At 43.7% G+C, this 144,179-nt stretch overlaps 2 protein-coding genes across 2 annotated transcripts; both read right to left on the bottom strand.

The window, feature by feature from the left end:
• Positions 1-23,512: 23,512 nt before the first annotated feature.
• On the bottom strand, positions 23,513-25,448 carry LOC119263559. Its single transcript, XM_037538992.1, has 2 exons — positions 25,178-25,448; positions 23,513-24,960 (listed from the first exon to the last, which is right to left on the bottom strand). The coding sequence occupies exon 2, from the start codon at positions 24,566-24,568 to the stop codon at positions 23,639-23,641; it is 930 nt and encodes a 309-aa protein (XP_037394889.1). The 5' UTR covers positions 24,569-24,960; positions 25,178-25,448; the 3' UTR covers positions 23,513-23,638.
• Positions 25,449-43,892: 18,444 nt separating this feature from the next.
• Positions 43,893-140,538, bottom strand: LOC119263579 (poliovirus receptor homolog). The gene is made up of 12 exons (XM_037539098.1): positions 140,512-140,538; positions 140,166-140,340; positions 61,078-61,187; positions 58,920-59,169; positions 56,914-57,210; positions 56,448-56,565; positions 55,848-55,996; positions 50,496-50,577; positions 50,242-50,287; positions 46,533-46,607; positions 46,277-46,354; positions 43,893-44,350 (listed from the first exon to the last, which is right to left on the bottom strand). The coding sequence occupies exons 1-12, from the start codon at positions 140,536-140,538 to the stop codon at positions 44,201-44,203; spliced, it is 1,557 nt and encodes a 518-aa protein (XP_037394995.1). The 3' UTR covers positions 43,893-44,200.
• Between the last annotated feature and the right edge of the window lie 3,641 nt (positions 140,539-144,179).

The following is a 144,179-nucleotide window of genomic DNA, read 5'->3' as shown; positions in this document are numbered from 1 at the left end:
CAATGAAATGTTGAAACAAGCGGCTGATGCTGCATCTCCTGTTATTCAGTGTGTCGTTGTTTAGACATGAATGTGCTACACTTGGGGGGGGGGGGTTAGGGTTAGGGGGTGGACCTGCTGAATGCCCAGGTCCAAATTTCATCCCGCATGTTAAATCCTCTACATAGAACGGCCTCAAGATCAGAGTCCTTTATTAGTCCCCCAGCAGGGAAATTCACAATACGGCATTTTAGAGCAGCTCAGGTTTATTTACTGAGTTTAATGTTGAAAAAAACAAAACATTAAAAATCAGATGTGCTGTAATTTCTGTACAGGCCTCATTTTGTTTTATTTATCTCACCATGTTAAATTCAGGAATTAATCAGTAATCGTGCATTAAAACATGCAGTGTGCTCTCTGTAAGGACCTTTTAACTCATTTACCTCATCAACATCATGTGCTTCTTCAAATCCAGTCGCATCTCGGCAGGTCTGACTGACGTCTCTTCATGGACGGCAGGTCACAACCTGAAGCTCAATCCTAGCAAGACTGAGCTGCTGTTCATCCCTGCATCAACACGTCCTCTTCATGATCTCACCATCTCATTCGAGAACTCTCCGATTGCTCCGTCTGTAGAGGCAGGAAGTCTTGGTGAGATTCTGGATGGCCAGTTATCGTTCTCAGCTCATACACTGTACCTGACTCAGACATGCTGATTTCTCCTGTACAACGTCTGGAGGATTCGACCCTTCCTCACTCGAGAGGCCACACAGGTGCTCGTTCAGTGTCTTCTGATCTCAAGGCTTGACTACTGTAACTCGCTCTTGGGTGGTCTTCCTATGGTTTTCCTACATCAAGCCTCTGCACCTCATCCTGAATGCAGCAGCACAGCTCGTCTTCAACCGCCCTGAGTTCAGTCACGTCACTCCACTGCTGCTCTCCCTTCACTGGCTTCCTGCATCAGATTTAAAAGCTTGATACCTACAAAGCCCAAAACGGACCAGCCCCTCCTTCCCTGATGGCAATGGTCAAAACTCCAACTGTACTTCGTGCGCAGGTGGCGGAACGTAAAACACAGTCGACAGGGATAAAGAGGGAATCGACTTCCCATCACCAGTGGAAACGGGTCAGAACACATTAGAACAGAACCTCAAATTCAGCCTACAGCCGGTCAGCCAATGGGAGCCCACACTGCAGCAGGCTCCGCCCACCCAGTCTCCATGGCGACGACTGTCCACACTGGTCCACAGTCAGTAATACAGGCGAGGGTTGTGTTTGGAGATGTAATCTAGTCCAGTAATGTAATCTGAGGTGTGTTTTCGGTCAGTGAGCTCAGTTTAAAATGTCCACGATAACTTTAGTTAACTAATGTGACTCAGACTGAAGGCAGTGACTGATACTGACCGCTATCAGACACTCACTCTGAGCTGGCCGGTACCTACATATAAACTTATCTATGTCATAAGTAACTGGACAGTTAACAGTCCGAGTCAGAGAGATTCAACTGTGGTGCAGGACCCCTAAAGGGGCACAAAGGAACTGCAGGGGGGATGCAGGTGAGAGCGGAGACGGAAAATTTTAAAAATAAATATATAAAGGACATTTATACATTTATAAATATATAAATGTAGTGAAACCGGGTTTTATAAGCTCTTATTCTCATCTGCTGCTTTTTATTCTATTTTGGCAGCCAGTTAATAACAGGCATTTAAAGTTCTGGTCAAACGGGACGACTGACCTGATATACGTACACACACTGTAGTAGTTTGCATATTGACATGCTGCTTTAGTTGAGTGGAGCCCAGTTTGAATACCTCTGGTCTACGTCATGTGATGAGAGGTAGTTCAGCACCTCTAACTGTCAGATGTCCCTATGGTGAGCTCATCTATGGACCCACTTCAGTTTGCCTACCAACCTGGCATCGGGGTGGATGATGACGACGGAGAGAACAGAGAACTGATTCAGGACTTTGTGGACTGGTGTCTGCGGAATCACCTACAGATCAATGCAGGGAAGACCAAAGAACTGGTGGTGGATTTCCGCAGGCGCACACATCCCCCTCCAGCGGTGACCATCCAGGGAACGGACAGTGAAAGACTGGACTCTTATAAGTACCTGGGCGTGCACCTTAACTGTAAACTGGACTGGTCAGACAACACAGCTGCACTTTACAGGAGAGGACAGAGCAGACTCTACCTGCTCAGGAGACTGAGTTCATTTGGAGTGCAGGGGCCACTCCTGAGGACCTTTTTCGACACAGTGGTGGCATCAGCCATCTTCTATGGAGTGGTCTGCTGGAGCGGCAGCATCTCCACTGCAGACAGGAAGAGACTGGACAAACTGATCATCCTACAAAACATTGAGAGAAGCCAGTTGAGGTGGCTCGGGCATCTGGTAAGGATGGCCTCTGGACGCCTCCCTAGGGAGGTGTTCCAGACATGTCCAATGGGGAGGAGACCCCGGGTAAGACCCAGAACACGTTGGAGGGATTATGTCTCTCGACTGTCTCGGGAACGCCTCTGTATCCCTCCGGAAGAGCTGGAGGAGGTGGTGGGGGGAGAGGGAGGCCTGGGCCTCTTTGCTTAGGCTGCTGCCCCCGCGACATGGACCCGGATAAGCGGTTGAGGATGGATGGATGGATGGATCCTACAAAACTTATAGCACCTACAAAAGTAACCAGCCTTTGGGTTTCAAGCTCCTCTTAACTTGTTCAAGTAAACAGGAACCATAAACCAAAGTTCTGCACATCACAGTATTGATTCACTGTTATTTCCCAAAACCCTCCCTTATCGTTCTTTATCAGGTTCTAGCAGCTGGGTTCCCTGTCCAATGTGCACTCGTTCCCCTGTCATAACTGAGTTTATATTAATAAAATAAACTCCTACAAAGAGTTTAAGGTGCGCTGTTTGTTCCAGCGTCTACCTGCTTTACCAAGACTCCCTGAATATGAGCAGCTTCCATATCTCTGGAATGTTCTCCATGTTAGCGCCGTCTGCTGTCCCGGCAGCTCCAACCTGCTCAGAGTCCAACAAGGAGAACAGAACATTTTCCTCCACGGCTTTCAGTGGAATCGGACTTAACCCAGTGAAACGGGTCGGTACCGTGTGGCTGAAACAGTGACGGTCACTGCTGGGCCAGGAAGAGTGGCTGAGAACAGTGACCTGCACTTCAGCTGGTCTTCTACACAGGAGGAGTTTAGGGGGAGCAGGTGGTGCACTGCGCCCCCTACTGGACGGAGCTCACACTGCTTTATCAGATTAACACACGGAAAGGAATGAAATGTGAAAATAATAAAGCGCCTCGTTTTCACATTTCAGACAGTAGGAATGGTGTAATTATGGGGAAAATTACGTGGTGGGATTCTTTCCCTAAAGAATGTGTGTGTTATTATTATATTCCTGCTTCTTCTAGAGCTCCTCCTCTTCCTGCAGTTACGGCTGGTTCCCAAAAGCATCTGAGCACAAAGATGAGTCTTAAATGGTCGAGTGAGCATCACTCTGAACTCTCTCTCTTCCAGTTCAGATGATCTTATCACTGAGATGCTTTTGGGAAACTGGGGCTCTTCTGTTTTCCCTCCTTGTTCCTGTTTATCCAGCCCAACATTCCTACTTAATCAAATCAAATCAAATTTATTTGTATAGCGCTTTTTACAACGGATGTTGTCACAAAGCAGCTTTACAGGATTTCAGAAAAGACAAAGTTTCCACAGGACTGTAAGAATGTACAGAAACCCCCCCAGTGGGCAAGCCAGGGGCAACAGTGGCAAGGAAAAACTCCCTCAGAACTGAGGAAGAAACCTTGGGAGGAACCAGGCTCACCAGGGGGGACCCATCCTCCTCTGGTCAGACTACCTACAAGTGATTATACTACTAATATTAACAGCAGTAATATTGATATTAGGAATATCTAGGAGTCTATGAGAACATCAGGGTAGGGTGGGCAGCTCATCCAAGGTGGTTGGTGGTAGGCGTGGGCAGCTGGTCTGAAGTGGGTAGCAGGAGAGCTCAGCAGTCAGTCGTCCTTCAGTGTCCAGCCGGACATGTGGGCAGTTGTATACTCGGAAAAAAGGCAGGGAGAGGGAATTAGTTTTGTTCTATCCGTTTGTATATAAACAGGGAATGTTAACATTTCCAGAGTGTGGTTAACGACTCCGGCAGATCTGACTATGACAGCTTAACTAACAGGAGGGAACCAGAAGGACACACAGACACGGCAGCACTCTGAGACAGTTCGGCATCCCTCCGCTCCACCGTCCACAAGCCTGAGTGACCGCGTGCGAGCAGCGGGACGACAGCACCAGCGTCTCAGTTTACTATAATTCCCTGTGTCCATGGACCCCTGGATCTGCTGCCTTTATCTAGGGGGGAACATTACCTACCAAAAGCTAAACTGAACAAGTGAGTTTTCAGCCTAGTCTTAAAGATCGAGACTATGTCTGAGTCCCGAACAGTTTCTGGAAGATCATTCCAGAGTTTGGGGGCTTTATAAGAAAAAGCTCTTCCCCCAGCTGCAGCCTTAGGAATTCTAGGAACTATTAATAAGCCAGCGCTCTGGGATCTGAGTGGTCGTGATGGCTCATAATGAGAAATAAGGTCTTGCAGGTATTCAGGAGCGAGACCATGTAGGGCTTTATAAGTCAATAAAAGGATTTTATAATCAATACGGAATTTAATAGGTAGCCAATGAAGTGATGATAGCACTGGACTGATATGATCAGATGTTCTAGTTTTAGTGAGGACCCTGGCTGCGGCGTTTTGGACTAGTTGGAGTTTGTTTAAATTCCTGCTCGTACATCCTGACAGTAGCGTGTTACAGTAGTCTAGCCTGGAAGTAATAAAGGCGTGTACTAGTGTTTCCGCATCACGCAGGGACAGGGCATTTCTGATCTTGGCGATGTTGTGAAGATGTAGAAAAGCTGTCCTAGTGATGCCGCCTGTGTGTTGATCGAATGATAAATCTGAATCTATTATAACGCCGAGATTTTTTGCTGCTGATCCAGGTGTGGCTGGAAAGTCGGCGAGATTTAAGATTAAATCTGGTGATTTACTTCTTGCTAATTTTGGACCCAGAAGGAGAACCTCTGTTTTGTTACTGTTTAGTAGGAGGAAGTTCTGTGACATCCAGCCTTTCACGTCTTTTACACAGTCCTCCATATTCTTTAATCTGTATTGGTCATCAGGTTTGGCTGATATGTACAGTTGAGTATCGTCTGCATAACAATGAAAGTTTACGCCATGATTACTTATAACTGTGCCTAACGGTAACATGTATAGTGTAAATAGTAATGGTCCTAATATAGACCCCTGCGGATCTCCAAATCTCACTTTTGAATAACAGGAAGATAAATTATTTATCCTAACGAACTGATAACGTTCTGATAGGTAAGATCTGAACCATGATAGGGCCGTCCCTGTGACTCCAACCATGTTTTCTAACCTTTCTAGGAGAATATTGTGGTCTATTGTATCGAAAGCCACGCTGAGGTCAAGTAGCACTAAGAGAGATATGTAACCTTGATCAGAGGCAAGAAGAAGATCATTAGGTATCTTAACTAGAGCGTCTCAGTGCTGTGGTGTGGCCTGAATCCAGACTGGAATTTTTCATATATATGGTTCTTGTGTAGATATGAACTAAGTTCTTAATGAACCAAGTTACTTAATGAAGAATAAAGCTACAGAACAGGAACTGAAAAGATGCAAACATAGAAACATTATATTATTACATTTAATTTACACACAACATTTTTAATCCAACAAATCAGGTTCACACTGAGAGATCAGAACCACCTGGTTCTGGTCCGTGTTTGGATCATCATGGTGTATAACAGCACTACAGTGAATAAAGACCCTTCATAAACAGAAGCTCCTCTGCCTGATCTGAGAGAATCTCTCTGACTTTAGGAGATCATCTGATGTGCTTTGAGCTCTAGAAGCTCTTTAATCCTCAGAAATCCTCCGTACGCCTCTTTAATGTTCTGTCCATAGAGCTGAAGCTGCAGTGGTGAATGAAGAGTAAATGAACAGCTGTTAGTTCTCGTTCTCTGGAGCTCTTCTCATCGCTGGGTGAGGACGGACAACCTGGAAAACAGGAGATCTTAGGGACTTTTATGAAGCTCAACCAGAGAATGAAGGAACACACAGTGTCCAGACTTAGGCCCAGTCCCATTTCACCCCTCACGCCTACCACTGAGCCCTCAGCCCTCTTTTTGCTATCAGAATAATCTTTGTTCTCAACAAGATTTTGTCATCGTATTTTTTGATTACTTGCTGATGTTCATCTAAATAATTCATACGTTTGTTACAGAATCTGTAAATGAAACCGGCCATTAGGGGTGTAAACCGGCCATTAGGGCTGTACTCTGTGTACTTCTGGTGCCGGTCCCAAGCCCGGATAAATGGTGAGGGTTGCGTCAGGAAGGGCATCCGGCGTAAAACTTGTGCCAAAACTATCATGCGGATCACGAATATGATTGCCATACCGGATCGGTCGAGGCCCGGGTTAACAACGACCGCCTCCGGTGCTGTTGACCAGCAGGGTGCCGGTGGAAATTGGACTACTGTAGGTCGAAGACCATCAAAGAGGAGAGGAGGAAGGCGGGTTAGACGGCAGCGAGAGAGAAGGAAAGGCAGGAGTTTGGAGGTTAGAGTAGGGACTCTGAACATAGGAACAATGACTGGTAAAGGCAGATAGCTTGCAGACATGATGGAGAGAAGGAAGGTAGATATTCTGTGTGTCCAGGAGACCAGATGGAAAGGAAGCAAGGCCAGGAACATTGGAGGTGGATTCGAACTGTTCTATCATGGTGTAGAGAGGAAGAGAAATGGAGTAGGGATAATCCTAAAGGAACAGCTTGGGAAAAGTGTTCTGGATGTAAAGAAAGTGTCAGACAGGATCATGAGCCTGAAGTTGGAGGTTGATAGTGTAATTTTGAATGTGGTCAGTTCATATGCACCACAGGTTGGTTGTCAGTTAGAGGAGAAAGAGGAATTTTGGAGTAAGATGGATGAAGTGGTAGATGGTGTCCCTAGAGAGGAGAGATTGGTGATTGGTGCAGACTTCAATGGACATGTTGGTGAAGGGAACAGAGGGGATGAAGAGGTGCTGGGTATGTATGGTGTGAAAGACAGAAATGTGGAAGGTCAGATGGTTGTAGATTTTGCAAAGAGAATGGAAACGGCTGTGGAGAACACTTTTTTCAGAAGAGGGAAGAACACAGGGTGACATACAAGGGTGTCCCCTGGGCCTGGGGCCGTACCGAGCCATAAGAGAAAACAGAGCATCGTTCAGAGCTTCTGAACTCTCACCTGCTTACAAACACATGTGATCCTCAATCTCACCTCAACTCATAATACTTCATGCAATTCTGCATCATCAGAGACTTTAGACCCAACGTTCAGGGAGCTGTTGGGCAGTGTAACAGCTGATTCTCAGAAACTTGAGAAGGAGCCACCTGCAAGTTTAAAGTGGTCTATTAAAACAGGGAAACCCAGGGGGCAAAGTTGAGGACAGGAAAAGAACCAGGGAAAGTGTCCAAAACAGCACGAGCAAAAACCAGTCAGGCAGACACTGAGGACCTGGCAGAACTTCCCAAGACTGAGCAACTGAGGGGTTTTTATAGCCCAGCAGATTAGGGTGGAGATGAGGGTCAGGTGGCAGTCATTAGGGTTGTCATGGTGACAGTGTTAAAACGCAGGAGAGGTAGCCCTCTGGTGGCCAGAAGGGGGATTGCTGACAGGCAGCAGGACTGTTATTAATCAAGTTAAATGTAGACTTGAACAGTAATAAACTCAGCTAAGCCTTTCAGGGATATTAAAATGCTTTACTGAGCACAGATAAACTGGGAAGTCTGATATAATCATCTAACAATGAAATGCGCGTAGATTAACGCGTAGATTAGCCTGCTCCTCACACACATTACAGAGAGATGTGTACATGTGCAGTGGCAGAGCCAGAGTGTACTGTGAACAGCCTCAGGGCTCAGGGCTTTTCCCATGTAATAGGCTGCAGATATCCATCTCAGTTACTCAGGTAACTGAACTACTTATTCACTCTTACCTGAGTACTTTTTCTTCTCTATTACTTGTAATTATAACAGTAGCAGTACTTCAACAGGAATTCTGAGTACACTTTACACCCTGGAACCTTCAACTTTCCACTCCATAGTGTCTCATTACAGTTACATTAGTGGTCAGTCACTTTTATGAATCTGCAGAATATCTAACTGCCACTCTTGTTTGATGATAACCTTCAACAGGTGTACCTGTTCACCTGTCCAGACCAGTTTGCCCACAGTGGATCCTCTGATGTGTCACTCCTGCTCCACTGAGACTGCAGTGTTACACAAATACATTCTGAACTGAGTTTTCAGTGTCCAAAGGCGAGAGGATCAGGCCATGTTCTCGTACATTTCTGAGGAAACACTGGTGGACAGTCCTGACTGAAACCCATTAGGGGCTGTTTGTACATAAACAGGCTGTGATCTTCTCCATGTGACTGTAAGAAATAGAGAATCATCCAGTTTCACAGCAGCGTTTATTGAAGCTCAGCAGAAGAACTCATTTATCAGGAACACAGGAATACATAAACGTACAACAGCTACATGTCCTTCTAAACACTTCTCTCTTCATGGCCTGAAAGAGTTTCCTTCACTAACACCAACATCTCACCATCTTCACTTCTCTGAACATCCTGACTGTGGCGTTATATAATCACAGCAAAGCAAATTTAGCCAAAATCATCTTTACTGATTAAAATTTTAAATGTACAACTATGACTTCACTGCGGCGTGGACACACACACACACACACACACACACACACACACACACACACACACAAACACATACACATACACATACACATACACATACACATACACATACACACACACACACACACACACACACACTCACTCAGAAGCAGAACATTAAAATGAAGACTGTGATTTAGATCTTTGTATTCCTGAACATGCTGAATGGCTGATTATACAGGTCTGTGAGCTTCTCTTCCAGCTCAGCAACAGAAATCTTCTCCTGTTCTGTAAATCTGTTCTCACGATTATCCTTGCAGTGGCTTTGCTGGGCGATGTAGGCGTGAGAAACTTTTCCTGTACTGTTAGCACAAGTGAAAGCAGTCCAGTAGTGAGAGGGAATGTTAACTCCCTGTTTAATGGCTCTGTTCCCTCTTTTTATTTCCAGCCATGTATTTCCTGGGACCACTCCAGTCACGATGTAGGCTGGGAAGCTTTCTCTTAGCGTGCACTTTGTTTTTATATAACTGAGCATCGGTTCCTCCACCTGCTCGGCCCACTGATTGTTGCACTCCTGTGTTTGTGGTGCTATGTTGGTGAGCGTGAAGGTGGAATCTCCCTGGTCCTGATCAGCAGCGTAACTCTTTGGAAACAAATGGCCTCTGGTGATCTTTCCACAGCTGTCTCCACTGTAGTCTTTTTCCAGAGCCTGATGTTTAAAAGTCAAACCGTCATTCATTTCTGATTCTGATGCCATGTTACTGTTCTCTGGTTTCAATGGCAGATCCAGCTGTCATGAAGGAAGAGAAGGACAAATAAAAACATTAATCAGAAATATTAGAATAGCGGAGACGTTCTTCACCCTGAATAAACTCTTCCAGGAATCGTTTGTCGTTCAGATCTCTGTTTAAGATTTTAGTTCTAGGAAAAGGAAAATTCACCCTCTTTCAATTCAAAGTCTCATATATCAGCCTTTAGCATGCTTACTGTCCAGCTAGCAGAGTGAAATGAAGGACTATTGTAAACGGTCAGTTAATGCTCTTTATTTTATGCTTGGAGAAACTTGAGGTATCTGAATTTTCTCTGTCCTGGAGCCCAGGTGGGGGAATGAAGTCCCGCTGGCTGTCCGAGCAGCAGAGTCTCTCACTGTGTTCAAGCACAGACTGAAGACGGTCTCTTTACACAGCTCTTAAATCAGCAGTTTATCCGTGTTCACTGAATTAAAATGTACAAATGCATCCCAATGCATCTGAGAAGGGACTGAGGAAAAATGGGTGGGGTTATCCATTTAGTAAATACAGTGTAGTATGTAAAGTTTGAGAATCTCGCTGAGGCCAGTCTTTTTGTCAATTTTCCTCTGCCTTTTAAAACCACGTGTAAACTTACGTTCATCTCGACAGTTTGAGAGAATTCCGTTAACAATGACGGCAGTTTATGAGACTTTTTTGCCGTCTTAGTAAATTAACTGCTAAATTCAGGCACACCCCTTTGTCTTTACCCCATAATCTAAAGCCAATATATGCATTTTTGGAGAAATTTTAATGATAATTCTAAGTTGGTTGCTGCCTTTATCCACATAGGAATCAAAGGAAAAAAAGAATCATCCCCCTATTGGGAAACCAGAGAACTATGGGCTAAGCCACCTCCCCATCATAAGTAGAAAACCAGTAATGATTGTTGGGGTTATCAGAGCACTGATAACGCAAGGAGAGAACTAAAGAACTTAAGAATATGTGAAGCTGGAGGTGGGATCCAGACCAGCTCACCACTGGAGAAGTAATGGAAGCACAGAAACTAATGGCAAACAAAGAAGAAGATCATTTGAGCTCTCTTCATGCAGGATGCCTAACAGCTGACGCCAGTCAGCAGTCTTTCCTCCCTCTGGTGGCCGTGGTTGGCCTAGCAGGAAGCCAGGACTTCAAAGAATTGAATGACATAAAGCAGGCATGTCGAACTGGGGACCTCCTGGACCAGGGTGCTACGGAGATTAGCGTTCACCCTCATCTACCGGCCGAATTCAGTTCATGAAGGTCTTGCTGATCAACTGATGAGCTGCATCAGGTGTGTTTAATGAGGCTGTGTGCTGAAGTCCACAGCGTTTTGACCCGCAAGGACTGGAGTCGGACACATGGCCTAAAGGAATCTCTTTCCACCCCATTCTTCTAACTCAGGCTTTGTGTGGCAGTGTGGGCATAGCTTTAGCTACATCCACATCCCTGCATCTACTGGATGCCGTCCATCATTAATAAAAAAACATTTCTATTATTCCAGATGTGCTCTGTGTAACCAAACACCTGAAGCCAACGGTAGATGACTCAGATCTGGACCGATTTAAAAGATTTAAAACGTTTAGCTTGGCAGCCGACAGACTATAAATGTGCAATGATATGTTATGACCACATCCCACGCACTGCAAGTTTTGCATTGATGAATTTTCTCAATGCTTTCAGAACATATATTCAGTTTCTGGCAGCCAGTAAGAGCGACCAGCTTCCCTACTGTCTTTTCTTTTACAAGTAAATCTTTATTTACGTCCTGCCTTGTTTGTAAAAAAAGAAAACAGTAATAGATTTTTTGACAAAAGTGAAGAAAGCAAGACTGAAATTTCGTGCAGAAACAAGCTTGGACTGAAGATCTGTTTTCTGGAGTGGTCACTGTCAGAGACCTGTGATGGACTGGCCACTTGGCCATGTTCCATTGTATTGTTGTTGTTGTTTTTTGAGTCAGTATTGCGTTGGATACATCCTTTAGAGTTCACACAGTTTACTCACCTGAGGTTCGACCTTCCAGTCATTGTCTCGTGGAAATTGATTGCTACTGATGAACGTGTATGCAGAGTAGACGGGGATCCTGCTCTTGGTGTCGTAGAGAGTGGCGAATCTGTACTGGTTTTTCCAACGCTGACAAATCTGCTTATATTTTCGTCCACGGAGAACAGTCGGAGTGGCCACTTCATGTTTTGCTGATGGCAGGTGTCCGAAGAAGAACTGAGGGCATTTACTTCTGAAAGACGGCACGACCTCAGACTCGGTCAGTGAGGTGACCCCCAGCAGCAGGAGCAGAGTGAGGAGCTTCATCCTGACGCAGAGCAGAGAGTTCTGTCTGAGCAGAGCAGAAAACAGAGGCTGATAAAGAGAGAACTTCCTCAAGGAGGTGGAGACACTGCTGGGAGGTGGAGACACTGATAGGAGGCTGAGACACTGATGGGAGGTGGAGACACTGATGGGAGGTGGAGACACTGATAGGAGGCTGAGACACTGATGGGAGGTGGAGACACTGATGGGAGGTGGAGACACTGATGGGAGGTGGAGACACTGATAGGAGGTGGAGCATCTCAGCTGCCACTCACACAATATTGTGTCTAATCGTTCAAAGCTTTTAATTTAAGATGTTTCACTGCAGTCATCACCCACTCGTATAAGAAATAGAGCGGAGGGCAGGTTGTGCCATGCTTTGAATAAAAGAAATGATCTAATTCACTAATTGAACACAACTACTACTACTGATAATAATAATAATAATAATAATAATAATAATAATAATAATAACAATAATAATAATAATGACCATTTCAATGAACACATTTTCCTTCAGTTAAATAGGAACAAAACAGAGATTACTGTGTTTGTCAAAGAGAAGAAAGTTAATATTAGTAAACAGCTCAACTCTCAGCATCTAAAAACCGAAGACCAAGTCTGAAATCTCAGCATTTTAAAACACTCAGATCTTACCTTCACCTGCTACTTCAAAGCAATCAGCAAATCAGCCGCACATCATCTTAAATATACAGCCAGAACCAAAGGTTTGGTGCCCCAACAAGACCCTGAGAAGCTCCTCCATGCTTTTATCTCCAGCAGGGTGGACTACTGTAATGGTCTCTTAACTGGACCATTAAAAAGCTGCAGCTCATTGAGAATGAGCAGAACTGCCTGCAGCACTCAGCCCCAATGGTTCTCTCTTCTGTCCTTAAATCCTTGTTTGAACCTGAGATCGATAATGAAGTTAGAGTAATTTCCCAGGTTGGCACAGAGACATAATGTTCGCTGTGTCACTGCATTACCATTAGTTTGTACACGAACATTAAAGGGCTAACATTACACCTCAGGGCCTTACCTACATAATAGTGGGTGTAGCTTGAAACGTATAGTTTGAAGCAACTTATGTCGTTGACCATAGTTCTGGCTAAGTCTAGAACCAACCAAGTGAACAATGTGATAGTTGGTCTGTCGAATAAGAGCACCAGTTACTACACCTATACAACCACTGAGCACAGGACAGTAGAAAAGATAGACCAGCTGTTGGTCCAGTGCTCACTAGTGCCCTCCATGCATCCTTTCTGCAGCCTTTGGTGAGAACTGCAACAGTCTGGCCTCCTACACATTTTATTTGAGATACAAGCGAGGACCAATCAGAGGGACCAATGTGGCAGGAAGGAAGATATGCGCGTGTAAGACATGCATTTGTTTAAGACTGAACTTGTTACTGAGCTGGACCATGATGCTAATCTGAACTCTGACAGGTTGTCCTGACCCACTAAATAATATTTTAATGGAAAAGAGGAAATCAAACGTATATTAATATAAACATCACTGGTAGGGTTGTTCCTGGTTCTATGCTGGACAGTCATGTTGCAGGAGGTGTTGTAAATGTGCATGACCAGAAAAGGAGAAGAGAAGGAGAAAAGGAAGAGAAAAGGAAATAAAATGTTTATCATCTGTATTCAGGTATTCAGACGAACAGCAGAGTCAAAAACACAGGATGGGAAATGAACAGACTTGTATATTAAGAAGTGAACACACCACTGACTCTGACACCGTGAAGATCACAAACTCAGACGTGTATACAAACAGGAACCCACCAGAAGCAGCAAGGAAACCACAGACCACAACAGTCCGAGAATAACTCCTTCAGCTCACACTGACGGCCTGAGCTTCTGTGCAGAAAAGAACTTGAGTTTAGATGAAGAAACTTATTATTCTCTGAAAAGACAGTAGCATGGTTGCGGCTTCTTGCCCTCATTGCTGAGCACATTCCATGACACATGACACGTGAACGCATATACACACATATACACATTGCTGCAAACAGTAGAATTGTGTGTGGTGGGTGGGTGTATATGTGTATATGTATATGTATAGATATGTGAATATGTATATGTATATATATCTGTATAATTGTTTTTTTTCCCTTCTCTTTTTTTAATTTACTTATTTATTTATTTATTTTTATTTAGTTGTCTGTTTATTTACTTATTTTATTTGTTTTTTCTCTTTCTTTTAAAATTTTTTTTCTATTTATTTATTTACTTATTTAATTATCATTATTATGATTTATTATTATTATCTTATTTTTTCTCTCTCCTCCCTTCTTCTCTTTCTTTCCTGTCCTCTTTTTTATTGTCTGTCAGGCCTGGCCAAACAAATAAAATACAAACTTTAACAAGAATAGGCTTTAGTAACCTATAGAGCTTTTCTTGTGAAACCAAATATGTTTGGTACATCAGTAAATTTGGATTACCATTCCGATTGCAAAAATGGCCAGACATGACAGGACACAAAAAAAAAAAACACCACCATTATCCCCAGACCAAAGAACCCGTTATGTGCTTGAATCACTAAGGGCCAACTGCACTGACACCGTTCATAACAGAAGTCTTTGAAAAACTCATCCTGACTTATATTACAAACTCTGTGCCAGAACTCTGGATCCTTAGCCGTTCTCCTAGCATGTGAAGAGATCCAGTGAAGATGGGTTATCCCTGCCGATGCATTAAGAAACAGAGTTATCCCCTCCAGACTGGTCTCCAAACTCAAGACCATAGGAGTTACTCACACAGTCTACAGCTGTTTTCTGGATGTCCTCTCCAGCAGGCCTCAGTCTGTCAGGACTGGCGACCACACTCCTCTCTTAGCCACTTCCTGTTCCAGCCACTGCTCTGTGGGAGGAGACATCAGAACATTCGAGCCAGAACCTCCAGGTTCAAAAGCAGTTTCTGCCTTTGAGCTGTTATTCTAATCACACCAACACCCACCAGATGATGAACACAAACGCAACCTGAACCATGTGCACACTGCACTGTAGTGATATTCCCAGCTGCTGTCTGACTTCATACACACCTGGACTGAACACTTGAACTAACATTCATAACGTTGTTTACTGAGAATTACCTCGAAGGTTTGCTGCACGGGTTTGATGCAATTTGCTATTCTGTATTTGTTTTCTTTTTATTGTTTTGCATCCACTTCGTACACATGCACTTATATCCTTAAGGTTTATCCACCAGAGAAGTGGCTCAGATGTGTTTCATTATATCGAGATGCTCAGTCAAGAACTGGAACACATGGCGGCTGAGATTAAGGCACTGCTGTTTACCAGTTTTCCTAGACTGGTGGAAGGTCATGGGAATCAGTGTGCTAGACAAGGAGAACCAGAACCTCTCGGCCGCTCTCGGCCGCACGCAGCCACGCGCTCCTGCCTTCTGCCCATGACATCAGGTTCCACCAGCGCCCACAACCTGAAAGATAAAGCAGCTTAGAAAATGTGTGGGTGGAAATGACTCATATGAGGAATTCATGGTTTATTGAAAAACTACTAAATTTTCATATTTCCGCTGTCACACCCTGAAAAATATTTCTGAGCTACTCAGCTACATCACTGGAAATAATCTGACGCAAAAGCATGATATTATCTCCACCTTGGATCTTCATCCGTCTTCTGCCTGCACGTTATCCTTGGTTGATGTGTCTCCATGTCAGAATGCGTTACAGCAGAAGTTGAAATGGTTCTCGACACGTGAGGGTGCGTTTCTAGTCCTACAGACATGGCAAGCCGTTTTAGCTTTTAATCCTTTTTTTCTTGATATCAGGAATTCAATTTGAACATGTGAAAATTCGATTTTAACATGTAGAAATGATATTTTAACTAGTAAGAATTGTGTTTTTACTGGTATAAATTGAAGTATTACATGTTCTAATGATAATTAGCTTGATTTGCATGTGGATGTGAAGGCGGAGATAATCTGGTCTGTGCTTTTCTTAAAGAGACAACATCAAGTACCACATATAATGTACAGTTGAGTTTTTGGGGAAAATATTAAAGCTTGTCCTTAACAGGTCTTGTCAGATATTTAAAAAATACATTAAAAAGCTTTACAAACGTAAAAGTTTCACAACACAAATGAAAGTGCTCATGTCTCCTCTGTGACGTGCACACCAGACCAGGCTATACCGCTTCAGTGTAGGCTACTGTTCAACTCGGCCAATGGCGGACTTGGTTCTTGGGAAGATTATGAGAGTCAGGCTAATCGAAAGAAACTTCCAGCAAGGCAGCAATGGAGGCCTGCGCGATGTTGGTATTCTTGATCCTCTCATTGCTACTCTGCGTCGTATTGAGCATCATTTGAGCCTTGAAACGTTCACAGAGTTGTATGAGAGTCTGACTGCATTACAGTCGTCCATAAGTGCTGATGTGCCAACTGCTTCATACTCTGCCCGCCGTAGTAGCACCGGTATGCATCATACAACCACTGCATTCATTCAAAAGCCTTCTCTGATTAGTTCTGTATACGCTTTGAACATTGCCTGCGTTCTGTGTGTTGTTCTCACTGGATATTTCAGGCTCCCGTGGAAGACCCAGAATAGACGTATCAAGAGAACAGCTGGAACTCTTGTTGAACCCAGGATTTAAGGCGAAGGCGATGGCACGGCTTCTTGGTTGCTCATCATCCTTCATTTATAGAAAACTAAGATCTATGGGCATTTCCATTAGACAGAGATTTACTCCCATCAGTGATAATGATCTTGAACAGCAGGTAAGAACGCTACATCAACAACATCCCAGGTCAGGTTGTGAGGTAGGAGGCTGAAATATTGCAGTTAAGCCATTAGAACATGTTAACCTTCTATGGGAACGGAGCAGTTACTGTATGTCTAATGTTGAGAACTGTCCTGGTAGATGATGAGGGCCTATCTTTCTGCTGCGGGTGTACGTGTTCCTCGACGCCGAGTGCGCGACACACGGAACAGAATCGATCCCGCAGCCGCTGCGCAAAGGTGGAGCAACGTTATTGCAAGGCGCACATCTCTCACGAACCGTCTCTGAGTTTGTGGCACATCGATGGACACATGCGCCTCATACGGGAACATTACGCGTAACAATTCTGTGCAATGATTTTGGCATTTTTGTGATCGTGTAACGATAAACCTGAGTCTTAAAACACTCCCGTCTGTTTTCACAGCTGGGGTATAGTGACGCACGGCGGTAGAGACGGATATTCACGGGCTATCATCTATCTGACCGCCAGTACAGACAACACTGCCCAGACAGTTCTAGCTCACTTTGTTGGGGCAACCTGTCAGTACGGACTTCCTTCAAGGGTCAGATCGGATCAAGGGGGTGAAAATACACTGGGAGCACTGTTAATGAACCTGCTGAATGGGGAAGGACGAGGTAGCCACATTACTGGGCTATCAGTCCACAATAAACGAATTGAACGCCTCTGGAGGGAAGTGTTCACACACGTCATCCACTACTATTACAACTTATTTTACTCGTACGAGGATGAAGGTCTTCTGGAACCAGATAATGAATCCAGAAATACTCACTTCAAACAGCGAACCTTCCAGAAATTAGAGAGAGATTGAGCACTTTCCGAAATGCATGGAACAACCACAGCATGCGGAGTGAAAATTATCGCACCCCTAACCAAATGTGGCTGGAGGGCATGGTTAGCAACCAGCTTGTAGACAGCACTGCAATCAGCAACGATTCTGGTGAGAACCCACACAGTGAGGACAACTTGGAAACACTGCTAGCACAACATGGTGTGCAGCTAGAGCAGTTAGAAGCAGAAGAAGAGGTCTCTGACCAGGCAGTAGTGGTGAGGCCACCACACATCAACCTTAACCAAGAACAACAGCAGATTCTTCAAACTTTCCACAGCTGGCTTGACACAGACACACACAGACAGACACACACAGACAGACACACAGACACACACACAGACACACACAGACACACAGACAGACACAGACAGAGAGACACAGACAGAGAGACACAGACACACACAGACAGACACACACAGACAAACACACAGACACACACACACAGACAGACAAACACACAGACGCACACAGACAGACACACAGACAGACAGACAGACACAGACAGACAGACACAGACAGACACACACAGACACACAGAGACACACAGACACACACAGACAGACACACACAGACAAACACACAGACACACACACACACAGACACACACAGACAGACACACACAGACAGACACACACAGACACACACAGACAAACACACAGACACACACAGACACACACACACAGACACACACAGACAAACACACAGACACACACAGACGCACACAGACAGAGACACAGACAGACAGACACAGACAGACAGACACAGACAGACAGACGCACACACACAGACACACACAGACAGACACACTCTATACCTTTCCAAATCCGAGAGAACCAAGTACAGCATCAGTCATCAAATCAAGTATCTCATTTTCGCTCTGTATACCACGAGGAAGGAAGAGCGTCACAGAGCAAGTGGAAGCGTAAGGAAAACGACTGCCCCTTATCTCCTGATCATAAAACTGTATTTGAAGTCGCTGTGGAAATCCAAGAGGTGGTACTACATCTGCTCCCGTAACAAACACTAGTAGGTCCTCAAAGGTGAAAGGAGTTTCTTTTTCTGTTAAAACAGACATACAAACAAAACCAGGACTTTACTGTGGTACAGCTTTGATATGGTCAACATTCTGTGCTCTGTGTTTAAATACTGGTCCATAATAAGACACAGGCTGCAAAGTAAAAAGTACACAAGAGCATTATCAACTTCACAATGACAGCATAGTGGATTTTACCTTGCACACTGTTTTTTTTTGAACCAAGTTTATTTATTAGTTTTTAATTACAAATACGTTAATACAATTGTAACAATGGCTGAAGCTTCCAAGAACCCCCACCCCTACCCTTTCCCTTAGAAAATATAACCTAAGAGACAAATATAAATAAATAAATAAATAACAAATATAACAAAAATAACTTATACATTTAAAATAAACAACTAATAAATAAAATACATAAATATGCCTAGTATCTGTGTGCATGGCATTTGTGCCTTACCAATAAAATTTAACAATCCCAGCAGAACATACTTGTTTATACCTATAGTTACATTAATGTTTATCTACAATCACACCAATACTATACACACACGGACAGAGAGACAAAACACACAAAATAATGAAAATAATAATGACATAATAAACAATGATAAAATGATAGGGGCTAAAACCAGTATATTTTGGCACCTTTCCTATAATCTAACAGTACAGGAGGGAAGACGCCCCTAAGGCACCGTAAAGTTCTCCCAACAATTTGTTTCCAAAATTCCTAGTAACATAACCTGATCATTCTACTGGAGCTTAAAACTTCCAGAACTCAGAGACTCAACATGACTAAGGAAAGATTGCCATATCAATAAAAATCTCTCTGTTGACCCCTTAACTGTATACCTGATTTTTTCCAACTGAATGAAATACACCATGTCCCTTATCCACTGCGCAAACGTTGGGGGGTTACAGTCTTTCCATTTAACCAAAATTTGTCTTCTAGCTACTAATGTGGCAAAAGATAAAAGGCTTAATTTGTTATTGTTTAAAATAAGATTTTGTGTTACCACACCAAATAAGGCAAGGGGGGCTGATAATTCTAGTTGCTTATCAATTACAATGGAAAGCATATCAAATATTGATTGCCAGAAACTTAAAAGTTTAGGGCAATCCCAGAGCATGTGAATCAGAGTGGCTTGGTTCTGCTTACAACGGTCACACTTTGTATCAATATTGGGTTTAATATGAGACAACTTAACTTTGGTCCAGTGCAGTCGATGAAAGATTTTAAATTGCATAACTTTATGTCTCATACATATCGAGGATGAATGTATCCCCTTCATCATCCTTGACCAAATGGACTCTGTAATTTCGATAGTTAGATCTTTCTCCCATTGACCCTTAAGGGGATTAAGACTTGTCATGCTTTCTGTCATTAATAAAGAATATATGTCCCCTATCCTACCCTTCTTGGATAAAGTAATGTCCTTAATTGAATCTAGAAGTGTATCTTGGGGCTGTGCGGGGAATTGACTTATATTCGAAGATACAAAGCTACGGACCTGTAAATATCTGAAAAAATTTGTCCTGGAAATATTGAATGTCTGAACAATCTGTTCGAAAGATGCGAATGAATCATTCATGAACATATCTTTAAATGAACGGATCCCATGATTAAACCAAATACTGTATGCAGCATCAATCTGGCATGGCAGAAAAACATGATTCTTTACAATGGGAGCGAGCAATGAGAACTTATTAATCTTAAAAGACTGTCTGAATTGTTTCCAAATTTTTAATGAGTGAATAACCACTGGGTTTGAAGTATATTTTGTCACAGGCTCTGAACATGGCAAACTAGAATACAATAAGGCACACAGTGAAGTGTTCTCACAGGATCCTCTTTCCAGTTTTAGCCAATCAGGTGCAGAAACTGTTTCACTTTGTTCCATCCAATACGAAATCATTTTGATATTTGCTGCCCAATAATAAAGCTGAATATTTGGCAGTCCCATTCCACCCTGCTCACAAGGTCTCTGTAATATAGAGGTACGTATACGTGGGTTCTTTTTATTCCAAATAAAAGAGGAGAGCTTTTTATCTAGGGAGATGAAAAAAGTTTTTGTTAAAAAAACTGGTATGCACTGAAACATATAGAGAAATTTAGGCAATACGCTCATTTTTATTGCATTTATTCTGCCTGCTAAAGACAGGGGTAGTAAATCCCAGCGATCAAGATCTTCCTTAAGAAAGGATAACAGAGGGGGAAAGTTTGCTGAAAAAAGTTCTTTAAATTTGTGAGTGACCCAAACACCAAGGTATTTTATTTTTTCCATACACACTTTAAATGGCAGAGTGTAAACAAATGAGGACTCTCTTGCTGCTAAGTTTATGGGCATCAGCTCACTTTTTTGTGTGTTTACTCTATATCCTGAGATTTTGCCAAAGTCAGATAGGATATTAAGCACTACAGGAAGAGATGTGGAAGCGTCAGACAAATAAAGTATCATGTCATCTGCATATAAAGAGACTTTGTGTTCCCCTTCTGCCCTCGCAATACCCTTAATATCTTTATTAGTACGTAAAGCTATGGCTAACGGTTCAATTACGATCGCAAAAAGAAGGGGGGACAATGGTGACCCCTGCCTCGTCCCTCGCGATAGTGCAAAATAGGGTGATATATTGTTATTAGTCTGGACTGCTGCCATTGGCGATTTGTAAAGGATCTTTATCCATGATATAATATTTGGCCCGAATCCAAATGCTTCAAGAGTGTAAAATAAATAATCCCACTCCACCCGATCAAAAGCCTTCTCTGCATCTAGAGATATGACCACTTCTGGTTTGTCAAGTGGAGAGGGATTATAAATTATATTATACAATCGCCTAATGTTGAAGGTGGAATATCGATTTTTTATGAAACCTGTCTGATCTGGTGAAATTATTATCGGGAGAACAGTTTCAAGGCGACGGGCAATCATTTTTGCAAATATTTTATTATCTACATTAAGAAGGGAAATAGGACGATAAGAGCTCCTGTTTGTCTTTGCCTTTTTTGTGAATAAGTGATATAGTAGCTTGTCGCATTGTTTCAGGCATTAAACCAACGGATAGAGAGTCATTATACACAGCAGTTAAGAGAGGGGCCAGCTGATTAGAGAATTTCTTAAAGAATTCTGCTGAGTACCCATCTGGGCCAGGGGATTTACCCCCTTGCATACTTCTAATGGCGTCCTCGATTTCTCTTATTGTAAACGGAGACTCCAGCTCTGCCTTTGTTGAAAGATCTATGCGAGGAACTTCTATACCTTGAAAAAATGAATTAATTAGGTGTTCATCCTTTAATGACTCAGATGTGTATAGGTTACAGTAATACCTCATAAAACGAGAATTTATTGCAGAGTGATCTATACAGACTGACCCAGACTCGTCCTTAATCTCTGAGATAATATGACTTGCTGCTTTCCTACGAAGCTGATGTGCCAGAAGCTTCCCCGTTTTATCACCATGCTCATAGTATGTATGGCAGGATCTAACCAACTGATACTCTGCTTTTTGTGTAGTTAATAAATTTAATTCTTTTTGAAGTATTAAGCGCTGTTTAATGCCATCCTCAGAAGAGGATGTTGCTAGTTGTAAATCAAGGTCCCCAATTTGTTTAATCAATTCATTAATACGCTTATTCCTCACTTTTCGTGACTGTGCACTGTAGGAAATAATCTGACCTCTTAAATATGCTTTAAGTGCTTCCCAAACCGTCAATGATGACATATTGGGTGTTTGGTTCATTTCTAGAAAAAAATCAATCTGTGATGTAATAAAATCTAAATAAAATTTATCTGAAAGTAGGAGTGGGTTAAGCCGCCATGGTCTATAACAGGTATCATAACTGATAAATTAATTTTCAATCTAAGAGGAGCATGATCAGATATTACAATCGAATGATAATCACATTCCTGAACTGAAGGAAGCAAACTCTTATCCATTAAAATGTGATCAATACGTGAAAATGTTTTATGAACAGCCGAATAAAAGGAGTACTTGCGAGCACTGGGATTAAGGACACGCCAAACATCAACAATACCATAGGTGTCAAGAAGTAGTTTAATTGTAAGGGCAGCTTTAGAAGTGTGTACGTTTTTATCAGAACTACGGTCTAATCTGGGTGACAGCACACAATTCATGTCTCTACCCATAATCAAATGGTGTTCATTCAAATCAGGTAATCGAGTAAACAGATTCGTGAAAAATGCAGCATCATCCCAGTTAGGGGCATAAACACTGACTAAAACAACTGGCATGTCATATATTTTGCCTGTAACAATGACATATCGGCCCTTAGAATCTCCGTCAATCTGGGAAGCAGTAAAAGGCAGATGTTTACTGATTAAAATTGCCACACCTCTTGATTTAAACTGAAATTTTGAATGATAGACTTCACCCACCCATCTAGTATGTAAACGCATATGATTGGACATATTTAAATGTGTTTCCTTGAGGAACGCAATGTCCACCTTTAACTGATGTAGATGTGCTAAAACCCTCTTACGTTTCACAGGATGATTCATCCCTTTAATATTCCAGCTTACAAATGAAATTGGGCATACCGTCTTCCCTCCTACTTTTACATTCTGTGCCATGATTCGAAATAATACACGTCACTTCTTAACCCCTTATCATTGTAGAAATAATAATTAAAAAAAAAACAGTACATAAAATATAATATAAAATATAGAAAAAAATACGTATAAACACTGAAACCCTCGTAAGCCCATCATTCCCACTTCCTTCTTACCCATCCTAACAGGGTCGAACCCTCCCCCCACTATATGGTATCCACACAGTGTGCTTGTACTAGGGAAACTATTCAGCCAGAAGCTAAACTCTCCAAAACATATGAACTCTTTAGACGTATATCTCAAGTCAAAGATGGAGTTACTTCGTCTCATGAAATATTAACAAACTTTTTCCAAACTATTACAGTTTATAACTTAACTCTGAAGGATTACTACTTTTGCAAATGTTTCAAACCAACAACAAGCCATGCCCAACACCAAAATATACATTACACATATCACACACACCTCCTAATTTTTAACAATCATATTATTACTAACACCGCTCTCATCCCAAACTTACCCCAGCTCGAAAGGTCAAGCAATCAAAATAGGCTGGTTAGGAACCTTGTCCCGTTAATTAAAGTAGACACATTCAGGCTCTGCATCCCCTTTACATAAGAGGAAACTCCGAACGTGCGGCGGTTGGTTATTTTATAATATCTTGTGCGATGTACTTCTGGGCATCAACTGGCGATGTGAAATTCTTCTCCACTCCTTTGTAAGTGATGCGAAGCCTAGCCGGATGAAGTATGCCAAAACGAAGTCCCTCGATGCCACGCAACTGCTGTCTGATGTCATTGAAGGCTGCTCGCGCCCGGGCGACTTTCGCTGTATAATCCGGATACACTGAGATGGTCAAGTCGTTCACAGCCACACGTTTCCTTTCTCTGGCAAGTCGCAAGATGTTAGAGCAATCATGAAAATAGTGAAGACGGGCCACTATGGCTCTAGGGGTTGCTCCTTGCTTCGGGGGTGGCTGTAAGGTGCGGTGTGCTCTATCCAGTAGAGGGGCCTTTTCTAGCTGAAAGGCGTCCTTCAAGAGTGCGGAGACTGCCGACACGCTGCTGCTGCCTACGCCCTCTGGTACCCCTATTATCCGAATGTTATTACGTCTGGACCTTCCTTCCAGATCCTCACATTTGTCCTCTAAGGCCGCCACCTGGTTTGAAAGTTGTTGTACAGTGCGCTGTAATGCCACAACGTCATCTGAACATCCAGAAAGCCCCCTTTCCATCTGCTCCATGGTGTTTTCCATCGCTTCAACATCCTTCCTTATATCAGTCTTAAAGTTAGAAATTTCCGTTTTGGCATCTTGCATCTCCTGTTTAATAGCAGAAATTTCGCTTTCAAACACCACTCGGATCTCATCCTTGAAAATGCTCGCAAAATCCGCTCGCAACGCTGCCACTAACTCGTCTTTGAAGGCCATGATTTGAGAAGGGCTTACCGCCGTCACAGGTGTTTGAGCGGGGTTATCGGACTCACCCGAGACCCTTGGGGGTGACGGCGCGTTAGCTTTAGCAGGCCCAGTCGAAGAAGTGGCCACAGCACGCCCTTTAGTGGTCCTGCTGGCCATGATTTGCCTTCCCTTTCGTAAAGTATGCAAGTTGGATATAAAGTGAAGAGACTTGTAATCTGTATTACGCCTAAATATCACTTAACTGACAAAGTTCTGGAGAGCTCCGCAACATGCAACCTACACCATCGCTCGCTCACTAGCGCCCCCTCTACCTTGCACACTGTTGAGAAGACATTCCCATGCAAACATAGTGTCCTCTTCAGCTTCCTTGTTGTTTGTCCCTTCGTCACTCCAAACGACATTGAAAAGACAGCGAAAGGCAGCTCTTGTCAGTCGTCCCTCTGTGTGTGTAAACAGGCACTGAAATGCATTCCAGTACCTCTCCAGTTTCCCAAAGTTTGCCACAAGAGTTCATCCCTTGTTTAAACTGCTCAATCATGTTTGCAGTTCTGAAATAAAAATTAATAAATTAAACATTTGCACTAAATAAATGAAAAGTCTACGGTGATAATTGGCTATAAGGATGGCATAAACTAGTCAATCATAATAAGCCGTTATTAGCGATAAGCAATAGTCAACAAATCCTGTCTGCTATTTTATCACAGATTGCTGTGCAATACCTGGAGTACATAAAACACTATGTCCTGAAAGCAGTGGGAACAATACCTGTGAAAGATGAAATGCTTCACAACTTGGGAAAGTATCTGAGGAACGTCATGGACTTTGGCTTCATAAACCCCTGGCACACCACAATCTGCAATCCAGTCACCCAAACTGTCCTGAAGATTTTTCCATGCCTCCTCAGTTTTACAGTCTTTAATCTAAGAACACAGCAGAAGACAAGGCACAAAAACCAAGACAGAAATTTAGGCTACATTAACACAAACATACACATAGTACAGTGTTTTAGGTTGTTCAACAAAATATTAAAGTACAAGACAAGTAATACACTGTTCTTATTTTCCCCTCAAAGTTCATTTCTGTAGAATTCTCCGAGTTACTGACTGTCCACCGGTCCGGCCCAATACTGATGGATGTCCCACCCTCAAGTCCCCCTGTCCCCCTGATTGACCAGACTGATGGAAGTTTCTGGAACGCAGCTTCTCCACTACAGATCACATCCAAATCTATATGAACTCTAATTGTTTCCACTGTTGATTATACACACCTGAATATATTAGAACTGCGTGGATGTAAAATTGACTTTTCAATGTTTAACTTATAAGTTGTCTGACCAGTGGTAGGATGGTCCCCCCTTTAGATGTGAGTCTTGGTCCTCCCGAGGTTTCTTCCTCCTCCAGCTCTGAGGGAGTTTTTCCTTGCCTCAGCGCTCACGGGGGTTCTGTATATTCTGTATATTATGTTCAGTGTTTTGTCTGATTCTCTGTGCTGTGATTCCCATTTTTGTAAAGCTGCTTTGTGACAACATCAGTTGTAAAAAGCGCTATATAAATAAATTTGATTTGATTTGATTTGAATTTAAATGAGCTCTAACTATAAAACCAACAATGTAAAAAAACGGCATAGTGTCAGAAAACCTGCTGAAGCTTGTCCTGCACACACTTGTCTGGCAAGATGGAAATATCAAATTCTTCAAGATCTGGAGCCTGACCACACATTAACTGATAAAGGCTGGGATGTAATGCCTTAATGCCTGGTCCCCCAGGCAACAGAGACCAGGCAATCAGCTTCCCTCCAGTATAATACTTTCCCTTATCTAGGGCTGCCTGATCATAAGACAAAAAAAGGTTGTCTGGCTGTCCCTCGAAAATGCCCAAAGTGGACTGCACGTCTTTCATGAAAAGCCTACCAAAGAGACGAAAGAAAAACTGTTAATACTGTATAAAATTAACTCAAAAGGAAACATGCAATTGGGTCATCTTGGGGCATCGCGGGGCATCTTGGGTCATCTTGGGTCATCCACTCAAAAATGATGAGCTTTACAACAAAGGTAAAGAGCAACAGAATAAAGTTTATTTTATTAGTCCAGAGAGTCTTTGATGCATTGCCCATAATATTTAGTGAAGTCATACGATCATGATCCTCCACAAAGCTGGGAAGAGAGAGAGGAAAAAAAAACTCTGTATAAAAGTCAGATCTCTATTTTGATTGATTTATTTTCCAGTCAAAATGGCCATGAATTAAAATCTATTCATTTTTCAGCTTCAAGGAAAAAGTCCTAACCACTAAATATGAAAGGGGAAATAAAATCAGGATTTAGTGTGTCCACACTTTGTCTTCATAAACTCCTTACTTTCACTTTTTCAAAATTAATAAGCAGTTCTATTTTTCCACACCTTCAATGTTCAGTCTTAGAAACTGGTTTAGCATTTTCTGCTTTTCACAATCAGCATAATCTGGTCTGGAAACTGGGGGCCAACATTCTGAGAACATCAGCAATGTGTCTCCTTTTCTTAGTGAGGCTTCTTGACAGCTACACATCCTTTCTGACCCACAGGGCTGAGTTAACTTCTCACAATGGAAGGAAGGACAGAAAAACCTGTGGATTTTTTCAGATCTAAAGCAAGAGTGGAGCTTCATTTTATCCACTCTCTCCCAGATGAAAGCTTTAGTCTGTTTATTGATGGGGATAGTTTTGGTGGCTGTTAGGAGAGTCCCAGATAAGCCTATTTATTCTGCACCTTTCAATACAATTTTGATCTCCAATCTCCATGAAAATGAATTGCTTGCACATTTTGCCACTTTGACTCGCCTACAAATTCAATCTGTGGACGTTTGTGCCAGTCAAAATAGCCCTTGTTTAGAGCTGTTATGGCGCTGTGTAGAATTCGCCTCCTTCTGGCCACAACCGTCAACGTAGAATGCTCACTAATGTTCTCCCTCTTGAAGTCTCTAATGATATCAGCAAGGTTCTCCATCTCCTTTAAACAAGAAAGAAATAGCCATAACAATAGTAAACATATAGGTTGATTACAATGGTACTTTCAGTTATTCTGCTCTGATTCTAACATACAGTCATACATTATATATATATATATAATATATACAGGCACATTTTTCACTCACATCACAGGGGCTATAGGGGTGTTTTGGAGAGGACAACATCTGGGGGTCCTCATCTGGTTCACTGTCAAGTAATATGTCACTATAGGTACATAAAAGAAAGAAAGCAAAACATCAATAAATAAAATCACTATGTTGCTATACATGAATCCATATCCATGAAAACAAACATGTTGTGCCAAAAATGCATCATGGTCCATTTACAGTTTTGCTGAAACATTTAAACTGTGGTTCAGTTAGACACAGGCCACAGCATCAGCTTGAGACATAGATCTTCTCCCAACGCTGTCAAGAACCACCATGGTTTCTCCTTTTAAGAAACAGTGAGTTCTCTAAAGAAACAGAAGGAAAATGAAGTTACAGATGTCTTGTGAAATGTTTCACACAAACTCCAAAACCATGTAATTCAATGTAATATAAACGAAGTCCACTAACTTTAGTGACAGTTCATGAAGGACAGAGATGGGTTTTCTCTGGAAAAGAAAATGTGCAAAATTAATAAATTAATAAAAGATTAATAAATGTTTGAGAACCTGATTGTTGTGAAATGGCTATGAGACACTCCTCCTGTTGCTGCCAACCTCCCCCTTATCTGCTTTAAAAAAAATGGAATTAGGGGTCTGCATTATAAACCCAAGGCAGACCTGCTGCATATTAACTAATAACGTAATTTTGACTGTGTGTAAATATATAAGTGTGTCTAAATGTGCAAGTACTCATGTCTGGTACTCACAGGAGAACTTGTCAGGGGACAGTGCACTAGCATGTCTTCCAGAGTACTTTCAGAAAGAGAGGCCTGGTCAGTTCTGCTGGGATACTACTACTACTACTACCACTACTACTACTACTACTGATACTGCTACTACTACCACTACTACTACTACTACTACTACCACTACTACTACTACTACCATCATTACCACTACTACTACCACTACTACTGCTACTACTACTACCACTACTACTACTACCACCACCACCATTACCACTACTACTACTACCACCACTACCACTACTACCACTGCTACTACCACTACTACTGCTACCACTACTACTACCACTACTACCACCATTACCACTACCATTACCACCATTACCACTACTACTACTACCACTACTACTACCACTACTACTACCACCATTACCACTACTACTACTACTACTACTACTACCACCATTACCACTACTACTACTACTACTACTACTACCACCATTACCACTACTACTACCACTACTACTACCACTACTACTACTGCTACCACCATTACCACTACTACTACTGCTACTACCACTACTACTACTACTACCACCACTACCACCACTACCATTACCACTACTACTACTACTACTACCACCACTACCGCTACCACTACTACCACTACTGCTACTACTGCTACCACTACTACTGCTACTACTACTACCACTACTACTACTACCACCACCACCATTACCACTACCACCACTACCACTACTACCACTACTACTACCACTGCTACTACCACTACTACTGCTACCACTACTACCACTACTACCACCATTACCACTACCATTACCACCATTACCACTACTACTACTGCTACTACTACTACCACTACTACTACCACCATTACCACTACTACTACTACTACTACCACCATTACCACTACTACTACCACTACTACTACCACTACTACTACTGCTACCACCATTACCACTACTACTACTGCTACTACCACTACTACTACTACTACCACCACTACCATTACCACTACTACTACCACCACTACCACTACCATTACTACTACTACCACTACTACTACTACTACTACTACTACTACTACTACTACCACCACCACTACCACTACTGCTACCACTACTACTACTACTACCACCACCACCACCACCACCACCACCACCACTACCAAAACCACCACCACTACCACTACTACTGCTACTACCACTACTACCACCATTACCACCACCACTACCATTACCACTACTACCACTACTACTACCACCATTACCACTACAACTACTGCTACTACTACTACCACCACTACTACTACTGCTACCACTACTACTGCTACTACCACTACTACTGCTACTACTACTACCACCACTACCACTACTACTACCACCACTACCACTACCACCACTACCACTACTACCACTACTGCTACTACTACTGCTACTACCACCACTACTACTACTACTACTACTGCCACTACTACTACTACTACTACCACCACTACCACTACCACTACCACCACTACCACTACTACTACTACTACCACCACTACCACCACTACCACTACCACCACCACTACTACCATTACCACTACTACTACCACCACTACCACCACTACTACTACTACTACCACTACTACCACTACTGCTACCACTACCACTACTACCACTACTACTACTGCTACCACCACTACTACCACCACTACCACTACCACCACCACTACTACCACTACTACTACTACTACTACCACCACTACTACTACTACCACTACTACCACTACCACCACTACTACCACCACTACTACTACCACTACCACTACTACCACCACTACTACTACCACTACCACTGCTACCACTACTACCACCACTACCACTACTACCACCACTACCACTACCACCACCACTACTACCACTACTACTACTACTACTACTACCACCACTACCACCACTACTACTACCACTACCACTACTACCACTACCACTACTACTACTACTACTACCACCACTACCACTACCACTACTACCACTACCACCACTACTACCACTACTACCACCACTACTACTACTACCACCACTACCACCACTACTACTACCACTACCACTACTACCACCACTACCACCACCACTACCACCACCACTACTACCACTACTACTACTACCACCACTACTACTACCACTACCACTACTACCACTACCACTACTACTACTACCACTACTACTACTACTACTACCACCACTACCACTACCACTACTACCACTACCACCATGTCTAACAGTAACTCTAACAGGTCTTTAGTAGAGAAAAATAATACTGCAATCTTAAAATTAGATATACCTGTTCTGGGCAGTTATCACATCTTGAATTGGCTGATCAGTTCGGTAGAACACCTGATTCAGAGAATTACGCATCAATTTTAAAAGACATCGTTCCAAGTTATTTAAGATGTTGGTAAAAAGAAAATATGTAGCTTAGACAGGTAATCTACCAAAATGAAACATTTCAAGCAATATTCACAGATTTACAAGATGAATATTATATAATTCTCACCTCAGGAGTGCCAGCATTTACATATATGTGACCATTATTTTCATCCTACAACAGAGACAGCATTGCTAAATTTGTCAATTACAGTATTTCAAAAATTCCTAAACTGCGTTCACAAAATAATGTTAGATGTAAATGGCATACCACCTGGCCTGTCAGGTCTACAACATTACTTTCTGACGCTGATGCACTTGTGGCCATTTCAGAATGTACACTGGGGGAGACCTGTAAGAATTATTGCAGTCCTCTGTTCATAATGAATGATTATTTACCCAAAAACAGAATTATAAAAAATCTAAATTTCAAAATAATTAAGCAACTAGATAGCATAATACTACTTTTCTCCGTTGACTAAGAACTACCCTTATCTTATTGGCTAATTACAAAGAGCACATGAGCTGAAACGTGTGTTGGAGCAGGAAAATCAGCAAACTGTGAAATGTTCTGAACCTCAACAACCCGTATTAGCTTCTACCTGGCACAGCTGTGAAAGTACGATGAATGAATGAAGAGTGATCTCTTCACTGTGAGTCCTTCAGGGTGTTTATAAGAGCAGGACAGATCAACTGATGATCCTTTCAGACCACAGACACGTCCAGCAGTGTAGATCACAGCCCAGTCCAGTTTACCTGGAACACAGAGTCACAGCCAGGAAGGAGGAATTTTATAATATTAGAATATCAGTCTGCTACTGAGTAACAACACTATCCAGCGTTATACCCTCAGAAACAACCTTTGCTTTATAAAATGATGAATGTAGCTCTTTATAACTGTTTGAAGTCCCAGTCGTTCTGCTGTCTAACATCTCCAAAGAATGACCCTCATTAAAAGTCCATGTAGAGGTGTAACTAAAGCTCTTCCTCTCAGAAAAGCTGAGGGAACAGCAGAGAGACACTGGCAGTGAGACAGACAGAGACAGTGAGAGAGAAACGTACTACAGTAAATACACATTGCTATGACCTCAGGGAAAAGACTGGACCCCGACTGGACTGGGAGCAGATCGGAGGAGTGAAGATGGGATTATAGATGCCCCAAACCACAGGATAATCTGGGGACATCGTTGTTTAGGATCCCTCTGATATTGGAGACCTTCTGCAATTTCAGATTTGGCCCAGTTATCCTGTAGTGTCTGTGTGGCTACCTGTCTGTCTGTGCCTGTCTGTCTGCCCTGTGATGGACTGGCGACCTGTCCAGGTTGAATCCTGCCTTCCACCCATTGCCAGTTGGGATGAGTTGCAGCTCCTCCGTGACCCAGAAGGATAAGCGGTTTAGACAACGTGTGCATTTTATTTTATTCACTACATTTAAATGTTCTGGGGCTTTTACCAGGGGGCGGGGCTTAGAGGAGGGCGGTCCCCTGCAGTCTGTATTTGTAGCCTGATTTTGAGTGACAGGTCTTCTGAACAGCCTCTCAGCATTAACCGCCTCCAGCACGGGAGAACATGTGGTACTGAGAGCCGCTATGAGTGCAGCGCTGTTCCGATGTTGTGGACTGTGTTTTAAATTATTGATGAATCATGTTTATCAGTCTTGTGTCCAGCTGTGAAAAATGATGTCATTTGGGAAATTATATTTACAGAAATCAACAAAGTCTGTAAGATAAGATAAAAACGTCTCTTCTTTTCCATCAAACCCCTTTAAACCAGTTTATAAATCACTGCTTGTGTTGGTTTTCACCAGCTGGTCCAGCATTTCTGGATTCCCAGTCCTTCACCATCTACTCTGAAGCACTGACGCTGTGGAAACGTGTGTTTAGTGGGCTTTAACTCCGGCTGTGCTCGGCGTCTCACTCCTCCTGCAAGTTCATCAACCAGCTCATCTGAGTGTCTCTGATCATCATTTTCATCCTGCAGCTCCAAATTAATCTGAGCTCTGTACAAATTTAAGGAGCTTCAGAAGAAGAGAGATGAAATCTCCACCGGTCACTAAAGCAGCAGCTGGACTCATAATTAATCAGTTATTAATCAGCCTTTGATCAGCTGAAAGCAGCAGCTGGCTAGTGCAGCATCCCATAATGCACCTCCTGTTTAATTTCCATGCGACTGATCCGGTAAAATCAATCATTTGAAATGCGGTTCTGTGTGACGTCGTGACGAGTTCTCAGGGTTCTGATCGATTTCAGTGTGTAAATCCAGACCAACAGGAACTTCATGGCTGTTTGGAGCGGAAATGGAATGAATATAAGGGGGGGGGGGTCTTTACTGACTGTAAAGGGGGTCTGACTGTATGGGGGGGTCTGACTGGCTGTAAGGGGGGGACTGACTGGCTGTAAGGGGGTCTCTGACTGTAAGGGGGGGACTGACTGTAAAGGGGGGGGGTCTGACTGGCTGTAAGGGGGGACTGGCTGACTGTAAGGGGGGGTCTGACTGTAAAGGGGGTCTGACTGTGTGTAAGGGGGTGGTCTCTGGCTGTAAGGGGGGGTTTGACTGGCTGTAAGGGGGGGTCTGGCTGGCTGTAAGGGGGGGTCTGGCTGGCTGAACAGCACTGACCATATTAAGGTATTCCTGAGTCCAGTGATTTTCAACCTCTGTGCCGCGGCACACTAGATAGATCGTTAGATGTGCCGTAGGAAATTCTACAGTTTCACTTAATTGGTCATAAAATATTTAGTCACTATAAATGATTTGGCGTTGTTGAGTGTCTGCGCCTGTGCCAAAGTGTTGGCTGACTAATTAATTAAACACCCATCTTTGCCAGCAGGTGGCAGTAGGTAGCACAATAATAATGACTGACAGTAAGGAAGCCAGGTGCCGTGAAAACAAAAGAAGTGATGCGCGGGAGAGCTAACGGTGGCAAGACGTACAACAGCGATGGACAAAAAGGAAAAATTCAGACTCTGAACTGGGCCCTGGACAAAATTCTAACCCAGAAGAAGAGCCTAGTGTGAGTTGTGGTCAAAAGAAAGAAAAAGCGACACACGGAAAGTTACATTTCGTTTGGATTTACATCCACGGGGAGTCCAGCAGCACCCATTCCGTTATGCTTAGTGTGTGGGGAAAAGCTATCCAGGAGTGCCACGGTCCCAAGCAAGCCTAAAAGACATCTCCAAACTAAACACCTTCCCTTCAAAACAAGAACACCGACTAATTTGTTCGGCCCTGATGCAGTTAAAGAAGTAGCTAAAATCCCTCTCTCAGACAACTGCCGGACGTATTGAGGACATGTCTGCAAAAGATGCGCATCAGCCGGAAAACTGCATTGCAACTTGACGAGTCTACAGACGTTAGCCGACATGCTCAACTTTTGGCCAGTGTGCGTTTTGTGGATGGAAACCATCAGAGAAAACTTTCTATTTTGCAAAGCACGGCCAGAAAAAACAACAGGAGAGGAAATTTTTCGGGTCACATCAGAATATCTAGAACAAAAAGGACTTGAGTGGGAAAACTGCATGAGCGTCTGCACTGACTGTGGACAGTTTTTGGTTGACTGCTGCTGAAGAGTTTCCCATTCTGGCAAACAGAGCCATTTCAACATTGCTCCCATTGTCCACAGCATATCTATGTGAGCTGGGACTGCTATAAAAACTAAAAGCAGAGGGAGACTGAGAGCAGGTGAGGAAGAGCCTCGTGTCTTCCTGTCTTCAATCCCTGCCAGGATATCAGCTTTGTGTTCATCTAAACAGGCACAGGTTTCACACTAAGTGAGTAATTCAGAAATTATATTGTCATTATATGTGCTGCAGAATTTTTAATGGAAAACATGTGCTGTGGCTCAAAAAAGGCTGAAAAACACTGTCAGAGTCCAGACAGTGACAGTGACAGTAACGGGGGGGTCTGACTGGCTGTAAGGGGGTCTCTGACTGAACAGCACTGACCATATTAAGGTATTCCTGAGTCCATACAGTGACAGTGACGGGGGTCTCTGACTATAAGGGGGTCTCTGACTGAACAGCACTGACCATATTAAGGTATTCCTGAGTCCATACAGTGACAGACATGATGTGGTTCATTATCACTGAGAACAATTTCCTGCGTGTGTTTTAAACATTTTATAATTTAATAGTTGGTCTCTGGAAAGTTCTGGTGAAGCTTTAAGCAGACTGAACCTCTTCATTCTGAACATCATGAACGTTTACTAGAATTAAAGGTTCTGTCTGTGTTCTGTCCGGGTCATCCTGGAAAAGCTGCTTCCAGTTATCTGAGGATTTTATTGATCAGTGATCATGAAGTATCTCAGTATCTCAGTTTGCAGTGACAGCGTTCAGATCTGGAGGAACGTTCTTCCTCAACGGAACGTCTGAAATCAGCACTGAAAGCTGCTTATTTGGTTCTGAATTTCTTCTAGAATTACTTTTCTTCAGTTTTGCTGACAGACTGACTGACACTCACACTTCTGCTGAGGGGCGGCGCCGTTCTGGACCTCACAGTAGTATCTGTCCTGGTCAGATGAGCTGGTGGAGATGAACCAAACTGTGGCTCCATATGAACATCCTATTATTTCTCTATTCCAGGATCCTGTATATCTGTATCTGTACCAGCTGTAGTAACAGTTCCCTTCAGGCCAGCAGGGGGTGCTACAGGTCTGTTTCACCACTTTCTGTCCTGCAGGTTTACAATCCACCTTCACCTGCAGAACTGAACACACACACACACATGCACACACACGCACACACACACACACACACACACCCCATGTACCAAAATGTTGTGAAGCAGAAGTTTTATTAATGTGTTTATGAGCAGAAAAGACTTTGATCAGCAGTGTTTAACACTGTAGCTCCACTCAGAACATCAGATATCAGAGATATGAGCTTCACCTGCAGACAGTCTGAGTGGAGCCACAGTGTGAAACACTGCTGAGAACATTCAGAACATTCACTGGACAGTCAGTAAAGCTCCAGCGCTATGATTATATTTCATAGATTTCATTTCATATCAGAGAGAAAACATTTAAAGGGTCAACACACTACAAATTTCTCCTCTTCTGCTTTTCCCTCTGATGTCCACTTACACTGTTTGAGTGGATTAATGTCCCAAAACGTCTTCAGAATCTATTCATTTATAAATGTTTTGTTTAGTGACATCACAAAGAAAACGAGCAGTAAACCGGCCGCCTGTGTCGTTTATATGGACTGTCTGCGCTGAGGAGTGAACGCTATGACCCGGTCCGGGTTCAGAGACCAGCACACGACAAAATACCAAACAAAACTACTAACGGTTTAAAAATCCAACAAACCTGAAAAGAAAGACAGAAAATATTAAATCTTCCTGAACAAAAACACAAAACCCAGAGAAACAGAACCAAACCCAAACAACGGCAGCCAAACCCTCACCTGGAGAAGTTCTTACTAAGATACACTGAAAGGGAAAATATGTACAGAATATACCACAGGCTAGCGGGTTTAAATGGGCCGGGCTAAACCGGGTCAGAAGGCCGATTAGTCTGGGGCGACTGCTGTCAGGTCCAGGTTTAGAGTCACGTGGGCCTTAAACTCCACCGCTGTGTCTTCAGAAGCTGCAGTTTAAACTGAACCCAATTACTGGGTCATTTACAAACAACACGTCTGCCACTAGATGGCGCTGTAACTCAGGTTTAACTGAGGTTCATCTTAAACCTGGAAAAACCTGGTTTAGCTGAGTTTTAGGGTGAGGTTTCTGTAGTTTGATCAGATCTTCAGCTCCGTTGTTTAATATTCCATATCTGGACTCATATTCCTCCCACTACAGTGTTTCTTCACGGCATGTTCTAATTCCATGCTGTATCCCACACCTACAGTACTGCCCTCACCTACAACCCCAGCCTTCGGCCCGGGGTCGGCGCCTCCGGCCTGGAACACAGAGACACAAGCAGAACACGGACAGGGAAAAGGAGCAGAGCGTAACGATGTGTTTAAGCTCCACCGCATTTCTGTCTCCAAACTTCTGCTTTTAACTGAGGAAGATCTGAACAGCGTCTGTTCTGTCACTTAAGCTCAGTTTCTACTGACTTGCTCCGCCCTGTAACAGAACCGAGAGCTGCTCAAAGACGTGTGAAGATGGTGGAGACTTCACAACCACAGAAGAGCTGACCTCAGTTTAAAACAGCTCCACAGCTTTAACAGAGTTAATCACACAAATAAGCTCTGATGAAGATCTTCAGCTTAAAGCTGCAGTTAGTCTGAATGTTCTGGAAGTGTAAGAGATTATAAAACGGTATCAGTTATTAATCTTTAGCTCCTGCAGCTCTGCTGTTCGCTCTAAAGCCACTTCCTGAGACTGAATCGCGCCAAATGTATTAAAATGTTCTGAAAAACACTGAAACTGTTAAATGTTGAAGGGTTTTTAGTCTCTACACGTTAATCTGACGCAGATGTAGATCAACGCTGTGGAGCACAAACACATTAAGAGCAGAAATGGAAATAAATGGATAGTTTACCTGCCAGTAAAATGAGGATCAGCGCTGCTGGAATATTTACTGAGCTCTGGGAAAACATGGCAGCATCGCTCTTCAGACCCAGCGGATACCTGAAGGTCCAGAAGGTCCAGAAGCTCCTCACTCTGACTCTCCTACACTTATGAACTGCTCTGATCTCAGCAGAGAGAAAGTCAGCAGAGACACTGAAGACGTGATCTGCACTGTGTGGTCTGTCGTCACTCCTCCCCTTTCAGCTCAGAGTCGCTTCCTCTTCCACTCGACTCCCTCAGAAAGACGTCTGAGTGAGATCATTTTATTTCTGTGATTCTCTGTGAGGATCATCTCATCACGTCACATCAGAACCCACTGCCATACATTAAAGTCCAGAACGCCACCACTTCAGAGAGGAAAGGGTCAGTTATGATAGCAGTGATATGAGATGAAGCTCCTCTTCTAAACGGCTCTATTTCTGTCCTTTTATCTCCAGAAAGGTTCATGATGTTCTAGCAGGTTTGGACTCTCCTGGGTCCTGATATTCAACTTCCAACACCTTCACCTGTTTGGTGGCCATCATAAACGCTGCTCTCTCACTGTTACAGTACAGTTCCTATTTTTTTTGCCGAGTTTAGATTAGATTCAGTTGTCACTGTGCAGAATAAGAGAAATAAAACATTTGATTTTTTGTGTTTTACTTCGGCCGTTTTCCTTTTCTTTTCAATTCAGTAAATTACAGTAAGACAGAAACTACAGATTTTATAGTTTTCTCTCAATAATCATTAAGCAATATTTCAAAACAGGCATTTTAGGATGTGCTTTTAATGAAAACTGGTAACTGAAACTCTGAGGACCAGCACATGAGAGATGAGCTTATCTTCACCATCAGCTGTTAGATTATATTTACACTAATGTTCGCCCTCAATCACGTGACCAACACTTCACACACGCAGAGCGGCTGCTGTGACCGTTTACCAGAAACAGACGTCTTTATTTTGGTCATTTCAGAGAATCTCATGCAGGCGACATCCATTCATGCCTAAACATCTGAACAGCAGCAAACAGCTTCTTTAATTTGGTTCCACACAACAATAGTCTGAGTGTAGAGAGCTAAAGCCAGCTTAGATAACCTTTAGATGGGAGCAGGTTTAAAACTAAGAATCCAGACTAAAAACAGAGCCAAATGCTGTTAAAACCTCCACTGTTCAAGCTCTAAACACGGTCGTCTGTTTGGTGGGAATGACCATCAGAACAAACGCTGCTCTCTCGCTGTGCATCAAGTTAAACACTAACAGTCCAGAGTTTCTGCTACCGGCTCGTTCGGTACGGCCATGGCAGTGGTGATGGACTTACATGTGTAGATAAGCAACATATGTGCTTACTGAGTTACCCCGGGTTGGGTTATGGGGTAGTTGTGCAGGGTTAGTGCCAAACGGCAGTGTTTCAAATCACCCTGGGGTCCTAACTCACTCATCATAGGGGGACTGATGCTTTGGTTTAACAGTTCTTCTTCTGGAAATGAAATCTTACACGTCTCTTCTGCCTTCAGTGTGACAAATGTGGAAGAGCTCACTCTTTACACCAAACTCTTGGTACATTTGGGTAAGTTTTGCAAATATGTCATGGCAGGGGGGTCCAAGATGCCTAGGGCTCCCCGTATTTCACACCTAGCCAACAGTCATGTAGAGATGTGTGGTTATTGATGACCCGGCAGTTTCAGCCAGCACTGAGCGGTGGGTTTCCCCTGCTGCTGGGTCAACGAGCCGAGCCAAGTACTACAAAAGAGAGGAGGAGCTGGTGATGGAACAGAAGCTCAGAAGACCAGCACGAGAGAGAGATGAGCTTATCTGACACCATCAGCATCTAGAACTATTGAACTAACACTGCCAGTCACATGACCGACCCTTCACACACACAGAGCGGCTGCACTCACCATTTAGCAGAAACTGTCGTTTTTATTTTAAGGTCAAGCTGAAGGTCATAAGCAGCCGTTCTGAGTCTGCAGGACTTTAAAACCGTCCATCATCATTCTCACATTATGAGCTGATCGGCTGTCAAACTTTATTTGGTGACAGTGCAGGTGTGGAGAGTTAAAACCAGCTTAAATCACTTCAGATGCTTTTCAAAACATTCCAGCCAATAAAGAAGAACTCATTGGTTGATCACTGATCATCATGGAGGACTATGGGTGTAATGAAAACCACATTAGCTGACATTAATTGTGAAGTGTGTAAAATACTGCAGTCAGTTTAAAAAGCTGCCATCAGCTCAAATAACTGCTCCTCACTTCAAGTAAGTGGGAGGTGATGCAGTAATTGTAACAGGCCTAATCATCTCACAGTGGAAGCTGCTCAGCTCACTAACAGACTGCATCAGTACTAATTAGGGACGCATCGATACCGGTACTGATATCTGGTATTGGGCTGATTCTGCGCTCATTTACTCCACCTCATATAAATTCACCAATACCAACGTTCTGATATCAGCTGATACCGTGTGCCGTGAAGTCGACATTTCCTACCAAAGTCCTTCTAAGTGACTTTACTTTTACTGTTTATTTGTATTTATAGTATTTTTGGTTCTTTCAGTACTAAAGTAGAATTCGGTGCTGCTGTTAAGCAAACACAGCTGTAAATAAGTACTGATCAGCTGCTTCTTCACATGGCCAATCTCTCCTTCTCCACCTTCAATTGCTTTTATTTCATGATCTCAGATGGTTCCCTGCTTCCTATGTCGTGAACTACATAGGTCTTAATGACTCCGGCATCCAAACAGTGTATAATGTCTAACAGAGCCATTTGAGATGCAGCCACACTTGCACAATTCCCTCCCGGCAGTGCACAACGTTTGAGTCCTAATTTCATAACTCACATAGTGCACTATGTAGGGAGTCAGGAGCCACTGGGGACAAAACCAGCAAACACACAATGTCGTCTGCTTTCTCACAACGTTGTGAAAATGTGGTGCTGTTTACGTTGTTTGAACAAGGTCGTCTCAACACTGTCACAGCCTAATTATTAAGTGACTCTACCACACAGTGTCATCACAACACACACCATATAATGGAACTTATGAAGGATTCTAGGAGTTCATAACAACGTTCTGACAACGCTGCCACTACATTAACACTCCTTCCTAGAATGTTCTACCAACAAGACGATTTTCTCTCCAAAACCACACAAAAGCATGTTCAACATGTCCCAGTTTAGTGTTATTAATGAAGAAGGTTTAATTGATACAGTGAGTCATCTCAAATCATCCACTTGCAGTCTTGATACATTACCAACCAAGTTTTTAAAGAATGTCTTTTCCTCAATATTAATGAACATTCTTCAAATAGTAAATTGCTCATTCATGTCAGCTGTATTTCCGAGTGCATTAAAAACTGCAGTTGTGAAGCCTCTCTTGAAAAAGAAAACTCTAGATACAAGCCTGTTAAATGATTATAGACCAATTTCTAATCTACCATTCATTGGAAAAATAATAGAAAAAATGGTCTTCAAGCAAATTATGCACTTTCTATCCACAAAGAGCTGTCTAGACAAATTTCAGTCAGGCTTCCGACCTAATCATAGTACTGAGACTGCACTAATTAAGGTTATCAATGATATTCGCCTAAATACAGACTCAGGAAACATGTCTGTTCTACTACTGCTCGATCTCAGCGCTGCCTTTGACACCATTGACCACAAAATTCTCATAGATAGACTTGAGAACTGGGTTGGACTCTCAGGAACTGTCCTAAAATGGTTCAGTTCATACCTTCAAGGAAGGAACTTCTTTGTGGAAATGGAAGGTAATGTTTCTGAGACTGTGCCAGTGACCTGTGGTGTACCCCAGGGTTCAATTCTTGGGCCACTCTTATTTAATTTATATATGATTCCTCTAGGTGAAATCATGCATACTTATGGGATATCTTACCACAGCTATGCAGATGACACTCAGATCTACATGGCTCTCTGCCCAAATGACTACGGTCCCCTAGACTCACTGTGCAAATGCCTTGAGCACATAAACAAATGGATGAAACAACTTTCTGCAGTTGAATAAAGATAAAACAGAGATTATTTTATTTGGGAATGGCAGTGAAAGACACAGACTAGCTGCCTATCTAGATTTGAGAGGCCTAAAATCTAAAGAACTAGTACGTAACCTTGGTGTACAAATGGACTCTGATCTCACTTTTAACAGTCATGTCAAAGCTGTCACCAAATCAGCTTTCTATCACCTCAAAATCAGAGATTTTCTGGCTAAAGCAGACCTGGAGAAACTCATCCACGCCTTTGTTTCTAGTAGGATTGATTACTGTAATGGGCTCCTAACTGGACTCCCAAAAAAGACAATCAAACAGCTTCAGCTGATTCAAAACGCAGCTGCCAGAGTCTCACTCGGAGTAAAAGAAGGGAGCACATCACTCCTGTCCTTAAATCCCTACACTGGATACCAGTATGTTACAGGATAGACTTTAAGGTACTATTACTGGTCTATAAATGTCTTAATGGTGCAGGACCAGTATATTTATTAGATGTGCTCCAGCAATATGAGCCGGGCAGAACTCTCAGATCATCAGGAACTGGTCAGTTAGTGCAGCCTAAGGTAAAAACTAAACACGGAGAGGCGGCGTTTAGCTACGCTGCTCTGAAATGGAACCAGTTGCCAGAGAGCATCAGAAGAGCCCCAACACTCCACACTTTTAAATCCAGAATGAAGACCTTCCTGTTTGAGCCTTTAGCTCAGTTTAATCCACTGTTATCCTGTAACGGCCTCATTCATTTAACTTCTTTTATATCTATTGTTTTAATCATGTTTCTTATTTTTATTCTAATATTTTATCTCCTTCTTTTAAATTTGATTAGCTTCTTTTAAATCTATTGTTTTAATTATGTTTTTTTTTTTTAATTTACATACATTTTATTTTATTTACATTAATTACATTTTTCTGTATTTTTTCATTTATAAAGCACTTTGAATGACCGTTGTGTATGAAAGGTGCTATATAAATAAACTTGCCTTGCCTTCTTAGATAACAGCACAACTTTCTGAGGAGCTGCATTTCAACACTGTGGGCACCAACAACAGGTCGTCACAACGCAGCCACAATGTAACCGTGTGTGCAGTGATGGTGTTTGAGGGTTTATAGAAACCGCCTTCTGTGCCCTCCGAGTAATAAACACAATACACAGCAGCTACTGAGCCTCTCGACCACTGTGTCACATCATATCCAGGGCTGAGAGGGCGGGGCTGCAGCTCTGCAGCTGGACCCTTCTCTGTTCACCCAGTACTCAGTGCACAGCACATTATTCTGAGTGAATCAGCTTCATTGATGACGGTCAGTAGTCAGAGCGTCTGTAGAGGCTGCGTTTCCCGTAGCAGGTCAGTCAGACGGTTTTCGTACAGGGTGAGTTTATAAATCGTAGCTTTCTCTGAACACGATGGTCAAATGTACAGTGAGTCACCAAAGAACAAGATTTCTAAAACCACGCAGCGTCTGTCTGGATTTAGAGGACATTCAGCTACAGCTGAACCGGCCAATCAAATGACTCCAACAAGACGGAAAACTGGAAGCGTGAGCTCCTCGGATGCGTCGGCATCGGATGGGATTCCTACTGTCGCTGTGCTGCTGCTGAAATAGACAGATGAGGATCAAAACTATGAAACCTACTTACAGTAGAGCTTTTCTGACAGGGAACTAAACCTCCACTGCAGCGCTGCTCGATCAGAGATCACTGATGCAGCAGGACCAGATAACACACTTCGTTTAAAATAGATCGATTTTAATTCCAAATCTAATGGTTAAAGTACACGACACTCATTGACACTAACAGCCCAAGGTTTTACCTGAAGAGCTCTGTGCAGTGCAGAGTTCCACCACTGAGGGGCGCTAAAGAACACAAACTGTAAGATCCAACAAGGAGAACAGAACATTTTCCTCCACGGCTTTCAGTGGAACCGGCCTTAACCCAGTGAAACGGGTCGGTACCGTGTGGGTTTAGCGCATTATATTAGCGTTTAGCTGAGTTAAACCCGCTTTACACTGAGCCGTCCTGCCAGGAAAGCTAACGAGGATTAGCGTGATGAGCTGCTGAGCGCTGAAACAGAGGAGGTGGTTTTCTGAGGAGAAACAGTGAAATAAACTCACCCAGATGTCCTGCTGAGCCAGGGGCTGAACTTCTGATCAACATTAGCGGCTTTTGTTGGGGTTTTTCTGTGTTCGAGTCCTAAAGCCACTTTTCTGTAGAGCTGCGTGTTTTAGCTGCTAAGCTAACTCCTCACTGAGGGTCCACAGCACAGAGCGCGCGACGGAGACACGCAGCTGAGCGCCAAACCGCGGCTGAGGAGGAGGCGGGGCTACACGAGGAGACTGATAAGGAGGCGGGGCTACACGGAGAGACTGATGAGGAGGCGGAGCTACACGGAGAGACTGGTGAGGAGGCGGTGCTACACGGAGAGACTGATGAGGAGGCGGAGCTACACGGAGAGACTGATGAGGAGGCGGGGCCACACGGAGAGACTGATGAGGAGGCGGGGCTACACGGGGAGACTGATGAGGAGGCGGGGCTACACGGGGAGACTGATGAGGAGGCGGGGCTACACGGGGAGACTGATGAGGAGGCGGAGCTAAACCGGGAAACTGAAGAATCTCTCAGCTGTTCATTAAACAGGAAACAGAAGCTGCTTCCAAACTTTATTATCGGTGTTTTAGCAGCACATTCAGAACAACGACAGCACAGCTAGAAAAGAGTTTAAGAGGATCTACTGACCTAAACAATGAGAACAAGAGGAAAACTACAGAAAAGCAACTGAAAATATACAAACTCTACATTAATAAATCTGATTTACACAGTGACATTTTTACTCAAACTGGATCCAAATCATCTCAACTCTGTTCACACTGAGTGATCAGAACCGCCTGGTTCTGGTCCGTGTTTGGATCATCATGGTGTATAACAGCACTACAGTGAATAAAGACCCTTCATAAACAGAAGCTCCTCTGACTGATCTGAGAGAATCTCTCTGACTTTAGGAGATCATCTGATGTGTTTTGAGCTCTAGAAGCTCTTTAATCCTCAGAAATCCTCCGTACGCCTCTTTAATGTTCTGTCCATAGAGCTGAAGCTGCAGTGATGAATGAAGAGTAAATGAACAGCTGTTAGTTCTCGTTCTCTGGAGCTCTTCTCATCGCTGGGTGAGGACGGACGAACTGGAAAACAGGAGATCTTAGGGACTTTTATGAAGCTCAACCAGAGAATGAAGGAACACACAGAGTGCAGACTTAGTCAAAGCGTCGTAATCAGACGTCCTGGTTTCAGGGTTCAGGGCTGAGTACGTGTCACTGGGAGAGTCTCTAACAGGCTGAGGGTAAAAACACAAGCTCACAGAACTGAACGCCCCCTGCAGGCTGACTGTCAGAATCATTTTTTGATGTTGGTGTTTTAATGTGGATTAGAACAGAGTGAATGAGCTCAGCGCTGCTGGCTGGTTTAACTCCATTATTTTTAGTTTCACCACGTGGTCTGGAGGCCATGTTTTGTCTTCACCACCAGATGGCACTATTTCATATTTTACCTTGTTGATGTTCCACTAACTGGAAAAGGATGTAGCTGTAAACATAATTCATATTGATACTGTGACAATTGACCCTGATGTGAATGTAAAATGTAGACTGGTATAAATCTAAAAACTGAACATATGAAAACACGAGCACTTCCACCACTACACCATCGTAGCGGTTTGTAAAGGTAATTATATTATGATCATGAATTATACGTCTGGTCATTGGTTTATTCTGGAGATATTTAGACCACTGCAGTCCTGGGCAGTAGAAGGCCGTGTTGAACGCTGACCGGAGCACGAACAGAAACTCATGCTGTGGCTGCCAGACTCATTACAGGCTAATAAAACTGCATCATCCCAATCTGGTGTCCATCACTGACCAGGGCGGACAAACAGCCAGTAGAAGGGTCACATATGTACGTCATATCTTTGACTGCTGAGGCAGGAGTTCTTCAAAACATCGGCTCCGATGCCGACTGGAGGCAGGAGTTCTTTAAAACGTCGGCTCCGATGCCGACTGGAGGCAGGAGTTCTTTAAAACGTCGGCTCCGATGCCGACTGGAGGCAGGAGTTCTTTAAAACGTCGGCTCCGATGCCGACTGGAGGCAGGAGTTCTTTAAAACGTCGGCTCCGATGCCGACTGGAGGCAGGAGTTCTTTAAAACGACGGCTCCGATGCCGACTGGAGGCAGGAGTTCTTTAAAACGTCGGCTCCGATGCCGACTGGAGGCAGGAGTTCTTTAAAACGTCGGCTCCGATGCCGACTGGAGGCAGGAGTTCTTTAAAACATCGGCTCCGATGCCGACTGGAGGCAGGAGTTCTTTAAAACATCGGCTCCGATGCCGACTGGAGACAGGAGTTCTTTAAAACGTCGGCTCCGATGCAGACTGGAGGCAGGAGTTCTTTAAAACATCGGCTCCGATGCCGACTGGAGGCAGGATCGGATGCATTTGAAAATTAGAGGCAGCAGCTCAGCAACATGTATATTTGAGAACAAAGCTCAATAAGAAAACAGTGAAAAAGTATCCGTGGTATTTTCGGCCTGTTTCAAGCTTCACATATCAGTGATTTAGACTTGGCATCAGATGTAATTCCACAAATCTCCACAGTGAAGCCAGCAGAAATTAGTACCAGGCTAATCTGACATTATAAGGCTACTTCAAAGGGATTTCTGAAGGTGCTGCATTAAACAATGTAACGACTCACAACTGGCAGATCTTTTTAAATTCACACCTGTTTCACAGCAGAAACTAAACTACGGAGTTGATGATTTGATCCATTAGCAGCTGAACTTCCTCCTAAACTCCACAGGCTCCAACCCGTACAGTACAGGCTCCTGCACGCTGAAATATGTTCTCTCCTGCTGTTCTAGACCAAGAGAACCAACTGCCGCTCTCTTCATCTCTGCGGGTGGTGGCCTTTGCTCCTGTTATGAATATTAAATATTACTCATGTCGTGCTGCATTTGCTGCTGGAGTGCGTCTCCAAGGTTTGACACTACACTGAGTCCTGACGTGTGACGTGCTGTGAAATGATGATCAATCTAAACACACTAATAACCACAGTAATGTTCACACACACCAGACTTACTGTGAGAGTGTCGTAGTCGGAGGACCTGGTGGTGGAGTTCAGAGCTGAGTACGTGTCGCTGGCAGAGTCTCTAACCTGCTGTAAAACACCAGAATATTGCAGCGTGTTTAATAAGGGTTTGGGTCATGTTAACCTCAGCTTGGCTTTTCTTGGCATTTGTTAACTTTTGTTAATATTTTAAAATTTTGTTAATTTATTAATAACCACAGTAATGTTCACACACACACACACACACACACACACAGAGCAGACTCACAGTCAGAGTGTCGTAGTCGGAGGACCTGGTGTTGGGGTTCAGAGCCGAGTACGTGTCGTCTCCACACTTCGGAGCCTTTCAGAGAGACGAGGAGAAACAGCTTCAGTTTATATTCAGGACCAGTCAGAGATTCTCACACAGGTACAGTGTTTAAGCTGAGGGTGCTGAAACGTTAAAGCCCCTGTCTGCTCATTTTCAGGATTTTCTTTTATGATCTAGAGTTTGTGATATTTTTATTCAGAACTGTCAGAGAAAAAATTTCTTTAAAATTACATTTTTGCCTTTTGTCTCTGTTTGATTTGAGTTGGGTGGGACTACATTTGGCACAGATGATCTGTCAGAGTGCCACTCAGAGTTAGTAATCAGTATTACAGGAAGAAAAGAAAATCCAGGTCGGAGCCCCAATGAGCGTCGCCAGCGGCGACAGTGGCACGGAAAAACTCCCTAAAGAGGAAGAAACCTTGAGAGGAACCAAGACTCAGAAGGGGAACCCATCCTCCTACGGTCCACACCGGATAGCAAACGTTATTAGTATAAAGTTTATAGTACAAAGTGGGAAAAGAGAAGCAGCGATTAACTTGATTAGTTTATGATTGTGAAGCAGCATCTGAGGGTGAGGAGCATCTGAGGGTGAGGAGCATCTGAGGGTGAGGACTGCACAGCGTTGTAATGCAAGAAGCTCAGTGGTGGTCAAGCTGGTCCAGAAGGCTGGTGAGCAGCGGCGCCTGATAAAGGCAGAAGAGGCAACAGCATCAGACGCACAGGATGGGCAGCTGATCAACTCGGCAGAGAAAGGAAAGAAAGACGCGGTCAGTTCTGTAAAGAGTGACTGACCACAGAGTCAGTTCTGTAGAGAGTGACTGACCACAGAGTCAGTTCTGTAAAGAGTGGCTGACCACAGATTACAGTAAAACAGAGCAGCAGAGACTCCAGCAGGTCCAGATCTGACAGGGAGACTAATCACCAAAGGCTCCACTGTACAAGTTTTTAGCCTAGCAGGAAGATTATTCCAGAGCTGGGGGGCTCTGTATGAGAAGCTCCGCCCCCTGATGGAGCTTTATTAGTTCTAGATACCAGTAGTGAGCAGCACCTTGTGATCTAAGTAGGCGTGATGGTTCATAGTGGGAGAGAAGGTCACTCAGGTACTGAGGGGCGAGTCCGTTTAGAGCTTTATAGGTCAGTAATAGGATTTTATAATGAATGAGAAATTTAACTGGTATAATAAAGGTCCTAAAACAGAGCCTTGAGGAACACCATACTTTACTTTTACAAGGACAGATGATTCACCCTTTACATTAATGAACTGATAGCGATCAGTGAGGTAGGACCTGAACCAGGGTTTTCTAGTCTATCTAGTAGGATAGAGTGGTCTACTGTCTCAAATGCTGCACTAAGATCAAGGTGGACTAGCAGAGACACATTTCCTTTGTCAGAGAAAAATAAAAAGATCATTCACAGTTTTTACTAGTGCTGTTTCTGTACTGTGATGTGGCCTAAAACCAGACTGGAATTTTTAATGTAGATGATTCCTATGAAAATAGCAGCTTTTTTTTTTTTTTTTTTTGCCTGTCTTGTCTGGCAGATTTGCAATCAGAGTTATGGTCAGACTGCGTTACTGTGCCAAACAGATTTCCTTTTCCAAAATGAGCACTATAGATTATAGGCTCTTTCTTTCTTTCTTCCTTTCTTTCTTTTTTAATTATTTAATTTCATTTTGTTTATACATTTGATATTTTAATGAAATGTGTTAACATCATGTCAGACTTGACAGGCCAGGGGAATCTGTAAAGAAAAAAACAGCACAAATGACTCGGCGATGGTTCACCAACTGCTGCTCCTGAGAAAAGAGAAGAAAGTGTACCTGAGACGTACAGCACTTGGAAAGACAGCACAAATGACTGTGATGTATGTGTGTATGTGGGTGGGTGTGTGTGTGTGGGTGTGGGTGAGGGTGTGTGTGTGTGTGAGGATGTGTGTGTGTGTGTGTGTATGTGGGTGTGTGTGAGTGGGTGTGTGTGAGTGAGGGTGTGTGTGTGTGAGGGTGTGGGTGTGTGTGTGTGTGTGTATGTGGGTGTGTGTGTGGGTGTGTGTGTGTGTGTGTGTGTATATATGTGGGTGTGTGTGTGTGTGTGTGTGTGTGTGTGTGTGTGTGTGTGTGAGTGTATGTGTGGGTGCAGTACAGTATAAATTTGTTCATGTCTGGGGACAGTACGTTCTCATTCTGAATTTGAGGTACCATTCTAAAAAAGGTTGGTTCTAGCACAGACCAGAATTCTTTGTAGAACTCTACTGGAAATCCATCTGGGCCTGGGGCTTTGTTATCTGGTAGATGCTGCAGGGCTTCACGTAATTCGGATAAAGCAAGTGGTGAATCCAGGGCAACAACTTGTTCATTTTCCAGCTTGGGGAGATTTATATTATTAAATAGCTGCGTCAGATGGATTAATCTGTGATGAATATAAGGCTTTGTAAAACTCTTTAAAAGCTTTATTTATCTGTTGTGGGTCATGAGTGATGTTTCCAGTTGAGACTTTAATAGAAGAGATGGTTGTTTTTTCTTTATTTAGCTTTAACTGGTTAGCAAGGAATTTTCCGGATTTATTGCTATGTTCAAAGTTCTGCCAACGCAACCTTTGCAGTGAAAATTGTGTCTTTTTGTCTATTATTTCATTTAATTCCAGTTTGAGTTTTCTCAGCTTGCTCATTGTGTGTTCTTGTGGTGAAGCCGCATGGGCAGCTTCTAAGGATTTTATTTTTTCTTCCATTTCTAACACCTGCGTTTTTTCTTTTTTTTTCTTATGTGTGCAGTAGGATATTATCTTCCCCGCATTACTGCCTTTCCTGCTTCCCAAAGAACACACGGTGATGTTCCTGGCAGATCGTTATTTTCTAAATATGTTGTCCATTCCTTTTTGAAATAATTAATGAAATCTTGTTCTTTAAGTAATGATGTATTTAATCTCCAGTTCCTATTTGTTGATGTGGTTCTTTTCTGTGCCAGAGAGAGAGATACCGGTGCATGGTCACTGATAGTGATAGGATGAACCTGAGTGTCTGTGACATCCATCATAATAGAATTGCTAACTAAGAAGTTGTCTAAACGAGAATGTGAGTGGTGTACTGCTGAGAAGAAGGTGTAATCCCGGAGAGTGGGGTGATGTGAACGCCACGCATCAGGAAAAACTTCTCAGAGCAAAAGAAACAGGAATCCAGACTCAGAAGACGTTCCTCCTCTGGTCCACACCAGATAGCAAACCAGTGACATACGAGCAAAATGCCCAGAGAACAAGGTTTTACACTTCATAGTCTTCTAACCAGAGAAAGGAAACGAGCCGGCGGCTGGGCAGACGTATTTAGATGAACCAGTGAAAACCAACAGCTGTTAGAGGAACAAATGAGGAAGTACTGTATGAAAACCAGCGGCTTCTGTTGGAAACGGATCCCAGTGAAACTGAGAGTTAGTCATGAACACCTGTGACTGCACAGGCCCTCAGGTCTTACTGCTGTAATACGCAGTGCTGCTGTCGGCCACACAGAGGCGTAGTACGGTGGGTGTGAAGCTTCCAACATGCAAACATTTTATTCAACAGTAAATTCACATTAAAGTGTACAATCAGTCTCTGTAGAGGATGTTAAGTTATTTATCCAAAAAAACCTGAGTCCACCTGAAATACTGGACCTGTCCAAGTATTAAAACCACAGAACTCACCTCTCTGCTCTTCTCTGTCTCTCTGCTGGTCACTGCTGCTCGTCTCCTGTTGGAGTTTTCAGAGGAAAATGACCTTCAGACTCACATCTCCAGCATTAAATCAGCTCCTGTTAATGTTCTGAAACTGCACACCGTCTATTTCACTCTCCACTGTATTAAACTGCTGATATTAGAGTGAAGAAGCTGAACTGCAGCACAGCTTACAGGCAGCATTTGGAGGATGTTTCATATCTTACATGTGTTCAGATTCTCACCTCATCCACAAAAAGACTGCAGTGAATATCAGAAGCAAAACCACGGCGACTCCAGAAGCTGCATATACTGAAGTCCTGTTATCTGTATTAGTGCAGAGATGCAGGAGAGGAAAAAGAACAGAGAGATTATATTTCAGTGAAAGTTTGGACACGGTGTGGAAATCTAACTCAAAAGCTGAAGCAAGGAGTCAAAAAACAAACGGAGAGCAAGTCACTGCGAGCCGCGGAGAACAGCCTAGCGTAGAGCTTCAGATCGAGCAGTGTCCAACCTTCACCTGAAGAATTAGCAGTTAGCAGGCTGCTAACCCCCTCACAACCAACCTATTCTGTCAATAATAACCTCCTCTTACCCTTGGCTAGATCCCAAAAATGGGTAATTAAACAGCAGGAATTAGACCCCTGATTCAGAAAGCTGACCTCAATCCCTGAGAACTCTCAGATCTCCCCTTTATATCTAAGATCCTGGAAAAAGTGGTAGTAAAACAATTAAGCTCCTATTTTCATAGGAATCATCTACATGAAAAATTCCAGTCTGGTTTTAGGCCACATCACAGTACAGAAACAGCACTAGTAAAAACTGTGAATGATCTTTTTATTTTTCTCTGACAAAGGAAATGTGTCTCTGCTAGTCCTCCTTGATCTTAGTGCAGCATTTGAGACAGTAGACCACTCTATCCTACTAGATAGACTAGAAAACCCTGTAGAGGTAACAGGAACAGCTCTTTCCTGGTTCAGGTCCTACCTCACTGATCGCTATCAGTTCATTAATGTAAAGGGCGAATCATCTGTCCTTGTAAAAGTAAAGTATGGTGTTCCTCAAGGCTCTGTTTTAGGACCTATATTATACCAGTTAAATTTCTCATTCATTATAAAATCCTATTACTGACCTATAAAGCTCTAAACGGACTCGCCCCTCAGTACCTGAGTGACCTTCTCTCCCACTATGAACCATCACACCTACTTAGATCACAAGGTGCTGCTCACTACTGGTATCTAGAACTAATAAAGCTCCATCAGGGGGCAGAGCTTCTCATACAGAGCCCCCCAGCTCTGGAATAATCTTCCTGTTAATGTTCAGGACTCAGACTCAGCCTCAGTCTTTAGGTCTAGGCTAAAAACTCACTTGTTTAGTGGAGCCTTTGGTAATTAGTGTTTCCTGTTGGATAAAAGGTGCAGATCTGGGGTTCATGGTCGTAGAGTATGATGGTAAACTGGCAGTGCTGGTGCCGTCGTCCCGCTGCCTCACTCACTCACTCAGGTTTGTTGACGGTGGAGTGGAGGGGTGCCGACGTCTCAGGGAGCCTCATGACTCTGTTACTTTCTGGTTTCTCTCTTTTGGTAAAGGGCTGTAATAACGAGACCTGCTGGAGTCTCTGCTGCTCTGTTAACCCTGTGATCTGTGGTCAGTCACTCTTAACAGAACCGACTCTGTTTCCCAGCTGCCCATCCTGTGGGTCTGATGCTACTGCCTCTTCTGCCTTGGTCTGGTGCCACTGCTCACCAGCCTTCTGGACCGGCTTGACCACCATTGAGCTTCATGCTGTTCAATGCTGTGCAGTCCTCACCATCATGAACTGAATCTCCTGATAATGCTGCTGATGCCGCTGCCTAATCAAAAACTAATCGATTTAATCGTTGCTCCATCTGTTTCTCCACTTTGCACCATAAAACTTTATTAATGCTGTTTGCTGTCTGGTGTGGACCAGAGGAGGACGGGTTCCCCTCTCAGTCTCGGTTCCTCGGTTCAGTGGTTCTTCCTTTTGCTCTTAGGGAGTTTTTCCTGGTCACTGTCTCCATTGGCGACGCTCATGGGGGCTCAGAGCCTGATTTTTTTAAAGCTGCTCTGTGACGACGCCAGTTTTAAAGAGCTCATATAAATAAGCTTTGCTTGCTAATAATTTTAGTTTAGTTCTAATTTAATTTTTTTCTACATTTATTCCACAACAACAACAACAACAACAACAACAACAACAACAACAACAACAACAACAACAACAACAACAACAACATTTCTCATCCTCTAGAGAAAAGCTCTGAACATAAAGACTAAACGTCATTCCAAGGGAATCTAGGAAGCTACAGTTAGACATGCACACAGGCATCCCTCTCCATTTTCTTAGCGAGCTAAGACTCCAGTCTGACCGTCACCAAGTAGCTCCACTTCAAACAGCTTTACTGCTCATTTGCTTAGCAGATGTTTCTCACCTGCATGACTAAAAACCATTTACCCTGTAAAATGTTAAACGAATAGCAGCTTAATGGAACCATTTCCTCCAAATGTAGATGAACTGTGTGCTGTAGTTTACAGTTTAGGCTGAAGGAGAATTTTACCAAAGCTTGTCCGACTTCACCACAGTAGACTGGACAGAACAGTTTGTGGGCAGAGCTTAAGTGTCAATGGAGAGAGAGAGAGAGAGAGAGAGAGAGAGAGAGAGAGAGAGAGAGAGAGAGAGAGAGAGAGAGACAGAGAGACAGAGAGAGAGAGAGAGAAATAGAGACAGAGAGAGAGAGAGAAATAGAGACAGAGAGAGAGAGAGAGACAGACAGAGAGAGCAGATGTTTCTCACCTGCATGACTAAAAACCATTTACCCTGTAAAATGTTAAACGAATAGCAGCTTAATTGAACCATTTCCTCCAAATGTAGATGAACTGTGTGCTGTAGTTTACAGTTTAGGCTGAAGGAGAATTTTACCAAAGCTTGTCCGACTTCACCACAGTAGACTGGACAGAGACAGTTTGTGGGCAGAGCTTAAGTGTCAATGAGAGAGAAGAGAGAGAGAGAGAGAGAGAGAGAGAGAGAGAGAGAGAGAGAGAGAGAGAGAGAGAGAGAGAGAGACAGAGAGAGAGACAGAGAGAGAGAGAGAGAGAGACAGAGAGAGAGAGAGAGAGAGAGAGAGAGAGAGAGAGAGAGAGACAGACAGACAGAAAGACAGACAGACAGACAGAGAGAGAAAGAGACACAGACAGACAGAGACAGAGAGAGGGGGAGAGAGAGAGAGAGAGAGAGAGAGAGAGAGAGAGAGAGAGAGAGAGAGAGAGAGAGAGAGAGAGAGAGAGAGAGACAGAGAGAGCAGATGTTTCTCACCTGCATGACTAAAAACCATTTACCCTGTAAAATGTTAAACGAATAGCAGCTTAATGGAACCATTTCCTCCAAATGTAGATGAACTGTGTGCTGTAGTTTACAGTTTAGGCTGAAGGAGAATTTTACCAAAGCTTGTCCGACTTCACCACAGTAGACTGGACAGAACAGTTTGTGGGCAGAGCTTAAGTGTCAATGGAGAGAGAGAGAGAGAGAGAGAGAGAGAGAGAGAGAGAGAGAGAGAGAGAGAGAGAGAGAGAGAGAGAGAGAGAGAAATAGAGACAGAGAGAGAGAGAGAGAGAGAGAGAGAGAGAGAGAGAGAGAGACAGAGAGAGAGAGAGAAATAGAGACAGAGAGAGAGAGAGAGAGAGAGAGAGAGAGAGAGAGAGAGAGAGAGAGAGAGAGACAGAGAGAGAGACAGAGAGAGAGACAGAGAGAGAGACAGACAGACAGACAGAGAGAGAGAGAGAGAGAGAGAGAGAGAGAGAGCGAAATCAAGTTGAATCATTGTCACTCATTCGATTAAAACTGAGTCAAGTTTTTTTTCGTCTCAAGTTCATTTCTGATGTCTTTGTGGTTTTTTATGTTCCCAAAAACAGTCCCAACTTTCACACGCCCACTTTCCACCCTCTCTTCATCCCTCATCATTACACAGGCTGTTTCTGTTACTGGGCCTTTAAGACTGATCTACAACCCCAATTCCAATGAAGTTGGGACGTTGTGTAAAACAAATAAAAACAGAAAACGATGATCTGCAAATCCTTTTCAACCCATATTCAACTGAATCCACTACAAAGACGAGATATTTAATGTTCAAACAGATAAACTTTGTTTTTTGCAAATATTCACTCATTTTGAATTTGATGCCTACAACACGTTCCAGAGAAGTTGGGATAGGGGCGTGTTTCCCACTGTGCAGAATGTGGCTTGGCATCGTCTTGCTGAAATAAGCAACCATCAGAGCAGCCCCCACACCATCAGAGACGCTGGCTTTTGAACTTTGCGCTGAAAACAATCCGGGCAGTCCTTTTCCTCTTTGGCCCGGAGGACACGACGTCCATGATTTCCAGAAACAGTGTGAAATGTGGACGCGTCAGACCACAGGACACTTTTCCACTCTGCGTCAGTCCATCTCAGATGAGCTCGGCCCAGAGAAGCCGGCGGCGTTTCTGGGTGGTGTTGATATGTGGCTTCGCTTTGCATGGCAGAGTTTTAACTTGCACTTGTAGATGGAGCGACGAACTGAGTTCACTGACAGTGGTTTTCCGAAGTGTTCCTGAGCCCATGTGGGAATATCCGTTACAGAATGATGTGGGTTTTTAATGCAGTGCCGCCTGAGGGGTCGAAGGTCACGGTCATTCAGTGCTGGTTTTCTGCCTCGCTGCTTACCTGCAGAGATTTATCCAGATTCTCTGAATCTCTTGATGATATTATGGACTGTAGATGATGAAATCCCTAAATTCCTGCAGCTGCACGTTGAGAAACGTTGATCTTAAACTGTTGGACTATTTGCTCACGCAGATGTTCACTAAGTGGTGAACCTCGCCCGTCCTCGCTTGTGAACGACTGAGCCTTTCAGTGACGCTCCCTTTATACCCAATCATGACGCTCACCTGTTTCCAATTAACCTGTTCACCTGTGGAATGTTCCAGACAGGTGTTTTTACAGCATTCCTCAACTTTCCCAGTCTTTTGATGCTCCTGTCCCAACTTCTTTGGAACGTGTTGCAGGCATCAAATTCAAAATGAGTGAATATTTGCATAAAACAATAAAGTTTACCCGTTTGAACATTAAATATCTCGTCTTTGTAGTGGATTAAATTGAATACAGGCTGAAAAGGATTTGCAGATCATCGTATTCTGTTTTTATGTTTTAAACAACGTCCCAACTTCACTGGAACTGAGCTGTGTTCTGATTGGCCCTGTATTGAGCCTTGTTAAAAAACAGTCCAGTATGGTAAGTACGGTAAACATGGAGACCGACTGATGAATAAAGTGATGCATAAACACAAAAACCAGTACGGACCCAACAAGCTGCCTTACACCACTACCCATAATCCCTTGGGAGAGGACATCCAGTATATTGGGCGATTGTCTGTATTTGTGCTGTAGTCATGGCAACGTGTGGCTCCCATCACCACTGTAAAGACACCTGTCAGCCAATCAGACTCGGAGGCTGTGAACGTGCAGCTCATCCTCTTTGGAGCTGAAGCTCAGCCGTGTGACAGTGGACAGTGATCCTAGTGTATATATATGGATGGTTCACTCACCCCTGACCATCACGCTGACCTGGTCCGTTCCTGTGCCGACGCGGTTCCTGACCTCACAGATGAAAGTGGTGTTCACCGTCTCGTCCACTTTCAGCACGGTCAGAGTGTTCTGCTTCACCTGCACCATCTCCGGCATCTGACCCGACGTCCTGTCACGGCAGCGTCAGAACAACGGTAAACGGTCTTTTCCTGTGTTTTTACTTATTTTACCTTTTAGCCCACCTGAAGTCCAGTTTCTCTACAGTGAACCGTTTCACATCAAACCACTCAATGACTGTCAACATCTTAACTGAACTATCCAATTATCCAGTGCCCTTACTGACCCCTCCGGCTGCCAGGATAAGCCGTTTGTATATTATGGGTTACAACGACGTCAAAAGACCTGAGGATTAAGCTCATAAAGCTCAGGACAAACCCTGAAGTCCAGCAGTGACTATGGAAACCAGGAGTGGTTAGGAAGATTGAAGGAGACAAGGAGGCTGGAAAGGAGGCTATTAGAAGCTAATAGAGGCTAATGGGAAATCACTGATAGAGCCCACTGAAGGGAGCTCATTGGGCAGCAGGAGATGGTCCTGAGGCGTTTGTACAGGAAACACTCACGTTCTCCAGGTGAAGGTGGTGGGAGGAGGGTTCCCCTGAGCCTGGCAGGTCAGCACAGCGTTTGTGCGTCCTAAATACCAGTTACTGTCATACCCCACAATCTGAACCTGAGGAGGATCTGAGAGAAAGGAGGAGGAGGAGAAAGAGTAAAGGTGAACTATGTACCATGAGCACGAAGGTTCATCTGAACATTAAGCAGCACAACATGAGCCACATCAGCCCTGAGGAGCTAATCCAGTGCAGCTCTGCAGGTTCCTGATGGTCAATGAGCTCAATAGCCTTTAGTGTGGAATTACATTTGTATGAGCGCCAGTGAAAAACCTGCTGTTCTCCTGAGTCGCTCGAGTTTAACCGAGTGTCTCCAGGAACAGCCAGGCAGTGATCTGGACATGATGAGGCTCTTGAGACTCGCTCTATTCGGCGGCTCTGCTAATGAATGGAAGTGGCGCTCTGAGCTGTGACGTACATTCAATTCTCAGCTTCATGGGGAAAGTCTCTGGGCTGGACAGCGTCCGGTGCGACACCTCGCAGCTGACGTCTCTGCCGTTGTCGGCCGGAGTCGGCACCAACCAGTACTCGCTCTTCACTGTCACCGTGCGGTCCTGGTTATCTTTCTCTGTCCAGGTCGTTCCGTTGCCCCCCACTGAAGCCCCCCAGGATATGTTCGCCGGCGGATGCCCGTTGGCCGACTGGCAGTGGGCCACGATGACCGGGGCTGTGCCAGCCTGTACGGTGACCGTGGAGGCGGTGTTTGAGGGCTTGGCTGGAACAGAAAGAGATTTGGATGATGGATGATAAAGTAGAGTTGCAGCTAACGTAGATTCTGATGTACAGGCCTCTGTAAAAATGGACAAAAGGACACTGTCCACCTAAAAACAGTAGAATCTGTGACCAACGTGCTTCTTCTGAGATGTGAAGCTCCACTACACCTTTTCAAACTGCTGACCCAACAGAAGCAGCTCAGCACGTCTGAAGGAGAACGCTGACGCTATCTGTTATGTTCTCCATCTAAGCAGCAGAAGGTAAATGCGTTTAGTGTTTATAACTGTACAGAGTTGCCGTCTGGTAAGTTTGGTTTTCAGCGGCCATCATTATCACTGGCCAATATTTCTCTGTTGCTTAGTAACATGAGGCTCGCAATGCATGTTGGTATACATTCAGCAGGTTTAGCGTTCTATGGTGAAATTATGAGTGCATAAAATTTGGACCGTTCTGGTTCAAAATTTCACCACAGCGCCCTAAAATGCAAACGGATCCATTTCGGTCAATAGCAGAAGCCACGTCGCCCTCTACAGTTCCTGTAGAGTACTGCATCATCGTTAAGAATGAAACCTTGTTGGCTAACTGGTTAAACATTTTGGAGTCAAATTAAGTGATAATTTCAGCAAGAAATCAAACATACATCATTTTCCTCTTAACTCAAATGCAGAGGACCAGCCAAGACATGTTTGGAGCTGTCTGACGTTTGCTTCTTTAGTTTTACACTGAAGCTACAAGACTAATGCAGCTCATAAGTACTGGAAGCCATGAGTTAGCACAGCAAACAGGTTCCCAACACTGTTACATACCGTTATCATCATCCAGGCTTCAGGATGACTGCTACTAGTGTTTCTAGCTTTGCTGTGTACTTCTGTCCATTTGTACAGGCGACTGGATGTCGTGTACCATCAGGAATCAATTGTTACAAAGTAAAGAAGCAAATGACTTTTCAGACACCAAAATGGAAAAAGTGCAAATTTGACCGAGGCTGAGAGACGAGTGCTGGACTCGGTCCACAGCGCTCACAATGTACCTGCGTTCCACTGAGGACATCAAAGTGATGGAGAGCAGAAAAGTGAGGGAGACGGTAGCGGTAGTGGAAAGTTTGTCTTATTTCAAGCTTTTTAACACAACTGTATAAACAATACAATAGCAAACAATACAAATGTCATTTTTAACTACTTTATACTTAAAAATATTCTCTTAAATTTAAATAAAAAGGCAAAAACAAGAGCAACGTGTGTGCAGGAAAAACAAGAACATGAGGAAAAACCGACTCACGAGGCAAAACTAAAACTACAACCACATAAAGCTAAAACTGCTCTATGAACAATCCAGAACAAACTCACACACATTCACATTCAATGTCAAGGAAAGACTGAAGACTGAAACAAGGAGTATATATACAAACACTGAAGATGAGAGACAGCTGAGAGCAGTGATGGAGCGGAGCTAAGAACAAGAAACCGGTGGTGAAGACGGGCAGAACAGGGGTGGAGTTAACAACAACACAAGCACATGGACTAGAAAACACAAGCACATGGCAAATATAAACAAAGGCACAAGACAGATGGAAACAAAGAAAGACGAGGACAAATGACCAGGTCATTAACACACAGCACACTGAGTATTATTCTAATCATTCAAGTTTACACCAATCACAGTAAACGCATCACAATATCACAGACACACACAGTCTTGCCTACTGCTCACCTAGAATGATGAGGTTGGTGACGCCCTGCTCGTTTCCGCTGGGGTAAGTGGCGAATTCACAGATGTACCTTCCCTCATCGGTCATCTTAATGTCTGAGATCTGAATGGCTGGACTCTCCAATAGGGGCGGGTCAGTCGTGAAACTCACGCGGCCTTTCAGCGGGGACTTGGGGTAATTGACTCCAAAAGATGGATGAAACACTGCAGTGTTGTTTCGGACACCAGCAGCTGTTTCGAAAATCCAGGATATCTACAGTGCAGAAAGAGAGAAAACTGAACCCAAACAGCCAAAATATCAATATAAACATTAAATCATCCACAAACCTTTTCACTCCACTCAGACATTTTAGGAAGAAACAGAATCTTTTTCTTTAGTTAAATTTCAGCCCTTTGCTTTAGTCACTGATCCCTCTTCTGTGTTTCCCTCTTATGCTGGTCAGGGCTTTGTGACTGGTCAAACATCTGACCTTTGATATTTGGCATCTCATTAGTCTAAAGCTTCATCAAGAAGAGAAGAACCGAGTGTTAAGAAGGGTCTTCTTGGACCGTGTTCTCCCTCTGAAACCAGAGAATGAAGCGATAAACCAGCTCGGCAGATCCCGCTAAGACCCAAGGTAGAGCGCCCGGTGCAAATGAGGAACAAACACTCTCGTATAGAGACAGAGTTTATTCAGCAAAAGCACACAAGAGAAGGGTTAGTCCCCTCATTTATACACAAAGCCCTTCCCTCGGGCAGTCAAGGGAGGGCTCAAACACATTCTAACATATGTCGTAACCTGCATGTCCATACATGGAGTTGTTTTTCTCTCCATCTCTGGATGTGCTCCTTAGTCAGTTCAACATCAAAATCCAGTAAGTCAAAAGTGCAAATGAGTTGCACAATAAAAGAGGAACAATAGTTATTAACAGCCTGTAAGTATGCACAAAGGGCAGACACCCGTGCACCCTCAGCAGAGTCTGAGTTTATTAACACATGTTAGTCACTGGGGAAGAGACAGGCCAAAGGAAAGTTAAGCTTTCACCGAGTAACTGATTTCAGGTTCTGTGCTGGATGTAATAAGAAGTTTGTCAGGTGCCTGAAGCTCACATACAGCAATTCACACTAAACAAACCAGGCATAGAGTTACACTCATCATACTGATGTGTTCACATTAAAGCACAGAACAAATCACATAATCAACCAGCCAACCTTTAATTAAACTCAGACTACACTGAGGATGACCCTCATTTGAAAGGTGGCTGAGCTTATTAACAACATTGACATTATTAACATGAACAGGAATAACTATCTGCATGTTGCTATGAATATTTTTGCAAAATACCCCCTCCAGAAAAAAAACTATGATAATTCAGAAGAAAAACGTTAGATTTTAATAACTGATAATAATGATGATAATAAATAATTATGGCATGAGTCAACAAATGATCAGTAAGTGGTAAGCAGGTACTTTCTCTCTCATTACTCACTATAAACAAAAATTGTGCTGTAGGCTGAATAGGTGGATAAGTGTAAATGTGTTTGACATCAAAGGAGGATTGAATTCAAAGCTGTCTTCAGAAACTAAAACTGAAACTAAATGAACACTAAACTAAAGCCATCACTTTTCAGAAACTAAAACTAAGCCAAAACTATTAATTCAGCTTTAAAACTGAAATTGAACTCAAATCAAAAACCAAAGAGAAAACTAATCAAACCCATGAAAGCCCTGCTCTGCACTCGCCTGGTCATTGACTGGTGATCAATATGTGCATTAATTTATATACAGATCACTGTTTACATCTTTTTTGTACCAATAGTACTTCTGCATTTACTGGACTGCAGTTCACCAGCACATTTCTGTCTATATACCTGATACACTGAATATCTGACTGTGCACTAACTGTCTATACGTCCAACACACCTGTAACACCTGCCTACACACATCCTGTCTACGGTCGACACCTGAACCTACTGACCGCTCATTCTGTCTGTCTTACTGTCTTCTGTCTCTGCCCTGTTTACTACGCATCTTTTATTACTGCACTGGAAAAGTCGCCCCATAGTGTTTCATTATACTGAACTAACTGTATTGTATAATGACAAAGTTGAATTGAATTGAACTGAATGCTGTGTCTGTTTTTGAGCTACTGGACTGATTATAGTGAGGTGACCTCTGACCTGCATGAGCTGAGTTTGGCCTGGATGAGGAAATTGGCACGGCAGGGTTACGAGTTGACCCGGATATGAAACCACCTCTGGCTGAACCTTCACCCGCTGAGCCAACGACCCTGCAGAGGGAGGAAGACGAGGGGCGTGAGGACCGGACACTGCACTGAGCACAGGCGACCTCTGACCTCAGCCAGGTTAGGATGGTCTGGGAGTCCAGCGTTGGTGACAGTTTGGCCAAAATCACAGTTTCCTGATTTCCCTTTCACTGTAAATGTAGTGGACGTAGTGAATGTTGTGGACGTAGTGAATATAGTGGACGTAGTGGACATACTGAATGTTGTGGACGCAGTGGACGTACTGAATATAGTGGATGTAGTGAATATAGTGGACGTAGTGGATGTAGCAAATGTTGTGGATGTACTGGACGTAGTGAACGTAGCAAGTGTTGTGGACGTAGCGAATGTTGTGGACGTAGCGGACGTAGTGAATATTGTGGACGTAGTGGACGCAGCGAATGCTGTGGACGTAGCGAATATAGTGGACGTAGCGAATATAGTGGATGTAGCGAATATAGTGGATGTAGTGCATGTAGTGGACGCAGCGGACGTTGTGGACGCAGCAAATGTTGTGGAGGTTCACTCTCTACCTCATCATCAGGATGAGCTCCACTCTCCCTTCTTCAATGAACAGGAAGAGGTCACCTCATATTCAGGTAATCTGGCAAACTGATGCTTTCTGGGTCCATGCTGATACAGTGATGATGTCAAAAGTACATTTTCAAAACAAGCTCAGACCCTGTGTTCAAGAAATCTCTCCCATCCCAGAGCTCATTTCAGATAACATGAATTTATCCAAACATGTAAAATGTAAAAAGAGTCTCAGCTTCTGGAGCAACACACACACATTACTAAGACCGCCCTTCTCAATATCAGATCTTCACAAACAAGTCTCATTTGATTAATGATTTCATTACAGCTCATGGGCTTGACTTTATCCTTTTAACAGAAACGTGGTTGGGTGAATGTAGCGTGAAACCATACTGATCAGCTCAGCTCGACCCAACTTTAATTTCAGAAATGTCTCAAGCGCTGGCAAGAAAGGTGGAGGTGTACCTGCTCTATCTGATGATGCTTTCCAATCCAAGAAATTACCATTGGGGGATTTCACATCATTCTAGAAAGGGGCTCCAAGAACATTAGTAGTAATTGTCTACAGGCCTCCAAAGTACAATGCTAATATTATATATATTTTTTATTTCCATTGATTTGGATCATTTTATTATTGCTGGTGATTTCAGACAAATCCCAATGAAAGTCATGCCAAGGAACTATAGACTACATGTGCTGTATTGGACTCTCAGCATGTGACCAGGAGCACACACAGCCATGGTCACATGCGGGATGTGGTCATCTCAAAGAGTCTCACCATCTCAGCCCCTGTTAAAGATGCAGCTTTCTCAGATTATCTAACCGTTTTCTTTGAAATGTGGACTTCACTAAACATCAAGATCAGATAGGTCTGCTTTAAGAAAAGGTTCTTAAATGACAGCACAGCTACACTTTTCATCAGAAGAATGTGCTCTGCACCCTCTGAGCTTCATACTCTTAATGGTTTGCTGGAGATCTTCCACTTCATATTATGGATGAGATACACCAGTTAAAGTTAAACATGCCAACAAAAACCTCAGAGTAATGCTGCTGCAGTTCAGCAATGTAGGAAGGCTGAACACAGATGGTGTAAAACCATGAGATTCACAAAGAAGCCTTCAAAGACAGGCTGCATGATTATAACACTAATGCGCAGAGCTAGACAATCCCTCTCCTCTAGCATCAGCAACAATATAATATAATGAGTTTGCATACTTTGAACTAAAAGCCATATCAGACAAGCGATTAACACGTCAAACCTTATAAAGGTGCATATCCTACCACTCATATTTCATTCCTCCCTCTGAGGTCCATTTATATAGCCTGTGTGGGTTTATGTCCCAAAAAAAAAAAACATTTGATCTTGTGATGATGTAAGACCACCTTACACACCACTAGCCCACTGAAACATTCGCCCAAAGAGACTTTTTCTAAAAAAGACATTTAAACAACGAACTTGAACCTGGTACTTACCTGTGTCCTTTTTAGGAGTGGCAGTGCACGGGTCACCCAGCCTTTAAAGCCCCCAAGTGGACTTGAGGACAAGGCTGGCGCAGGGGGGTCCAGTATACCAATTAAAGCCAATTAAACCAATTAAAGTAAAACATTTATTATGACATTTTAATGTGAACAAACGGAGTATGCTTACCTGTAACATCTGAATGCATGCATGTCCATCACTCAAACCGGTTATATGAATATATGTGATGATCTACCTTTTTAAACTCCTTTAGATCTACCCCCTTGAGAATGTATAGTCTCGTTGGTTTAGTCCGGGGCGGGCTAATGAGTATATAAGGGGTAGAATGGCTAATGGCGAGAGGAGCTTGGAGGGACTGAGAGGCTGAGTTTGTCTCTGGAGGACAGAGTGAATATACTCGAGAGGCGGTTACGGATTGGGGTTCAGTGAACCTCCTAATCTAACCAGTGGTAGCATCAAGCCACTAAGAGCCGAGCTTACCTCCAAGCCAAAGTGTATAGAGTGTATTGTCGTTGTTTGTTTAGTGTTTGTTTAGTTTTCTTTTGGTTTTTTTTTTGGGGTGCACAATAAATCATTCACCTTTTGGAACCCCAAGTCTGGTTTGAGGAAGCTTATTTACCACCACTCACTGTTTGCCGAGGTACCTCTTGTCCACACGACCCACATTACCACAGATCTGTTAACAAAAGTGGAAATTTGAAGGCGGAAATATTCTGCAGTGAAGGTAAAACTGTGTCTATTTAAAGACTCACAAACAAGTATTTAAACATAAAAAGTAATGTAACTGAGGAAGATCTGAACAGCGTCTGTTCAGTCGCTTAAGCTCAGTTTCTACTGACTTGCTCCGCCCTGTTAACAGAACCGAGAGATGCTCAAAGACGTGTGAAGATGGGTGGAGACTTCACAACCACAGAAGAGCTGACCTCAGTTTAAAACCAAAGCTCCACAGCTTTAACAGAGTTAATCACACAAATAAGCTCTGATGAAGATCTTCAGCTTAAAGCTGCAGTTAGTCTGAATGTTCTGGAAGTGTAAGAGATTATAAAACGTTATCAGTTATTAATCTTTAGCTCCTGCAGCTCTGCTGTTCGTTCTAAAGCCACTTCCTGAGACTGAATTGCGCCAAATGTATTAAAATGTTCTGAAAAACACTGAAACTGTTAAATGTTGAAGGGTTTTTAGTCTCTACACGTTAATCTGACGCAGATGTAGATCAACGCTGTGGAGCACAAACACATTAAGAGCAGAAATGGAAATAAATGGAAAGTTTACCTGCCAGTAAAATGAGGATCAGTGCTGCTGGAATATTTACTGAGCTCTGGGAAAACATGGCAGCATCGCTCTTCAGACCCAGCGGATACCTGAAGGTCCAGAAGGTCCAGAAGCTCCTCACTCTGACTCTCCTACACTTATGAACTGCTCTGATCTCAGCAGAGAGAAAGTCAGCAGAGACACTGAAGACGTGATCTGCACTGTGTGGTCTGTCGTCACTCCTCCCCTTTCAGCTCAGAGTCGCTTCCTCTTCCACTCGACTCCCTCAGAAAGACGTCTGAGTGAGATCATTTTATTCCTGTGATTCTCTGTGAGGACCATCTCATCACCGTCACATCAGAACCCACTGCCATACACTAAAGTCCAGAACGCCGCCACTTCAGAGAGGAAAGGGTCAGTTATGACAGCAGTGATATGAGATGAAGCTCCTCTTCTAAACGGCTCTATTTCTGTCCTTTTATCTCCAGAAAGGTTCATGATGTTCTAGCAGGTTTGGACTCTCCTGGGTCCTGATATTCAACTTCTAACACCTTCATCTGTTTGATGGCCATCATCTTAAACGCTGCTCTCTCACTCTAATTTACTTCTTGCTAATTTTGGACCCAGAAGGAGAACCTCTGTTTTGTTACTGTTTAATAGGAGGGAGTTGCGTGACATCCAGCCTTTCACGTCTTTTACACAGTCCTCTATTTTCTTTAACCTGTATTTGTCATCAGGTTTGGCTGATCTGTACAGTTGAGTATCGTCTGCATAACAATGAAAGTTTACGCCATGATTACTTATAACTGTGCCTAACGGTAACATGTATAGGGTAAATAATAATGGTCCTAATATAGACCCCTGCGGAACTCCAAATCTCACTTTTGAATAAGTGGAAGATAAATTGTTTACCCTAACGAACTGATAACGTTCTGATAGGTAAGATCTGAACCATGATAGGGCCGTCCCTGTGACTCCAACCATGTTTTCTAACCTCTCTAGGAGAATATTGTGGTCTATTGTATCAAAAGCCGCGCTGAGGTCAAGTAGCACTAAGAGAGATATGTAGCCTTGATCAGAGGCAAGAAGAAGATCATTAGTTATCTTAACTAGAGCGTCTCAGTGCTGTGGTGTGGCCTGAATCCAGACAGAAATTTTTCATATATATGGTTCTATAAGTCCATAAAAGCTTCACTGGTGAGAGTTCCTGGGATTTCTGTTCAGTACCTGCCTGATTTTGTGTGATTTGGGAAATCACATTAAACAGAACTCTAGGATTATACTTATTATTCTCGATCAGCGAGGCCAGATATGCTGAGCGAGCTTCAGTGAGAGCATTTCTATCCTCTATAAGGCCGTCCTTCCAGGCAGAGCGGAACACTTCCAGCTTGGTTTGACGCCATTTCCGCTCTAATTTCCGAGCTGTTTGTTTTAAGGTCCGGGTTTTATCGTTGTACCACGGGGCTTTTTCTGCCTTATTCTTTTTATTTTAAGTGGGGCCACATTTTCTAAAGTGGATCTGAAGGTATTTTCTAAATAATCGGTTAGTAAATCTAGTTCCATTGGGTCTGATGCAGTGGAGACTGGGGTTGATAACTCTGGGAGATTTTCTATAAATTGTAGGGCAGTAGAAGATTTTATTGAGCGCTTTGTTGAATAACGAGGGGACGTATATATGTTATGGCTGAGTCGTAGCTCATATGAATTTAGGTAATGGTCGGAGATTGCTGAGGTTTGCGGTAGGATATTAAGCTTTTCTATGTTAAGACCTCGTGTCAAATCTAAATCTAACGTATGACGACAGTCGTGTGTAGGCCCTGCTGCATTTTGGGTAAAACCAACAGAGTCTAGGATTGAGGTAAATGCCCTTTTAATGGGTCGTCTACCTTCTCAAAGTGAATATTAAAATCTCCTACAATTATTACTTTATCATTACACACAGCCAGGTTTGCAGCGAAGTCACTAAATTCTTTTATAAATTCAGAGGCGCCCCCTGGTGGCCTGTAAATGTTAAATAATGAACACGTCTTTTTTGTGACCGGATTTGTGACGTGAATAGAGAGAACCTCAAAGGAAGTGAAGGCATCACATTGTTTCTGACTGATATCGAGAGTATTTTGGTAGATTATACAGACTCCACCTCCCTTGCCTGATAATCTTGGCCTATGTGCATAATTATAGCCTGCAGGCGTGGCTTCATTTAAAGCTGAATATTCATCTGGTCTCACCCGTTTCAGTGAGACAAAAAAAGTCAAATTTATGATCGCTTATAATTTCATTTACAACGACTGCTTTAGAGTTTAGTGATCTTATATTGAGTAGTCCAAGTTTTAGGTCTAAAGTGTTAGTGCGATCATCAGAATACAGTTAAATATTGATTACCTGATGATTCATTGTGGGAGAATTGTAGAATGTGAAGAACATTAGTCAGCTAAAATAACTGACCATCTCAAATAACCACTTTCATTCAAACACACTAGATTTCCAAAGGTTTTCACTCACCCATCCAGATCACTGAATCCATAGTGCGCAGAGGTCACCGACTTTCTGCAGAGTCAATCACTACAGACCTCCAAACTTCATGTGGCCTTCAGATCAGCTCAAGAACAGCGTAGAGAGCTTCATGGAATGGGTTTCCGTCCGGTCTGTTTACTGGGTCTAATGTCTGTAATTTATCGTATTTATTGTGTCTAGATTAATTGTTGTTGCGCACTCTCTCTGCACGGTCACACTGTGTACTCTGTGTTCCTTGTTGCTCCGTGATGATCCTGGAGGAACGGGATTTCACTCCACTGTGTACCTGTGCAGAGATGGACTGACAGTAAAAGCCTCTTAACTTGACTCAAGATCTAAAAGCTAAAACCTAAATTAACAGCCCAAACCATTACCACCATTACCACCACTGGGGCTACAGGGGTATGGATAATTTCAATGATTGTGAAATATACGATTCAGCCATGGGTGTTTCTATCTGGGAAAATGTCCTGTAAACCTCACGGGCTGAGATGTCGTGTGTATTTGGGAATAATTTTGGAGGCAAATGAAGGTGGAATAGAGATAAAAGCAGCAGAGAGGTTTGAGTGTAATTTAGTGTGAGCAGGTGTGGAAGAGCCTCTATACGTGTATGAAGGAGGGTTGGCTCCTACCCCTTGGTCGACGATACGCTCGCGCAGGCATGAGCGGCGTCCCCCCACGGTTGATGTAGATGCATTGAGAGTTATACTGCATGGCGCACGCATGGGGCCCGACGCAGGAAGCGCGGGGCAGACAGGCTGAGCAGCAGAAAATAACCACTCAGTGTCTGGACTGGCAGGAGGGGAAGTGTGCTGCTGCAGTGACACTCACCAAAACTCAAAATTCTCTATTTGAACCATTTGATGTAACTAGCACATATGGTAATGTACAGGCACTGCACAGTCCTTTGATAAAGATGGGGTTGTTTAGGGCCGTGGGGGTTGTTTAGGGCCATGGTGTGTTGTTTAGGGCCGTGGTGTGTTGTTTGGGGTTGTTTAGGGCCGTGGGGGTTGTTTAGGGCCGTGGGTGGTGTTTAGGGCCGTGGGGGGTGTTTAGGGCCGTGGGGGGTGTTTAGGGCCGTGGGGGTTGAAATGTCAGAAACTTCAGGTTTGGCAAAATCAGGGAAATATAAAGTGAGTCCGAGCACCGGGGAATAGCACCTTAAAGGCAGACTGGGAAGAGTTTTGATTTGATGCTTGTCAGACGAGCAGAGCTGCAGGGAAGATACTGCGGCGTTGTTGTTTACCTGCTGTTAGAAAAATCAGTATTATACTTTATGTTAATGATGAGTTTCATATCAATATAGAAACCACGTACTAACAAATAGCGTAATGCTCATTAATGCTCCGCTGCTCTAGCCGGACACTTTGTCTCACCCCTGGCCTCTTAGTGCACTTCTCCTTCTTTGCCATACTAAGACGAGTATACCGATATCAAATTTATACCGTTATCAAATTCAAAATGAGTGAATATTTGCAAAAAACAATGAAGTTTATCTTTTTGATCATTAAATATCTCGTCTTTGTAGTGGATTCAGTTGAATAAGGGTTGAAAAGGATTTGTAAATCATCGTTTTCTGCTTTTATTTATGTTTTATTCAACGTCCCAACTTCACTGGAATTGGGGTTGTAAATGTAGATCTAGAATTATTTGTGGATGGCTCGGCCTCCAGGGACGGCTCGGGAACGAACAGAGTGGGTTATACAGCACAGCCAATCATGCATGCTCTCTTGGTGAAAGCGCTGCTGGAAGCGGTGCTGCTCCCCAAAACGGGAACAATAGTTAAATGTCAGGGCCACTCTAAAGAAAAGACGGCTGTTGCACGCGCCAATGCTGCAGCAAAACCAGCACCGCTGACCTGTACTAAGCCACAGGCCCGCTTCCTCTCTCGAGTAACTGTAGAAAACCCACAAGCGCTTTCATTAATAGACATGCAGACGGCTTCCACAGCACAAGAAAAGGCCCTGTGGGCCAGTCGGGCTGTGTGAAAGTTGACGGAGTCTGGCGAGGCCCCAACCACAAACCATGTGTGCCGAGGGCTTATTTCCATTATTTCGCTCAATTGACGCATGGCAAGGCCAAAGGGGGCAACGATGGATGAAATGAAAAGGTATTGGTAGACAAAAGGTTTCTCTAATTCTCAAAAAAGTGTCTTATTTGTGCACAACATAGCAGCACCTCAGGCATTAAACTACCACAGGGACTGCACCAACCCCAACAGAACCATTTCAACATTTGCAAAAGGATTTCACTGAACTCTCCCTCTGTGACTTCTAATAAAGTTCTATGGATGGTTCTATGTAGAATCATTTTCTTTATTAATGCCAGGTTCTAAAGATGGCGCCGGTGTTCGTGGCGTGCCGTCTGTTGCTCTTAGTTTGGTGGGCGGTTTTTTTTTGTTGTTATCATTAGTAACTGAGTCGATTAACTCACTTTTAGTTTCTGATCGCAGATCTTTATTGAATATTGGATCTGTAGCTGGAAATCGTGGGCAAGGAGATCATAACTGGAGCTTTCCGCGTCCTCCCTTTTTAGCAGGCATACCTGCTCACCTGCGGCGGGAACCAGGCGGGTCTGCTGGTGAAATTAAAAGTGCATGTAGCAGCTAACACTGGATCCCGGGCACATAATGTGGGAACGGACTCCGAGTTTACGCACCACTCAACATCTAACTGGTACTTCCCTAGACCTGCGTTTGTCTGGCTCAGATCCCTTGGGCTCCGAGGAAGTGGAACGGATTCCTGTTGTTTTCCCCCCCCGGCGTCGTGGGAGAGGGGTGAATCTGCAAAATCTTCGCCCCCTGGGCTGGGTACCCCGGGCGGCTGTCCCTCTGACCCCGACTCCCACAAGGATAGCCCTCGTAAACGCCAGATCTGTCAGTAACAAGACCTTCATTCTTAATGACTTTTTTACCACACATACGCTGGATTTGATGTGTGTAACCGAGACCTGGACCAATGCTGGTGAGCTGAGTGTTTTTAGTGACTTTCTGCCTGCAGACTGTTCATTTTTTCATGCTCGGAGCACTGGACGCGGGGGTGGCGTAGCAAGTATTTTTAGAGACAAGCTCAGCTGTAGAAAGTTGTCAGCACCGTCCTACTGTAGCTTTGAACTCCTGCTGTTTGAACTGGAGTGTTCCCACTCAATTGCCTGCGCCATAATTTATCGCCCCCGAAATACAACAAGGATTTTATAAATGACTTTTCGGGCTTTTTGGCGGATTTTATGCTCAAGCATGACAGGGTTTTAATTAGGGGAGATTTTAATATTCATGTGTGTTGTCCAGATAAGCCTTTGGCTAAAGGATTCCTGGATCTGGTGGACTCTTAATCTTGTACAGTCAGTAAGGGGCCCTACTCATGAACAGGGGCATACTCTCGATCTGGTCTTATCTTTTGGTGTCCCTGTTGACAATCTTGAACTGCATGATGCCGTGTTCTCAGATCACAGTCCTATCGTGTTTGAAACATCCTGGGTTAGTGCTGTTGCTCCCTCTATAAGGGGTCGGGACACTCGTACGTTAAATGCGAATACTGCTGAACGTTTTATTGCTGCTTTTAATACTGTAGAGACTTGTAATGTACCTTCTGAATGCTGTGATACCAATAACCTACTAGCAGCCTTCCAGTCTACCTGTAGTAATCTGTTAGACTCTATAGCTCCGTTTAAATTCATTCCTTCTAAGCCTAAAAACGAGCCATGGCTCAACTCCACTACTCGTGCAGTCAGGCAAGAATGTAGAAAAGCAGAACAGAAATGGAAAAAGGATGAGCTACAGGTATCCTATGAAGTGCTTAGGGAAAGCTGGTTTAAGTACCAAAAGACAGTGAAAGCTGAAAAAGTCTCATATTTTTCCACCATTGTCAAAAACAACAGCCATAAACCTCGTTCACTGTTTAAAACCATAGATTCTGCTCTGAACATTAAAAACCCTGCACACCTCAAATCCTCTGTAAACATTTGTGAAACATTTTCACAGTTTTTTACTGAGAAAATCACAAACTTAAGATCTGCTATTAAATGCACCTCCTTTGCTCCCCCTATCTTAGTGACTTGTCCTACTGTCTTTGAGCAGTTTGAGCCTGTCACCTTCTTGGAATTGAAAGGAATTATTGGGCAATTGAAAACGAGTTCCTGCCTTTTAGATGCTTTGGATTCTCGATTTTTTAAGGAAGTCTTTGACACTATAGGGCCTGAGGTCGTAGCCATCATTAATAGTAGCCTACGCACGGCAACAGTTCCCGCCTATTTGAAAAAGGCATTGATCCATCCAATCATCAAAAACCTAGTTTGGATCAGTCTGTGGATCAGTTTGGATCAGTCTCTCTAATTACAGGCCTATTTCCAAACTTCATTTTACGTCAAAAATTTTTGAGAAAGTTGTGTTCTTACAGCTGAAACCTTACCTAGACAGAAACCAAATCTATGAGATTTTCCAAACTGGCTTTAGAGCACTCCACAGCACAGAAACAGCCCTTTTGAAAATTTTGAATGATTTGCTAATGATTACAGACTCGGGTGACTGTGCTATTCTTATTCTTTTAGATTTAACAGCTGCCTTCGATACAATTGACCATAATATCCTTGTTGAGCGTTTAGAGAGTTCCGCTGGTATTAAAGGCCTTGCTTTAAAGTGGTTCCAGTCTTATCTATCAGACAGGAGTTTTGTTGTTAGTAGTGGGGAGGCCCTCTCGTCTGCAGCATCTCTCTCATGTGGGGTTCCCCAGGGTTCAATCCTGGGCCCCTTTTTATTTACAGTATATGCTGCCATTAGGGGCTATTTTTAGAAAATATGGAATCTCCTACCATTGTTACGCTGATGATACCCAGATTTATTTACCACTAAAGAAAAAGGATACTACATCATTGACCACTTTTACTGCCTCGAGGAAATAAAGGCATGGATGGCTTTAAACTTTTTAAATCTAAATGAGGCCAAGACAGAAATTCTATTTGGTCAGGAGAGACCTTCATGTAGTCCTCAATGGAACTTGGGCCAATGGCAGACTTTTATTCAGGCCTCGGTCAAAAATCTGGGCGTTATATTCGATGAGGGTTTTAAATTTGACAAGCAGATAAAGGCAGTAGTTAAGTCCAGTTTTTACCCACAGACTTTGAGACAGTAATTCATGCATTTATTTCCACAAGGCTCGATTATTGTAATTCACTATACATTGGTGCTGGTCATTCATTGGTTGCTAAGCTACAGTTGGTGCAAAATGCTGTAGCGAGGCTTTTAACGCGTACATCCCGGAAAGAGCATATCACTCCGGTCCTGGCTTCACTTCTTTGGCTCCCGGTTGTTTTTAGAATACAGTATAAACTTCTGCTTTTAGTGTATAAGTCCCTGCATGGCTTAGCTCCCAGTTATTTGGCTGAATTGCTTGTGCCTTATGTTCCGGCACGGGCCCTAAGATCTGCCGATCAGCTTCAGCGGGTGGTCCCCAAGTCGAGGCTGATACAGAGGGGGGACCGAGCGTTTGCTGTGGCAAACTGTGGAATGAGCTGCCGCTGCAGATTCGATTGGCACCCACTCTGTCACGCTTTAAATCTAGTCTTAAAGCTCATTACTGTTCCACGGCTTTTATGTCATTTGTTTTATCTCTTTTAAATTGTTTTTACTAGTACTGTGTTTAAGGTTTGTAATTGTGCAGCACTTTGGTCAACTAACGTTGTGTAAAATGTGCTCTATAAATAAATTGACATTGACATTGTGAGGTGAAGAGGTATGTCCTGAAATTGCACTGCTCGTACCTTGCACAAAGGCGGAGGTAGCGGTCCTGCTGCTGGGTTGTTGCCCTCCTACGGCCTCCTCCATGTCTCCTGGTGTTCTGGCCTGTCTCCTGGTAGCGCCTCCAGCCTCTGGACACTACGCTGACAGACACAGCAAACCTTCTTGCCACAGCTTGCATTGATGTGCCATCCTGGACGAGCTGCACTACCTGAGCCACTTGTGTGGGTTGTAGGGTCCGTCTCCTGCTACCACGAGTGTGAAAGACCACCAACATTCTAAAGTGACCAAAACATCAGCCAGAAAGCAGAAAGGTGCTGAGAAGTGGTCTGTGGTCCCCACCTGCAGAACCACTCCTTTATTGAGCGTGTCTTGCTAATCGCCAGTAATTTCCACCTGTTGTCTGTTCCATTTGCACAACAGCTGTGAAATTGATTGCCACCAGTGTTGCTTCCTAAGTGGACAGTTTGATTTCACAGAAGTTTGATTTACTTGGAGTTATATTGTGTTGTTTAAGTGTTCCCTTTATTTTTTTGAGCAGTATATATATATATATATATATATATATATATATATATATATATATAGACAGGTTCCTCCTGCAATACGGGGAAGACCCATCGCCATCCCGGGTGATGGCCACCTCCAAATCCATCACTAAAGAACTTTGTCTCGTCTGCTGCTGTTTGGGCATTCCCAAAGGTATTTTCATGGACCAAGGCACTACATTCGTATCGCAGCCCATTGCTGACCTCTGCAGGCTATTTCAGGTAAAGCACTTACACTTCAGTATATCACCACCAAACCGATGTCAGTGCAGCTGGTCGATAGGCATTCAGTCCTGTCGGTTGCTTTTTCTTGGGGAACCACACAAGATGTTTTTCTACGTTGGAAATGGACACAATGGAGCAGGAGAGGAGCCGTCGTCAAATGGCACAAAGAACTGGTTCAACTCATTCGCCCATTCACGCTTTCCCTCTGCTGGAACAGGGCTGCGCTGGTTGAAGCCAGTGATGTCTTTTAGGCCTCTCCAGACATCATGAGTGTTATTCAGCTCTAATTTGTAATCCAGCTTGGACTCGTCCTCTTCTTTGACCTTCTTAATTGAGGTTTTAAGCTCTTTTATACCCTCTTCAGATCCTCCCTATCTGCTGCCATGAATGCTATTTTCTTCTGGTTCAACAGAGGCTTTAAGTCACTGGTGACCCAGGGTTTGTTGTTCGGAAAGCACTGGACAGTCCTGGAGAGTCCACACAGCAGTTGATGTAGTCAGTGATGCATGATGTTACTTCATCAATGTCCTCACCATGTGGTTCACACAGGACATCCCATTGTGTAGCCTCCAGAAAGCCCCTCAGTGATTCTACAGCCTCAGGTGACCACTTCCTTACTGCCCTTGTGGTCACTCCCTGTCTCTGAACTAGGGATTTAGATCAGGAGTTGAGATGGACCAGGTTATGGTCTGATCGACCCAGTGGGGGGAGAACTGTGGATTTATATGCTTCCTTGACACTGGCATACAGCAGGTCTGGAGTCTTGTTCTCTCTTGTCTTGCAGTCCACAAACTGGCTGAAAGTGGGCAGACATGATGAGAGGGTAACATGGTTGAAGTCTCCAGACACCGCGATGAATGCACTGGGGCTCTGGTTTTGCACCCTTGCAATGGTCGAGTGGATGACATCACACGTTAGCAGAAGGTGGATGTCCACAGTACGGCATGAGAAAACTCATGTGGGAGATAATACGGACGCATATCTACAGCACAGTTCAATGTCCAGCTTACAGATTACTTCTTTAACTGCGATGTGAGCAGGATTACATCATCTGTTAATGAACACAGCCAGCCTTCCTCCCTTCTTACCAGTTTACTTGTGGTCCTTCTGCCCTCACAGTAGTAAAACCATTCATCTGAACATGAGCGTGAGGTATTCACGGGCTCAGCCAAAACTCAGTGAAGCACAGAATGCCGCATTCCTGGTATTCCTGTTGTGTCCGTGTTAGAGCAGAGAGTTCGTCCATTTTGTTAACCAGTGACCGTACGTTCCCCATCATTATTCCTCAGGGTCAGCATCACAGAGAACCTCAACACCAACTCCACAGCCAAGAGAGTCCAGCAGCACCTCTACCTCCTGCAGAGACTGAGGAAGGCAGATCCCCCCTCCCACCCCCATCATCACCTGGTTTGAGAATTAATTGGATGGATGGATGGATGGATGGATGCTTTATTGGTCCTGAAGGAAATTTAGCAGCCAGTGGCAGTCGCACAACAAAGGACATGCATAGTAATAAGGGTGTAAACAATAAACAGGAAGAATAAATATTTAAAAAATCACATCTAAATGCAAATATAATAGAAATGCATCTGTAACCTAAGATGAAAGACACAGCGCAATAATGACTGTACCAGGAGGCACTGGTAACAGTATATATTGACAATGCTGGATAAATATGTGCAGATTTTGGTACCAAAATAAAGAGTCTAGGTGTGACTACAGAAAGTGCAGTATGTACAGGAAGGTGTTCAGATGTGCAGATGGACAAAAAGAAACCTACAGATTTTAGCCTGAGATAAAACCCAAGATTTAACATGAGATGTTAAACCAACACACACTCACACACACACACACACACACACACACACTCACACACATTAGATGCAGATCTGTCTTTGGGGGAGCTGCATGAGGCTCTCCAGGGCATGGAGAATGGTCGGGCGCCAGGTATTGCTGGTCTCCCAGTCACATTTTACATAGTGTTTTGGTCAGTCTTGGGTCAGAAGGTGCTGAGTGTTCTCCAGAGCAACATATGTGAAGGGACGCTTCTGCTGAGCTGTCGGAGGGCCGTTCTGACCCCGCTACCCAAGAAGGGGGACCTTACTGAACTGAAGAACTGGCGCCCCGTCTCGCTGTTGTGCACTGACAGTAAGCTGCTCTCAAAAGCGTTAGCCTCAAGCCTGGGGAAGGTGATGGAGCAGGTGGTGCACCTTGACCAGACGTACTGTGTGCCTGGAAGGTCAATGTTTGACAATATATATCTAATTTGTGATGTTTTGGAAGTCTTCGGACTATTGGGCCTAAAGACTGGTCTCATTGTTTTGGATCAGGAAAAGGCATTTGACTGGGTTGAACATGGCTATCTGTTGAAAGTTCTGGAGAACTTTGGTTTCAACCCAGGTTTTATAGCCATGATCAAGGTTTTGTACAGTGACATTGAGAGTGTACTCAAAGGTACTGGTGGTTTGTGAGCTCCTTTTACAGTCACAGAGGCATCAGGCAGGGCTGTGCTCTGTCTGGCATGTTGTACTCTCTGGCCATTGAACCTCTGCTGTGCAAACTGAGAGACTGCATCTCCGGTTTGTCCATACCTGGCTGTTCTACTCCACTGTGTGTCTCACTGTATGCAGATGACCTTGTTGTGATAGCAAGCACCCAGGCTGATGCGGATGTTTTAGCTGGAATTTTAAACAATTTTAGGGTTTTATCATCTACAAAAGTCAATTGGACCAAGAGTGAAGCAGTTTTGGTTGGAGAATGGGATGGTGGGGAACCCACGCTTCCAGACGGATTGATGTGGAGAAAGGGTGGAAGACGTCACTGCGAGGCTGGGGATGAGATCTGCATGTTGTGGCTCACCTGCTTGAGGGCTGGAGGACAGCACTCTCTCCTGAAGAACGGAAGCAGTTGTGGGACTACAGTGCAGGGGCGCTCGGTCCTACGGAGCATGACCCATTCCCGGACATCTATATCACGCCGGATATGCATGACTGTGAAGGCCCCTTTCTGGAGTGTGAGGGGGGTCTGCGATGAGCCTGGGGACAGTGTCTAGTAAGCTGGTAAGAACCGACACACCATGGCGTGATGTTTTAACCTGAGTGATGACGTGAAGCCAGAGTGGAGAGCACGGTGTAAACCACCACTGAGCAAAGCGGCTGACCTGCAGTGGAGGATTGTACACGGTGTCGTCTCGGTCCGCGCGCTCACTTCTGCTTTAACCCTGAGAGTTTACCACACTGTCCGTGTTGTCCTCAGAGAGACGGTGCTTAATGCTTTCATGCTCTGTTTTAGGCTTTGCTGTGTTTGAAGTTTTAAAGCACGTTCTTACGTCTGTTAATGTGACTTTACACTGCAGGCTTTTATCCTCGGCTTTAAGAACGTCAAGAGAGAGAAATCCTAAAGCCAACTGATCAACTTCCTCCTGGGGCCGGCGGAGATGGCCGTGTGTATCAGTCGTAAGAACAAGGCTGCACATGGTAGCGACTGCGAGGCCAGTAGGATTCTCTCTAGGCTGGTCAGATCCAGGATTTTAATGGATTTTAATTATCATAAGAGCCTGTATGATGTGGAGGCCTTTGAGGCGTGAAAGGACCGGCCGTTTTTGGTCCGTTTATGAAGAGGAACCAGAGAGTGGATCACCTGTCCTGTGGAATCTCTGTCTCAGCGGGTATGCCCGGTGCAGGAAGACAGAACGACTCTCGTAATCAATCAAAGAGTTTATTAAGTCTTCTGCACAAAGAAAGAAGGGCACTCCTTCTTTTATACAGACACGTCCTGCCCTGTTGCGTACAAGCAAACAGGGCAGACCCAAATAAGTAGTCTAACAATCATAAAATGCTAAGCTGACAGAGACACACTCACGGACCACCGGAACTGCCCAAAGGAGGGGGGCCTCTGCTCTATGTACGATAATCTTACCTACAAAAGGGAACAAATGGTTCTGGACGGAATGTTGTCCCGATAAGAGGAGCAAGTTGTTTGTGCAAACTGCCAAGGACAGTAGCTATGCTTGCTGCAAAGTCTGCTTAGAGCAGAGTTGGAGCAGAGTTAACCCTTTCATTCCCCTCTTTTATGCCTCACTAATTGGTGAGGCATAACACGGCAAGTTACAGTGGTGCGTGAGAACACACATACATATTGTTGGTGCTGGAGATGAGAGGCTGGTATACGGGCCGCGGGGGTCGCATCGCAGAGGCCAGCGCATAGACCCTTTCCATGAGGCATCTGAAAAAAAACAAGGGCCCAAACACAACAACAGCAAAACCATACAGATAACGGGGACAGTCATGGCAAAATAAGGAGTAAGTAGTTAATAAGGAGTTAGTAAGGAGTTAGTAAGGACATATTTAAGAATGTACTGCAAACATGTAGCAAAATCTGTAGTGTTGCAAGTTTTACAAAAATCCTGTGATAAAGAAAGAGAATAATTAATGTGAGGGTAATCATAATGAGTAACATTCAAACAGTCAGGAGACAGACAGGTGTGTGCTACCGCCTGCAGAGTAGCAGAGAGATCCTGAGGGGCCGTGACCATGGAGTGCTTGTTCACACTGGAGGGCATCAGGTGACACACGTAGCAGGAGTCATTGGTGTACTGCTTGGCTGTCCAGTTAGCATACTGCCAGAAAACGTTATCCATGGGGGATCCGCCAGCACGTTCCACCAGGCACAGGATTAATATTAACTGCAACATACTTCTGTAACACAGGACAGGTTAGAGATAGGAAACAAAAATAGTTAGACGTCTAACATGTATATACATCACTGCGGGGCTGACTGACATCTGGAGGCATGAATCCACTGTGGGAAAAGATCAGTTAATACCCCCGTGCGTGTGACAGCGAGTACAGTAGTGGGTTCAGAGAAAGGGGAGTCTGAAAAACCCTTTCTCTCAAATTTCTTGACCAATACCTGATCGCCCAGCTTAAAAGCATGGGTTGGGACCTTGGGAGGGTCTGTGATAGTTTGGTTGACCCTCTCCCAGTATTCATTCAGAACAGTTAACAACCCTGCAGTGTACTCGCTGCGACGCACATCCAAGTCCGCCGTTCCCCCCAGAGCCGTTTTCTGACGCCATGGGAGGGGGAACGGACGTCCCATGACAATTTCATACGGCGACAGACCACCCAGAGTGTCTGTGCGCGCCATCCGCAGTTTGGCCAAAACTACAGGTAAAACCTTCACCCAATTAGTAGTGTTCTGCGTCTGCATGGCCTTTCATAACCGCCCTTTTATAGTCCGATTAACCCTTTCGACCATACCCGAGGATTGAGGGTGATAGGGGATGTGGAAAGCCCAGTCTATGCTCAGGTGCTTCGCGAGCATCTGTGTGACTTTGGAGGTGAACGGTGTGCCTTTGTCGGAGTCTATTCCTAAGGGGACACCGTAACGCGGTATGATTTCTTGACATAGTTTTGTCACGACTGTATTTGCATTTTCTTTATTGCATGGGAACGCCTCGGTCCAACCAAAGATTTATCTATTAAGACCAATAAATATTTGTAAGGCCCTATGTGTGTGAAATCGATTTGCCATTCTTGGAAAGGTGTTTCCGGTTTAGGAAGAACTTGGTGCGGTCCGGCTGGTTTTGGGTTATTCTGTGCATATGTAAGACAACGGTCTAATATGCGATCAACGGCAGAGTTCAAATTGTGAATGCAAAACAATTCGGACATGTCATGCTTTACCCCTCTTCGTTCCCGATGCGAAATACCATGAAAATCGAGAACGAGGAACGGAACACAATGTGCGGGCAGGCACAATCTGCCCAGGGCGTCGCGTAGCGGTTTCACGGCTGGATCGTAGCCCGATGACAGCCAATGCTTGATATCAGAGTCCGAGGCGGTGGCCTGAATACAGTCAAGATCAAGACCAGGAAGTAAGTCGACTGTAAGTGCAGCACAGGAGAAGGAAGCCGAGTTCATAAAAGGGCAAGGGGGGGCCATGAAGAGCTCCGCGTTTCGCGGCAGAGTCGGCGGTATTGTTACCAACAGAGTCAGGGTCGCTACTACGCTGGTGAGCGCGAACTTTAACAACGGCCAGTCGGGAGGGCAGGAAGCTAGCCCTGATCAGGTCCTCGATAAGCGACGCATGGGAAATGGGTTTGTTATCAGTAGTAACGAAACCGCGTTGATGCCAGATTCCCCCAAAATCATGAACTACGTTGAAAGCGCAACGGCTGTCCGTGTATATAGTGACATCTTGGTCTTGAGCCATCCGATGATGGCTCGGAACATGATCCATCAACATAAAATGCAAGGCCAGAAGGCAACGGGGTGGAAGACACGTCAGGGCGAATAGAAGTTTCACCGGCCAGACGGGTCTCGCAGTCCTGCGCGTCTAGAGTGGGACTGGAGGCATCGTGTGGTAACAGAAGTAAACGCATTAAAGCGGAAGAGACAGTATCTAGTGAGGAGTGCGGACGCACAGTGAGCTTTTCGGTGTTCAACAAAATGTTCTCATAGCCTGCACGCCGCTGAGCAGACAAGTGCTGTGTAGAACAGTTATTTAGGAGCTGATAGACCTGATGAGAGGTGTGTAAGGTCAAGTCATGACCTAGAACGATTTTTTCAGCATCCTGTACCATTAGTGCGCACGCCGCGACCGCTCGGAGACAGGACGGAAGGCCTCGGGCCGTAACGTCCAATGTTTTAGAATAATATGCGCAAGGGCGCAAACCTCCCCGCAGTGTTTTTTCATGCGCGGAGCAGTCAGGAATCCACTGTCTGCAGTAATTGATGAGGCCGAGGAAAGACATCATAGCCTGCTTGGTGGCGGGCTTGGGAAGCTGCGTGATGCATGACACTCGGTCAGCGGAGAGGAGGCGTTGACCTTGAGATAGTTCATGACCCAGTTATTGGACCCGGGGTAGGCAGAACTGCAGTTTCTTTAGTGAAACCTTGAAGCCCAGGGTAGCCAAGCGCATGAGGACCAATTTAGATGCCTCAGTGCACGTGGAGCTGTCAGGGGCCGAAATCAGAAGGTCATCTGCATACTGCAGGAGCACAGCAGCCCCGGGGAGGGAAAGGTCAGAAATGAGGTCTCGGAGCGACGCGGCGAACGCCGCAGGCGAGTCGCAGAAACCTTGCGGCAAACGAGACCACGTGTATTGGCGTTGGCGATGAGTGAAAGCGAAAATCGGCTGGGTGTCGGGTTCAACAGGAATGCTGAAAAAAGCAGAACGTCTAAAACAGTAAAAAATGCGTTTTGACACGGAATGGAGGTCAATATCGAAGAGACATCAGGCACAATTGGGGCGATAGGCACGATGGCGTCATTAAGGCGTCGAAAATCTTGAGTGAATCGCCAAGAACCGTCCGGCTTGGGGACTGGGTTAATTGGTGTGTTATACGCACTTTGACATGGGACGACCACACCTAAAGAGAGAAGTTAGAGCAGAGTTAACCCTTTCAAGGCGAGATGGTGCTGTGGTGTGGTTTGGACTACTTAATATAAGATCACTAAACTCTAAAGCAGTCGTCGTAAATTAAATTATAAACGATCATAAATTTGACTTTTTCTGTCTCACCGAAATGGGTTAGACCAGATATTTAGCTTTAAATGAAGCCACGCCTGCAGGCTATATTTATGCACATAGGCCAAGATTATCAGGCAAGGGAGGTGGAGTCTGTATAATCTACCAAAATACTCTCGATATCAGTCAGAAACAATGCAACACTTTTACTTCCTTTGAGGTCCTCTCTATTCACGTCACAAATCCGGTCACAAAAAAGACGTTTTCATTATTTACCATTTACAGGCCACCAGGGGGCGACTCTGAATTTATAAAAGAATTTAGTGACTTTGCTGCAAACCTGGCTGTGTGTAATGATAAAGTAATAATTGTAGGAGATTTTAATATTCACTTTGAGAAGGTAGACGACCCATTAAATAGGCATTTACCTCAATCCTAGACTCTGTTGGTTTTACCCAAAATGCAGCAGGACCTACACACGACTGTAGTCATACGTTAGATTTAGTTTTGACACGAGGTCTTAACATAGACAAGCTTAATATCCTACCGCAAACCACAGCAATCTCCGACCATTACCTAATATATGAGCTACGACTCAGCCATAATATATATACGTCCCCTCGTTATTCAACAAAGCGCTCAATAAAACCTTCTACCGCCCTACAATTTATAGAAAATCTCCCAGAGTTATCAACCCCAGTCTAAACTCCATCAGACCCAATGGAACTAGATTTACTAACCGATTATTTAGAAAATACCTTCAGATCCACTTTAGAAAACGTGGCCCCACTTAAAATAAAAAGAATAAGGCAGAAAAAGCCCCGTGGTACAACGATAAAACCCAGACCTTAAAACAAACAGCTCGGAAATTAGAGCGGAAATGGCGTCAAACCAAGCTGGAAGTGTTCCGCTCTGCCTGGAAGGACGGCCTTATAGAGGATAGAAATGCTCTCACTGAAGCTCGCTCAGCATATCTGGCCTCACTGATCGAGAATAATAAGTATAATCCTAGAGTTCTGTTTAATGTGATTTCCCAAATCACACAAAATCAGGCAGGTACTGAACCAGAAATCCCAGCAACTCTCACCAGTGAAGTTTTTATGGACTTCTTTAATAATAAAATTGATAATATTAGACGACAAATTCAACCCACAGTATCAAATTCAAACCCAGCTTGGCTGTCATCTGACTTGGCTGATATAGAACAAAACTCAGCTGTAGAAAAGAGCCTGGAAACCTTTTACCCACTCCCACAGCTGGAGCTAGAGAAAATTATCTCCTCTGCAAATTGCACAACCTGCACACTCGATGCAATTCCATCAAAATTACTCAAAGAAGTCCTGCCAGTTATTATCACAGCGAGCGACTGAGAGAGCACGTCTGCTAGCTTAGCCAAACACAAGGCTGACTAGCCTGTTGACTTTTAATCACATTTTATTTATTTTAACTTTAGTTATTTATCTTTAATTTGTTATTTATTTATTTTTTAACCTACTGGACTGTCTAAAGACACGGCCCCACTCAGCTCTCCAGCTGGTTGTAGTAGCTGTCTGTGGCTGAGCCAGAAGGTCGCCGAACTCCACCAGATTAAAGACGATGAGGTCTCCTTGACGATCTCCTTAACTCCATGATGGCAACATCTCTGGCGATCAGCGCTGGGTTAGACGGCAGTCTACCTCAAGTGGCTGCTTCGGCTGCGGGGGATGAGGAGCACTGGCCTCGGCTCGGAGCTAAGCCTAAGGCCGTGAAGGTGTACTGCTCCACGCCAAGCTAGGCCGAGCCAGGCCGAGCCATGGTCCGTTGCAGGTGGATGTTCGCGCGATGGTAGGCGCTCCGCCCGCCAGCCGACAATTAGGAAGATCTGTGTAAACAACAGGTTCTCCGTACTGGAAGAGCTGGATGAGGCCACTCCAACAACACCCATCAGAGTGAGCTCTCCAGCCATCAACTTCACCCCCGCTCCATCCACAAACTCCACCGGGCAGCGGGCCGCACCTGACCTGCAGAACTGTGGTTTAGCTCCGTGGGACATCCCCACCTCCAGAAGACCATCCGGCCAAGCTCCCTCCCAGACCCACACCCTGAGCGATCAGCCTGAACCCCCACGAGAAACTGCCGATCAAACAGCACTGATCACCGAGCCGCGACCTCATCGTTTACCCCCGCGACCTCAACAAACCACCCTCATAGTTGGCGACTTGATCGTCAGGAACATTCAGCATCACTCAGCTGCTGTCCACTCAGTCTCTGGTGCAAAGGTCTCTGACATTACGCTGCAGCTTCCCAGTCTTCTAAAGAAACACCATTCAGTGGAGAGGATAATAATCCACGTGGGATGTAACGACATCAGAAACCAGAGCACAGAACTGTTAAAAAAGGACTTCACGTGCCTGCTGTCCTCCATACAAGACTGTGGTAAATCTGTTTTTATTTCTGGACCAATTCCTTCACTAGGAAGAGGCTCAGGTCATTTTAGTAGACTTTTAAACCTCCATTCCTGGCTTCAGAATACCTGCCTTTCCAAAGGTTTGACTTTTATAGACAATTTTCACCTCTTCTGGAACCGCCCCTCCTTCTATGGATCTGATGGGATTCATCCCAATAGGCTGGGTGCTCAGATTTTAGGACACAATATGTTTTACTCTGTTTTTAATTTGAAATGACAACTCAAGACCTACAATGCAAGTTCAATTATACCAGTAGTCATTAATAGTAGGAGACCTAGTGTAGCAGGTCCCTCCCCTCACATGGAGCGAACATGCAAAGGGAACCCGGCCACGACTACTCTGCGTTGTGTTTTAAGGAAAAAAGGAGAACTCGTGACCTCCAATGCCGGTACCAACTGGGAATCCTTTATTGTCTGGATGTAAAAGACAAAAGTCATTGAGAAATAGCCTCCAGCCTCGTGTCTGCCTGCACAAACCTCTCTCTCCTGCAGTACTCTCAGCCAACTCAATCTAGAGTCTCTAACATGAAAGAAACTAGCACTCATACTGTAGCTACATTTCCACTAGGATATTTCTCTTACACATAACATAAAGCAATAAAATAAAAAGCAAAGACCTAACCAGTACAAAAATATATTTAAAAAATTTACATTCAATATATATCCATATGTCTGTATATATATATATATATATATATATATATATATATATATATACATACACACTACTTCATATAATACATCTTTATAAGACTGACTTCAAAGAAACAACAAAGTGCCAAATTGTAAAACAAAAACTCCTGGGATATGTGCAATATTACTTATTTACCACATGAACTTTACCTCATTTTTAATGTTTTTAATGTATACCCTTTTTAATACCTGCTTTTTATAGTATTTTATATGAAACCCTTTTAAAAAACATGGGAACAAACAAAAAGAATAAAACATCTGAGCTAATGAAGCGAGTTTAAAACCTGGATGTAAAAGACAAAAGTCATTGAGAAATAGCCTCCAGCCTCGTGTCTGCCTGCACAAAATCACAGAAAAGGTGGGGGAGGGGGGGTTAGCATTACACATGGCGCCAGCAGCTGTAGCTTGCTAATAATTCTCACCTTTATACTGGAAAATTCCGCCTAAATACACCTCTAATACATCCATCTCATAAAATAAAGGCATTTCGCTTCAATTGTTTTTTAACATTTTTAACGTTGTGTCGAACATTATTTTAACTATTTTACTGGAAACCAAAGTTTCACCGACCTTTCTCCTGCAGTGCTCTCAGCCAAATGAGAAGAGGGTGGCAGATGCAACCGATACAGCAGTAGCTCCGCCCACAAGGGGAAAACGGAGAAAAATAAAATACAATGAAATAATAATTATAAAAACTCAAAAATATATAAATGTTTTAAACACATTTTCTGCCCAACACAACTCAGGATAGTTTCCAACACATAAAATACGAAGATTTTGTGTGAAAAATAAATAAACTAAATTAAATCCGTTACACTAGGACCAGAATTTTGACAAGAAATACCAAGAATCCTCATAATTTTAATGTTTTTATTAATCGTGATAATCTTATCAGCATTAAGCCATCTCTAATTTCCATAAACCCCCAAGAAAACTGTACTGACAACCCAATGAGTAGTCTTGAGAGTTTTAAGAAAAGAAAAGGTTTAGGTTAATCCATCTGAATATTAGAAGCCTACTACAAAAAGATAGAATGGATCATCTTAATATCCTGGCTGCACAGTCTGATCCTGATATAATCATTTTAACAGAGACCTGGCTTAGACACTGTACCACTGATGAAGATATAGCTTTAAATAATTTTATCCTCCATAGAAAAGACAGAGTTTCAAGGGGAGGGCGAGTTGCTATTTATACCAGAGTAAATTTACAAGCTAATGTTTTATGTGCAGTATCCAAAGAAAAATGTTATGAGTTTTTAGCCCTCCAGGTTTCACTCGGAAAAAAACAACTTGTTTTAATTGGGATATATCAAATCAAATCAAAATCCCACTAATTTGATTTGATTTAACCTAACACAGTTAATCAATGAACCGACTCGCCCAAATCTGAAAGAACCCACCAAGTCAACCCTGATAGATCTAATACTGTCCAATAAAGCTGACAAAATTCCTGCCTCAGGAGTTTTTGAACTTGGCGTAAGTGATCATTGTCCCATCGGATGCATTAGAAACAGCTGTATGAATGAAACAGGCTCTCGGTTGGTGGTTAGAAGAAATTTTAATCATTTTAATGAGCAAGCTTTCCTTTCTGACTTAGCAATGAGTGAAATCCACCTCACACTAGAAATCTCAGATGTTGATGGGGCAACAAACCACTTCAGTAAAACTTTCCTAACAGTGGTAAACAAACATGCCCCATTCAAAAAGTCAAGAGTCAGAGACAGATCAAGTCCCTGGTTTACGGGTGAAGTTTCCTCATTGTTTAAGGCCAGAAATAAAGCCTGGTCAACTGCTAGACGCTCAGGGGAGAGAGACCACTGGCTCACCTTTAGACAGCTGAGAAATAAAAACTTCTGCTGTTAGAAAAGCTAAATCAGAATATCACCTCAGCTTAATCACCAGCACTAGAAACCCTCAAAACTTCTGGAAAATAGTAAATTATCTAAAAAACAATTCCCCCCTTTTTCCAACCAGCGTTTTAGTTGACGATCAGCTGATTTCTGCCCAGAAGGAAATATGTAAAGCCTTTAACTCACACTTTGCTGCAGCCGGCCACATCTTTGATAAGAATAGCACAAACCCATTGAATAAAACTGATCTCAGCTCTACTGTTTCTAGAACGCATGGTCTTTTCTCACTCCAGCCATTTTCTCCATATTTAGCTGCTAATGCCCTGGATAAAATTAATCCACGAAAAGCACCTGGAGAAGATGGGCTGGACCCCTTTTTATTGCGTCTCGCAGCCCCGATTATTTTAGAATACATTTTATACATTTTTAATCTTTCAGTTTTATCTTGCAGAATTCCCAGAGTCTGGAAAACAGCTCATGTAATTCCTCTGCATAAAGGTGGTGAGACAACAGATCTGAATAATTATAGGCCAATTTCAAAACTGTCGTGTTTAGCAAAAATGTTAGAATCTCTAGTGAACCAGCAACTGAAATCATTTCTTCATGAAAATTCTGTTTTATCTAAATATCAGTCTGGTTTCAGAGAAGGTCACAGCACTATCTCTGCTACAACACTGGTTTTAAACAATCTTTATTCAGACATAGACAAGAAGAAACATTGTTCTGCTGTTTTTATTGACTTAACAAAAGCATTCGACACAGTTGATCACACTCTTCTTTTATGGAACTTAGAAAAGATTGGCTTTGATGCAACTGCGCTGGACTGGACCCAAAACTACCTCACTGACAGAAATCAATGCATTGCATTGAATAATTATAAATCAGAGTTGGTATCTGTATCTAAAGGTGTACCACAAGGTTCAATTATGGGTCCAGTCTTATTTAATATCTACATACATGATATTGCTGCCTCTGCTTCAACCTCAGACTGCAAAATTCACCTTTATGCAGATTACACGATTTTATATTGCTCAGCTGATTCTATTCATGCTGCAACAAGAAAATTACAGAGCTCATTTAATGCGCTGCAGGTGGCGCTATATAAGCACAAATTAGTTTTAAATGCCACGAAAACTAAGTTCATGCTGTTTTCCAGATCTTTTAATACTGATTTTAGTACTGTAAATATTACTACCCTGGCAGGATCCACTATTGAGAGAGTCACAGAATATAAATACCTTGGCAAATGGCTGGACAATAAACTCAGTTTTAAACCACACATTAATAAACTAGTCAGTAAATGCGACAGAAGCTGGGTTATTTTTATAGACAGTCCTGTTTCCCCACGCACACCAGAAAAAGACTAGTTGAAGCAGCTTTACTATCAGTGCTGGACTATGGTGACGTTATATATAAATATGGTCCCTAATGCCAGGTACCAAGAGTTTTTACTGAACTGGGAAAATCTGCTTTTAGTCACAGCACCAGCTGGAATTCACTACAGGACACACTAAAACTCGGCTCACTGGCGTCACTCAGTCATTTTAAACTTTTAATATCTAACCACCTACAGACAGCCTGTACCTGTTTTACTTCATCTTATTTATTCATAACTTTTATTTTTGTGTTAGTTCTCCTTAATTCTTTATCTCTTTTTATTTATTTATTTATTTCCTCTCATTTTATTTTTAGGTTTTTTATCATTACTTTTTTAAATTTGTGATATTGTATTATTACCTTACTAATTTCTTATCTAATTTTGATCTTAATTTCTTATCATTTAAATCTCAAGTTCTATTTTTTATCTACTTTTATCTTTTATTCACTGTTATTTTAAATTTTCTTTTAATTTAAAATGATTAAATGTAGTTATTATTCCACGTATTCCAAACGTAAAGTGAGGGTTTGCTGGGAACGTCTGGCAGAAGAACCTGTCAGTTTGATCTTCAACTCACACCTCCGTCAGAACTTTGACCAGATATCAGGGGAGGTGAGGGACATTGACTCAGAATGGGCCATGTTCCGTTCCTCCATTGCTGAAGCGGCTGACTGTAGCTGTGGTCGCAAGGTAGTTGGTGCCTGCCGGGGTGGTAATCCTCGAACCCGGTGGTGGACACCCCAGGTGAGAGATGCCGTCAAGCTGAAGAAGGAGTCCTACCGGGCATGGTTGGCCTGTGGGACACCAGAGGCAGCTGGCAGGTATCGACAGGCCAAGCGATCTGCGGCTTCAGTCGTCACCAAGGCAAAAACCCGGGTGTGGGAGGAGTTTGGGAAGACCTTGGAAAGTGACTTTAAGTCAGCTCCGAAAAGATCCTGGCAAACTATCCAGTGAGGAGAACGTGTCGTTTTCTAAGATCTTTGATATAAATGGTAAATTAGAAACAGGCCTGTAATTAGACAATATGCCAACATCAAGATTTGGTTTCTTGATCAGGGGTTTGATAACTGCTGTTTAAAAGCTTTGGGTACAGACTAAGGGATGAGTTCAATATAGGTGAAATAGGGTTTATCAATCAATCAATCAATCAATCAACCTTTATTTTGACTCAGAAGTACATTGAGGGCAACCCTCATTTTCAATGTAGCCGAGCATTTACAAAAACAGGGATTGACATGACAAAGAAAATAATAACTACCCATCCATCCATCCATCCATCCATCCATCCATCATCTTCCGCTTCTCCGGGGTTAGGGTCGCGGGGGCAGCATCCTGAGCAATGAGGCCCAGACCTCCCTTTCCCCAGCCACTTCCACTAGTTCCCTGGGAGGGATTCAACAAAAACAATTTTTTCTTTTTAAAACTTGATTTTTAAAACTGGAGTAGCTTTGGGGAGCAGCAGCCTTAATGAGACGAGGCAGATCCAGTTAGCTCCGGTTTTACTTATGAACTATGTACAACAGAGGTAGGCAGAAGGTGTTATAGGACAAGCGACAAAAGACCTGAACTTGCTATTTAGAACAGTCAAACATCTTTGGAACATTTCACAACTACCTACAGCACAAATTTTCCAGCCTCCAGCTGTTGTGCTGTAACCGAGGTTCATGCCTGGTGTGCCAAAGTGAATTAAAATCCTTAATGAAATAAGAACAACACACAGACACAGGAATAAACAAATATACCAACTATTCTCCTTTATTTATTTCTCAATGTCCTACGATCACTCCTCTTCCCTACAGTGCCACCAAAGGGACATTAAGACTAATATGTATTGTAGCCATAACATAGACTACATAAAAGTCTGTTTAAGTTTATAACTTTATATGTAACTGCATGAGCATTAGTTTCACAATATATATATATAATTTTTTGTGAAACTAATGCTCATGCAGTTATATATAAAGTATTATATATATGTAAATTCTGTGATTTGTTCTGTCTGTGTGGTTGTTGTGACTGTTCTTTTATACACTCACCGGCCACTTTATTAGGTACACCTTCAATTGCCTGTTAACACAAATGGCTAATCAGCCAATCACACGGCTGCAACTCAGTGCATTTAGGCCTGTAGAGGTGGTCAAGACAACTAGCTGAAGTGCAGACCGAGCATCAGAACGGGGAAGAAAGGGGATTTAAGGGGCTTTGAACGTGCCGTGGTTGTTGGTGCCAGACGGGCTGGTCTGAGTATTTCAGAAACTGCTGATCTGCTGGGATTTTCACGCACAACCATCTCTAGGGTTTACAGAGAACGGTCCGAAAAAGAGGAAATATCCAGTGAGCGGTCAGTTGTGTGGTGGAAAATGCCTTGTTGATGTGAGAGGTCAGAGGAGAATGGGCAGACTGGTTCCAGATGATAGAAAGGCAGCAGGAGCTCAAATAACCAACCAAAATCTCTGAGGAACGTTTCCAACACCTTGTTGAAAGTCTGCCATGAAGAATTAAGACAGTTCTGAAGGCAAAAGGGGGTCCAGCCTTTTACTAGCAAGGGGTACCTAATAAAGTGGCCGGTGAGCGTACATTGACTATTCTATCTTACTGCCACTAGATGGAGCTGCTAAACTTGGGCATAAGTGCTCCTTAATTCTGATTTGCAAGTTAAGTCACATGATGTGATTTCATCTCTGTCAATCCTCCAGGCCACATTTTGTGCCTTAGATATCTATGCCAGTTGTTCTCCCCTACATCAAACTTGTATGCTTGTAGAAGTTGATAGTTATGGAGGGAGCGAACAAAACTGAGGCACAGTGAACTCATGAGATGAGGTCAGTCACCTCTAAGTCATCTTTGGGATCAGAAAGCAAGCAAGCAAGCAAAATTTATTTATATAGCGCTTTTTACAACAGGTGTTGTCACAAAGCAGCTTTACAGAACAATCAGTATTTACAGAGAGAAGAGAAAAGAAGAAAGAAAATCCGGGTCCGAGCCCCCATGAGCAAGCCAGCGGCGACGGTGGCAAGGAAAAACTCCCTAAAAGAGGAAGAAACCTTGAGAGGAACCAAGACTCAGAAGGGGAACCCATCCTCCTATGGTCGACACCGGACAGCGAACATTATTAGTATGAAGTATTATAGTAAAGTGGGAAAAGAAAGAGAGAGATCTGAGGGTGAGGACTGCACAGCGCTGTACAGCAAGAAGCTCAGTGGTGGTCAAGCCGGTCCAGAAGGCTGGTGAGCAGCGGCACCAATCAAGGCAGTAGAGGCAACAGCATCAGGCACACAGGATGGGCAGCTGATCAACTCGGCAGAGAAAGGAGAAGAAAAAACAGAGTTAGTACTGTAAAGAGTGGCTGACCACAGATTACAGTAAAACAGAGCAGTGTAGACTCCAGCAGGTCTAGACCTAACAGGGAAGACTAGTCACCAAATGCTTGACTGTACAAATAAGTTTTTAGCCTAGACTTAAAGATTGGGGCTGTGTCTGATTCCCGAACATTAGCAGGAAGATTATTCCAGAGCTGGGGGGCTTTGTATGAGAAAGCTCTCCCCCCTGATGTAGCTTTATTTATTCTAGGTACCAGTAGAAAGCCAGCACCTTGTGATCTAAGTAGGCGTGATGGTTCATAGTAGGAGAGGAGCTCACTCAGGTACTGAGGGGCGAGCCCGTTTAGAGCTTTATAAGTCAGTAATAGGATTTTATAATCAATGCGAAATTTAACTGGTAACCAGTGCAGGGCTGATAAAACTGGACTAATATGGTCAAACTTCCTAGTTCTTGTGAGGACTCTGGCTGCAGCGTTCTGGACTAGCTGAAGCTTGTTAAGGCTTTTGCTGTGACATCCAGACAGCAGGGCATTACAATAATCTAGCCTTGAAGTGATAAATGCATGAACTAGCTTTTCTGCATCCTGTAGAGATAATGAATTTCTTAATTTAGCGATATTGCGGAGATGCAGGAAAGCTGTTCTAGTGATATTAGATATATGTGTGTCGAAGGAGAGATCAGCGTCTATCATGACACCAAGATTTTTAACAGATAGGCTTGATGAAACTGAGAGATTGTTAAGTTTTAGTGTTGAGTTAGACAGTCTGTGTCTGGCTAATTTTGGACCAAGAAGCAGGACCTCTGTTTTATCTGAGTTAAGTAACAGAAAATTATTTGACATCCAATCTTTTATGTCTTTTATACAGTCCTCAATCTTGGCAAGTTTAATTTTATCATCCGGTTTACTTGATATATATAACTGGGTGTCATCTGCATAACAGTGGAAATTTATGCCGTGTTTACTGATAATGGTGCCTAGTGGTAGCATATATATTGTAAATAATATAGGTCCTAAAACAGAACCTTGTGGAACACCATAAATTACTTTTGCACGAACAGATGATTCACCCTTTACATTAACAAACTGATATCGATCGGTGAGGTAGGACCTGAACCAGGAAAGAGCTGTTCCTGTTACCCCTACAAGGTTTTCTAGTCTATCTAGTAGGATAGCGTGGTCTATTGTGTCGAATGCTGCACTAAGGTCAAGGAGGACTAACAACGACACATTTCCTTGGTCCGTGAATAATAGAAGATCATTTATAATTTTTACTAATGCTGTTTCTGTACTATGATGTGGCCTAAAACCAGACTGAAATTTTTCGTGTAGATTATTCCTATGCAAATAAGGGCTTAATTGTTTTGCTACCACTTTTTCCAGGACCTTAGATATGAAGGGGAGATTTGAGATGGGTCTATAATTTGATAGTTCACAGGGATCGAGGTTAGCTTTCTTAATCAGCGGTCTAATTACTGCAAGTTTAAAAGTTTTTGGGATGTATCCGAGGCTAAGAGAGGAGTTTATTATTGACAGAATAGGCTTAGTTATTTCTGGTAAGATTTCCTTGAGTAGACCTGTAGGGATCGGGTCCAGAATACAGGTCGATGGTTTTGCAGAAGAGACTATTTTGACTAGTTCATTTTCTTGGAGTAATGTAAACGATTCCAGCCTATCTGGAGTGACTCTTATATTCTCAGGGTCTAGACTGGCATTATAAGCCACCAGGTTTGTGGAGTTTAACTGTGTGTTCAGAATTGTCTGTCTACTTTTTTTCAATTTCATCACTAAAGAAATTCAGAAAATCATTGCTGCTATAGGCTGATGGCATCTGGGGTTCAGTGACTCTTTTGTTCTCTGTCAGTTTAGAAATTGTGCTAAATAGTAATCTGGGATTGTTCTTATTGTTTTCTATGAGAGAGGAGAGATAGGCTGAACGTGCTGCAGTAAGAGCTCTTCTATGGTCTATAAGGCTCTCCTTCCAGGCGGACTGGAACACTTCTAGTTTAGTCAGACGCCAGTCGCTCTAGTTGTCTGGCCGTCTGTTTTAAAGCTCGAGTGTGATCATTATACCACGGGGCGAGTTTTTTCTGCCGTACTATTTTGCTTTTTAATGGAGCTACACTGTCTAACGTAGATCGAAGGGTATCCTCTAAGAATTTGGTCATAGTATCTAACTCAGTAGGATCAGATGGACAGCTGACTGAAGTTGATAACTGCGGGAGGTTTCTGATAAAGCTGCCCAGCTGTGGAGGAAGTTATAGTCCTCTTAACCTGATAACATGGTGATGAGCGCATATTACCACTAAACTGGATTTTGTATGAGATTAAGTAATGGTCTGAGACGGCTGTGCTCTGGGGGAGAATGGCTAAGTTATCTATGTCTACACCAAAGGTCAGTATTAAGTCTAGAGTGTGGTTGAGGTGGTGTGTGGGCCCTTTTATAATTTGGGTGAATCCCATGGAGTCTATGAAATCCCATGGAGTCTATGAAAGATCAGCAGCTAGTATGGCTGCTGCTCAAGACCCTCATGCTCAGATACTTCTACCTCTTGGAAGAGACATTCTTCAATTACACAAGGTTAGGGAGCAACTCAATGGTCCCATTATGCTTAGCGACTAGACCTGGGCAGGGTTATAGTAGGGGATGTCTGCCTGGGTTCTGCACACAGACCAGCTGCTGTGAACAAGTTTCATACCAACAACCTGTCGATTGGACGTCCAAGTGTGTGCTCTTCATGCTCGAACATCTTTCAAGCCAAAGAAAAGCTCAGTGTTAAGGTGCATCAAACATCTCCTTCCAGCCTTACTGCTCATGTCACTTCGAATGTGATAAAAAGCATGGTAGAAAGCACAGTGTTTGAAAAGACAGAAGATGATGAAAATATTGCACCATCCATTGAAAACAGGCTGTTCATGGAAATTATGGACAAGGAAATGTTCACTGATCAATCTAGTAGTTGGGTGGCACCACTTACATTCCATACACCAAGACAGCGTCTTCACAATAACAAAGATCTAGCCATGAAAAGGTTGGGTTCACTTTGTCAGACACTGGTGAAGAAAGCACAGATGAAAGAACATTTTGTGGGCTTTATGCAAAGAATCTTGGACCTTGGTCCAAGAATGACATGAGAAAAGAATTAGCTGAGTACAAAATCACAGTCCACTTGTTTGGTAATAGTCCTTCACCTGCATAGCACTCTTCCTACTCAAAGGAGCCTTGGAATGAGTTGGGCTCTCAAGAGTGAAACCTTTGTATTCTGTATTGCTACAGATGAAAAGCTCTATACATGTAGAGTTTTGACCACAGTAAATAGTATTTTTGATCCTATTGGATTTGTGGCTCCTGCTACAATTCATAGAAAGTTTCTGCTGCGCCAACTAACTTCTTAGTCTGTGGAACAGGACAGTCCACTACCATTAGAGAAAAAGGCTGAGTGGGAAACATGGAAGAGCTCATTACAGACACATTTGGAAGTGCCTAGAACTTTTGAACCTTTCAGTCTCCAAGGCCCAAAAGAAAGAGACCCATGTGTTCTCAGGTGCGTCCCCTGTGGCGATTGCAGTGGTGTCTGAAGGTGACAGCTGCCAGTGGAGCATTCAAGACTTGGTTCATTTTTGGGAAGGCAAAACTGGTACCTACCTTCGCACATACAATTTCCCGTTTGGAGCTAGGGGCTGCTGTTTTAGCTGCTGAACTGGCAGAGCTTATTGCAGAGGAGAAAGATGTCAAACCAGAATTGATCGAGTTGTACAAAGACAGTAAGGTGGTACTAGGATACATTTGCAACCAAACAAGATGCTTCTACATCTACGTAAGTAATAGAGCGCAAAGAATCTGAAGCCGAAGGTTTACCAGGCCAGAACAGTGGCATTACATACCTTCAAGTTTGAATCCTGCAGACACTCTGTAACTGCTTCAGACTTTCATAACTATCTGGACCTAACTTTCTCTCTGATCCTGATGGGTTCTCCACTGAAGAGAAATCTTATGAGCTCATCAGCCCAGACTCTGACATTGAAATCTGGTTGAAGTCCATGTCACTCATGACAAAATTGGATATCATCACTTCCAATGCTTTTCCAGCTGGAAGTCCCTTTTGCATGCCATCGACTGTCTTATCCATGTCATTCACTCTCAAAAATCCAATGCAGAGAAGAGCACCGGCAGTGGGTGGCATTACTGTTCAAGGCATCGCAGTGTAGAAGAACTGTCTCAAGCAAAATTTGCTATCCTTGAGATAACCAAGAGCAATACTTTGAGGAAATTAAATCCAATCATTGATTGTGTTCTGAGGATTGGAAGAAAATTGAATAATGCTTAAGTACACCTTGAAAAGAAACATCCAATCATCTGCAGGATTCAGGAGTGGAGCTGCTCTCTGCAGGACTGAAAAAGTTCATTATATATGCTAAAAGTATTCATGTGAGAGGAGATATTCAGTTAATCTACTTCAATATCTTCCACTTTACTCCAAGATATTAAAATAGAAACCATATGCAAAGCCATTTACATTATATTACAATATGTGCAATTTTTAAGATATTTGTGATACTGTAATCCCACAAAAGGGAAATTTCACCTCTGCATTTAACCCATCCGTGAAGTGAAACATCACATACACACTAGTGAGCACACACACACTAGGGGGCAGTGAGCACACTTGCCCGGATTGGTGGGCAGCCCTATCCACAGCGCCCGGGGAGCAGTTGGGAGTTAGGTGTCTTGCTCAAGGACACCTCAGTCATGAAGTGTCGGTGCTGAGGATCGAACCAACATCCTTCCAGTCACAGGGCCTTTTCCCTAACCGCCAGCCCACTGCACCAAAAAAAAAAAAAAAATTAATGCATGTTTATTAAAATGAAATGCAAAGCGTGGAATGCAGTGGTGTAAAGCGCCACCACTGGACTCTAGAGCAGTGGAGACGTGTTCGCTGGAGTGACCAATCTCTGACTGGAAATCCGGAATACGGTACTTGTCTGACTGCATTGTGCCGAGTGTAAAGTTTGGTGGTGTTAGGAAGGGTCTCCTAGAACAGTGCTCTCCCTCAGAAACCAGAGAATGAACATATCAACAGGTCAACGTTAATGTCCGGCAGCAATTTCACAATATTGGTTAAGGTTGTAACATCAGGCGGTTTCACCTCGACCCCTTCCGGCCCGGACTGCCAAGCCATGGCAACAGCCAGGGAACTCCGTTCCGATCCCGGGGTCCATGGACCCGGTGGGGGATCGGGGCGTGTTCCAGGGTCGTAGTCCGGGTCTCTTTCCCCATCCAAGTCCGAATCATCATCATCGGGCTTGGGGACTTTAACTATAGCCAGAGACAGGGACGGGTCTGAGGTGTTCGGTCTGGTCTTGGGCTTTGCAGCAGAATCAGAAGCTTTAAGATCAGCTTTAAGAGCAGTAAGATCTGGGTATAACCCCGGAGCGGCAGGCGGCGGAGGCTGATAAGGGGGTGGCAAGACGGGATTATTTGTTACCAGAGGAGCCATTGGGCTAGTAGGGGATACGGTGTTCATACTACAACATGATGCCTGGTTTGAGGGCAGGGACAATTTAGAGCCTTGCCCTTTGGCCTTAATAGGCTTCGGAATTGTTTACAGCACGCTTTTTGGAGTAAAAATCTTTTTAAAATCATCCCACACCTGTTTCATGTCATACCACGACGTATAACCCTCTTTCATGTAGGGGAGGTCCCATTGCGGATCCCCAATACCTTCATAAATCATTCTATGAGCAGAACTCAAATACCCTGCGTCAAAAGTCCCATTCCTAGGGTATGGCGGAATCTGAGGATTACTCTCAGTCCATCCTGCTAGGTTAGAGAGAAACGGGTCAACATAGTAGGCCAGATTACATCGCCTCATCCAATCAGCAGGTTTCTCATCCGGCTCTGGTTTGGGAAACGACGTACCCATATCAACAAACACAATACAAATACAAACAACACAAATCTTGGGAGTCAGAGGGATTGTGAGCATAAAACCACTAGGCGCCTAGGTTTGTACCCTCGTTACAGGGGCAAAAATCCTGCTTCATCTCATACTCCCGCCCACCAGACAGGGCTGGGTAGGTTAGCTGAGCCAAAAAAGAACGCAATATCGTCAACCAGGCAGAGGTCCAAAGGAAGGAAACGGACTTACCAGGTGAGGATATCACGTCGGATCACCAAGACTGTTAGGAAGGGTCTCCTAGAACAGTGCTCTCCCTCAGAAACCAGAGAATGAAGCGATAAACCTGCTCGGCAATCCTACTAAGTCCCAAGCCAGAGAGAGCTCTCGATGCAATAATGAACAACACTCTCGTAGAGAGATGAGTTTTATTCATAAAGCACACAGAAGAAGGGGCAGTCCCCTCTTTATAAACACAGAGAGCCCGTCCCACGTGCACGCAGGCAGCCAGGAAGGGCCCGACCACATTCTAACATATGTCGTAACCTGCTGGTCCATACATGGAGTTGTTTTTCTCCATCTCTGGATGTGCTCAGTTCAACATCAAAATCCAGTAAGTCAAAAGTGCAAGTGGTTTGCAGAATAAAAGAGGAACAATAGTTATTAACAGCCTGTAAGTTTGCACAAAGGGCAGACACCCTTGCACCCTCAGCAGTGTCTGATTTTATTAATACATGTTAGTCACCGGGGAAGAGACAGGCCAAAGGAAAGTTAACCCTTTCAGGTGGAGGGGGGATTATGGTGAGGGGGTGTTTTTCCAGGAGTTGGGGTCTGCCCCTTAGTTCCAGTGAAAGGAGCTCTTGGCTATATAATGTATCTAGCTGCATCCCTGAGGAGAAGACATGAAGATCTAGGATCATCTTAAAACTGGAAACTTCTGCCCTGCAAGAGCTGGACCTCAGTAACAGTGACCTGCAGGATTCACATGTGGAGTTGCTGGAATGAAGAGTTCACACTAAACTACAGACAGTCGGGTCAACTTGCCCATAAATTTATCGCAAATGGTAAATACTAAGCTGTGATTCAATATTTTATGTTTTATCTCAGAAAAAATGACACTTGGTCAATGTAACAGTTTAACATTACTTAACACACTGAATTGCAGGATTTCATTATTAAAAATATATTCTATAAATTTCCTGCCTTCCACCAGATGACAGCTGGGATAGACTCCAGCAACACATCTTGTGCAACACAGTTTAATTTTCTGTTATTCATCAGGTTCTCAGGGATGTTTTCCTGCCACCATCATCCTCAGATTCCTCTTTAGGGTTATGAATGCTTTTCTATTTAACCTCTGAGAACACTGAGGGTGACCCCCATTTACAATGTTACTGAGTTGATACAAAAAAGGGATCGATATTGTGAGAACATTAAATTAACAAAGCTTCTGTTTACATTGACCAACCAATTTATTAATATGGGGATTAAAGTGATTCCAGCCATATGCCAAGGTATTTATACTCTGACTCTTTCAATGCTGGATTTACAGTATCAAAATCAATATTAGTAGATCTGGAAAACTGCATGAACTTAGCATTTAAAAGCAGTTTGTGCTTAGACAAAACAACCTGTAGCGCATTAAATGAGTAGCAGTTCACTTACTTCAGCATAAACAGCTGAGCAGTACACAACCAGGTAATCAGCATATAGGTGTACTTTGTCTGAGGCAGCAAGTTAATAATTTATTATATATATATGTTCGATTCCCCGGCCGGGTGACCGGGGTCCTCTCTGTGTGGAGTTTGCATGTTCTCCCCGTGTCTGCGTGGGTTTCCAAAGACATGCAGTCAGGCCAATTGGACGTGCTAAATTACCCCTAGGTGTGAGTGACTGTCTGTGTCTGTCTGTCTGCCCTGCGATGGACTGGCGACCTGTCCAGGGTGTATCCTGCCTTCCGCCCGAAGACTGCTGGGATAGGCTCCAGCTTCCCCCCGCGACCCTGACGGAGAAGCGGCTTAGAAAATGGATGGATGGATGGATGGATATATATATATATATATATATATATATATATATATATATATATATATATATGTGTGTGTGTGTGTGTGTAACGGTGTACAATAGTTGTATTAATATTATGCAATGAAATTTATTATGAAATTCCTGCTAAATGGGTTTGGCACTGCTATTACAGTTTCTATATATATATAGGTGACTCGGCGCCTCTGCAGTAGAGTGTTTGCATGCTGCCGTGGTGAGACCAGCTTTGTATATTCAGCTCAGCAAAACTGCAAAAACTCTGTAAAGTGTTGTGGTGCTCGACTTTTGTCCCTATTGTCTTGAAATACATGTAACAGAGGCCGGTTTACCCAGTTGGGCTCTTCCAAGACGCTTTATTTAAAGAGTTATAAACTCTAAGCTAAACCTGAGCTGAGCTGTGCTAACGATAGCCTGTTTCCTTAGTTGTACGCTGACCGGAGCACGAACAGAGGCTTATACTGTGGCTGCCCTGCTCATTACAGGCTAATAAAACTGCATCATCCCAATTTGTTGTCCATCATTGACCAAGGGCGGACGAACACCCGTTAGGAAGAGTCACATTGGTGCCATGAACCCGTCTTTGATGATCTTCATGCTGAAACGGGACCTCTTCTGCTGCCCTCTGTCTGTGTGGAGCCAGGTGCACAGTGTAGATGGACTGACACATTCACTGTTTTTGTAGGGACTGATTTAGCATTTGAATTTTTTTTTTCTCTCCCCTCACTCATTTTACATCTGTTTTTTTACTTGGTGCTCTGATGCAGTTTGACAGTCCTGTTCCAGGGGGTGCCACACATGCTGTGAGGGATGATCTCACTCCAGTTGGGGTTCCTTTAGACAGTGAGAGTAGGAATCCTTCTCAGCACCTGCTCACTGCTGACGCACCTGGTCCCCAGGTACATAGCACATCAACCCCAAGACCTGCCTTCCAGTGCAGTGATTAGTCAAATTAGTACTTAGTCAAATGAGTGATGTAATTAAGCGTATAGGTCAGGAATTGGCAGACAGCATCATTACTCACCTTAGCCCACCACATGCTGTTGCTGCTGGTACATTTGCTGCACATGACACTCCAAATGTCACTCGTACACATAGTCCTGACAGGTCTCAAGTCCAGCTTGTGTCCCAGAGGAAATTGAAGAATCCACCTAACTTCAGGGGTGATGGCTCAGATTCTGTGACAGTGCGTGAGTGGGAAGTCCTTATGAGGAACTACATTAGGAAAGGGGACATTACGACAGAGCAACAAGCTGGAGAGATACTCATACACCTTAGAGGAAGGGCGAAGGACATTGTCAAGTTTGGGACAAGAAACACAGGCATGGAAATAATAATAAATAATAATAAATTACATTTATATAGCGCCTTTCACAAACCCAAGGTCGCTTCACATAGCAAGAAAAAAAAAAACTATACAGAGGAGGAGGAAGAAAAATGTGCATTAAACAGAAAAGTCTTTAAGTCAGATTTAAAAGAGGAAAGAGAAGAGCCTCCCTGAGGGATTGAGGAAGAGAATTCCAGAGTTTGGGGGCCGTGGCACTGAAGGACCTCCCTCCCAAGGTGGAAAGTCTGGTGCTGGAACAGCAAGTAAGTTACTGCTAGAAGATCTGAGAGAGCGAGAGGGAGTGTAGGAGGTCAGCAGTTCTCTGAGGGAGGGGGGAGCAGGTTATGTAAAGCTTTGAAAGTGAGTAGTAAGATTTTAAACTTTATATGGGACGGGACCGGCAGCCGGTGTAGCTGAGAGAGAACGGGGGTGATATGAGCTGAACGCTGAGTGTGGGTGAGAACTCCAGCTGCAGAGCTCTGAATGTCCTGTAGCTTCTGGACAGACTTTACAAGGAGACCAACAAAGAGGGAGTTACAGTAGTCAATGCAGGACACAATGAGTTTCGGCATCTTTATCAGACAGGAACGGTCGGAGACGAGCAATGTCACGTAAATGAAAGAATGCAGTCTTGGTGAGGAATTTGATGTGCAGATCAAAATTGAGTGATGAGACGAGTAAAACACCAAGATTTCTAATGACAGGTGCAGGCTTAACGAGCAGGCCATCAATACTAACTGAAAAACTGGATGACTTTGATAGTAGAGGTTTAGGGCCAGCCAGTAAGACTACAGTTTTAGCAGTGTTTAGCATGAGAAAGTTATTATGCATCCAGAGCTTTAAATCAGAAATACAGTGAACTAGTGTACTGGCAGGGGAATCTGAGGGGGTGTGTGTACTGAGATATAACTGAATATCATCAGCATAACAATGGAAGTTTAGGCCATGGCTACAAATGATCTGGCCAAGGGGTGAAATGTAAATTAGGAAAAGTAGGGGTCCAAGAACTGAGTCTTGCGGGACACCACATCTAACAGGAGAGGAGGAGGACTTATGTGGGCCTAGTGTAATAAACTGGTGTCTGTCTGTAAGATATGACCTGAACCACTGTAGGGCTGTGTCAGTGATGCCAATAGAGAAAACACGAGAAATGAGAACATCATGATTAACAGTATCAAAAGCTGCACTTAAGTCGAGGAGAAGGAGAATATTGAGAGAACCACTATCAGCAGACCGGAGAAGATCATTAACGACTGGCAGAGGAGCGGTCTCAGTGCTGTGGTGAGTATAGACACCAGACTGGAATGGCTCACAGAGGGCATTATCACTCAGAAACGTCTGGAGTTGGGAAGCAACCACTCTTTCCATTACTTTAGCTAAAAATGGAAGGTGTGAGATGGGTCTGTAATTAGAAAGAGAAGTCGGGTCCAATTCAGGCTTCTTAAGTATCGGAGTAACTGCAGCCGTTTTAAGGGCAGTAGGAACAGAACCAGAAGAGAGACATGAATTTATCACTATAGCAATTGGGGTGTTGATTACAGAGTAGAGGGGTGGGGGCAGGATGAACAGGCCTTGAGTAGAGGGGTGGGGGCAGGATGAACAGGCCTTGAGTACAGGGGTGGGGGCAGGATGAACAGGCCTTGAGTAGAGGGGTGGGGGCAGGATGAACAGGCCTTGAGTAGAGGGGTGGGGGCAGGGTCAAGCTGGCAGGAGTTTAGACTTAGTGATGAGCTCAGAGACAGAAAAGGAGTCAACAGGTGTGAAACAAGTCAGCTTTGTGTTCAAAGAAGGAGAATCTATAAAGGAGAACGGCTGGGAAGCAGAAGAAAAGAGGCTGTAGATCTGATTCATTTTCTTGTCAAAAAAAATGTAGAAAAGCCTGACATTGCTCAGGTGAATGGGGGCACGCTGATACAGGAGGATGGAGGAGTTTGTTAACGGTTCGAAAGAGAGCTTTTGGCCTAGACTCAGCATTATTTATGATGGAGGAGTAGTTGGAGCGGGCAGTGTTAAGGGCATCCCTATATTTGTGGGTGTGCTGACTGTAAAGTAGAGAGTGGACAGTAAGGCTAGTTTTTTTTATAAAGGCGCTCAAGACGCTGACCAGTGGCCTTCAGAACCCTTAGTTCAGGGGTGAACCAAGGACAGGAGCGGGCGGCAGGGAGGAGTCTATTCTTAAAAGGGGTAAAATCATTAAGGAGTCCAGAGACAGTGTCATTATAGAGAGAAACCATGCTCTCAGGGGATGATGGGTTATGAAGGTCAGGCAGGGCTGAAGACTGAACAGATTGAGATTGACAGACCTAATATCACGATAGACAGAGATTTTTTCACAGGGGGAGGAGTAGAAATATGAGATGTACATTCAATGAGCTTATGGTCAGAGATACCAGAGACTGGACCAGAGACAGAGATATCATTCAAACCAGTAGACCAGAGTAAATCAAGAGTATGACCATGAGTGTGAGCTGGAAAATCAACATGCTGCACCAAGATAAAACACTCTAAAGCTGAAAGGAACTCAGATGTGGAAGAGCATTCAGTATCAACAAGGATGTTGAAGTCACCAAGCACAGTTACGGCAGAGCAAAGAGGTGAGATGATTGTAAGGAGTTCATTAAGTTCAGACAAGAAGTTAGCAGCAGGTTTGGGAGGGCGATAAACTAACAGGAACAGTAAAGGTGAGAAGGAAACAACCTTCAAGGCAATATATTCAAAGGTTGTAGTACTGAACAGGGACAGTTCTTTGACCGTTAAACCGGAATGATGAACCACAGCCAGACCACCTCCTCTCCCTTTCAGTCGGGGTTTTGAGAGATAACTGTAGCCTGGGGGGGTCAGCATGTTTAAATGTAGGTAGTCACCGGGTTGTTGCCAGGTTTCCGAAAGAAAAAACATATCCACATTTTTCTGGGTGATGAGGTCGTTGATTAACGAGGCTTTATTGGTTATGGATCGTGCGTTAAGATGGGCGAGGTTAAAGCAGCGACGGCTGGGAAGAGAAGGTTCAACCAGTTTTGAAAGTGGACGGAGATGGCCATGATTTACTCCACGGATGGCTTTAGTCCCACGCTGGCGAGCACGATTATATGTTCATATAGTCGGGATCCGCGCATCAGAGCCATCACAGCCAGAACTAAACGAGGGTCCTCTTTTTGAGCGCTGGATGTAACGCGGACGTCGAGCAATTCCAAGTGTCCAGCAGAGATTATATGACGCGGAATCCAAGCGCGCATGACAGTCGAGGTGTGTAAGTTCAGTTCGTGAGTATTTAAACATTTCCAGAGCATAAAAAACAAAAATGAACAGCACGACTCGAGGCCAAAAACAAAAGCTCTGGACACCGGCCGTGGACATGTCGGAGAAGAGTGAACATGCCAGATCTCAGACAACGCAGGTTAGCCAACCACACCCACTACACCACCAGCCAAGACTGTGAGAAGCACAAGCAGAAATGCTCCAGCTACCACAGAACAAACTGGCAACAGGAACGAAGCAAGAGGGCAAAAACACACTGACCACAGGTGCGGTCACGGTGCAGGAGAAGAGGAAGAGGGCTCGCGCAGGTGAGGAGCAGGTGTGTCATAGGCTTTATCACAAAAGTCCCGCAAAAAGGAAAGAAAAAAAAAACAGCCACAAGAAAAACAAAACAAAACAAAAAACCGGCGTGCAGCCTACACTCAACCGGAACCAGAAATTATCGTAATAGGAAATACTAAAGAATCCAGAGGCCTTTTATGGTCTTTTACGCAAACACTTTGATTCTGTCCCATGTTCACCTCTCCCATTGGCAGACTTCTACTCCACATTGCCCAAGGCTGATGATTACTGGCTCAGGCTCAATCAGCTGTAGAATTTGCTGTTGATTGGCTGAAAGAACAGGGCAAGACATTTGAATGCCCGAGCACAGTAGTGACACGCATGTTCATTAGAAACTGTCCCTGCAAAGAGCTTGCTTTGACTTTCAGATCAAAGACAATTGACAAGTGGTCTGCCGAAGAGGTTCAAGATGTTTTAGATGAATTCCATTCTGAGATGTGTTTGAAATCGAATGCTTCTGTTGCAGCCCCTAATGAAACATTAGCTGTGAATAATGTGGAACTGTCTCGAGCCCTAACATCACCAATGGAGACCCAGATCACCAGCCACCTAAACCAAGTGAATCCACTGCCCTTGAACATGTCATTGGCATGTTGGAGAGAATTCTGTCGAGTAAATTTCAGTGCAGTCCAACATAAGCAACAAGAATATATCAAAACTGCCTAGAATTGTTGGCTTAAACAGCATGCCGTGCACAGTCTGCAGTGAAGCTACACATTCTGGCCGAGAACATAAGCTATGCTTTCAGTGTTATTCACTTGTTCACGCCAAGAACAGCTGTCCAGAGAGAAGAAGTCTACTCCTTCCCATATGTCGGAAAACTAGTAGATCTGCATCCAGGGGAGCACGGTGCAGATCTTAATTTTGTCCCTCCCAATGACACTTCAGATGATTTTCAGTCAGTTTACAGGTCTTTTACTTCTGTTACACCCTTGGATAAAACAGTCATATTTCAAAGTTTGCACAGGATTCAGAAATCAGACAGCTTGTTCTATACAACAGTCACTGCAACGGGAGGTGTCCTGTTAAGAGCCATGATCGACAGTAGCTCCATGGCATGCACATTGAGTGAGTCTGATGAGTCACATCTTCTAAAGCAAAATCCTGATATGGAGAGACATTCTGCTGATGACATCATCATAATTGGATGTGGTGCACAAAGTGTCGCTCCAAAAGCTCTGTGCAATGTGGATTTGACTGTACATGTTTGCAGGATGCTCATCCCAGTGCTTGTAGTCCCTGGTCAAACTGATGACATGATACTGGGCAGCAATGCCATTAAGGCACTCATACAGTTTATGCGGAAGTCAGATAGCTACTGGCGGATAATGTCAGAACACCAGTGGTGTTGGAGTGATGTTCATCGATTCCTATCTCTCCTTTCTAGTACTGAAAGGTGGACAGGCGAGACTGTACCTGACAAAATTGGAACACTAAGTTTAAAGCAGTGCATCTCATTACAGCCGCAATGTGAACATCTCATTTGGGGCAAACTGCCGGATTCAGATTCAGATTCCTTTATTGATCCCAGGGGGAAATTGCAGTTTTGTTTTTTTTTTTCTTCAGATTCAGAACTACCATATCAGTGGGCAGCACTGTGATTGTTGAACCAACCCAATGAAGCTGTAGGCCAAAGAAGAGAAATACAAAACTTGTGGATGTATTTCCTTGCACTGCCATGGAGGATCTGTCTAAGCCTGTTAGCATTCAGGCTCACTCTCAGTCTCCTTGTGACACTCCCTTAGCAAGGTCTGGTGAAGAGGTAAAAATGGTCTTGGAGGCGCATGGACTGCAGGAGTTGGACCTGGATGCCTGTGAAGTGTCTGACCTATGGAAAAACCGACTCCTGCAACTCATTGAAAGGTATGAGTCAATCTTTTCACGGCACAAGATGGACTGTGGAGAAGCCACTGACTTTATGCATAAGATACATCTCGTAGATGACAAGCCATTTCGCCTTCCCTATCGCAGAGTGCTGCCAAGCCAGTATGAGAAATTAAGAACAGCTCTCAACGAGATGAAAGAGAAGGGCATCATTAGAAAATCTCACAGTGAGTATGCGTCACCTTTAGTCATTGTTTGGAAGAAAAATGGTGATCTGCGCATCTGTACTGACTTCAGGTGGCTTAACGCAAGAACAATAAAAGACGCACATCCGCTGCCTCACCAGGCAGATGCCCTTGCTGCTCTTGGAGGCAATGCTTTCCACTATGGACTTGACCTCTGGTTCTTAAAATGTGCCACTATATGAAAAGCACAAGAAGTACACAGCTTTTTCCTCACCCTTTGGCCTCCATGAATACAATCAGATGCCTCAGGGCCTGTCGAACAGCCCAGCGACATTCATGAGAATGATGTTAGCTATTTTTGTAGATAAGAATTTTACCAGTGTTCTATGCTATTTGGATGACCTGATGGTTTTTGCACCCACTGAACAGCTGGCTTTGGAGCATTTAACTTTCTGAAGAGATCTGTAAGATTTCTTGTCCATGTCATTTGTGAGTCAGGCGTTCAGACAGATCCTGGGAAGGTGGAAGCCATTGGTCGTGTACAGAAATCTGATCTGATGGAAAGTGACTGTGTTACACCATCAAAGAAAACATGTCCTTTTTGGGCATGGTCCTTTACAACCAACATTTCATTGAAGATTGCTCAGCCAAGGCTAAACCCCTTTTCAAACTAACTTCAAACCAGAAAGTTCAGGGCTCTGCCCCAGAGAGGTAAGAAACTTTGCATTAGGAAGACTGTTGCTCCTGCAAAGCTTTCAGCAGATGACTGGACTTCAGTGTGTCAAATTGCTTTTGACACCCTGAAGCATGATCTCATGCACAGTGTCACCTTTGCCCACCCTGATTTAAGTGAGCCTTTCATTCTGGCTGTTGATGCATTCTTTGATGGGATTGGTGTGGTTCTTTCTCAGGTTCCACCTGGTGAAACAGTTGCAAGACCTGTGGCTTTTGCCAGCAAAACGTTGTCCAGGTCCCAATTGAACTACCCAGCTCAGAAGCTAGAATTTTTAGCTTTGAAGTGGGCTATTTGTGAAAAATTCAGCCACTGGTTAAAAGGGAAGCATTTCATTGCATGGTCTGACAACAACCCTTTAACTTATGTTCTAACAAAGCCCAAGTTGGACGCATGTAAACAAAGATGGGTGGCCAAACTTGCAGCTTATGATTTTGACTTGAAGTATGTTCCAGGGACCAAAAATACTGTTGCTGATGCTTTAAGCCGTGAACCATTTGTCCAGTCCTGCATAAGCCATCGTCTCTGGAAATCACCCTACACATCTCTTTTGGATGAGGTCAATGGAGTTAGCAGAGGTACTGTGCGAGATGCTTTCCACCTCACTACCAACTGCTTAGTTGTTGAGAGCCAAGCTACAACTGAGGATGATCCAGCCTTGGTGCAAGATCACCTACACCCTTCTGGTGGCTCTATTAGTGCTGAAGAGGTATCAGCTGTTCTGGATGTTCATCGTAATGGTGGTGTTTCCCAACTGTCCTGTATTAGTCCCGTTTCACTCCAGCTACCCCAGGAAGATCCGTCCATAGTCATCCCACACAGTCAATTGTTAAGCTTGCAAGAGCAAGATGCTACAGTCAGCAGAGTGCTATATTATGTGCAGAGATGTTGGAAATCTACTATACGTGAAAGGGGGACAGAATCAGCTTGTGTACTTAGACTTCTTAGGCACTGGAAGAAACTGAAGATCAGGAATGGCATACTGTACAGAGTAAAGAAGCGTCATCTTAACAGAAAAGTCTTCCAATTTGTCATCCCTGTGTCCCTGAAAAAGCAAGTTCTCCGTGGTGTGCACGATGCAGCTGGTCATCAGGGTTGTGCAAGAACACTCTCTCTCATTAGTGATTCTCTCATCACTCATTAGGTTCTTCTGGACAGACATGAATAGAGATGTCATGTATTATGTGAAGCACTGTCAAAGATGCATATTGGGAAAGACCCCTGAACCAGATGCTCGTGCTCCTCTTGAAAACATTCATACCTCAGAACCAATGGAGCTGGTATGCATCGACTTTTGGACTGCACAAGTTCCTCGTCTACCTATCGATGTCATGTTCCAACATGTTCTTGAGAATGATCGTGTTGTCAGCCACCATGAGTTTGTTCAGCATCTGAGGAGAGATTTGTCAGAAGCTGCGCAAATCGCTCAAAAGCATACTCTCAGTAAACAGGATCACCATGCCAAACTTTACAACCGCAGATTTAAGTTAAAATTCCTGTTTAATGAATGAAACGATTCCTCGTGTAGACCCGCCTCCTCACCAGTTCCCCATGTAGCCCCGCCTCCTCATCAGTCTCTCCGTGTAGCCCCGCCTCCTCACCAGTCTCCTCATGTAGCCCCATAATGAATTACCTACTTAGAGGAAGTAGCTGTTAGTGTCAATGAGTGTTGTGTACTTTAACAATTAGATTTGGAATTAAAATCGATCTATTTTAAACGAAGTGTGTTATCTGGTCCTGCTGCATCAGTGATCTCTGATCGAGCAGCGCTGCAGTGGAGGTTTAGTTCCCTGTCAGAAAAGCTCTACTGTAAGTAGGTTTCATAGTTTTGATCCTCATCTGTCTATTTCAGCAGCAGCACAGCGACAGTAGGAATCCCATCCGATGCTGACGCATCCGAGGAGCTCACGCTTCCAGTTTTCCGTCTTGTTGGAGTCGTTTGATTGGCCGGTTGAGCTGTAGCTGAATGTCCTCTAAATCCAGACAGATGCTGCGTGGTTTTAGAAATCTTGTTCTTTGGTGACTCACTGTACATTTGACCATCGTGTTCAGACAAAGCTATGATTTATAAACTCACCCTGTACGAAAACCGTCTGACTGACCTGCTACGGGAAACGCAGCCTCTACAGACGCTCTGACTACTGACCGTTATCAGTGAAGCTGATTCACTCAGAATAATGTGCTGTGCACTGAGTACTGGGTGACCAGAGAAGGGTCCAGCTGCAGAGCTGCAGCCCCGCCCTCTCAGCCCTGGATATGATGTGACACAGTGGTCGAGAGGCTCAGTAGCTGCTGTGTATTGTGTTTATTACTCGGAGGGCACAGAAGGCGGTTTCTATAAACCCTCAAAGACCATCACTGCACACACGGTTACATTGTGGCTGCGTTGTGACGACCTGTTGTTGGTGCCCACAGTGTTGAAATGCAGCTCCTCAGAAAGTTGTGATGTTATCTGAGAACATTCTAGGAAGGAGTGTTGTCAGAACGTTGTTATGAACTCCTAGAATCCTTCATAAGTTCCATTATATGGTGTGTGCAGTGATGACACTGTGTGGTAGTCCATCCATCCATCCATCCATCCATCCATCCATCCATCCATCCATCATCTTCTCGGGTCGCGAGGGCAGCATCCTGAGCAATGAGGCCCAGACCTCCCTTTCCCCAGCCACTTCCAGTAGTTCCCTGGGAGGGATTCCGAGGGGCGCCCAGGCCAGCTGGGCGATATAATCACGCCAGCGTGTCCTGGGTCTTCCCCGGGGTCTCCTCCCCGGTGGACTTGCCTGTGACACCTCCCAAGGGAGGCATCCTGGAGGCATCCTAACAAGATGCCCGAACCACCTCAACTGGCTCCTCTCAACGTGAAGAAGCAGCGGCTCTACTCCGAGTCCCTCCCGGATGACCGAACTTCTCACCCTATCTCTAAGGGAGAGTCCAGCCACCCTGCGGAGGAAACTCATTTCAGCCGCTTGTATTCGCGATCTCGTTCTTTCGGTCATTACCCAAAGCTCATGACCATAGGTGAGGGTGGGAACGTAGATCGACCAGTAAATCGAGAGCCTTGCCTTATGGCTCAGCTCTTTCTTTACCACAACAGACCGGTAAAGAGCCCGCATCACTGCTGACCCAGCACCAATCCGCCTGTCAATTTCCCGCTCCCTTGTACCATCACTCGTGAACAAGACCCCGAGATACTTAAACTCCTCCACTTGAGGCAAGAGCTCATCCCCGACCCAGAGAGGGCTCTCCACCCTCACCCGCGTGAGAACCATGGCCTCGGATTTGGAGGTACTGATCCTCATCCCGGCCGCTTCACACTCGGCTGCAAACCGATCCAGTGAAAGCTAAAGTTCACGGCCTGATGTCCCCAATAGGACCACATCATCTGCAAACAGCAGCGATGTGACCCTGAGGTCACCAAACCGGACACCCTCCATCCCCTGACTGCGCCTAGAAATTCTATCCATAAAAATTATGAATAGAATCGGTGACAAAGGGCAGCCCTGACGGAGTCCAACTCTCACTGGGAAAAAGTCTGACTTACTGCCGGCCATGCGAACCAAACTCCTGCTTTGTTTGTACAGGGCCTGAATGGCTCGTAGCAAAGAGCCATGTACCCCGTACTCCCGAAACACCTCCCACAGAATACCCCGGGGAACACAGTCGGATGCCTTCTCCAAATCCACAAAGCACATGTGGACTGGTTGGGCAAACTCCCTTGAACCCTCCAGAATCCTGGAGAGGGTAAAGAGTTGGTCCAGTGTTCCACGACCAGGGCGGAACCCGCAATGCTCCTCCTGAATCCGAGGTTCGACTATAAGCTGGACTCTCTTCTCCAGTACCCCTGCATAGACCTTACCAGGGAGGCTGAGGAGTGTGATTCCCCTGTAGTTGGAACACACCCTCCGGTCCCCCTTTTTTTTGGACAAGCCTATTCCCGTGTCCCCAGACTCTGCCTCCTCACTGGAGAACGTGTTGGTGGGATTGAGAAGGTCGTCAAAGTATTTCTTCCACCGCCCAATGACGTCTTCAGTCGAAGTCAGCAGCACACCATCTCCACTATATACAGTGCTAGTGGCACACTGCTTTCCCCTTCTGAGTCGCCTGATGGTTTGCCAGAATCTTTTTGGAGCCGACTTAAAGTCACTTTCCAAGGCCTCACCAAACTCTTCCCACACCCGGGTTTTTGCCTTGGCAACGACTGAAGCCGCAGATCGCTTGGCCTGTCGATACCTGCCAGCTGCCTCTGGTGTCCTACAGGTAGGACTCCTTCAGCTTGACGGCATCTCTCACCTGGGGTGTCCACCATCGGGTCCGAGGATTACCGCCCCGGCAGGCACCAACTACCTTGTGACCACAGCTACAGTCAGCCGCTTCAACAATGGAGGAGTGGAACATGGCACATTCTGAGTCAATGTCCCTCACCTCCCCCGATATCTGGTCAAAGTTCTGATGGAGGTGTGAGTTGAAGATCAATCTGACAGGTTCTTCTGCTAGACGTTCCCAGCAAACCCTCACTATACGTTTGGGCTTGCCTGGTCTGACTGGCATCTTCCCCGACCACCTGATCCAACTCACCACCAGGTGGTGATCAGTTGACATCTCAGCTCCTCTCTTTACCCGAGTGTCCAATACACATGGCCGCAAGTCCGCTGACACGACTACAAAGTCAATCATTGAACTGCGGCCTAAGGTGTCCTGGTGCTATGTGCACTTATGGACATCCTTGTGTTCAAACATGGTGTTCGTTATGGACAAAGTGTGGTTTGCACAGAAGTCCAAAAACTGAACACCACTCGGGTTCAGATCAGAGAGGCCATTCCTCCCAATCACAGCGTTGAAGTCCCCCAGTAGGACAATCTCTCGGCTCTGCGTCTGTTATTATGAACTCTCTCAGCTCTGCGTCTGTTATTATGATCTCTCTCAGCTCTGCATCTTATTATGAACTCTCGCAGCTCTGCGTCTGTTATTATGAACTCTCGCAGCTCTGCGTCTGTTATTATGATCTCTCAGCTCTGCTTCTGTTATGATGATCTCTCTCAGCTCTGCGTCTGTTATTATGAACTCTCTCGGCTCTGCGTCTGTTATTGTGAACTCTCGCAGCTCTGCGTCTGTTCTTATGATCTCTCTCAGCTCTGCGTCTGTTATAATGATCTCTCAGCTCTGCGTCTGTTATTATGAACTCTCTCAGCTCTGCGTCTGTTATAATGATCTCTCAGCTCTGCGTCTGTTATCATGAACTCTCTCAGCTCTGCGTCTGTTATCATGATCTCTCTCAGCTCTGCGTCTTATTATGATCTCTGTCAGCTCTGCGTCTGTTATTATGAACTCTCTCTGTTCTTCGTCTGTTATTATGAACTCTCTCTGTTCTTCGTCTGTTATTATGATCTCTCTCAGCTCTGCGTCTGTTATTATGATCTCTCAGCTCTGCGTCTGTTATTATGAACTCTCTCAGCTCTGCGTCTGTTATCATGATCTCTCTCAGCTCTGCGTCTTATTATGATCTCTCTCAGCTCTGCGTCTGTTATTATGATCTCTCTCAGCTCTGCGTCTGTTATGATCTCTCTCAGCTCTGCGTCTGTTATTATGATCTCTCTCAGCTCTGCGTCTGTTATTATGAACTCTCTCGGCTCTGTGTCTGTTATTATGATCTCTCTCAGCTCTGCGTCTGTTATAATGATCAATAATGATGTGTCTGTTATTATGAACTCTCTCGGCTCTGCGTCTGTTATTATGATCTCTCTCAGCTCTGCGTCTGTTATAATGATCTATAATGATGCATCTGTTATTATGAACTCTCTCAGCTCTGCGTCTGTTATTATGATCTCTGTCAGCTCTGCGTCTGTTATTATGAACCCTCACCTCTGCGTCTGTTATTATGAACTCTCTCAGCTCTGCGTCTGTTATCATGATCTCTCTCAGCTCTGCGTCTGTTATCATGATCTCTCTCAGCTCTGCGTCTGTTATTATGATCTCTCTCGGCTCTGCGTCTGTTATTATGAACTCTCTCGGCTCTGCGTCTGTTATGATCTCTCAGCTCTGCGTCTGTTATTATGATCTCTCTCAGCTCTGCGTCTGTTATTATGATCTCTCAGCTCTGCGTCTGTTATTATGATCTCTCTCAGCTCTGCGTCTGTTATTATGATCTCTCAGCTCTGCGTCTGTTATTATGATCTCTCAGCTCTGCGTCTGCTATTATGATCTCTCAGCTCTGCGTCTGTCATTATGAACTCTCTCGGCTCTGCGTCTGTTATTATGAACTCTCTCAGCTCTGCGTCTGTTATTATGATCTCTCTCAGCTCTGCGTCTGTTATGATCTCTCTCAGCTCTGCGTCTGTTATTATGATCTCTCTCAGCTCTGCGTCTGCTATTATGATCTCTCAGCTCTGCGTCTGTCATTATGAACTCTCTCGGCTCTGCGTCTGTTATTATGAACTCTCTCAGCTCTGCGTCTGTTATTATGATCTCTGTCAGCTCTGCGTCTGTTATTATGATCTCTCTCAGTTCTGCATCTGTTATTATGATCTCTCTCAGCTCTGCGTCTGTTATTATGAACTCTCTCGGCTCTGCGTCTGTTATTATGATCTCTCTCAGCTCTGCGTCTGTTATAATGATCTATAATGATGCATCTGTTATTATGAACTCTCTCAGCTCTGCGTCTGTTATTATGATCTCTGTCAGCTCTGCGTCTGTTATTATGAACCCTCACCTCTGCGTCTGTTATCATGAACTCTCTCAGCTCTGCGTCTGTTATCATGATCTCTCTCAGCTCTGCGTCTGTTATTATGATCTCTCTCAGCTCTGCGTCTGTTATTATGAACTCTCTCGGCTCTGCGTCTGTTATGATCTCTCAGCTCTGCGTCTGTTATTATGATCTCTCTCAGCTCTGCGTCTGTTATTATGATCTCTCAGCTCTGCGTCTGTTATTATGATCTCTCTCAGCTCTGCGTCTGTTATTATGATCTCTCAGCTCTGCGTCTGTTATTATGATCTCTCAGCTCTGCGTCTGCTATTATGATCTCTCAGCTCTGCGTCTGTTATTATGATCTCTCGGCTCTGCGTCTGTTATTATGAACTCTCTCAGCTCTGCGTCTGTTATGATCTCTCTCAGCTCTGCGTCTGTTATTATGATCTCTCTCAGCTCTGCGTCTGTTATTATGATCTCTCAGCTCTGCGTCTGTTATTATGATCTCTCAGCTCTGCGTCTGCTATTATGATCTCTCAGCTCTGCGTCTGTCATTATGAACTCTCTCGGCTCTGCGTCTGTTATTATGAACTCTCTCGGCTCTGCGTCTGTTATTATGAACTCTCTCAGCTCTGCGTCTGTTATTATGATCTCTGTCAGCTCTGCGTCTGTTATTATGATCTCTCTCAGTTCTGCATCTGTTATTATGATCTCTCTCAGCTCTGCGTCTGTTATTATGAACTCTCTCGGCTCTGCGTCTGTTATTATGAACTCTCAGCTCTGCGTCTGTTATTATGATCTCTCTCAGCTCTGCATCTTATTATGAACTCTCGCAGCTCTGCGTCTGTTATTATGATCTCTCAGCTCTGCTTCTGTTATGATGATCTCTCTCAGCTCTGCGTCTGTTATTATGAACTCTCTCGGCTCTGCGTCTGTTATTATGAACTCTCGCAGCTCTGCGTCTGTTCTTATGATCTCTCTCAGCTCTGCGTCTGTTATAATGATCTCTCAGCTCTGCGTCTGTTATTATGAACTCTCTCAGCTCTGCGTCTGTTATAATGATCTCTCAGCTCTGCGTCTGTTATAATGATCTCTCAGCTCTGCGTCTGTTATTATGAACTCTCTCAGCTCTGCGTCTGTTATCATGATCTCTCTCAGCTCTGCGTCTTATTATGATCTCTGTCAGCTCTGCGTCTGTTATTATGAACTCTCTCGGCTCTGCGTCTGTTATTATGAACTCTCGCAGCTCTGCGTCTGTTATTATGATCTCTCAGCTCTGCTTCTGTTATGATGATCTCTCTCAGCTCTGCGTCTGTCATTATAAACTCTCTCAGCTCTGCGTCTGTTATCATGATCTCTCTCAGCTCTGCGTCTTATTATGATCTCTCTCAGCTCTGCATCTGTTATTATGATCTCTCTTAGCTCTGCGTCTGTTATGATCTCTCTCAGCTCTGCGTCTGTTATTATGATCTCTCTCAGCTCTGCGTCTGTTATTATGAACTCTCTCGGCTCTGCGTCTGTTCTTATGATCTCTCTCAGCTCTGCGTCTGTTATAATGATCTATAATGATGCGTCTGTTATTATGAACTCTCTCGGCTCTGCGTCTGTTATTATGATCTCTCTCAGCTCTGCGTCTGTTATTATGATCTCTCTCAGCTCTGCGTCTGTTATAATGATCTATAATGATGCATCTGTTATTATGAACTCTCTCGGCTCTGAGTCTGTTATTATGATCTCTCTCAGCTCTGCATCTGTTATTATGAACTCTCTCAGCTCTGCGTCTGTCATTATGATCTCTCAGCTCTGCGTCTGTTATTATGATCTGTCTCAGCTCTGCGTCTGTTATTATGATCTCTCTCAGCTCTGCGTCTGTTATTATGATCTCTCTCAGCTCTGCGTCCGTTATTATGATCTCTCTCAGCTCTGCGTCTGTTAATATGATCTCTCTCAGCTCTGCGTCTGTTAATATGATCTCTCTCAGCTCTGCGTCTGTTATTATGATCTCTCTCAGTTCTGCATCTGTTATTATGATCTCTCTCAGCTCTGCGTCTGTTATTATGAACTCTCTCGGCTCTGCGTCTGTTATTATGATCTCTCTCAGCTCTGCGTCTGTTATAATGATCTATAATGATGCATCTGTTATTATGAACTCTCTCAGCTCTGCGTCTGTTATTATGATCTCTGTCAGCTCTGCGTCTGTTATTATGAACTCTCTCAGCTCTGCGTCTGTTATCATGATCTCTCTCAGCTCTGCGTCTGTTATCATGATCTCTCTCAGCTCTGCGTCTGTTATTATGATCTCTCTCAGCTCTGCGTCTGTTATTATGAACTCTCTCGGCTCTGCGTCTGTTATGATCTCTCAGCTCTGCGTCTGTTATTATGATCTCTCTCAGCTCTGCGTCTGTTATTATGATCTCTCAGCTCTGCGTCTGTTATTATGATCTCTCTCAGCTCTGCGTCTGTTATTATGATCTCTCAGCTCTGCGTCTGTTATTATGATCTCTCAGCTCTGCGTCTGCTATTATGATCTCTCAGCTCTGCGTCTGTCATTATGAACTCTCTCGGCTCTGCGTCTGTTATTATGAACTCTCTCAGCTCTGCGTCTGTTATTATGATCTCTCTCAGCTCTGCGTCTGTTATCATGATCTCTCAGCTCTGCGTCTGCTATTATGATCTCTCAGCTCTGCGTCTGTTATTATGATCTCTGTCAGCTCTGCGTCTGTTATTATGATCTCTCTCAGTTCTGCATCTGTTATTATGATCTCTCTCAGCTCTGCGTCTGTTATTATGAACTCTCTCGGCTCTGCGTCTGTTATTATGAACTCTCAGCTCTGCGTCTGTTATTATGATCTCTCTCAGCTCTGAATCTTATTATGAACTCTCGCAGCTCTGCGTCTGTTATTATGAACTCTCGCAGCTCTGCGTCTGTTATTATGATCTCTCAGCTCTGCTTCTGTTATGATGATCTCTCTCAGCTCTGCGTCTGTTATTATGAACTCTCTCGGCTCTGCGTCTGTTATTATGAACTCTCGCAGCTCTGCGTCTGTTCTTATGATCTCTCTCAGCTCTGCGTCTGTTATAATGATCTCTCAGCTCTGCGTCTGTTATTATGAACTCTCTCAGCTCTGCGTCTGTTATAATGATCTCTCAGCTCTGCGTCTGTTATAATGATCTCTCAGCTCTGCGTCTGTTATTATGAACTCTCTCAGCTCTGCGTCTGTTATCATGATCTCTCTCAGCTCTGCGTCTTATTATGATCTCTGTCAGCTCTGCGTCTGTTATTATGAACTCTCTCGGCTCTGCGTCTGTTATTGTGAACTCTCAGCTCTGCGTCTGTTATTATGAACTCTCTCAGCTCTGCGTCTGTTATCATGATCTCTCTCAGCTCTGCGTCTTATTATGATCTCTCTCAGCTCTGCATCTGTTATTATGATCTCTCTTAGCTCTGCGTCTGTTATGATCTCTCTCAGCTCTGCGTCTGTTATTATGATCTCTCTCAGCTCTGCGTCTGTTATTATGAACTCTCTCGGCTCTGCGTCTGTTCTTATGATCTCTCTCAGCTCTGCGTCTGTTATAATGATCTATAATGATGCGTCTGTTATTATGAACTCTCTCGGCTCTGCGTCTGTTATTATGATCTCTCTCAGCTCTGCGTCTGTTATTATGATCTCTCTCAGCTCTGCGTCTGTTATAATGATCTATAATGATGCATCTGTTATTATGAACTCTCTCAGCTCTGCGTCTGTTATTATGATCTCTGTCAGCTCTGCGTCTGTTATTATGAACTCTCACCTCTGCGTCTGTTATTATGATCTTTCTCAGCTCTGCATCTGTTATTATGATCTCTCTCAGCTCTGCGTCTGTTATAATGATCTCTCAGCTCTGCGTCTGTTATTATGAACTCTCTCGGCTCTGCGTCTGTTATTATGATCTCTCTCGGCTCTGCGTCTGTTATTATGATCTCTCTCGGCTCTGCATCTGTTATTATGAACTCTCTCAGCTCTGCATCTGTTATTATGATCTCTCTCAGCTCTGCGTCTGTTATAATGATCTCTCAGCTCTGCGTCTGTTATTATGAACTCTCTCGGCTCTGCGTCTGTTATTATGAACTCTCTCGGCTCTGCGTCTGTTATTATGATCTCTCTCAGCTCTGCATCTGTTATTATGAACTCTCTCAGCTCTGCGTCTGTCATTATGATCTCTCAGCTCTGCGTCTGTTATTATGATCTGTCTCAGCTCTGCGTCTGTTATTATGATCTCTCTCAGCTCTGCGTCTGTTATTATGATCTCTCTCAGCTCTGCGTCTGTTATTATGATCTCTCTCAGCTCTGCGTCTGTTAATATGATCTCTCTCAGCTCTGCGTCTGTTAATATGATCTCTCTCAGCTCTGCGTCTGTTATTATGATCTCTCTCAGCTCTGTGTCTGTTATTATGATCTCTCAGCTCTGCGTCTTATTATGAACTCTCTAAGCTCTGCGTCTGTTATTATGATCTCTCAGCTCTGCGTCTGTTATTATGATCTCTCAGCTCTGCATCTGTTATTATGAACTCTCTCGGCTCTTCGTCTGTTATTATGAACTCTCTCAGCTCTGCGTCTGTTATCATGATCTCTCTCAGCTCTGCGTCTGTTATCATTATCTCTCTCAGCTCTGCGTCTGTTATTATGATCTCTCTCAGCTCTGCGTCTGTTATTATGATCTCTCTCAGCTCTGCGTCTGTTATAATGATCTATAATGATGCATCTGTTATTATGAACTCTCTCAGCTCTGCGTCTGTTATTATGATCTCTGTCAGCTCTGCGTCTGTTATTATGAACTCTCACCTCTGCGTCTGTTATTATGATCTTTTTCAGCTCTGCATCTGTTATTATGATCTCTCTCGGCTCTGCGTCTGTTATAATGATCTCTCAGCTCTGCGTCTGTTATTATGAACTCTCTCGGCTCTGCGTCTGTTATTATGAACTCTCTCGGCTCTGCGTCTGTTATTATGATCTCTCAGCTCTGCGTCTGTTATTATGATCTGTCTCAGCTCTGCGTCTGTTATTATGATCTCTCTCAGCTCTGCGTCTGTTATTATGATCTCTCTCAGCTCTGCGTCTGTTATTATGATCTCTCTCAGCTCTGCGTCTGTTATTATGATCTCTCTCAGCTCTGCGTCTGTTATTATGAACTCTCTAAGCTCTGCGTCTGTTATTATGATCTCTCAGCTCTGCGTCTGTTATTATGATCTCTCAGCTCTGCGTCTGTTATTATGATCTCTCAGCTCTGCGTCTGTTATTATGATCTCTCAGCTCTGCGTCTGTTATTATGATCTCTCAGCTCTGCGTCTGTTATTATGATCTCTCAGCTCTGCGTCTGTTATTATGAACTCTCTCGGCTCTGCGTCTGTTATTATGAACTCTCTCAGCTCTGCGTCTGTTATCATGATCTCTCTCAGCTCTGCGTCTGTTATCATTATCTCTCTCAGCTCTGCGTCTGTTATTATGATCTCTCTCAGCTCTGCGTCTGTTATTATGATCTCTCTCAGCTCTGCGTCTGTTATAATGATCTATAATGATGCATCTGTTATTATGAACTCTCTCAGCTCTGCGTCTGTTATTATGATCTCTGTCAGCTCTGCGTCTGTTATTATGAACTCTCACCTCTGCGTCTGTTATTATGATCTTTTTCAGCTCTGCATCTGTTATTATGATCTCTCTCGGCTCTGCGTCTGTTATAATGATCTCTCAGCTCTGCGTCTGTTATTATGAACTCTCTCGGCTCTGCGTCTGTTATTATGAACTCTCTCGGCTCTGCGTCTGTTATTATGATCTCTCAGCTCTGCGTCTGTTATTATGATCTGTCTCAGCTCTGCGTCTGTTATTATGATCTCTCTCAGCTCTGCGTCTGTTATTATGATCTCTCTCAGCTCTGCGTCTGTTATTATGATCTCTCTCAGCTCTGCGTCTGTTATTATGAACTCTCTAAGCTCTGCGTCTGTTATTATGATCTCTCAGCTCTGCGTCTGTTATTATGATCTCTCAGCTCTGCGTCTGTTATTATGATCTCTCAGCTCTGCGTCTGTTATTATGATCTCTCAGCTCTGCGTCTGTTATTATGATCTCTCAGCTCTGCGTCTGTTATTATGAACTCTCTCGGCTCTGCGTCTGTTATTATGAACTCTCTCAGCTCTGCGTCTGTTATCATGATCTCTCTCAGCTCTGCGTCTGTTATCATTATCTCTCTCAGCTCTGCGTCTGTTATTATGATCTCTCTCAGCTCTGCGTCTGTTATTATGATCTCTCTCAGCTCTGCGTCTGTTATTATGATCTCTCTCAGCTCTGCGTCTGTTATTATGATCTCTCTCAGCTCTGCGTCTGTTATTATGATCTCTCTCAGCTCTGCGTCTGTTATTATGATCTCTCTCAGCTCTGTGTCTGTTATTATGATCTCTCAGCTCTGCGTCTGTTATTATGAACTCTCTCAGCTCTGCGTCTGTTATTATGATCTCTCTCAGCTCTGCGTCTGTTATTATGATCTCTCTCAGCTCTGCGTCTGTTATCATGATCTCTCTCAGCTCTGCGTCTGTTATTATGATCTCTCTCAACTCTGCGTCTGTCATTATAAACTCTCTCAGCTCTGCATCTGTTATTATGAACTCTCTCGGCTCTGCGTCTGTTATTATGATCTCTCTCAGCTCTGCGTCTGTTATCATGATCTCTCTCAGCTCTGCGTCTGTTATTATGAACTCTCTCAGCTCTGCATCTGTTATTATGATCTCTCAGCTCTGCGTCTGTTATTATGAACTCTCTCGGCTCTGCGTCTGTTATTATGATCTCTCTCAGCTCTGCGTCTGTTATAATGATCTATAATGATGCGTCTGTTATTATGAACTCTCTTGGCTCTGCGTCTGTTATTATGATCTCTCTCAGCTCTGCGTCTGTTATAATGATCTATAATGATGCGTCTGTTATTATGATCTCTGTCAGCTCTGCGTCTGTTATTATGAACTCTCACCTGTTATCATGAGCCTTTGCGTCTTTTAAGGGGAATAATTCCACCCATTTGGAATAATAATCCACAACAACCATCAGCATAGTGTTCCTGGAATGACTCAAAGGCAAAGGACTCATAAAGTCTACTCCAATCATTTCTCCTGGTTGATGGACCTTGATTTGTTGCATTAGTCCAGCTGATTTAGTATTGGCACTCTTATACTGTTGACAAGTCACACACTCCTTTACATATTTCCAGACATCTCCTTTCATAGTAGGCCACCAAGCCACCTCCAGAATCTTCCTGAGTGTTTTCATCCAGCCAAGGTGACCCCCAAAAGGGCTATTATGGAAGTACTGTAGGAATTGACAGGTTAATTCTTAAGGCACCACTAACTGATAATTGTATCCTCCGAACCTGGTAGGCATGCCCAATATAAAACCCCTTGCTGTTCTTGGTAGTGCACTCGACCTATTTTGGTACTCTGATAAGATTCCTTCACTTGCTCACAGATCTGACTGCTTTTCTGAGCTACACCAATGACATGCAGTGAGGTTGGTAAATCACACCAATAGGTACTGGCCACTGCAACACAGATGTTTCCTTCTGAAGTAGATGGAGCTCTTGATAGAGCATCTGGCACAATGTTGCAACAACCTTTCCTATAATGCACTCTGAAATCAAAAGCTTGGAGTCTTAGAGTCCATCGGGTCAATCTAGACACAGTCCTGGGGGAGTTGAATGCCCATGTAAGGGCGCTATGATGATGTGAAGATATCAAACACTGATCCCTCTAGATAATGCCGCCATTTTTCTACTGCCCATACAACGGCCAAGCATTATTTTTCTGAGGTGGAATATCTCTGCTTTGCTCCTTGTAGTAACCAAGAGGCATACGCAATGGCCTTCTCCTCACCCCCAATTTCTTGGGTAAGATCAGCCCCCAGTCCCACATCACTAGCGTCAGTTTGAACCTGAAAAGTGACATTGAGCCTTGGTTGAGCCAGCACTGGAGCAGATTAAAAAGCCTTTTTCATTTTTGTGAAGGCTTCTTGACAGTCCACAGACCATTCCCAACACATGCCTTTCTTCTTTAAGTTGTTCAGCGGAGCCAGGTTAGGGATGAATTTATGATACCAGCCAACCAAGCCCAAGAACCTCTGAAGACTCTTAAGGTCAGTTGGAGTTGGGTACCTACAAATGGCTGTTACCTTGTCCAGGTCCACTTCAACTCCTCGACCTGACATAACATGTCCCAGGAAGGTGATTTGCATCTGGAAAAGATGACCCTTTTTTACGTTGAGTTAGTTGGGCTTGATGCAATTTGGTGAAGACCGCATCCAGGTGCTGGAGGTGTTGGGAATGGTCTGTTGATAGATTCAGAGCCATTATGTACGCAGTTCTCCATGAGCGAAAGTCGAATGGCAGAGAGAGCGTGTGTGATAACGAACACGCAGAGCCCCGACGGGCTCAAGTTCCACGTTGAATCCTGGGTTACTCCTTCCTTCGACTTCCTTCTTTCCATGAAAAAATAAAGCCACCAACAGCAAAAGTTGTGCACACAACTGCAAAGAATGAGCCTCAAAAAAACAGAGAAAATAGATCCAAGGCGAAACTGCCCACGCTCAATCACCATGCCAGAATTCTCTCTGCCGCCATCTTTCTCACTCTTGTTTTGGATTCTCCTCTCCTCTCCGATTGGTTGACTGGCCCATCTCGTCCCCACCCACAGGGTATGTGGTTCATAAAAGAAAATTAGAATCACCCTCTTTTCCACCGGTAATCCACTATGAAAGTCACACGTACAGTAAAATATAGTAGATCTGTATTCAATGTGCTTGTCACAAGGTTCCATTTTGGAGGTCACTGAGGTAGTTGGCAAGCTCTTCAGTGGCAAAGGCACCAGGGGAGGATGAGAGTGGCTCAGAAATGCTTAAGGTTGTTGGCCTATTGTGGTTGACATGCCTCTTAAATGTCACATGAACCTCAGTAACAGTACCCTTAGAAAGGCGACTGGAGGGAGTGTGCCAACTACCAGGGTGTCACACTGCTCAGCCTCCATGGGAAAGTTTATACCAAGGGGCTGGACAGAAGACTCCCATTGATAGTTGAACCTCAGATTGAGGAGCAGCGTAACAACTGAAATTCAACATAATTAATGAACACACAATCCACTGTACCCCCTAAAACCCACCTCACTCCCCATTAAGGAGTGACTGTGGTATTTTTCTTCAGCAACAACACACCCAGGCGTTCCTGTTGCCACGGGGCATTTAAGTCAACACACTGCTCAATCTGCATTGCTTTCAGTTTTCTGTTTGTCTGTGTCACGAATTTCCATGACTCACATCAGAGGAATCTTTAATGAAGAGATAAACGTGTTTCTCGTGAAACAAAGAACAAGTATCAGATTTTCTTTGGTACACAGGTCTGAAGAACAGGCCACTTCAACAGGAATAACTTCTCCACCGTTTCTCTTCACGCAGGTGAAAAGAAGCATTGGGAAAGTTAAAGAAAGTGTATGGAGAGTTTAACAGGCCGTAAGCAGGGTTAAATAGAGTATATGAAGAATTTATTAACCAGATCACTGCTGTCGGAACAAAACCTCGTATCTGCAATATGGTAACTTTACAGGAGATGGGAAAAAATACATACTTTCAATGTAAGTCAATGGAATCAGACTTTTCTCGCAGTCATTTTTGGCCATTTTCTCAATCCATCCATGATGGGAGAGTTAAATAGAGTATAGGTAGAATTAAATAGAGTATATGGAGAGTTAAATAGAGTATAAGGAGAGTTAAACAGAGTATTTGGAGAGATAAATAGAGTATATGCAGAGTTAAATAAAATATATGGAGAGTTAAATACAGTATTTGTAGAATTAAATAGAGTATATGCAGAGTTAATAAGAGTAAATGTAGAGTTAAATAGAGAATATGTAGAGTTAAACACAGTATTTGGAGGGATAAATAGAGTATATCCAGATTTAAACAGAGTATATGGAGAGTTAAACCGAGAATATGGAGAGTTAAACAGAGTATATGCAAAGTTAAATAGAGTATATATAGAGTTAAATAGAGTATATGGAGAGTTAAACAGAGCATATGCAGAGTTAAATAGAGTATTTGGAAAGTTAAACCAAGTATTTGGAGAAGTAAATAAAGTATACAGAGAATTAAATAGAGTGTTTGGAGAGTTAAATAAAGTATGTGAAGAGTTAAATAGAGAATTTGGAGACTTAAACAGAGTATATGAAGAGTTAAATTGAGAATTTGATAGTTAAATAGACTATTTGGAGAGATAAAAATGCTCATTATCATATTTAATTTCTTGTGTGTTCATTATCACATTCACTGTGCTTCTTCTTCTTCTTTCGGCTGCTCCCTTTAGGGGTCGCCACAGCGGATCATCTGCCTCCATCTTGCCCTATCCACTGCCTCCTCTACTTTCACACCAACCATCTCCATGTCCACCTTCACTACATCCATAAACCTTCTCTGAGGTCTACCTCTTCTCCTTCTACCTGGCAGCTCCATCTCCAACATTCTTTGACCAATATATCCACTATTCCTCCTCAACACATGTCCAAACCATCTCAACCTGGCCTCTCTGGCTTTATCTCCAAACTGCTCCACCTTCACCGTCCCTCTGATCTGCTCATTTCTAATCTTGTCCAGCCTTGTCACTCCCAACGAAAATCTCAGGATCTTCATCTCCGCCACCTCCGGCTCAGCCTCCTGTCTTTTAGACAGAGCCACAGTCTCCAAACCAAACATCATAGCAGGACACACTGCTGTCTTGTAGACCTTCCCTTTCACTCTTGCTGCTATCCTTCTGTCACACATCAGCCCTGACACCCGTCTCCACCCACTCCATCCTGCCTGCACCCTCTTCTTCACCTCTTTTCTACACTGTCCATTTCTCTGGATGGTTGACCCAAGATATTTGAAGTCATCCACCTTTACGACCTCTACTCCTTGCATCTTCACCTTTCCACCTGCCTCCCTCTCATTCACACACATGTATTCCGTCTTGTCTCTACTGACCTTCATTCCTCTCCTCTCCAGTGCAAACCTCCACCTCTCCAGATTCTCTTCCACCTGCTCTCTACTCTCACCACAGATTACAATGTCATCTGCAAACATCATGGTCCATGGAGCCTCCTGCCTGACCTCATCTCTCAACCTGTCCATCACCAATGCAAACAAGAAGGGGCTCAAAGGTGATCCCTGATGTAACCCCACCTTCACCTCGAAACCATTTGTCACTCCAACTGCACACCTCACCACTGTCTCACTATCCTCATACATGTCCTGCACCACCCTAACATACTTTTCAGCTACACCTGACTTCCTCATACAGTACCACAGTTCCTCTCTTGGCACCCTATCATCTGCCTTCTCTAGATCCACAAAGACACAATGCAGCTCCTTATGACCTTCTCTGTACTTCTCTACCAACACTCTCAACGCAAAAACTGCATCTGTGGTGCTCTTTCTGGGCATGAAACCAAACTGCTGCTCACTGATCTGGACCTCTCGCCTTAGCCTTGTTTCAACAACTCTTTCCCATACCTTCATGGTGTGGCTCATCAACTTTATACCTCTGTAGTTACTGCAGCTCTGCACATCACCCTTGTTCTTAAAAATGGGGACCAGTACACTGCTTCTCCACTCCTCAGGCATCCTCTCACTCTCCAGGATTTTGTAGAACAACCTGGTTAAAAAGTCCACTGCCTTCTCTCCTAAACATCTCCATATCTCCACAGGTATGTCATCTGGACCAACTGCCTTTCCATTCTTCATCCTTTTTAAAGCTGCCCTCACTTCCACCTTACTAATTCTCTGCACTTCCTGATCCACCATCTGTCCCCCCGTTGTCCTCCTCTCTCTCTCGTTTTCCTCATTCATTAGTTCTTCAAAGTACTCCTTCCATCTACTCAACACTCTCTGTTCACTCACTAGTACATTTCCCTCTCTATCCTTTATCAGCCTAACCTGCTATACATCCTTTCCAGCTCTATCTCTCTGTTTAGCCAAACGATACAAGTCCTTAAACTCCTTCTTTACTGTCCAGCCTCTCATACAGCTCATCATAGGCCTGAGCCTTTGCCTTTGCCACCATTCTCTTCACTATGCGACTAGCCTCACAGAACTCCTGCCTACTTCCTTCATCTCTCTGGTTATCCCACTTTTTCTTAGCTGCCTTCTTCTTCTGAATACTCTCCTGGACTTCCTCATTCCACCACCAACTTTCCTTGTCTTCTTTCCTCTGACCAGACGAAACACCCAACACATTCTTGCCAGTTTCTCTCACCACCTTGGCTGTAGTTTCCCAGTCCTCAGGTAGCTCCTCACTGCCCCCAAGGGCCTGTTGCAATTTTTCCCTGAACTGCCTGCAGCCATCCTCCTCCTTCAGCTTCCACCATCTAATCTTTGGCTCTGTCTTCACTCTCTTCCTCTTCTTTGTTTCTAATATCATTCTACAGACAACCACCCTATGCTGCCTTGCTTCACTTTCCCCTGGCACCACTTTACAATCTCCAATCTCCTTTAGATGGCATCTCCTGCTAAGGATATAATCCACCTGTGTGCACCTCCCTCCACTCTTGTCACCCTGTGTTCTTCCCTCTTCTGAAAATACGTGTTCACCACAGCCATTTCCATTCTCTCTGCAAAATCTACAACCATCTGACCTTCTGCATTTCTGTCTTTCACACCATACATACCCAGCACCTCTTCATCCCCTCTGTTCCCTTCACCAACATGTCCTTTGAAGACATTTGTGATCAGCATGATAGTTTTGGCACAAGTTTTACACCCAGATGCCCTTCCTGATGCAAGCCTCACCATTTATCTGGGCTTGGGACCGGCACCAGAAGTACACAAAGTACACACCTAATGGCTGTTTTATCACATTCACTGTCCTGTGTGTTCAACATCACATTCACTGTCCTGTGTGTTCAACATCATATTCACTGTCCTGTGTGTTCAACATCACATTCACTGTCCTGTTTGTTCACGGTTGTTTTTATTGTCTTGTGTTCATTATCATATTATGTGCCCTTTGTGTTTATTACATCTGAGCACATTAAGAATTCTTTCCTAAGTTGACCATAGATTATATTGAAAACCATAATATTACATTACACATCAAGCAAAACAGCTAGGTGTGAACTTTGACCCAGTTTATTTCCACAATATTAAAAACAGTGTCTTGTGAAATAACATTTAGCAGGTAGTGTGTAACTGTTTAGCAAAATAAAGAAGTAATAACTGCGTTGCCACTATTTTCATTTATAATGTTTGACAAATATCTGTAAAATGAGACCAGTGAAATATTTAGTTCACAGGAAAAGAACCAGAACTATCATATTTTATTTAGAGAGATACAATTTGAACTTTTTGTTTATTTCAGCACCATCACAAAAATTGTGCCCTGTCTTCTTTAAACTTTAACATGTCGACAAATGTAGCGTAACAACTGAAATTCAACATAATTAATGAACACACAATCCACTGTACCCCCTAAAACCCACCCCACTCCCCATTAAGGAGTGACTGTGGTATTTTTCTTCAGCAACAACACACCCAGGCGCTCCTGTTGCCACGGGGCATTTAAGTCAACACACTGCTCAATCTGCATTGCTTTCAGTTTTCTGTTTGTCTGTGTCACGAATTTCCATGACTCACATCAGAGGAATCTTTAATGAAGAGATAAACGTGTTTCTCGTGAAACAAAGAACAAGTATCAGATTTTCTTTGGTACACAGGTCTGAAGAACTGGCCACTTCAGCAGGAATAACTTCTCCACCGTTTCTCTTCACGCGGGTGAAAAGAAGCATTGGGAAAGTTAAAGAAAGTGTATGGAGAGATGAACAGAGCCTATAGAGAATCTAACACATAGAGATGAACAGAGCCTATAGAGAATCTAACACGGAGCGATGAACAGAGCGTTTAGAGAATATAACCACACCCCCCCGACCTTGAAGGAAACCCTGGATCTTGTAAAAGTTCATACTAACAAATCTGTTAACCCCATGAAAAGAAAGTTACTCAAAATGTAAAACCTGTGGAGTTTCTAATCAATAAGCGTCAAAAGGAGTCTGCAATCATTTCTCTGTATTTGGGTTTGTGATTTACACCTCTTTAATCAGGATGCCATAAGGACGGATGGACTCCTCGACAATCTCCTTCTCCTCCGCTGGTGGGGTTCCATCAGGAATTTTGATGAGCCAATAGTCTTTTTTCGCTGTTTTAGTCCTCCTGTCAGGGTTGATCCTGTTCTGCATGATGACCTCGTAAGTCTTTCCATTCTTTGATGTGAACTTCTTGGTCATTGCGTAATCTTCTGCAATCTTAATATCAGGAGTTGAGTAGATGCCTCGCCCGTAAGCCTGACGAGGTCCAGCTGTGTAATTAGACATTGTGATGCCTTTAGCTGCTTCAATGCCCGTTCCATGGAAGGAAACTGGCCATTCTCCATCATCAGAGTGGCTCCTCCATCCATCTTTCCCCAGCCAGGCATTTCCATCGGAGTATTTATTCAGCACCTTCAGCGCAAAGCGGTACCACCCCCAAGGACGCACGTATGTCTCACCACCACGGCAGCACTTGGAGGAATCTTTTTTGCGCCTGAAATCACAATCAAACTTTGGATCAAAGAAATTGTCCATGTCCACAAAAAGCTCCTTCCGCAAAGCTGCATCTTCAGACTCGGAGGTTAGAGACAGGGTGGTCATCAGTTCAGGCAAAGATGACTTAGAAGAAGCATTTGGAGCATTTATGTTCTGTGAATTAAGCCCCACACCAAAGACATTGGGAAGATAATTGTCAATGGACAGAATAATAATCCTGGTGCCTCCTTTGAAGTCACTAAGTGGCTTCACTGTGGCTCCGGTGAGGGCTGAGAGAGCCTCCAGCAGAACGTCTATATCGATCTTGCACATGGTTCACAGACTGAAGCCAGAAAAACTAGGCAGGTCTCTTTTATACTGTCATACAGTCTGACAGATTAAGGAAGTGGTGCTCGTAATTTGCACTGCCACATAAAGAAGGATAACTTTCATGATAAAGACAAATAGAGCAGCTCCAGGTACATCTACTGCATGTCAAACATCTAAAGGACATAAAAATCTAAAAGGACAAAAATAGTTTATAGCTAGTGAGTGAATGAATGAATGAAGGAATGAATGAAGGAAGGAATGAAGGAATGAGAAGGTAAGTGCATATCTGTTTGTCTGATTTAAACCTGGAACTTCTTGGACTTTTATCTTCTATTTTTGGAGAATTCTTACAGCACAATAAGCTCCACACTGACCCTTGACCTGCATCACTTTACCTTCACTTTCAGATATTCTCCCCTCATCTTGCTGGATTGCACTGAACGCTAAACCCACAAAGGAGCCTGAAGCTGCGATGAAGACCACAGTTACTTCTCGCGGACTGGAGTAAAAGGTCAAAAGCGCATATTAGGATAAAACTCATATCTAGTTACTGACTTTCCACTCTTGATCACAGGTGTGGAACAAAGTTCTCAATATTAATTTCTCATATTTAACAAACAGCAACTAGCCAGCTCTCAAAACCTGAGTGCTTCCTCAGACCTGGTGTGTCGTGAGGCTAATCGGTGATCATTTTAAAATGTTCAAATATTCAACAACAATTTTCTCAATACTAAACATTTACCCACAACAATGTACTCCAGTCTTTGATCCATATCAGAGGAGGTGTGATGTACAGAAGATCACATGACTCCATTAGTCTGCTCTGATCAGCGTTTATTGGAAAGATTCTGCAGGGACAGGGACCGACTCGTTAATGACACAGCAGGCCAGAGTTAGCATGACATCAATGTACAAACTTCACTGCTTCAACTATTTCAAGCTGGAGTCTTAATGTAGGTTTAAAATAACTGCAACTCCATTTTAGACACTTTGATTCATTTTTTCAGAAGTTTTCCTGGATAGTTATGATAAATATATAAATTACATGTGTGATATGAATCTACACACACTATTAATAAACAGTCAAATATTTAAATGAGGATGTATAAAGTTCGTTTTGAGGGGTAATACGTTCTGTGTCTGGTTGTTGGGGGGGTCAGTCAGTGCAGGCTGTTAATGGCTGAGAGGGAAATTTTCCCAGTTCCTCGGTGAGTGATGAAGATTTAACATTAACAGACAGTATAGATGGTCTGCCGGACGCCCCCCTCCCCCGTGTGTGAGACAGACAGAATGAAGAGCAGCTCCGTTTAGAAGAGTTGATGCTTTTCATTCATTTAACCTGCTGTCAGAGTTTTTTGTGGTCTCGTTTTCTCTCAGTGACGTTCAACATTTTGAAACGTTTTATTGTGTGTCCTGGTAAAGGGTTAATCGTCAGCGACCTGGTTTTGCTTTGGAAACGTTTCAAACAGTTGAAGCATTTGAAGGAACATCACACAGCAGCTTAAACAAACACGGCGTTTTATTTTTGACACTTCAGGCGAAGCCATGCCAGTGTAACAAGGTAAAAAATGCTTATTGGATTTTGTTGTTAAAATTCCACCAAATCCTGACTTTTGTATAAATATCTGTTTTTGTGCTCCATGTATTTCATATTTGATCTGGGGAACCTTTTATTTTAAAGAGTCGGTTAATTGTGTACTGTCCCTTTAAGAGCCACCGCCGCAGCCACGTCACTCTGAATAGCTGGCTGAGAGGAGGTGCGTAGCTCTGATGGTCGTGTTAAAACACATTTTTCCGTGTAAAACAACATAAAATGGGCAGTAACCAGTGCTAAAGCTAGAAGCAGGGCTGTGAGCGTGTAAATGTGCAGTAGCTTGAAAGTGAACTTTATAAAGTGTCTATGTGGAGTTATAACTGACACACGTGCTCTGGGGCTTCATGCCCCCATGTGCAGCTCTGCTAACAGGAGGCTGAGAACCTGCGTGTAGGAGAGAGAGAGAGCAGGGTGTGTGTTCACCCCAGAGCCGCAAGAGCTTATCTATCTGTTTACACAGGTATGTAGTTCCCCCAGTTATATCTGTTCACTGTTTAAAACACGCATTTATTAAGTTACAGTGTTTAAGTTACTGTATTTACATACAGAGCTGGTCTTAAGTCAGAGCTGGTTTTTGTCACTATGACAAATTCATGTTTCTTTTCATTTTATTTTCATGTGTAGAATGCTAACTCGGTATTGTACAAACGCAAGTGTGCCCATATAATTTAGAGAATATTTAAATTAACTCTCTCTGTGAATAGCTAGCTGAGAGGAGGAGGCTGATAACCTGCGTGTATGAGAGAGAGAGCATGGTGTGTTCACCCCAGAGCTGCGTGTGTTCACCCCAGAGCTGCGTGTGTTCACCCCAGAGCTTTAAGAGCTTATCTATCCATTTATACAGATACCACCAGCCATAATAAAGAACCCAACCCAGCAGTGGCCGAGCTCCGAGTCTTTCCTTCATGCATCACAGATCCCCCACAACACAACGCAGAGTATTTATGGGTTAACGGGAGTGCGGATGGACAGTCCTGACCGCCGTAAAGTTTAGATGCACACCCATTACTATGGTGCATTGTAACATACATGTGTGCTGTTCTGATAAGCCACTGGTAACAGACTTTTTAAACATCATTTACTCTTTTAATCTAACACAGTGGGTGTCCGGTCCCACACACGAACATGGACATACTTCAGATCTGGTTCTTTCCTATGGTTTGTCTGTGTTAAACCTAGAGGTGTGTAACAGCGGGTTTTCTGATCACATGTCTGTTTTATTTGACGTGGTTTTATCTGGAGCTAAATCTGTTAAATCTTGCGCTCCTGCTCGGCTCTGTGGGAGTTTTAACCCCTTCACTGCTGCTCAGGTCTCTACTGCCTTCAATCTGCTTAGAGACAATCCGGACTCAATAACCTGTTGATACGGAGGAGCTTAGCTCCAGATTTCACTCCTCCAGCCAAACCATTCTAGACTCTGTGGCTCCATTGAAACCCAGACAGCTGCGAGTTAAACCTGAGCCCTGGTTCAGGGTGGACAGAGCTCTTAGCAGAGCGGGAGTGTCGCAGAGCGGAGCGAAAATGGAAGAAGGACAAACTGCAGGTTTCATTTCAAATTTTAAAAGATTGCTGGCTTTCTTATCAAAATATTATTAAAGAAGCTAAAAGGGAATATCTGGTCAAAATTATATTCACATATCAGCATAACCCACATGTACTGTTTAAGACCACTGACTCTGTTCTAAGGGCCCCTCAGCCACCCTGCTTGGAAGATTCCCCTGAAACGTGTAACCACTTTCTGCACTTTTTCATAGATAAGGTTGTCACTGCCAGAGCTCTTATAACAGCTCCTGCCTTTGACCCATCTGATACTGCCCCAAGCCTGGCTGTTTTCGAATTCTTTGAGCTGGTGACTGTCAAATCTGCAAGATGTGGTGGGCCGGATAAAGCCTTCAGGATCACCATATGATGCTGTGCCTCCTCACTTTTTTAAAGAGGTTTTTCCCAGTATAGGGCAGCAGGTTTTAACCATTATTAACAGCAGTTTGTCATCTGGTGTTGTTCCCAAAAGTTTTAAACATGCAGTAGTGCATCCCCTGCTTAAAAAGCCTGGTCTTGATCCCATAGTTCTGGCTAATTACAGGCCCATTTCCAAGCTGCCTTTTATCTCAAAAATATTGGAAAAAGTGGTCTATGCCCAGCTGAAATCCTATTTGGATGAACAAAATATCCTGGAGGTTTTTCAGTCTGGTTTTAAAACCCGTCATAGCACAGAATCAGCACTTATTAGGGATTTTAATGATACCCTCCTGTCCAATGACTCTGGTGATCATGTGATGCTTCTGTTGTTAGATCTCACTGCAGCATTTGACACAGTGGATCACAACATTTTAATATCCAGATTGCAGAATTTGGTGGGCATTTGCGGGGTGGCTTTGGAATGGTTTAGGTCATATTTGTCAGATAGAACCCTGTGTGTGAAACTGGCGAATTCAAAATCCTCCACAGGGCTCAGTTTTAGGACCTTTACTGTTCTCTCTCTATCTGCTCCCACTGGGTTCCATTTTAAGAAAACATGGCATCGCTTTCCATTGCTATGCTGATGACACCCAGATTTATGTCCCGTTGAAGAAGAAAGATGCCTTTTCTATTAAACCTCTTCTCCTATGTCTCGAGGACATTAAAGCCTGGATGTCTGTAAGCTTTTTAAATTTTAATGGAGATAAAATAGAAGTGATGGTGTTTGGTCCCAGTGGTTTCTGTGGAGCCCACACTCTTGTGGAATTGGGCCCCCTTAAGCAGTATGAGAGGAAAGTAATTTCTAACTTGGGTTTTAAAATGGACAGTGATTTTAAACTGGATCACCAGATTGGCGCAGTAGTGAAGTCCTGCTTTTATCACCTAAGGCAAGTGGCGAAGGTGAAGTCCATTTTAGCACATGAGCCCTTTGAAACAGTAATCCATGCCTTCATTACATCACGGCTGGATTACTGTAATGCACTTTATTTTGGAGTCAGCCAGTCCTCCCTCAAACGTCTCCAGGTGGTGCAGAACGCAGCTGCCCGGCTACTAAAGGGGTCACGCAAGAGGGAGCACATAACTCCCATTCTGGCCTCCCTCCATTGGCTGCCTGTGCATTTTAGAATTCTTTTTAAGATTCTCTTATTTGTTTTTAAATCCTTAAATGGACTTGCCCCGCCTTCCCTCTCTGAGCTCCTCCATCTGCATGTGCCCACACGGTGCCTCCGGTCAGCTGATCAGCTCCTCCTGGAGGTACCGAGGTCTAGGCTTAAGCTCAGAGGGGACCGAGCCTTTTCAATAGCAGCTCCGAAATTATGGAACGAACTGCCAGTTTTTATTAGACAGGCCTCTTCTTTGTCCACTTTTAAAACCAGCCTCAAAACCCACTTTTATTCCTTGGTATATGTATGTGTGAGTCTCTCCTGCTTTGCTTCTGTGTCTAGTCTACTGTCTGAGCTCTTTACTCTTTTCTTTACTGCTGAAGAAATAGAGAGAAACAGGAGCCAATCTGCTGAAGGTTCCAAGCACGTAGAGCAGGAAACAACTTTGTTTTATTTGTCTTTGTTGGTGTCACTGGTGGAATAACACAGCTGAGTCTGACTGCAGAGATGCCTCTTCGCTTTGGTTCAGAGCACATGTGCTGCCAGAACTGCTACAATCTTCTACAAAGAATGACCATTTTAGAAACAAATTTTTGGACCTAATTATCTGAGTTTAAGGAATGGCATCTCAGCGCTGTTCGAGGACGATCTGTGTGTGGGAATGATGCTAGCGGACAGTGGGCAGAGAGTTTGGTGGAGCAGCGAGCAGTGGAGATGCATAGAGCTGGACCGGCTGAACATGAGTCCAAAACGTGAGTACAGCTGAAAGATATGGGCAAAACCATCAATGGGTTCGCGTTGGAGCTAAACCCAAACTACATGCTACATACAGTTCTTTATTTTCATCCTCCACTCCGGCTAACATAGCACATCCAGCTAATGCTAAAGTTGTTGTTGCTGGGAGATCACAGCACAGACACAGAGGAAATCAGTTCCAGTCACTTCATTTGCAAAACAGATTTGAGCCACTGCAAGACCTCAATGACTTTCCCAATAACAGTCAACCCAGAAAGAACCAGAAGATTCAGCCATTCAGAACATCCCAGGAGAGCCACCAGGCTCCAGACCGTAGCTACAGCAGACACCCTTGTTTTTGGGGATGACTCCATTCACGGCATGAAAAACAATCAGAAACTCTTAGCTCGATGTGAGCCAAACATCACAAGCTCATAAACCATCAGATAGACAGCTCCGCTCGCAAGCTCATCACCAGCAGGAGCTCCACCCACCCTCCACCACCGTAAAGGAACAGGCCACCCCATGTAATCCAGGAAATTGACATCTTTTGGGTCAGTGCTGCTACAGTGATGATATCAGTGGTACTTGTTTCCAAAACAAGCATGGACCCTGTGTCCCAATTATCTCTCCCATTCCAGTTCTTATCAGAAGCAGAAAGAACAAGGAGTTTAGGTCAGATACTGTGAATACATCCAACCTGCAGTATGTTAGAAGTAACTCACAGTCTTTGAAACAAAGTGCACAGGTTATTAAGTTAGCTCTACTGAATATCAGATCTCTTACAAATAAGTCTTATATAATTAATGATTTAATTACAACTCACAGGCTTGATTTCATGCTTTTAACAGAGACATTAAACTCATATAGTGCTGATATTGTGTTAACTGAGACGGCGCCACCAAACTTGAACTTTTTAAACGTTTCACGCACCGGCAAGAAAGGCGGAAGTGTAGCAATGCTGTTTAATGATACTTTCCAATGCAAGCAGTTACCACTTGGTGATTTCACATCTTTTGAATATTTAGATGCGATTTTAAAAGGAGCACAAAGAATATTATTAGTAACTGTCTACAGACCTCCAAGGTAGAATGCTAATTTTATTGATGACTTCACAGATATGTTATCTTTTATTTCTACTGAATTTGATCATTTTGTTATTGCTGGTGATTTTAACATTCATATTGATAATCCCGAGGATAATTACGCCAAAGGACTCTATGATGTACTTGAATCTTTTGAACTTTCTCAGCATGTGACTGGAAGCACACATTGCCATGGTCACACTTTGGATGTGGTTCTCTCAAAGGGTCTTAACATTTCAGCCTCTATTATGGATGTTGCATTGTCTGATCACTACTGTGTATTTTTTGAAATTTGGACTTCAATCCACAGCAGTGCCAGGCAAGTTAGGTTTACGAAAAGACAGATAAATGACAGCACAGCTGCACTTTTTGTGACCAAAATGTGCTCTTCACCTTGCCAACCATCAGGCTCTGTTGATACTCTGCTGGAAAGTTTCAACTCAAAAACTGCCAGTGTTTTGGATCAGATTGCACCAGTTAGAGTTAAAACCATGCAATGCAAGCAGAAAGCTCCACGGAGAAATGATCCTGCAGTTCAGCACCAAAAGAGAGAATGCAGAAAGGCTGAGCGCAGATGGCGTAAAGCCAACCTTCACATACATAAAGAGATTTTCAAAGATAGGCTGCGTGGTTACAATATAATAATGTGCAAGGATAGACAATCCTTCTTCTCTAGCATTATTAACAATAATGTTAACAATAGTAAAGTGCTTTTCACGATGGTTGACAGACTAACAAACCCACCTACATATATGGCCCCTGAGCTAGTTTCAACTGAGAAATGTAATGAGTTTGCAAAATGTTTTAATACTAGAATCCACACCATCAGACAAGCTATCTGTACGCCTACATCTACCAACGAGACGATCTTCTCTCCAAAACCACGCAAAGCATGTTCAACATGTCCCAGTTTAGTGTTATTAATGAAGAAGGTTTAATTGATACAGTGAGTCATCTCAAATCATCCACTTGCAGTCTTGATACATTACCAACCAAGTTTTTAAAGAATGTCTTTTCCTCAATATTAGTGAACATTCCTCACTCATGTCAGGTGTATTTCCGAGTGCATTAAAAACTGCAGTTGTGAAGCCTCTCTTGAAAAAGAAAACTCTAGATACAAGCCTGTTAAATAATTATAGACCAATTTCTAATCTACCATTCATTGGAAAAATAATAGAAAAAATGGTCTTCAAGCAAATTATGCACTTTCTGTCCACAAATAGCTGTCTAGACAAATTTCAGTCAGGCTTCCGACCTAATCATAGTACTGAGACTGCACTAATTAAGGTTATCAATGACATTCGCCTAAATACAGACTCAGGAAACATGTCTGTTCTACTACCGCTTGATCTCAGCGCTGCCTTTGACACCATTGACCACAAAATTCTCATAGATAGACTTGAGAACTGGGTTGGACTCTCAGGAACTGTCCTAAAATGGTTCAGTTCATACCTTCAAGGAAGGAACTTTTGTGGAAATGGAAGGTAATGTTTCTGAGACTGTGCCAGTGACCTGTGGTGTACCCCAGGGTTCAATTCTTGGGCCACTCTTATTTAATTTATATATGATTCCTCTTGGTGAAATCATGCATACTTATGGGATATCTTACCACAGCTATGCAGATGACACTCAGATCTACATGGCTCTCTGCCCAAATGACTACGGTCCCCTAGACTCACTGTGCAAATGCCTTGAGCACATAAACAAATGGATGAAACACAACTTTCTGCAGTTGAATAAAGATAAAACAGAGATTATTTTATTTGGGAATAGCAATGAAAGACAGACTAGCTGCCTATCTAGTTTCGAGAGGCCTAAAATCTAAAGAACTAGTACGTAACCTTGGTGTACAAATGGACTCTGATCTCACTTTTAACAGTCATGTCAAAGCTGTCACCAAATCAGCTTTCTATCACCTCAAAATCAGAGATTTTCTGGCTAAAGCAGACCTGGAGAAACTCATCCACGCCTTTGTTTCTAGTAGGATTGATTACTGTAATGGGCTCCTAACTGGAGTCCCAAAAAAGACAATCAAACAGCTTCAGCTGATTCAAAACGCAGCTGCCAGAGTCTCACTAGGAGTAAAAGAAGGGAGCACATCACTCCTGTCCTTAAATCCCTACACTGGATACCAGTATGTTACAGGATAGACTTTAAGGTACTATTACTGGTCTATAAATGTCTTAATGGTGCAGGACCAGTAAATTTATTAGATGTGCTCCAGCAATATGAGCCGGGCAGAACTCTCAGATCATCAGGAACTGGTCAGTTAGTGCAGCCTAAGGTAAAAACTAAACACGGAGAGGCGGCGTTTAGCTACGCTGCTCTGAAATGGAACCAGTTGCCAGAGAGCATCAGAAGAGCCCCAACACTCCACACTTTTAAATCCAGAATGAAGACCTTCCTGTTTGAGCCTTTAGCTCAGTTTAATCCACTGTTATCCTGTAACGGCCTCATTCATTTAACTTCTTTATATCTATTGTTTTAATCATGTTTCTTATTTTTATTCTAATTTTTTTATCTCCTTTTAAATTTGATTAACTTCTGTTAAATCTATTGTTTTAATTATGTTTTTTAAATTTTTTTATTTACATAAATTTTATTTTATTTACATTAATTACATTTTTCTGTATTTTATAATTTGTAAAGCACTTTGAATGACCGTTGTGTATGAAATGTGCTATGTAAATAAACTTGCCTTGTCTTGCCTTGGCCTTTCATTTAACATAATTTTTATTCCTGCATTTTATTTGTGTATGGTTTTATTTATAATTACTTTTACTGCTTATAGCTTATATTATTTAATTGGTATGGTTTTATTGGTTTACTGTTCTATATGTGTTTTATACCTGCAGTGTTCAGCACTTTGTTGCAGCCTCTGTTGTTTTTAAAGTGCTTTACAAATAAAGTTGAGTTGAGTTGGTGCCGTGACGCCGATTACACCAGCTCTGCCCTTTCCAAGTAAAATGCTGTGACTCTCACACCCACATCAGCGCTCACACATTAAACTACGAGAGTTTTCCCAGATTTTAGCCCCAATTCTCAGCCTGTGTAATGAGAGCTTGTGATCGACAGTTGGAGATTAGCAGATTTTTGGCCTACCGATCTCAAACTCCTCCAACAGCCACTGAAAACAAAGCGCAAGAAGAAGAAAATACAGTAAGTAAGTAAAGGAAACTCCCGTGTCGAGAGGCTTTTCAACAAACCGAGTTTAAGGCCCAGTGGAGTTTATGAACATTACAAAACTCTAAAAATTACAACACTGATGACATTTTTAAATCCATGAGCTCAGCTTCAATATTTCACCTGCTGCCTCTTTACGGTGTCCATACAGACGGCAGAGAAAACAGCAGCCCACGCTTGTTTCTTTGCGTGACCCAGTCGTGGGAGATCACGTGAACTTGTTTCATTATTCAGTAGCAACTCAAGTCATTTACTGCATGAACCCTGGTGCTTCAGTCACCCCCATCTGCTAAAACCAGGTGGATAGTATGAGATGCCCAGCCTGTTGAGACTAACAGTTGTGTAGTGACCCAAAAGTTACATCTAACCACGCGTTTTGAAAGTGTTTGTTCATTCGTGTATATGCTTGTGTTCCTTTGTTCTTCTGTCTCCAACAAACTTCAGGTGTTGCTGCTGATGGAGGTGTGGTGGTGTGTGCTGACTGGTTGATCTGATATATTGGGAACAGCTTATAAGCCTGGTGACCGGCTACTGGAGGCTCCTCTCTCAGCCCTTTATGATGTCTCTGCCTGACTGGCCAGACCAGGAGATTCCAGTGTGGAGTAATTGGGGCTGCTGTCAGTGGGGTTGCTAATATGTTGTGATGGTTAATGTGAAACCTTTTTCTTCTTATTGATTTTGGAACTGAAAATACTAATTGTTGCAGTTTTGCGGGTGGAATTCTTGTCCTGATACAGGATTTGAGCTACTCCGTTGAGCACATGCTCCATGTGTCTATGAAGCCACACTGTTGTAGCACATGCAGAATGAGGACAGGTGCTGTCGTGCTGAAATAACCATGAAGTGCTTGGGAAAATATTTCATCATGACGGTAGGACATGTCTTCCCAAATGTTTCCCAATATTTGCCTCCGCATCAACGGGAACACGTATGCAGGTCACCCACACCATGGGCACTGATGCTTTTGCAACTGTTGCTAATAAAAGTGTGGATTGTCTTTCTTGGCACAGCAAAATCAAATCTGTTTTTGCCTGAAACAAACCGAAACACGGACTCTTCTGACCTCAACACACATTTCCACGGTCTTTCAGACCATCTGAGAAGATCTTGGGCCCAGAGAACTTCTCAAAATGACTATTTGCACCAAATGATATAAAACAAATTAAATGCAAGCTGACTTCAGCGTTTCAAGTTCAATACTGATAGCGTGTTTAATAAGGAGATTTCGGAATATTCTACTAGAGATTTATGTACGGAGTGGTTTTCTGAAGCACTGTTTGCATTCCTGGTGTTTCATTCGTCAACAGAGACCGTTCACAAAACCTGAACTTGGTGCAATTTTAGTACAGGAAATAATACCTGCTCACTGGCCAGAACGGGGGTCAAACGAAAGAGCAAACAGGAGAGCTCATTGAATATGAATAGGAGAGACAGTGTGAGAAGAGCATTGCACAGTTTCAAAATGTGCAGGTCTTGGCATCAATATCAATATTTTTAACATTAGTTATTATTTCACTCCCATCCAATATTGTGTCTATGCTTTAATGGAGAATTTCCTGCCTTGGAAAACTACTTAGCCTAGATAAAGTCAGTCATTAGACCTGAGACAACTAAGATGGTCAGCAGGGTTAATAAATCTCTTTGGCTGTGGTGACAGCGGGCCTGGGAAAATCCTTCATTCAGCAGGGAAAACTACTTGGGTGTGGCATTAAGATTTCATCAGTAGACCTGGCAATGCCTTAGCAAGTCGCCACGATGGTCAGCAGGTCAGGAAAAGCCTTTAGCTGGCTAGCGAGGTAAACTTACCAATAGAAGACCGTCTGAACGCACCCACCTCACCTCTGTGTGCACGATTTAGAAAGAGAGAGAAAGGAATTGAGAGAAAATGAGATTTTAAATTCTTATATATGCCTTAAATAACCTCACTGATGATATTTAATCAATTTGAATAAAAGCAGTGATAATGTTTATCATAGGAAGTGTTTAAAGTTGAACTAATTTACTTTAAATAAACTAGTTTTTGTAAAAAATCTTCTGTTCAGCAGGGTAAACTACTTGCCAACAATTGGGGAAAACACCTTAGCAGTGGTGTTAATTAATCTGGTCAGCAGGAATCTGAACTCTTTAGACCTTTCATCCGAAATCAGTCATCAGGCCTGGGAAACTCAGCTGAGAGAGAAAGTCTCTCTAGAACCATTCAAACTGCTTAGTGACAGAAATTTAACAATACAGGACAATATAAAAGAGCAGGGAGGGAGATAGAGAGGGAGAGAGGGAGGGAGAGAGGGAGGGAGGGGGAGGGAGGGAGAGAGGGAGGGAGAGAGGGAGGGAGGGGGAGGGAGGGAGAGAGGGAGGGAGGGGGGGGGGGGAGAGAGGGAGGGAGGGGGGGGGGGGAGAGGGGGGGGAGAGAGGGAGGGGGGGGGGAGAGGGGGGGGGGAGAGGGAGGGGGGGGGGGGGGGAGAGGGGGGGAGAGAGGGAGGGAGACGGAGGGAGACGGAGGGAGGGAGGGAAGGAGGGAGGGAGACGGAGGGAGAGAGAACAAAAAGCCATAAATTCGAAGCTTCTACCCCAGATGAAAATGTTCAACCACCCCACCGACAGTAAATCAACCCCCCAGGCGAGCTGTAAACGCTGTAATCAGCAGCCTTTGATGTTACCATCACATTTACCTTGAAGGAAAAGGTCCTGGATCAGTCTCACTGGCAGAGTGCAGGTCCATAGGAGTGGCGGCAGGAACAGCTGGTAACTGGGCAGACTGAGCTGAAAGGTCTTGGGCTGGAAAGGCAGGTTTACCAGCGTCCAGGCCTGAAACCCCTCACAGTCCTGCAGGGACACCAAACCCACCTGTAGCCACAGAAAGAGCGTTAGCTTAGCGTATTAGCATCGGGACTAGCTTAGCACTGGCATAACACAATTAGAAGCAGATTAGCATGGCCAGCTAGTATTAGCATGGCCTGTATCTGCTATACATTGTTCACCAGCACACAAACTATAGAAAACCAGCAAGAGTCCCACCAAGTCGCTTCCCCACAGAAAGCTCATGAGCTTGGGCAGACTTCCTCTATTACTGCTACTTTGGAGCCCCCTAGAGGGCAGGAGTAGGAACAACCTCCTAAAGCACACGGCTCTGAGAAAAGACCCGACTAAAACGGATAACCGGTTCCATTACAGTGTAATTTATCTAGAACTTTGCTTTCTGTATCAGATTCTAACAGCAGAGTTCCCTGCTCAATAGGCACTCGTTCCCCTGTCAGAGCTACGTTTATATTAAATAAAGTAAAAGAGTTTAAAGTGCGCTGTTAACATTTCAAGCTGTTCTTCCCTTAAACACCACATTCACTGTGTGTGGAGCTTCCGCTCTGTTCTCCAGACTGAAGGTTCTTCTGTAATGAAAGACTCGTTTTTGACTCCATCAGACTGAAAGGTTTCCTTTTGTTCAGTGCAGTTCCAGCAGCTAATAAGACTAAACTATAATTCTCTACTAAAGACTCAAGACTAGACTCAGATCTCAGACTCCTAAACCTACTTGAGAGAATCTCTGCCTGGTCCTGAATATAAACTGAAGCTGTTTCTCCTCGTCTCTCTGAAAGGCTCCGAAGTGTGGAGACGAGACGTACTCGGCTCTGAACCCCAACACCAGGTCCTCCGATTACGACACTCTGACTGTGAGTCTGCTCTGTGTGTTCCTTCATTCTCTGGTTGAGCTTCATGAAAGTCCCTAAGATCTCCTGTTTTCCAGGTTGTCCGTCCTCACCCAGCGATGAGAAGAGCTCCAGAGAACGAGAACTAACAGCTGTTCATTTACTCTTCTTTCACCACTGCAGCTTCAGCTCTATGGACAGAACATTAAAGAGGCGTACGGAGGATTTCTGAGGATTAAAGAGCTTCTAGAGCTCAAAGCACATCAAATGATCTCCTAAAGTCAGAGAGATTCTCTCAGATCAGTCAGAGGAGCTTCTGTTTATGAAGGGTCTTTATTCACTGTAGTGCTGTTATACACCATGATGATCCAAACACGGACCAGAACCAGGCGGTTCTGATCTCTCAGTGTGATCCTGATTTGAATCCTGGTTAATTAAAAGTGTGATTATTTCTGTTATAGTTGTTCTGTGGTGTCATTATTCTAAAGGCTGTGCTTCCAGTAACAGACTGGTAATAAAGTTCTGCAGCAGGTTGTAATTTGACAGACCCAGTCAGAAAAGGGATGAGCTCAGAACTTCAGTCGTAGTGCAGGCGTGGGTCCAATCCAAAGCAGCAAAAAGGCAAAACAGGACAAACATAACCAGAAGGTCCAAGACAAAAGGCAATGAACAGAAATCCAGAAAAAGAGTCCAGTACCTAAAAAGAGCAGCTGATATCCGATGGAAACCCTCAGTATTTCTACAGGAGAAACGACACTCCTCTAAAGCCCTGGCTTACATACTAAACCAGGAAGGTAGTATGACACAGGTGGAACAGATCAGTATTCAGGATAGTTGGATCAATGATTGGTTGGACGGTGAGGTTGAACAGTCACATGATCTCCCAAGGGATTCTGGGAAATGGAGTCCCTGTGCGAGTCGAGGCCAGAAGGATGCGTCACGCAGGTTTTGTTTACCTGGTTAATGAACAGTGAACAGATGAGAGACTCCTGGATGGATCTGCTGGCTGTCATCTTCACTGCTTTCCATCAGCTTCCTTACCTCAGCGTATCCAGTCTGTGTATAATCAGCTGTATGTAACTGATCAATATGGCACTTTGTAAATGCGACTCTGAGAAAGACAAAAAAAGAAAAAATGTGTAGCACTTATAAAGCAAATTTGGTGAATATCAGTTGAATATTAAACGTTTATTTTTACCCAGTTTTCACCCCAATTTAGTCGTCTCCCGTTCCACCTGCTAGTTTGGACTCCCTCAATCACATGATACTATCAAGGCTAGGTGTGCAAGGCTAGCACAGGCTTCCTGTGCTAACTGCTGTTACACAACATCATTGAACAGCTGAACGTGCTCGGAGGAAAGCACCAACCGCCAGGTCTGTTACGCCAACTAACAGACGCCTGCACTGACCAGCATTGCATTGAATGTTGTGGGGAAGGGGGGCCATCCTACCCACCCCAAGAGGGAGGCCAATTGTGCTCTCTTGGACTCCTGGCTACGAATGGCTGTAGCATCACCAGGGATCGAACTCATTATCTCCTGATGACAGAGCCAACGCTTAGATGGTTGCACCACTCAGGAGCCAATAGCAAACATGGTGTTGCTCATTCAAACATAAGAACTTATATTTCAGTATGTGAATTTGTTTACAAGGGGAATATTAATGATTCCCATATGGCGGACATACAGACCCATCAAAGTCAAATTGAGCATTGTTGTCATTCCTTCTCATGTGATGTGTTGAGAGAAGAACAAAATGTAGTTTCTTCAGAACACAGTTCTGTATTTAACACAGAACACCAGCAGAAAACAGTCCAGACAGACAATAAATATAACATATGCAAACTATTCAAACACGGTACAATAAATTCTTCCCTAAATATACAACAACTGGAACTATACAACCACTGAGCACAGGACAACAGACCATCTGCTGGTTCACAGCAGCAATGACAGAACTGCATGCATAATATTTGATTACTGTATAAAAATTAACAATCGCTTGAAATGCAATCACAAAGATTATAAAACTTCAGATAATGTACAAATGCCTTTCCTGGAATAGGGCCTTTCATGGTGGAGATCTTGTGTGGTCTAGGGACCTTCAGAGCTAAGATGTCTAGAGCAGAATTCTCCTGGTTGGGTCTCCCAAGGCAAACAGGTCTGGAATGAAGACCCAGACTAACTCAATCCAAAAATTCTCCATGACTAAGAGATACAAGAAATCCCTAACTGGGAGAGGGTTACTGGGACCTATCCCTGGAGCCAGGCCTGAGGGTAGTGTTCCTCAGCTGTGTTCAGCCCAAAAAGGCAATGTGGGGGGACCATGTGGCACCATCACCCACAAGGACTAGCAGGGGGACCGGTGCAGTGCTGTATAGGTGGTGGGAGAGGGGGGGTCATTGGTGGCATGGACACTTGTGGCGAAAACAGGCTCTTGGTACGTGTCCCCTTACTGAATGGGAAGGAGCTGGAGCTTGTGCAGGAGGTTTAAAGGTACCAACTAGATATAGTTAGGCTCACCTCCACTAACAGTGTCAGCTCTGGAACCAAACTCCTGGATAGGGGTCGGTCCCTGTCCTACTCAGGAGTTGCACAGGGTAAGAGGCCCCAGGCGGGAGTTCTGGATACTCAAAAATCCCCGGCTGGCTGCCATGTAGTTGAATAGAGAGATCAAATCAAATCAAATCAAATTTATTTGTAGCGCTTTTTACAACGGATGTTGTCACAAAGCAGCTTCACAGAATTTCGGAAAAGACAAAGTTTTAACAGGACTGTAAGAATGTACAGAAACCCCCCAGTGGGCAAGCCAGGGGCAGAACTGAGGAAGAAAGCTTGGGAGGAACCAGGCTCACCAGGGGGGACCCGTCCTCCTCTGGACAGACTACCTACAAGTGATTATACTACTAATATTAATAGCAGTAATTAGAGAGCCACCTCAATGCGAAAATCACAGGGAATAGAACTCTGACTGTTTGCATGCTTGTGCACCAGACAACAAATCGGAATATTCAGCCTTCTTGGAGCAAGAGGGCGGGGTTCT

The sequence above is a fragment of the Pygocentrus nattereri genome, chromosome 6, assembly GCF_015220715.1.
Source record: "Pygocentrus nattereri isolate fPygNat1 chromosome 6, fPygNat1.pri, whole genome shotgun sequence".
Classification (NCBI taxonomy): Eukaryota; Metazoa; Chordata; class Actinopteri; order Characiformes; family Serrasalmidae; genus Pygocentrus; species Pygocentrus nattereri.
Note: the sequence above shows the minus strand (reverse complement) of the source record. Positions and strands in the feature narration are given on the sequence as shown.

Coding starts and splice junctions, on each gene's coding strand:
- LOC119263559 (XM_037538992.1), bottom strand. CDS start 24,568: ATGGCCAGCAGGACCACTAAAGGGCGTGCTGTGGCCACTTCTTCGACT.
- LOC119263579 (XM_037539098.1), bottom strand. CDS start 140,538: ATGAGCTTTCTGTGGGGAAGCGACTTG. Junction 59,170..61,077: donor GCCAAACTCAGCTCATGCAG/GTCAGAGGTCAC, acceptor TCTGCACTGTAG/ATATCCTGGATTTTCGAAAC. Junction 46,608..50,241: donor AGACAGAGAAGAGCAGAGAG/GTGAGTTCTGTG, acceptor TCTCTCTGAAAG/GCTCCGAAGTGTGGAGACGA.